We start from the raw sequence: 122,617 nt of genomic DNA, 5'->3' as shown, positions 1-122,617 counted from the left end.
CGCCACATAATTGTCAAAATGACCAATGTGGAAGCCAAGCAGAAAATCTTAAAGGCAACACAAACAAAGGGCCAAGTGACATTCAGAGGCAAACCAATTAGAATCACTCCAGACTTCCCAAACCAAGTCATGAGAGCCAGAAGGGCTTGGAGTAACATATTCCAAACTCTGAAAGAAAACAACTTCCAGCCAAAAATTTCCTACCCAGCAAAACTTTCTATCAAATTAGATGGGGAAATAAGAAGCTTCCACGACAAACAGAAACTGAAGGAATTTATGTCTTCAAAACCAGCGCTAGAGAAAATACTCAAAGAGATTAACTACAAAGAAGAAATAGGTAACACACACCAGAACCAGAGAAATAAGATTTTCCATCCAACAGACAACTAAGATTGGTTATCTGTGGAGATTCATTATTTATGTTAGTCTTTTACCTATCTCTAAATTGTATTGTTTGCTTTTATTTTTGCTAATTTTTAGGATTTCTAGTTGGAATATTAATATACCTTCAGATATAGCATTTGGAAATATTTTATCCCATTCTATCAGTAACTTTTAACTCTGTTTACATTGTCTTTGGATATACAATATTTTTTTATTTTTTAGGGAGTTTGTATACTCTTCTGTTGCCTGTGCCATTGAAATCATATCCAAGAAATCACTACCAATTTCAGTGTTGTGAGGTTTTATGACCCAGATTTTCTTCTAAAAGTTTATAGTCTTAGATTTATATTTAGGTCTTTTATCTATTTTGAGTTAATATTTGTATATGTGTTAGGTTATGGTCCAATTTTATTCCTTTTCATGTAATTATTATTTTTCAACAATATTTAGTTAAAAGATTATTATTTCCTCCACCAAATGTTCATGGAAACCTTGTCAAAAATAACTTGACAATATATGGAAGAATTTATCTCTAAGCTTTTATTTAACTCCAATGGTTTATATATCTGCCTTTAGAACAGTACTACACTGTTTCAATTATTGTAGCTTTATATGGTTTGAAATCAGAAAATATACATCTTCTAGCTTTGTTCTTCTTCGAGATTGTTTTGGGTCTAGAGTCCATATTCTATATCAGGATAGATTTTTTTCTGAAAAATAAATAAATAAATGTATGATAGCTTCACCTAAAAAAAAAAGAAAAGAAAAAAATATTCTCTGGTAAGAAAGAAAGCAAAAAGAAATATTGAACTGTTATCTTTTAGTCATCAAAAGCTTGGTATCAGACAAATGAAACTGTTTTGTGAGATTATCATCGTTAATATTGGATAAATTGCTATAAAATTAGATGTCAACCACTAAGCCAAGCATGGGAATGAGGGATGGGGAGGGAACGGGGTGGGAAACAGGTAGGGGCTAACTGGGTGATGTGTGCATGTATGTCTACAAAAGTATTTTCTTTATACCATTATGATGTATGAATACATTGCACCAATAAAAAACAAATAAAATTTTTAAAAGATTTAAAAAAAAGCCACAGGGAATTTTGCGTGACTAGCAAGGCACCTGGTGGCCCTTTTCTCAGGCTGACGGACATTAGTGACTTGGGGTCACCTAGGGTGATATAATGGCGTTACTAAAGCTAAGGCCTAGGCTCACTTTATCACAAAAGAACCTAGATACCAAAGGCTGCATATCATATGATAGGCAAATAGATGAACCCATAGAGACAGAAGCAGATCAGAAGTTATGAGGTATGAGGGGAGGAGGGAGCAGGCAATGGGGAGTCATGCCTGATGGACACACGGCTACTTTTTGGAGTGATGAAACTGTTTTGGAACTAGTTGGTAGTGATTGTTGTGATTTGGGAGTGTACTTAATGTCACTAAGTTGTTCGTTTTTATTTTTATTTTTTATGTATTTATGTATGTATGTATGTATGTATGTATGTATGTATGTATTTATTTATTTATTTTGGGGGTGGTGGTACTGGGGTTCCTGGAAACCCTTCTACCTCCAGGTTATACTCCTAGACCTATTTTTTTATATTTTTATTTGGAAACAGGGTTTCTTAAGCCAGCTTGGCTTCAAACCTGCGCGATCCTGATCCTCCTGTCTCCGCCTCCTAAGCGTGGGGATTACAAGTGTGCGCCACCACGCCCAGCTCTAGGTTGTTCATTTTTAAATGATGAATAGGGCCGGGTATGGTGGCACACACCTTAAATCCCAGTATTTGGGAGGCTAAGACAGGAGGATTGCAAATTTGAGGATAGCCTGAGCAACTTAGCAAGACTCTCAGAAACTTGGTGAGATTCTATTTCAAAATAACAACTAAAATAGGACTGTGTGTCTTGGAGATAGAATGCCTCTAGGTTCACTCACCAGTATCACACACGCACACACACGCACACACACATGCACACACGCACACACACGCACACAGTTTGTTTTATATGTTTTTCCTTTTATCAGTACTGCAGGGTAATACAGGGACTCTACCACTAATCTATACATTCTAAACCCTCCTGCCTCGCCTCCAGAGTAGCTGGGATTCTAGGGATGCACCACTGTGCCTGGCTTTTCCACAGTTGTTTTTAAATGGAAGGGCTCATGAGTTTTCCTATGTGACCTTGAAGGAATCAATCTTGGAGCTTCCGGTCTTCCTCTGTACCACAAGGTTCTTGACCCTACCTGTCCTCTAGGGCTGGGCAAGAGGAGGAAGACACAGGAATGGGCTCGAACCCCACCCAGGGCACTGGCTTGCTGCAGGATCTGGGCAAGGCTCCGGATCCTCTGAGTCTCTGAGTTAATGTCTACAGAGAGACTCGTTGGTGCCAGGTGAGGCGCACCTGTAACCCCAGTACTTGGGAGGCTGAGACAGGAGGATCTCAGGTTTGAGGCCAGCCTTAGCTACTTTGTGAGACTCTAAGCAACCTATATAAACCTTCTTTAAAAATAAAAATAAAAAAGCCGGGCATGGTGGCGCGTGCTTGTAATCCCCACGCTTGGGAGGCTGAGACAGGAGGATCGCACAGGTTTGAAGCCAGCCCTCAACTACTTAGTGAGGCTCTCCGCAACTTAGTGAGACCCTGTTTCCAAATAAAATATAAAATAGGCCTGGGAGTATAGCCTGGAGGTAGAAAAGCCCCTGGGCCCCACCCCAGTACCACAAAAATAAATAAATAAATAAATAAATAAATAAATAAATAAATAAATATTAAAAAAAAATAAGCCGGGTGTAGTGGCATATGCTTGTAACCCCAGCATTTGGGAGTCTGAAACAGGCGGATGGATCATGGTTCATGGACAGCCTCACTTACTTAGTGAGGCACTTTGCAACTCAGTGAGACCCTGTTTCAAAATAAAGAATAAAAAATAGGACTGCAGGTATAGCTCAAAGGTTGAATGCCCCTGGGTTTCATTCCCAGTACTGATTAAATAAATAAATAAATAAATAAATAAATAAATAAATAAATAGACTGAGGGTCTAGCTCAGAGATAGAATGTTCTTGATTTCAATCCCTGTACAAAAAAATTTTTTTAAAGGGAGAAAGTAAGTGAGTGAGATGTTGGAAGCCCAGAGGTTTGAGTTGGCAACAACTTTTATAAGAAAACTAACTTTTATAAACTAATAAAAAATGCAAGTATGTGCCGGGCGTGGTGGCGCACGCTTGTAATCCCAGCATTTGGGAGGCTGAGACCTGAGGATCAAGGTTCGCGGACAGCCTCAGCTACTTAGTGAGGCCCTCTGCAATTCTGTGAGACCTGGTTTCAAAACAAAGAATAAAAAATAGGGCAGGGGGTGTATCTCGGAGGTCGAATGCCCCTGGGTTCCATCCCCAGACCCGAAAAAAAAAAAAATGCAAGTATGTGTGCATGTGGGGGCATGTGTACATATGTGAAGTCTGGCATAGATAGATTCACTAAAAGGTGAAAGCAAATTGTAAAGCCCTGATTACGCTTAAGGAATGAAAGATGGCCAACTGGGCCATAATTGTCAGTAACATTTCATAGCAAAATAATATTTGAACTGACCTTTAAGGAGAGGCAAGCCTGGGGAAGCTGAGTGGGGAGGGCAGGCCAGGCATGAAAGGATGTTTAGAGGGAAACATGCTTGGGCCAGTAGGAACACTGGTCCGGCTGGCGCAGAGCATTAGGAGCACATCAGGAAGAAGCCGATTTTGAGCGTTCTTGCACATCAGGCTGTGGAGTTTGGACCTCATCCTCAACGGTACCGGGGAGTTAGGGATGCTTCTTGAGCAGGGAGCAACGTGATGAATCTCGTAACATAAGAGAACAAACCTGTCCCGTGCTGTGCAGAGATTTGGAAACCAGCCTGGCCTCTGGGACTTAAACCCAGCATGAAGCAATGGGGCATGAGTACGGGGAACAGAACAATCTTAGGAGCACCCTGCAAGAGAATCCACGGACGCTCTTCTGGGCTCCAGACTCCCCTGATACCACTGCATCTTCGCCTTTGGCACCAACAACACTGGTGTAGCTATTTCTCATCTGTGGGTATTTTTCTGAAAAAATGTAAAGTGGTGACCAAGAAAACAATTCAGGGCACATATGCAGAGCTGAGATGATGAACCCTTGTCAGGAAGAATGTCCACAAAGCTGAGTGAGGGCTGTTTTCTGGGGCTAAGAACACACTACACACTATACAGAAGCTGGACATTTAAGGAAACAGGAGTGAGAGGCCACTCACAGCTTCCTTCCTCCCTAGAAGTAGGTCCTGAGACCTAGGAAGACCCTCCCCTAAAGCAGGTCCTGAGACCCTCAATAAAAAGGTGCCTTCCCTATACCAGGAAGAAAGAAGTGATCTCATCTCTGAAGACACAGAGTCACAGGGAGGAATCCGAACCAACAGACCTTGGTAAGGCCACTTTAGGACCGTTGGATCATTGTATCTAATCAGACTTCTCAACCACTGCTCAGTGCTTTATCAAACGTGACATGAAAAATAAATATATTTACCTCCTTCATTGGATCTTCATTTACTTTTGTTTTGTTTTGTTTTTGAGACAGGGTCCTATTCTATCACCCAAGGTCACCTGAAATTTGCAGTCCTCCCACTTCAGCCTCCTGAGTAGTTAGGGTTACAGGTGTGTGCTATTATACCCAATTTTCTTTACTTTTGAAGGTTCCCATGTCATATAGAATTTGTATTAAGCCCAGCGTGGTGGCACATGCCTATAAATCCAGTACTTGGGAGACTGAGACAGGAGGATTGCAGGTTTGAGACCAGACTCGGTAACTTAGCAAGACTCTTAACAGCCTAGTGATATTCTGTCTTAAAACAAAATATTAAAAAAGGGCTGGGGGTGTAGCTTAGAAGAATACCCCTGGGTTCAATCATGAGTAACACAAACACAGAAACACACACACACACACACACACACACACACACACACACACACACACACCTTGTATTAATTAGTGCTGGGGATAGAACCCAAGGGCACTCTACCTCTGAGCTAAAATCCCAACCCTATTTTTTTTTTATTTTTTCCTGAAAACAAGTTTTATTTAAATAAGGTTTTAAATACATTACATAACATTAAAACTGTAAGAGGGAAAAAGAAAACCAAAAACGAGACTGTTATTTCACATGGCATTGGGCAGCTGCAGCTGAGTGGCAAGCTCTACAGCTTGCTACATGACTGGTAACATCAGCTTGGAACTTGTTCACTTATGAAAACTCGTAATAGGCCAGCCTCACATTCTGTTGTTTGGACATCCCTTAACTAGGATATGTCTGGTCAAAAGGACTTTGATGGCAAGCCAGCTGTTGCTGTCATCTCACTGGAGGGAAGTGGCCTTGGTTCTGCCCACCTGGTCAGACTAGGTACTGGGGGCTCCCTCTAGTGGAGCTGCTGTTGCCGCCTCACCCCATCCTCTGGATTCACCGAGGGCTGTTCAGATGGTGACATTCTTTTAGGGCTATTGACTCTGCAGAGGAACTTCTGGCCAGACATAGCCATCTTGGGGGCTCTGGCTTTGCTGAAACATCACATTAATGCTGTTCCAGGCTGGATGCTGCCAGGCGCCTTCTGCTTGACCTCTGTTTAAATGAGGGACTTCAAGACTAGACAGCATGGCTCTTTTTAGTTGATTGCATGATCCAGGTTAAAAGCAGACCCCAAGCCAGGCGTGGTGGCACACGCTTGTGATTCCAGAATTCAGGAGGCTGAGACAGGAGGATCGCAGTTCACAGACAGCCTCAGCTACTTAGTGAGGCCCTCTGCAACTTAGTGAGACCCTGTTTCAAAATAAAGAATAAAAACTAGAGGTCAAATGCCCCTGGGTTCCATCCCCAAACCCGCAAAAAAAAAAAAAAAAAAGCAGACCCCAAATGGTTACATTATACAAGCTATGAGGTTTTTTAACTTGTGACAAGGGAAAGAAGGGAAATTCTACTCACTGCAAGGAAATCCTCACTTAAGCTTCAGTGAGCCACAAGCACTTAAAGCCCATGAACCTTCAGCTGATCGTCCTTAGCCAGTCCAGTCTCTGCCAGGACCAGGAACTGGAATGTGTTCTTGCACTTGTCACCCTGCAGCTGAATTACTTCTCCATACTCTAGATGCTCAATTACAATAACATTACAGGCAAATTTCTTCTTAAACGTCTTCACTAGTTTCTTTTTATTGTATCAGCAATCTCTTGGACAGTAGTAAGGGTCTTCCTGCCATTTCTCTGTTGAATTCTTATATGGATATAATCCTCAGTGCCAGCAGGAAGCAGGTCATCACCCTTACTGCATCAGCAAAGGGTCAGGGAAGAAAGGTTAAAAGCTTTGTTCAAGTGCTTGTCGAGCCTCAGCTTTTGCACATGCAGAATATAAACTAGTACTGAAATCCACAGGGCACCGGGTCAGGCTGAGGCATCCTTTGTTGGCTCTTCCCAAACAAGTCAGTCCGGGGCTGCAAGCTTTCTCGGGCGGGTGCAGGGAAAGCCTGGGCCTCCCCGCCTAGGCCCATCCTCTTTCTGCAGCCGCGGAGCCCACACTGGCCTTATTTTTTATTTTGAAACAGGGTCTCACTAAGTTGCTGAGGCTGGCCATGAACCTTTGATCCTCCTGTCTTGACCTCCCAAGTGCTGGGATTACAAACATGTACCGCCATGCCTGACTTAATCTTTGGTTGGTCTCAGCAAGAACATAAACTAGGCAAAGGAAGGATATTTTCCCTCCCCTACAGGCTCAACCTGGCTTCTGCAGGTTTGCATGCCAGCTTGGGTTGGGCATGATGCAAGGAGGCATTTGGACTGCTTCTTCAGGTCTGCAGGACAGCAGCCGGGAGGGATCATCAGTCCCCAAGAGGGAGTACTTTGGCAGGGAGCGTCATCAGCTGCTGACACCACACATTGATCACTGTCTCCATGTTCCTGGCAAGTGCCACAGGAGAGGAGCCTTGCTGTATCAGTCAAGTGCAACAGGCCTGGAGCCCACCAGTTAGATGACCATTCCTGCTAGGATATGAAGGAGCACAGATACTCCACAGAAACCTGCCAGCTGGAAACTATAAAATGTTACAGCAACTGAAGAAAAATTTTAAAATGGAGAGAGACCGTGTTGGTGGCTTGGAAGACTCAGTATTGTTAAGACACCAATGCTGCCCAGATTATTCTATAGAGTCAATTCAATTCCAATAAAAATCCTAGAATGATTCTTTCCTCCTCCTCCTCCTCCTCCTCCTCCTCCTCCTCCTCCTCCTCCTCCTCCTCCTCCTCCTCCTCCTCCTCCTCCTCCTCCTCCTCCTCCTCTTCTTCTTCTTCTTCTTCTTCTTCTTCTTCTTCTTCTTCTTCTCCTTCATGGTAAAAATTGACAAGCTAATTCTAAAATTCTCATAGAATAACCAAAACAACTTTGAAAAAAACGAAGTTGAACAGGACATGGTGGTGCATGCCTGTAATCACAGCATTTGGGAAGCTAAAGCTGAGACAGGGGGTTGCAGGTTTAAGGTCAGCCTCAGCAATTTAGCAAGACCCTCAGAAACTTAATGAGATCTATTTCAAAATAAAAAATAAAACAGGGATAGCTGGGCGTGGTGGCACACGCTTGTAATCCCAGCATTTGGAAGGCTAAGACCGGAGGATCGTGGTTTGCGGACAGCCTCAGCTACTTAGTGAGGCCCTCTGCAACTCAGTGAGACCCTGTCTCAAAATAAAGAATAAAAAATTGGGCAGGGGTTGTAGCTCGGAGGTCAAATGCCTCTGGGTTCCATCCCCACACCCGAAATAAAATAAAATAAAATAAAATAAAATAAAATAAAATAAAATAGGGATGCGGTTGTTTGGAAGAGAGGTTTATTTTGGAGGTAAAATGCCTCTGGGTTCAAGTACTGAAAAAAAAAAAAAGCATGACAGAAGAAAGAAAGAGGCTGATGAACTGGACTTCATAAAATTAACACTTCATGCTGTTTTTAAGACATTGTTAAGAGAATGAAAACATTGGCCACAGAATGGAAAAAAATATTTGCAAATTGTATACCTGATAAAGGGCTCATGTCCAGAATACATAATCGCAACATAATAAGAAATATGTGTTTGGGTTTGCCTTTGGTTCCTCACCCAGAGTTTCTAAAACCCTGTAGCTTCCTGAGTGATGGGGTCATCAGAGCATGGATTTAGTGACTGACTCTTGGAGGCTGAGGAGTAGTGGGCAAAAAAGAAAAAAAAAACAGCCATATAATTAGGGGTTTGAAACTTTCAGCTCCAGATCGACCTCTAGGGAGGGGGAAGGGTTGGGAAATTAAGTTCACTCATGAATGCTCAGTTGGGCATGGTAGTGCATGCCTGTAATCCCAATACCTGGGAGGCTGAGGCAGGAGGATTGCAGATTTGAGGATATCCTCAGCAACTTAGAGAAACTTTCAGCAACCTACCAAGACCCTGCTTCAAAATAAAAAAATTAAAAAATAAAAAAAATAAAAAAGGCTATGGTTATAGCTCGGAGGTAAGAATTCCCCTGTGTTAATTCCCTAGTAACACACACACACACACACACACACACACACACACACACACACACACACCACCACCAATGCTTAATGATCTAACCGATCATGTAAAGGACCCTCCACAAACCATCCCCACCACAGCAGTAGGATTTGGGGTGCTTTGGGGTGGGTGAATACATGACAGTGATGGGAGGGTGGTGCCCAGAATGAATATGTCAGCTCTGCACCCCTCCCCAGACCTACCCTGTGAAGAGCCCCACCCATTGCCTGCTAGCTCGAAGACCTAAAAATAGCGCCGAGCGGAAGCTCTGTGAGGCCCATTAAGCAGTAAACAACTTTCAGGAAGTCCGGTAACCGGAGCATGGGGCGCACGGGAACACAACATACCACTGTTTGTAACAAATGAGCTAATTTTGCATGGAGCGAGTGATCTGAGTGCTGACTGGCTGCTTGGCATATATAAGCGGGGAGCGGGGAGCGGAGAGGAAGAGTATGTAAGAGCCTGGGATAATAAAGAGTCCGAAGAAGATCGTCTCCGGTGTCGTGCTTGAAAGCGGCAAGTGGTGGCCCGTACGGGGAATCTCTCTCAACGAGACGGTCAGAACTTTGGACTTTCCAGGGCAGCCGGCTGGTAAGTTCTCCTGTGAAGAGGGAGGCTCTACAAAGTAGAGGATCATAAGATTGTTCTTTCCCAACTCCGTTTGAGGACGAAGGGGAGCTCCTTTGAGGGGAGGATTTATAGGGTAGTATACTCTCAGGCTGGACCTGAGGCTGAATAGGTATGGGAAATAATCCATCTCATCCAATACAAAAGGCTTTAAAAGCCTTATTAAACGGAAAGGGGTTAAAACTTAGGGATAAGACTATTCAGGGTTTTTTGAGCCAAGTGGATGAGGTGGCCCCTTGGTTTGCAGTATCAGGAAACTTGACCCTGGCAAGTTGGGATAAGTTAGGGAAGGATATTAAAAGGGCAGAGAAAAACAATCAAGTCACGGGAGGAACTTATCCTTTGTGGCGCCTCGTCAGGGCATGTTTGGAGCAGAAATACTACAAACCGCTAGTGCGAGAGGGACAAGTGGCACTTGATCTGTTAAAAGAGGAACGGTCCACTTCCTCTCACCCAGCTAGTGAACTAGGCTCTGAAGGGGAGGGGGACTCGGACGAGGAACTTGCGGCAATAGAGGAGGAAGTCAGCAGATTAACCCTAGCTACGGGCCCCTCGCAGGGCTCTGTTCCTCCGCCCTATAATCCCTCAGCTCCAGGACAAAGCGGAGGCCGCTCCTTTAATGAAAAGGTATGGCGTGAGCCGGAAATGTTACTATCCAGACAGGCTTTCCCCGTGTTTCAACCACAAGGAGGAGGACCTCGGTATCATGAGCCTTTAGATTATAAGCTTGTAAAACATATTGCTGAGTCCGTGCGGACTTATGGTACCAATGCTGCATACACCGTAGCCACCTTAGAAAGCATTTACAGGTATGCCATGACCCCTGGAGATTGGCAGAACTTGGCCCGAGCGGCTTTGACCCCAGGACAGTATTTAGATTGGAAGGCTTTCCTTATTGAGTTCGCAGCAGAGCAAGCAGCGGTGAATCAGGCCGCAGGACAACCTGCCTGGAATTTGGATATGCTTTTGGGACAGGGACAATTTGCTAACAACCAGACCTGTTACCCTCAACAAGTGTATGATCAGATAAACAATTTGGCCACCAGGGCATGGAAAAGTTTGCCTAATAAAGGGGAGGTGTCAGGCAATCTTACTAAGATAATTCAAGGTCCCACTGAGCCTTTTTCTGATTTTGTGGCTAGGATGGTAGAAGCTGCTGGACGAATATTCGGGGATGTCGATGCAGCCATGCCACTTGTTAAACAGCTTATTTTCGAACAATGTAATACTGAATGCAAACAAGCTATAAATCCATATAAAAGTAAAGGTTTAGAAGTATGGATGAAGTTATGTAGAGAACTCGGCGGACCTTTAACCAACTCGGGGCTCGCTGCAGCTATCATGCAAGCATCTGGCAGGCAAAAGGGCAATAACAACACCCGACTAGGAAATTGCTTTTCATGTGGGGCGGCAGGGCATTTAAAAAGAGACTGCCCAAAACGAGGCTCTCTCTCTCAAAAGAGCCCACCAGACCTATGTAAGAGATGTAGAAAAGGCAGACATCCCGCCTCAGAGTGCCGGTCCGTTAAGGATATTGACGGCAATATCCTACCGTCCCATGATCAGTCGGGACAGGGTCGCCCGCTGTCAAAAAACGGGAAACGGGGCCCCCATCCCCAGGGCCCTTACAAGTATGGGGGCCAACAAATGTACAATGCTATAGAGACACACCAAACACCCCAATGGCCCAATCTCCAACCGCCCAAGGAATCCGGAGAGCCACTCCCGGTTCAGCGGGATTGGACCTCTGTGCCACCACCCGGCTGGTATTAACCCCTCGAATGGGAATTCAAATTATGTCGACTGATATGTCAGGGCCATTACCCCCAGAAACGGTGGGCATAGTTTTGGGGCGATCATCATCCACCATGAAAGGCCTAATAACTCATCCTGGAGTTATTGACCAAGATTATGAGGGCGTTATAAAGGTTATGGTCTCCGCCCCCAGAGGAATTGTTGCCATCTCTCCTGGTGATCGGATAGCGCAGCTGTTATTATTACCTAGTCTACATTCTCTCTTCCCTTCAAAAAAGGAACAGCGAGGAGAAAAAGGGTTTGGGTCCTCTGGTACTAATATAATATCTCTCGCCTTTGATATGGGAAAACGACCTTTAATTACTTTGAAAGTGGAGGGAAAGCCGATTCTAGGATTGCTTGATACAGGGGCAGATACTAGTGTAATTGCTTCTAAGGATTGGCCCCCCGCCTGGCCCATAAAAAAGGCTGACACACAGCTTAGAGGATTAGGATACATTAAAACACCTGATATTAGTGCTAGACCCCTTCATTGGGAGGACCAAGAAAAACATTCTGGGACCTTTACACCCTATATGCTGGAAATTCCGGTCTCCTTGTGGGGTCGAGATCTACTTCTGGACATGGGATTCCGATTACATAATGAGTATTCTCCCCAGGCGCTACATATGTTTAACAAGCAAGGTTTTCATCCATCATTTGGATTAGGGCGAAACCTACAGGGACGGAGGAGCCCTGTCCCCACTGAAGGACAAAACACTAAACAGGGATTGGGTTTTGTGGAGTAGCCACTGGGGAGGCAATTCCCATCACTTGGAAGACGGGGGATCCAGTATGGGTTTCCCAGTGGCCTCTCCCCCGTGAAAAATTGGAAGCAGCAAAAGAGTTAGTAAAAGAACAACTAAAATTAGGACATATCCAATCATCCACATCACCCTGGAATACCCCTATATTTGTAATAAAGAAAAAATCAGGAAAATGGAGACTATTACATGATCTCCGAGCCATAAATGAACAAATGCAAGTTATGGGACCAGTCCAACGTGGACTCCCCCTTCTCTCAACTATTCCAAAATTCTGGCCAATTATAGTGATTGATATAAAAGATTGCTTTTTCTCTATACCATTAAATCCTCTAGATACCCCACGTTTTGCTTTTACTGTGCCATCCCTAAACCAAAAGCAAATTGACCAGAGATATGAGTGGAGAGTGCTCCCCCAGGGTATGGCGAATAGCCCCACTCTTTGTCAACTATATGTGGATGCTGCCTTACAACCTGTTAGGGATAAATTCCCTCCATTGCGTTGTCTCCATTATATGGATGATATCCTATTAGCCTGTGAAAATGAAAAGGTACTGGATGAAGCGTATTGTGTGCTTGTTAAAGCCCTTGAGGAAAAGGGTTTAGTTATAGCATCTGAAAAGGTTCAAAAGGGCACCGTCACCCATTTTTTGGGAAATATTCTTTATCCCAATTTTGTCACGCCTCAAAAGGTCACCATTCGTACAGACCAGTTACACACTTTAAATGATTTTCAAAAGTTATTAGGAGATATTAATTGGATACGTCCTGCTTTAGGAATCCCAAATTTTATGCTAAAACCTTTATATGATATCCTCAAAGGAGATTCTTCCTTAACCTCTCCTAGAATGCTGACTGCTGAAGCCCGGGAAGCCTTAAGTTTGATAGAACAAGCTTTAACTAAGGCTTCCCTTAAGCGCATTTCACCGAGGGATTCTATTTGGGCATGCATACTGGCTACTGAGCTCCAACCCACTGGGGTCTTATGGCAACAAGGACCTCTATTATGGATTCATCCTAAACTATCTCCTCAAAAGGTTATTGAGTATTATCCCTCTATGGTGGCAAAGGTTGCTGTTCTTGCCATACAGCAATGTATTCAACATTTTGGCCAAACCCCTAATAAGCTTATTGTTCCCTATAGTAAACACCAAATATTAATTTTACAAACCTCCCTGGATGATTGGGCTATATTACGATGTGTGTTTAATGGAGAGATAGATAATCACTTACCTAAAGATCCTATATTACATTTTGCAACTCAACATCCTATTATCTTTCCAACCATAACCAGAAGAACACCTATACCCTTCGCTATCAATATTTTTACTGATGGATCAAAATCTGGCCTTGGAGCTTTTATGATAGAAGGACAAAAACCCATAGTTGTTCAATATCAGCATATATCACCTCAGCTAGTTGAACTAAATATTATATTAGAAGTGTTTGAGAGATATGATTCTTCCTTTAATTTGTTACCGGACTCCTCCTATGCTGTAGAGATGATAAAGTCCCTTGAATGTGCGGGGCAAATATCAACACATACGCCCATCCACTACTTGGCATCTAAAATTCAACATTTAATTTTGATGAGGAAAAATCCCTTTTATGTACAACATATTAGGGCACATACAGGCTTACCAGGGCCTGTTGCCCAAGGTAATGATTATGTAGATAAGCTTACGAAGATGCCCATGATTTTCTCTCTCACCCCACTTCAACGGGCACAAGATTTTCATCGCCAGTTTCATGTAAATGCTAAAACTTTACAGATTAAATTTAAAATTCCTCGTTGTCAAGCCCGTGACATCATCAAGGCCTGTGGTACTTGTGCACCCTTTATCCCCTCTTCTAATGTTGGTGTTTGCCCACGTGGGTTGCTCCCCTTACATTTATGGCAAATGGATGTGACCCATATACCTGAATTTGGCTCTGTTAAGTATGTACATGTTTCTGTTGATACTGTTTCTGGAATTATATATGCTTCTACTCACACAGGGGAAAAAGCTCGTGACGTTATCGCTCATTGTCTTGAAGCTTGGGCAGCATGGAATGTGCCAAAAGAAATAAAAACTGATAATGGTCCGGCTTATACCTCACAAAAATTTCAGTCTTTCTGTAAACAGATGGGCGTAACATTAAAACATGGCCTTCCATATAATCCTCAAGGACAGGGCATTGTTGAACGCGCCCATCGCACAATAAAAGAATGTCTAATAAAACAAAAAGGGGGAATAGGTGAGAATCTGAAACCAAGGCAGCGATTATCTTTGGCACTTTTTACTTTAAATTTTTTAAATTTAGATATTAATGGCAAATCGGCCGCAGATCGCCATTTTTGTCCTTCTAGTATTCCCCATGATATGGTAAAATGGAAAGATGTCCTCACCGGAAAATGGAAGGGACCTGATCCGGTACTCACATGGGCCAGAGGCTCTGTTTGTGTTTTCCCACAGGACGGAACCGATCCGATTTGGATCCCAGAGAGACTGACTCGTCAAATAATATCGCAAGATGGCGCCTCAGGGATGGATACACCTGATCACCATGCTGATCTGGACAAAACCAGTATGGAGTGAGCAACAATGGGGTATTTTTACAGCTTTTCCATTTCCATTACCATTGAGTTGCTCCTCCCAGACCTTCCCTAGAAATTTTACTACAAATGCATCTCTAGAACTTCTCGGGAGCTTTCCCAACATCTTACAGGCAACTGGAGCTGGGAGTTTGATAAACTCACCGAACAATTACGTGCTGAAATCATCAAGGTCAACACCACCCGAATCGACCCCAAAGTGGCCCAAACGCTGGCGTCCCGGATCCAGAAGGCAGCATTCCATCTAAAAGAATGGGCCGGGTTGGGAGCATTGGGATTTTGTTTTGTTTTCCTGTGCATTCTATGTCTCTGTTGCCTGAGACGTTTATTTCTGCAGAGGGCCAAGGATCAGATGCTCCTAGCTCAGGCTTTCATGGCGGTTGAAGCAGGACAATCGCCTACTGTTTGGCTAGCCGCAATGGAAAAATCATAAAGCAGAATGTCAGCAAGGACTGCACTTGGGACCCCGGGAGGGTGCATCCCAAGGAGGATATGCTCAGCTGCATACGGGTTACCACTGTATTGCTCGCCCGTCCCTGCAAAAAAGGTGGTGGCAAATAATTGCATAAACTATAGCAGGGGTTGAGTCCTCTATCCTCTTCTGCTTAAAAACAAAAAGGGGGAACTGTGAAGAGCCCCACCCATTGCCTGCTAGCTCGAAGACCTAAAAATAGCGCCGAGCGGAAGCTCTGTGAGGCCCATTAAGCAGTAAACAACTTTCAGGAAGTCCGGTAACCGGAGCATGGGGCGCACGGGAACACAACATACCACTGTTTGTAACAAATGAGCTAATTTTGCATGGAGCGAGTGATCTGAGTGCTGACTGGCTGCTTGGCATATATAAGCGGGGAGCGGGGAGCGGAGAGGAAGAGTATGTAAGAGCCTGGGATAATAAAGAGTCCGAAGAAGATCGTCTCCGGTGTCGTGCTTGAAAGCGGCACTACCCTATGCCTCTCTTCCATCTGACCATTCATCTGTATTATCTATAATATCCTTTATGATAAACCAGTAAATGTAAAAAATATTTTCCTAAGTTTTGTGAGCTGTTATAACAAGTTATCAAACATGCTTCTAGCTTCACTTGTTCTTAGTTGTTTACCTTTAGTTGAGTTTAAAAGGCATCAGTCTTCAAGGTCATGCATCTAGGCAAATTTTATTAGAATCCCACTAGCCTAGGCTGGGCGTGGTGGCGCACGCTTGTAATCCCTGCGCTTGGGAGGCTGAGACAGGAGGATCGCACAGGTTCGAAGCCAGCCTCAGCTACTTAGTGAGACCCTGTTTCCAAATAAAATAGAAAATAGGTCTGGGAGTATAGTCCGGAGGTAGGAGGCCTCTGGGTTCCACCCCAGTACCACCAAAAAAAAAAAAAAAAGAATCCCACTAGCCTTGCTGTGGATAACATTTCTGATTTGTAGTCATGATGGTAACAGCTGCTAAGTTGTTTTTCAGAAACTGAGAGGCAGCTTATGTTCAGCTTAAACCTGCTGAAACCACAGACCCTTCACCTGGGCCTGTGCAGGTGAGCAATGGGCGACTTCTTTGACATCAAAGGATTGAAAAATCTGGAAACTCTGCCCTCCAATCATGCTAACAACACTGTTTTCTGAACGTGTGCTCTATGAAGAGCCATGAGGTTGGGTTACAGGCAGGCTGCCAATCACATCGCTTTTCCCTACTCAAGTCACCCTTCATCTTCATCTTCCCTGTGCCTTAGAGCAACCCCATACAAGGCTCTAACCCTACCCTCAGGGAGGCTGACTTGAAATTGCCCTCCTATCTCTCTCTCTCTCTCTCTCTCTCTCTCTCTCTCTCTCTCTCTCTCTCTCTCTCTCTCTCCATCTCTCATACTTGAAACTGAATCTGGGGCTTCCCACATGATAGACAATTTTACTCCATTTTACTCTCCCATCTCTAAGCTTGACTTCCTCATGAATAAACCCTTTCTGTTTTTGCAAAACTCACCATTTCCATGATTAACATACTACAAGATAAACAAAACAGGCCTGGCCTGATAATGGGGGTGGAGTGTTGGGAACACCAATTCAGAGGTGGTTGGTGAGAAGTACAGGTGATAACCTGGGGCTTGCGATGGTCTCTGGTATGGCAAGCATCTTATGGGATTGAGCCCCCTAGTCTTGGCTCTAACTCTGGACAGTGAGTAGTGTCAGAATTAAATTAAATTGTAGGACATCTATTTGGTGTTGGCAGAGAATTGGAGAATTATTTGGTGTGGGAAAACCTACACATTTGATGTCAGAAGTGTTAAGAGCATAGATAAATCGTTTTTTTTAAAATAATAAACTCTCAATTAATACAAAAATATGCAACTCAGTTTTTTTCTGTAGTACTAGTGATTGAATCCAGGGGTATTATATCTCTAAGATACACCTCAAGCCTTCTTTATTGTTGTTGTTTTTTTTTTTTTTTTTGAACAAGGTCTTACAAAGTTTCTAAGGGCCTCACTAAGTTACTGAAGCTGGCCTCAAATCTGCAATCATCCTGTCTCAGCCTCCCAAGTACTGGGATTACAGGCATGTACCCACCATGTCCAGTAAGCAACTAAATTTTTAAATGGGTTAAAGATTTATTTTATTTTATTTTGTGGTGCTGGGGATGGAACCTGAAAGATTCTACCTCTGAGCTACACCTGGCCTCTGAGTTTTGTTATTTACACCAGAGTCTCCCACAATACCAGTACTTGAAAGTACTAAGATGGGAAGATCACAGGTGTGAGGCCAGCCTCAACAACTTAGTGAGTCCCTCAGCAATTGTAGCAAAACCCTGTTTCAAAATAAAAAATAAAAAAGTTGTGAGGGTGTAGCCTGGAAGTATAATGCCCCTGGGTTCAATTCCTAGCACCACAAAAGGAAAGGGGAAAAAGGAAGGAAGGAAGGAAGGAAGGAAGGAAGGAAGGAAGGAAGGCCGGCCAAAAATAGCACAGTCTGTTCTATTCTAGAAAATGCAACTAATTTCTAGTTTGATCAGTGGGTGCCTGAGGAGATGTGGATAGGGAAGGTCAGGGGGCATGGATTATAAGGGGGAAAAAGGAATGCTTTGCAAAAGATATTTACTATCTTGATTATAGTGATGGTTACACACACACACACACACACACACACACACACACACACACACATATATATATATCTGCATCAAAGTGCATGAAGCTTACACTTTGTATGTGTGTAGTTTGTCTGTTTTATCAGTGATACACATTGATAAAATAAAGGAAATAACACAAACCTCCGAGTTCTCTGCATTATAATCAGAATAAAAGCCAAAGTCCTCAAAGAGGCGCACTATTGACTTTCTCACCTCTATTCCCTGAGCTGTTCCTTAGCCTCCAGAACAAGGCCTGGGGTGTAGGAAGAATGAAATAAGCTCCTGTTGAGTGATTGCCTAGCAGGCCCCCAATTAACAGTAGTTGTTTGGTAATTGTTAAGAACAAAATGGAGTTTCTTAAATAAGCGATCAAACAGAGTTGCCATACAAACCAGTGATTCTACACCTAAGTGTACTCCCAAGAGAAACAAAAGCCACATGTGCACACAGGAACTAAAAGGTAGAAATGACCCAAAGGCTTATCAACTGATAAAATGAAAACAAAGCATACTAGACCCATACAACAGAACAGGATTTGGCCCTAACAAGGTAAGGCGTCCTGGTAATACCTGCCAAAACATGAGGGAGCCCAGAAGATACTATACTAAGTGAAAGAAGTGAACAAGAACTCACACAGCTCATGAGTCCATTGGTATGGAATGCCAGAATAAGACTCAGGAGGGACAAAAAATAGATTAGTGGTGCCTTCAATCTGGGGTGACAGTGGGGAAATGGGGAGGTTTAAAGGATACAAGGTTTCTCTTGGGAGTGCTAAGGTTCTATAATTGTGTTGATGGTTGCATATACTATGAAAATACTAAAAACCACTGAATTATACAACTTTAAGTAGGTGAATTATAATATGTATAAATTATATCCCCAAAAGCCATTTAAAGATAAAGAACAAGGTGGTACATCAGGGAAAGCAGGGCTATGACTGGGTTTGAGTGGAGCATAGTGGGTGGTGGCCCCCCTTTTTTTTCAGCACTGGGGATAGAACCCAGGGGCATTCTACCTCCGAGCTACACCCCCAGCCCTATTTTTTATTCTTTATTTTGAAACAGGTTCTCACTGAGTTGCAGAGGGCCTTACTATGTAGCTGAGGCTGTTCTCGAACCGTGATCCTCCTGTCTCAGCCTCCCAAATGCTGGGATTAGGAGCGTGCCCCCACCACACTCAGCAGGTGGCCCCTTTTAACTGTCCCTTCACTGGTGTGGTTAGGACTCTAACAAATGTGCCTTGAGAATGGGGGTGGCTCCGTTTTTCCAGCAAAGAAGGGGCTTAGGGCCCAGAAGGACATTGGGTTTGATGGGGTCACCCAGATAGTAAGCACTGAACAGAGGCAGGGCTCCTTCTCCTGGGACAAGAGATGAGCACGGGTTTCCTGCAGCCCACGGCTGGGGCTCTGGCTGCTGCTCTGAGCTGTGTTGAGCGACATGACATCCCCCGATTGCCTTGCAATGATAATACTTTCTATTTATACCAAACACCTCTCCTCCCAGGAGAGCACTGTGTTTTCCCAACATTGATTCAGTAATCCAGACAGACAGAATTGAATTAAAATTTACAACAGCCACTCACGGTGTGCCTACCAGGTTCCGCTGCCCACCCACGCCAGTGTGCACCCATCGTGCACCGCGGTGGAGTTCAAGGCAGAGCAGGCAAGCCAAGCGGGTGGCTTCTAACACCTGCCCCATCCCAGGCTCTTCCACCGCTGGAGAAATAACAGTGCAGAGGAGCAGGGTCTTCAAGTGAGACATCTTTCCTTTTCTATAAACATAATGTTTGAAACCATTAAACTCAAAGGTGAGAACTGTTGCTGAGAGAAATATTAAACACAAAAGAGAGACTGAGGGTGACACCAGAGTCTTTTTTATTTATTTAATCAACTTGTTTATTTAAAATTCTTTGGTACTCGGGATTGAACCCAGGGCCATTCTACTCCAGCCCTTTTTATTGTGAAATGGGGTCTTGCTAAGTTGCTAAGGCTGGCCTCGAACCTGTGATCTCAGCTTCCCAAGTACTGGGATTACAGGTATGCACCACAATGCCCATCTCTGATTCTTAATATACACCACAAGGGCAACTGTCTATTTTGCTTGTGCAAAGGGCAACTTAGGCTCCTAGTGGGCACGAGTGGAGGAGCCTCACTGGGCAGACCCCTGCCTCACTGGAGAGATAAGGAGGGCTGCTACACTTTGCTTGCCCTTCCCCTTAGCACACACAACCGGCCTTGGTCTGGCCATAGGCCTGGCCTGAGGAGGAGAGCAGCGAGTGGCCCAAGGAGGAACCTGCACTGGTCCATTGGACTGATGGACAGGTGTCCCTAAATGCCCACAACCACACACACACTGGGCAGAATGCCCAGGCTCAGAGGGATGAGGACTGGCTGAGGCCCAGGATCCTCTACATACATCCCCATTCCTCACACATCAGTGAATCAGCCAGGGGGCATCCTTGGTGGACAGTGAGTGCCTGCCTTTTGCCAGCTACTACAAATAGCACATCTCCTGCCCTGGTGGGGGAGATGCTGATGGCTTGAGAGATGAGAGCTCAAAAGTGCGTCTGTGCAGGATGGAACCACACAGCACAGAACCGGCACTTACACAGCTGTGCTCACAGTCCCAGGACTCAGGGTGGAGAACTTCTTGGAGGTCATTTAATTACCACTCTGCCCCCATCCATCACCTGCACCCCACACCAATATCACAAAGAGCAAGAGCATCACTCACTGCCCTGATGAGGCTCACCTGGTGCCTTTTCTCCCTCGCCGCCCTCATTATCAAGGTCCTCTTGGAGCAGCTGCCAGTGCTTGGAGCCCTAACCTCACCAGTGCAGTGATGACTGGGGCTCCTTGAGAGAGTGTCAAAGGATGGGGCACGGCCCACCACGACTCACACAAAACCCATCCTTTAATAAGGCATTTTGTTGGCCCTTAGAAAAGTGAGAGTCCATGACATAAAAAGAACAACCCTCAAACCACCACAGGCCCCGACTCCCACAGAGAGGGTGCTCAAATGCTGGCCTCTGCTGAGCCGTATTTAAAATACCAGTTCAAGAGCAGGTTGTGGTGGTGGACACTGTAACCCCAGTGACACAGGAGGCCAAGGCAGGGAGGTTACAGGCTTGATGGTAGCCTAGGCAATGCAGCAAGACCCCCATCTCAAAAACAAAAAATAGACAAAATATCAATTCAAGAGCAGTAGATTCCCTATGTAGAAACTCAAAGTGTTGAGGTATTGAAACCCATTCATTCTCATTCTCATTCTCATTCTCATTCTCATTCTCATTCTCATTCTCCCCCCCCCCATGGTATTGGGATTAAATGCAGAGGCATCCTATCTCCAAGCCTCTAAGCTACACCCCCAGCTCTATTTTATTCTTTGTTTTCACAGGTTCTCTCTAGGATGCTGAGAGTCTAGCTAAGTGGCTGAGGCTGGTATTTAATCTATCCTTCAGTCTCAGCTTCCCAACTGGTAGTGCACTCTTTACAAGTGTGCACTGCCATGCCCAGCTGAAACCTATCTTGAAGCCACAGTTAAAAAGTAGACATTTGTAGTTGGGTGTGGTGATGCATACCTGTAGAACCAGTACTTGGGAGGCTGAGACAGGAGAATCTCAGGGTTGAGGCCAGCCTCAGCAACTTAGTGAGACACTGTTGCAAAAAAAAAAAAAAAGAAAAGAAAGAAAGAAAGGGCTGGAAGTGTGGCTTGGAGGTAGAATGTCCTTAGGCTCAATTCTCATCCCCAGTACCAAAAAACAAAAACAGTGGCTATTTGTATTTCTTGGATTTATAAGAATTGGGCAATAATAATAATAATAATAATAATAATAATAATAACAACAACAACAACAAAACATCTTATTCTACTATAGCATATTTTTGGCATACCAGCATATTTATATATGTTATAAACAGAATGAACATTTGATTAGAAGAATAAGATGTTAAAACAAGGCATTCTGAGCCGGGTGTGGTGATGCACACTTGTAATCCCAGCATTTGGGAGGTTGAAACTGGAGGATCGTGGTTCGCAGACAACCTCAGCTACTTAGTGAGGCCCTTCACAAATCAATGAAAGCCTGTTTCAAAATAAAGAATTAAGCCAGGAGTGGTGGCGCACGCTTGTAATCCCCATGCTTGGGGGCAGAGACAGGAGGATCGTACAGGTTTGAAGCCAACCGCACTGGCTTAAGAGAGCCTGTTTCCAAATAAAAAATAAAATAAGTCTGGGAGTGTAGCTGAGAGGTAGAAGGGTTCCATCCCCAGTGCCGCAAATAAATAAATAAATAAATAAATAAATAAATAAATAAATAAAAATAAAAATTGTAAATAATTGTAAAAAATAAAGAATTAAAAATAGGGCAGGGAGTGTAGCTCAGAAGTCAAATGCCCCTGGGTTCCATCCACAGACCTGCAAAGAGAGAGAGAGAGAGACAGACAAACAGACAGACAGACACTGAGGTATTCTGCTAGGCACTTAGAAGGCAGAACGCAGAGGGCAGGTTCTACCCCTGAGGCCCCTGAGAGCGCACACGTGTACTCATGGAGCTGCTGGCGGTGTGGGGGACCTCAATGTCTCCAGGCTTGGCATTTAAGCAGAAAGTTGCCTCCCTTTGCAGTCCCAGGACCTCTGATATCACCAAGGGCCAGTTGTGGGCAGCACACCTTATCACTCCATCACAACAACTGTTTGATCTCCCTGATGGCTGCTGCTTGCACAGGTAGCCGCTGCTGGAGCCTGGGAGGACACTGCTGCTGCTGAGTGCCCTGTGGAGCTGCCCCCACAGCAGTGGTCAGCCAATGAAACCAGCCTGAGCTCAGAGGAGCAGGGAGGCGGGCTGTACAGGAGGCCTGGATCATCTCTGTGCCTTGGGTGAGCTGTAAAATCCTAGAGGTTAGTGGTGATTCAGAGGGAAGGGGAGAGCTTGGCAGAGTGAGAGGCAACCGGGACAGGAGATTGTCAATGTGATCATATCGTAAAACATCCAAAGCAGTCGAGTCGGATTATTGCTATAACTGAGGTCACTCTCACTTGACACTTGAGAAACTGAAATTTAGAGACAAAAGGGATTTGCTTACGGTCACACACTGGGTAAGTGAAGTCCAAGTGTCCTGGCCCTGGTTCAGCTCTCTCCACCATCACTCAGTGTGTTAGTCCCCTGGGGCTGCAGTAACAAAGCACCATAACTGACTGCCTTAGCCACAGAAATTTATTTCTCACCATTCTGGAGGCTGAGAAGTCCAAGGTCAGGGAGCTGCCAGGCTGGTGTCTGGTGAGGGCTCTGTGTCTCATAGACCGCTGGCCTCACAGTGTCCTTACTTGGTGGGAAAGGCTGAGCAGCTCTTGGGGTCCTTTTGATAAGAGAACTAAACCCATTCAAAAGGGACCCACCCTCGTGATCTAATGACCTCCCAAAGGCCCCTCCTAATATCATCACTTTGTGAGGGTGCTGCAACAAATTTGCTCAGTCCTGGGGGGCAATAAATCTGGCACTGAGTCCGTTTGGGACCGAGATCCTCAGAAAGATGGACAAGGGCTTCGGTTGCAGTTCTGCAGCCACTTATCTGCAGCGATTTTTTTCCCTTTTTATGAAATAAACTCCTTTAAGTTCCTGTTCATGGCACTAAAAGTGGAAATTCCTCTCCGGGGGAAAAAAAATCTGAAATAATTGACATGGACAACTGCCTTCTGTGCAATTGACAATGTTTTAATTTCCATCACCAGTATTTATACCCTATACACTGTGTAAGCACCAAAGGACAATAGTGAGGCATTCAGTGTAAACAAGATAAACAGGATAAAAGAAGATCCACGGCGTCACAGTTTAAGATTCATCTGGGACTAGGTGATTAAAGTCAGCCCCCTTTACCTTTGTCATTGGAATCAGGTTTCTGGCCTCACTGGTGAGCCCTAGGGGGCAAGGTCTGGAGTCTGGAAAGGCATCCGGGACAGGCAGGCGTCCATAAAGGCGGGGGGTGACACCCAAAGTCCGTTTTGGGGAAATTCAGTCTTCTAGGATCTCCTTTGATCCTTTCAGAGTCTTTTTGTCTCTAGGGCTTAGTCCAGGCCCTCCTTTATCAAGATCCATAGGCTGTGTTGCAGATTTGTCCGGTCCTGTCTGCTCCACCATCCCCTATAAGGCAATACTTATATTACAGTTAGTAAACAGGGCAAAAACATTATAACACAGGTGATTGGATTTCTATAATTGTTCTTTAATACATGATTTTGGGGGCAGACTTTTGAGTTTTTTACTATCCTGCTGCTGAGTCACTAATGATAGGCTTGTTAAGGCCAGATAAGAGCTTATTAGCATCTCTTTAAGAGGGGAAAACAAATGGCCCAGGTTCCAGAGACAGTTTTACTTCTCTTTGGGAAATGGGGCAAGAGGTGGGTTTGCAGCTTCCCCTGCTGGCAGAGAGGTTCTGGGAGCTAATCTTTAGATCAAAGGACCTACCTGCAGAAAAAATCAAAAGGAATTTTGCAGCCCCTGAATTCTGGCTGCCCTTTACTAGAAAATTTGTCTTTCATGGACTCAACTTCTTCCACAGTTCTAATTCTTGGGATCCTGTTTTACATCATTGGAGCTTCTTATTAGAGTAGAAATCTAAGAGCAGGGAATATTTTTGCCAGAGATGACGTCTTTTTCCTCGGGACGTAGCCTCCGTGGGCCTTGCCAAATGCAAGTGTTTATCACGCTCGTATATATGCTGAGGGGAGACGGTGGCATGAGGGGGATAGGATTCCAACACATGAGTGTGGGGGACACATTCAGACCATGCACTTATATCAGCATTCTCATACGTGATGATGGGTGAGTGACCTCAGCCCCAAAGGCCTGGCTGGCTCTGTGGAGAGAAAGACCATCCCTCAGCCTTGACCTAACCCAAAACTCAGCCCACACCAGCCCGCCACCTCTCAGCAAAGCTCTTGGGGACACCACCCAGGCAGAAAGCATGGCCTGGACACTGCAGAGAGGACAGAGTCTCTGTCCTCTCTTCTCTCGGGAACTGCAGAACCAAGTCCTTTTTCATGGACCTCCTTTTCACAGACAGCCCAGCCCTGCACCTTCCTTCCCAGAACTCTCCCTGCACATGGCGAGGACCCCCATAGCACCAGTTAGAAATAGCGATGGGCAGACCAAGGGAGATGCCTGGAAGAAGGTGATTGTTCCAGAAGGCTCTGTCCTCTAGAGTAGGGTATGGCAGGTGTAGGGGTGGGACAAGAAGTATGGGGGTACCAAGCCCTTCTCCTGGCCCAAATCAGGCAAGCACCCAACTTAGGTTAGGGTGCTTGACGAATCTTGACAATTCTGGAAATTTTTTTTTTCAGTATAGGCAATGGAACCCTGAGGCATTCTACCTCCAGCCCTATTTTTTATACTTTATTTTGAAACAGGGTCTCATTGAGTTGCAGAGGACCTCTCTGAGTAGCTGAGGCTGTCTATGAACCACAATCCTCCTCCTGAATGTCGGGATTACAAGTGTGAGCCACTGTGCCCGGCATGCTGGAAGTTTTGTTTGTTTTTGCTGTGCTGGGAATGGAACCCACAGCCTTATACAACAATGTTTTTTTTTGTTGTTGTTGTTGTTTGTTTGTTTGTTTGTTTTTGGTGGTACTAGGGTTTCTGGAAGCCCTTCTACAACTCCGGGCTACACTCCCAGACCTATTTTTATATTTTTATTTGGAAACAGGGTCTCCTAAGCCAGTGCGTGTGGCTGGCTTCGAACCTGCCCGCCTCCCAAGCATGGGGATTACAAGCATGCGCCACCACGCCTGGCACAATGTTCTTTTTAAAGAATTGGGTAAGGAAGCTTGGCATGGTGTAGTATACCTGTAATCCCAATACTATGGAGGCTGAAATCAGAGGATCGCTAAGGCCAGCCTCAGCCATTTAGTAAGGCTCTCAGCAACTTGGTAAGACCCTGTTTCAAGAAATAATAATATTAAATAAATAAAATGGGGGTTGTGGTTATAGCTCAGAGGCAGAACATCCTTAGGTTCAATCCCCAGTATCACAAAACAAACAAACAAAAAAGAATTAGGTGGAGGACACAATCCAGGGTACTGAGGAAAAACAGTAAAGGATGGTTAGTGGAGACCATCTTGTGCAGTGTTCTGCTGGACAGAGGGGCTGGATGAGCACTGCCTCAGCCCTTCAGCCACCACCTCAGCTTCACCCCTCCCTGCCAACACCTGACCTCTCCATGCGGTAACTGCCAGTTCATGAACTTTTGAAAGTGGTGCCAGGGCTGGGCGTGGTGGTGCACGCCTGTAATCCCAGTACTTGGGAGGTTGATACAAGAGGATCACAGGTTCAAAGCCAGCCTCAGCAATCTAGAGAGGCTCTCAGCAACCTTCTGAGACCCTGTCTCCAAATAAAGAATAAAATTGGGCAGAGAGTATAGCTCAGAGGTAGAATGTCCCTGGGTTCAATCCCAAGTACCCCATAAAAAAAGGAAGGAAGTTTGTGTGGATTTCATGTAGTTTCCTCTCCGGGGGAAAAACAACAACTGCACAGAAGAAAGCTTTTTACAGTAACAAATCACTCTTCAGGGAAATCCCACTAAAGGCAGCTTTATCTTTGTGTCTTCCACCCTGAATGGTGCAGACCAAATTACACATTCCTAGACTGCCTGTGTTTGCAACCGCACAGCCGTATGGCTCTGTTTATTGAACAAACTCCAGAGCCAGTTCTAGCCCTGCCATTTGCCTGTATCATGTAGAGCAGATCACCTAGCCTCTCTGGACCTCAGTTTCCTCATCTGTAAAATATGGATGATGGCATTATCTACTTACAGGGTTGTTGTGAGGAACGTGATAGGTTAATCTGTCTACCACCCTTTAAATAATGCTTGTCACATTTATGTGCTTTGAAAGTGTTAGCTTACAACAAATTACAGACAAAACTTGTCCACAATATGGTTGAAATTATCTGTATAACATAAGTTGTTTTTCTTATGACACCATGGAAAATATTTACAAAAGTTTTCATAAATTAAATAGTTCTCCAACTTTTTTTCTGCTGGGTCTTAAATTTCTCAACTGAGCATTCTTTGGTCACAGAGTGTTTGGGACATCTTGGAGTGAAGAGGAATCACTATACTTAGTGGTGTGTCTCAGGTCTCTGGTGGGCTGAAAGTAAAGGAACTGGAGTCAATTATCTGAAGTGGCGACACCATAAGCAACTTCAGTAACTGGGGTCCTCTTTATCACTTTCTCTTAAAGTAGCCACAGAGCCTGTAACTTCTACTGTTTTCTGACATTCCCAAGGAGATTGGACTCTGCTCAGGAAATTCAAGGGTAACACAGGAAAAAGTCCACATGCTCTCACTCCCTGGCCAGCACAAAGGATCAGCAGATCAGAAGAGCTTTGCTTGCCCTGAGGGCACTCACCAGGGATAACAGGTCATAGTTCCTCTTCTCCCTCTATCCACCCCAGGGTGCCACATGAACCCTGAGCCCCTGTGTGTCCTGAACTTGCCCGGCTTCTGTTTTGCCAGTATTAGTCTTAGTTTGGTCTCCAGCAAGCTGGATGGATGGATGGATGGATGGATGGATGGATGGATGGATGGATAGATGATGGATGGATGGGTGGATGGATGGATGGATGGATTAGATGACACACACTAGTCTAGATAGCTTCTCCCTTCAAAGTTTCTGTTTGAGCAAGAAAAAAACAAACAGCAAAAGAAACTAATCCCATCAATCCAAGACAACTAATTGGTATTTTACTATGCTTCAGATGTGGTCTATGATTGGGTAAATTCTCCATTTAAGTTGTAATGGCCACCAGTGGGGAAGTGGCTATAGAAAGAGGAAAAGGAAAAAAGCAAATTAGAAAATAAGAAAAATGATGATGATGATGATGATGATGATGATGATGATGATGATGATGTCTGGGGATGGAACCCAGGGGCCTTCAACCTCTGAGCTATACTCCTGCCCTATTTTTTATTCTTTATTTTGAGACAGGGTCTCACTAAGTTGCGGAGGGCTTCACTAAGTAGCTGAGGCTGCCGCGAACTGTGATCCTCCAGTCTCAGCTTCCTGAATGCTGGGATTCCAAGTGTGCGCCACCACGCCCAGCTAGAAAAATTCTTTTATTATTCATTTATCTTTTCATAATTTCTGTCAAAAGACAAAACCACAACAGATACAGTAAATGGTCTAATTGACTTTTTCTTGCAATTCATGAACTGAAGCAGCATCTCCTCTAAAACTGTAAGTTGAACATGATGGCACATGCCTACAATCCCACTACTTGGGAGGCTGAGACAGGAGGATTACAGGTCTGAGGCCAGCCTCAACAATTTAGCAAACCCTCAATAACTTAGTGAGACCCTGTTTCAAATTAAAAACAGCACTGGGGATGTAGCTCAGAGGTAGAATGTCCCTGGGTTCAATCCCCAGTACCAAAACAAAAGTTTTTAAAATGTTAAAGGGAAGCCGGGTGTGGTGGTGCACGCTTGTAATCCCCGCGCTTGGGAGGCTGAGACAGGAGGATCGCACAGGTTCAAAGCCAGCCTCAGCTACTTAGTGAGGCTCTCAGCAACTTAGTGAGACCCTGTTTCAAAAATAAAATATAAGGTCTGGGAGTGTAGCCTGTGGGAGTGTAGCCTGGAGGTAGAAGGGCTTCCAGGAACCCCAGTACCACCAAAAATAATTAATTAATTAATTAATTAATTAAAAAAACAAAAATAAAATATAAAATAGGGCTGGGAGTATATCCCGGAGGTAGAAAGCCTCTGGTTCCACCCCAGTACCACACCAAAAAAAAAAAAAAAATGTTAAAGGGAAAAGAATAAGGAAAGGCATATAAGGAAGAAGAAACTAGAAGAGGTGTGTATTTAAGGACAGTGGAGGAATTCCCTGAGGGTGACATCAGGCGTAGGGAAGGTGTGGACTATTGGTGAGGAAGGCAGTGCAGCCACAGGTAGGTAGGAGCCTTGGGGGCTCCTATGAGACCCGGCTTGCTGTTCTAGGCTCTGGGGAGCCAGCAGAGGGACACAGCCAGGCAGAGGTCAGTGTGTATTTTAGGAGGGAAATGAGCCATAGAGGGTGGATTGCAGAGGGAAAACTCCAGAGTAGGAACCTAAGACAGTAACAGTCCAGTGAGAGGCAGGGCTCAGGGAACAGGGAAAGTCTGAGGAGTTCTGAGGCTGAATGGGCAGACAGGGGAGGAGCAAACGAGAAGGAGTCCAGGCTTCTTCTGATGTGCCATGAGACCTTGGGAGAGGCAGAGGTGGCCTGGTGACCCAGTGCCCTCCGCTAAAATATATGGCATTTCCCTTTTCTAGCAGCTTCTGTGCTTCAAAGCTCTGCAGGGCCAGGCCTCCGCCTGCCCTCCTGGCCCCACAGTGGCTCTTTTCCTCTGCCTCCTGCTCAAAGCCTTCTTGAACACTGTTCCTGCTGCGCCTCCGCTGTCACTCACATCCACCCTGGACACCGACTGCACCTCACAGCCCGCCTCAGTCAAATCTCTCTACATGCATCTTTCTATCCAGCCCTCCCCAGTCCTCCTTCATCGCTACTGTCATGACGGTCAGCGTTCACTTCCTGCGTAACTGTTGATCCTGGCGCTGATGAAGCTAGGAACTGAGCCAATTTGGGCTGGTGTATCCAGCACTGAGCAGCTGGATGTACAGATGCATCTGCCATAAGTTGCTGTCCCTCCATACTTGTTGGAAAAATAAATGAGTATATGAAACCAAAGTCTTTCCAACAAACCCAGGGCCCTTTGAGGTCTTGTTTCTGTCCAGGGCCTCAGAAGAGAAGAGAAAGTTGCCCAGATCCCAGCATGTTCTTTGGGGGCCTCCCCAGCTCAGCCTGGGTCTTTCTCCTGATAAATCTGCTTATAAGGAATGAGGAAAACAGCTGCAGCTCCCAGGGTAAAACAGCTAGTGTTTGGCTGGCTTATTATCCTCAGGTTACAGTATATTTTGTCTTTTAATACAACATAATGAGGACACACATAATGAGAAAACACCTCCCAAATTGTAATTGTGTCCAAAAGTTAGTTTATTCAGCACTTTCCTTCTGCTCAGCATGCTCAGAAAGACTTAGACTTTCCCAGCAAACCTTTCTGGAGCTGCTCCCTCCGGTCTTCCTTCTCATCCTCCTTTATCTCTCCAACTTGCAGTTCTCCTCTAATTCATCTGCTATAAGGGAGTGAATTGCTGCGTATGCTAAACAGAGGATCTGTGTGTTCAGTCAGAGCCAAAGGGAACTGGAATGTAGGAGGTATAACTCAGTCCAATTCCAGCCAAGTCAGGCCGTGGACATTTGGGTGATGGAGGACGCAGCTGTACTGTAATGGAGACCTCTGACTCCCTTATAGGCCTAGCTTCCTTATCTGAAACTCAACTGACCCCAATGGCACCCCACATCCCTCCAACCCAGTCTTTAAAATAAAGTCAATGTATAATGAGTTAGAATCCTTAGTAGCACAATGCCTGGACCCAAGTAGAGATTTAGAAATATTTGTTGGAGAAGGGACGGAGGGAGGGAGGAAGGAAGGAAGGGAAGAAGGAAAGGAGGGAAGAAGGGAGGAGGAAAAGAAAGAGGGAGGCTCTACATTTAGAGAAGACTTCCTCAGCTTTAGAGAAAACCTTCTATCCTCAAGGAACATCCCTCCCCCAAAGAGCTGTTGACTTTTGTAATAGGAAAGGCATCCCCAAGACTCTTCTCCCCAACCATCCCCATCCCTATCTCCACCAATCCAACCCTGCAGGCACCATCCCCATTCCACACCCCTTCTCTCATTCCTGATCCCCCACACTCATTTCTGGGTTATCACCAAGAAGAACTGTTAGCCCTAGTGTCCATCTCTGTCCAAGTTCAATACAATATTCTGTGCTACTATCAATCTTCAGAATGGGGGTTTAATTAAAGTCTAATGAACAAATCTCTTCTTTTACATGTTTCACAAGCCACAGCCAATGTGATAATATGAAAAATGGTTTGGTTACAAGAACAATTGCTTCCATAATATGTCTCCTCTCCAATGCTGGCTTCCATTCCTTCTCCACTGAGCCTCAACCCTTCTCCCTTTTAAAATAGTTTCCTAACTAAACTAAATGCCCTAACTCTCCAAAAGTTCTAGCCTAGTATTTTCAGAACACTGTCCCATTCAGACAATGAGGTTACTAAGTATAAAACCCCAAGTATCTTTTACCTAGTGTCCTCCTTCCCTGCTTTAGTTTTGTTCTTGATTCTGACAGCCTGACATTTTTGGATAAGAAAAGTTAGAGACATTTCAATTCTTCCAATTGCAAGAATAAGAAGAATCAAGTTGGGGTGAAACAGGAAAGTCAACCATGAAGAGAGAGATCACAGGACAGAAGAGAAGAGGGGAGATTGGGGAGAGAGGGGATATCTTGAAGCAAATAAAAGAGATCTGTTGAGTCTGAATTTCTATCTCAGACTATTTCAAACAGGGACTTCTGAATACTGAATTAGACAAAGGGTCTGGGAAACTGTAGGTCAAACACATCATTTAATTCTATAAAAAGAAGATCTCAGCCAGGCATGGTAGTACATGCCTGTAATTCCAGGACTTGGAGGTTGAGACAGAAGGATTGCAGGTTCAAGGCCAGTTGCAGCAACTTAGTGAGGACCTCAGAAACTCAGTGAGACCCTGTTTCAAATAAAACATAAAATAGGGCTCGAAGTGTATCCTAGAGGTAGAATGGCCCTGGGTTCCATCCCTAGTACCATAAAGGAGGAAAAGGAGGAGGATGGGGAAATGGCGGAGTGGGGATGATTTAATCATCTTGCTCCTCTAAACTGTGTCTTTTAAGCCGGGCGTGGTGGCGCATGCTTGTAAACCCAGCTCTTGAAAGGCTGAGACAGGAGGATCGCACAGGTTCGAAGCCAGCCTCAGCTACTTAGTGAGGCTCTCAGCAACTTAGTGAGACCCTGTTTCCAAATAAAATAAAAAATAGGTCTGGGAGTGTAGTTCAAAGGTAAAAAGCCTCTGGGTTCCACCCCCAGTACCACCAAAAAAAAAAAAAAAAAAACAAAAAAAACAACAAAAAAAAAACCTGTGCCTTTTATTCTTAAGGTAACCTCATGGTTCAAAATGACAGCCAGAACCCAGCCATCATATTCACATTCTGGGAAGCATAACTAAAAAAGGAGAAATGGTGGAAGAGCAAAAGTGCCACCTCCCAGTGGAATTTTGCTTCCTTCATGAAGCCTCCTGGAAGTCTCACATAATATTTTGCTAGAACTTAAAAATTTAGTCTGACCTAACTTTGAGGGAGGCCAGAAAAAAGGACCTTTTAATTGGGCCCACTGACATCCAAATACAATGGGTGTCCTCTTGCTGAAAAAGAGGTGGAGCTTGGGTTGGATGGAGATTTGCATTCTCTTTAAGAAGCTAAGACCAGACATTTACTGATATTTAAACGGGGAAGAGAAAAGGTAGTAGGAAAAGGATAGAAGAGAAGGAAAAGGAGGGAACCTAAAAAATCTATCAAAACCTGCCAAGGTGAAACTCAGCTAAACTTCATTTGGGAGACACTATGCAAACACTACACAAATGATACTTCTTATACATTTATTGACAAGAAATTAATGTAATCTCCATGTTGATTGGCCAACTCTAGGCACCTCAAATAGTGCTTGACATATAGTAGGTACTCAATGTTTGAACTAAAATATTTAAAATAGTTATGAATGCCTCATAGTCAATAAAAGGTAAAATGCAAGTCATATGTAAGCTGAGCACAGTGGCGCACACATGTAATCCCAGTACTTGGGAGGCAAGGCAGAAGGATCCCAGGTTCAAGGCCAGAAGCATGTGGTAACTAAGCAAAACCTTGTTTCAAAATAAAAAATAAAAAGGGCTGGGGATATAGCTGAGTAATAGAAAGTCCCTAGGTACAATCCCCAGGAAAGGAAGAAAATATCCTATGATTATTTTTCTTTCCTTTTTTCCTTTTTTCTTTTGGTACTGGGGATTAAACCCAAGAACCTTGACCTCTGAGTTACATCCCCAGCCCTATTTTTATATTCTTTATTTTTTTTTAAACAAGATTTCACTAAGTTGCAGAAGGCCTAAGTTGCAGCAAGCCAAGGCTTGCTGCAAACCTATGATCCTCCTGTCTCAGCCTCCCAAGTACTGAGCTTACAAGCATGCACCACCATGACCAGCTTGTGTGTGTGTACTTAGATAGATTAGGTAGATGATATATGCTAGAAGATAGATTACCTATATATCTGTGATATAAGATGTCTATCTACCATCATGGCAGAATAGTCATCAAAATGATGAATAACAATCATTCTCCACAGTAACGGAACAATGAGATAAAATTGGGGGTGATGTTTTTATTTTTTGCTTTTCTGAATTTTCCAGTTATTCTAATTGTGTGTGTGTGTATGTATGTATGTATGTATGTATGTATGTATCTATCTATCTATCTATCTATCTATCTAGTACTAGGGATTGAACCCAGGGGTATTGTACCTCTGAGCTGTACCCCCAGACCTATTTTATTTTGTATTTTGAAACAGGGTCTTGCTAAGTTGTGGAGGGCCTCAGTAAGTTGCTGAGGCTGGCTGTCAACATGCTATCTTTCTGCCTCAGCCTCCCAACTACTGGGATTACAGGCATGTGCCAGCATGCCTATCCCAATTATTCTAGTTTAACTATGTATTACTTACATGGTCTTTCGAAAGTTATATCAAAATCCACATGGGACAAAATCAATACATATACTGTGGCCTTACCTACAAAAAATCTGGATTAGATTTTAAAATAAAAAAGAGTTGAAGCCAGGCATAATGGTGCACCCCTGTAATCCCAGTGTTTGGGAGGCTGACACAGGAGGATCACAGGTTTGAGGACAGCTTCAGCAAGTAGTGAGACCCTCAGCAACCTAGTGAAAGCATTTCAAAATAAAAATAAAATAGGGCTAGGGGTATAGTTTGAAGGTGGAATGTCCCTTGGTTCAATCCTCTGTACCACACACATACACAAAAAGGAGCTGAAACAGGCACTTTAGAACCACTTCTGAATACAGAATCACCTGGTGTTGGAAAAGAAGCCTCCACGGAAACGTGTAGAAAGGAATCCACAGCCTTCTTGGACAGGAAGATTAGGAGATGGCTGTAAGGCTCCTCCTTACCTGAGTTTCTGGTCTTCACTTCTAACTCCTAAGAAATTTAGAATAAGGAGTGATTCCTGACTTCATCAATCTTCAAATATCATGGTGACATAGAGAATATAATGCATTCTTCACAAAGACAGACATGGATACTGCGACCTGGAGGTGTTAACACTGAGCCCCTGACTCCATAATCAATATGTTCTCATTTGTCCTGCTTGTCCTCTGCAGAAACCACTGATGGGTGACTCTCAGTGTGGCGATGCATGTGAAGAAACTGAAAGTTTGAAATAAATTGGTGTCATCAAACACAAGTCCCCCTATATTGGATAATTGACTCTGACTCATCTTTGGGTTTCAGAGTCAATTATTTTATAAACTGAAGTCATACTGAGAGGTTGAGAGGGGCCAGCCAAAGTGGTCATGGATTATAAAGTAGAACGTCTTCCCTTTCCTATCACCCATACCTGCTCTCTACTCACCACACTTCTGGAACACAATATGTTCTTTCCTTCTTTCTCATCTGCAAAATACTCCTGGCTGGGATGTTTCCTTTCTTCTAGTTCATCCAAACCTTATCCATCCTCCAGAACCAGCCCACACTCTGCCTACTATCCAAAGCTCTTTCTGACTGCCACTATTCTCAAAACAGTCTCCCTTCTCCAACCTCCCGTGATCAGCACCATGGTCAGCTCCTAACTACACGGGATGTGCTGTCCTTACTGCTTTACACACTTTGTTTGTTTGTTTGTTTTGTGATACTGGGGATTGAACCCAGGGGCATTCTACCTCTGAGCTATGCTCCAACCCTATTTTTTATTCTTCGTTTTGAAACAGAATCTCACTAAGTTGTGGAGGGCCTCCTCCTCAGCCTCCCAAATACTGGGATTATAAGCATGTGCCATACTACCTGGCTATTTTATTTTTATTTGGAAATAGGGTCTTACTAGTTTGATGAGAGTCTCACTACTTGTTGAGGATGTTCTTGAACCTGTGATCCTGTTTCAGCCTCTCAAGTACTAGGATTACAGGTGTGCACCACCATGCCCAACTCCACACCTGTATCTTGTCCCCTTTAAGCTCTCACAGAGGAAGCAGGGCTCAAATGTACACACATGTATACAGTTACACATGTGTACACACATGTGTACACACATGTTTACAGTGCTTTGTATCTGGTAGGTTCTCAATAAATATCTAGTTATCTGTTATTTAGAAATATACCAGGAGGCCAGGAGTGGAGGTATATGCTCATAATTTCAGTACTTGAAGGGCTGAGACAGGAGGATCACAGGTTTGAGATCAGCCTCAACAACTTAGCAAGACCCTGTTTCAAAAATAAAAAATAAAAAGTGCTGGGGGTGTAGCTCAGAGGTAGAATGGCCCTGGGTTCATCCCCTAGTACCACACAAACAAACAAACAAACAAACAAATAATTAATTAAATAAATAAGAAAGTAAAAAGAAAAAGAAAGAAATATACCAGGAGGCAGAACTATCAAACAATTCTTGAAAGTTTTAAGAGTCTTATAATCCAATTACATGTAGTCTCAAGAGAGTCATTTAATCTCCAGAGACAAATAGATTGACAGTGAAAGTGTAGAAAATATTCCTGGTTAACATTAACTAAAAGAAAGCAGAAATGGCTACACTATTTTTAGACAAAATATAAGTTGAAAATTGTTGTAAAAGCTGGGCATGATGATACAGGCTTGCAATCCCAGCATTTGGGAGGCTAAGACAGGAGGATTCCGGTTTGCAGCTGGCCTCAGCTACTTAGTGAGGCCCTCCACAACTCAATGAGACCCTGTTTTAAAATAAAGGATAATGGGAGGCTGAGACCAGAGGATCGCGGTTCGCAGACAGCCTCTGCTGCTTAGTGAGGTCCTCTGCAACTCACTGAGACCCGGTTTCAAAATAAAGAATAAAAAATAGGGCAAGGGGTGTAGCTTGGAGGTCTAATGCCCCTGGGTTCCATCCCCAGTCCCATGAAAGAAAGGAAGAAAGAAAGAAAGAAAGAAAGAAAGAAAGAAAGAAAGAAAGAAAGAGAAAGAAAGAGAGAGAAAGGAAGAAAGAGGAGGAAGGGAAGGAGGGAGGGAAGGAAGGAAGGAAAGAAGGAAGAAAGAAAGAAAGAAGAAAGATAGAAAGAAATTGGGCTAGGTGTATCACTCAGTGGAAGAGTGCCCCTGAGTTCCACCCCCAGCACCACACATTAAAAAAAAAAAAAAGTTGCATCCGGGCGTGGTGGCGCATGTTTGTAATCCCAGCATTTGGGAGGCTGAGACCTGGAGGATCGTAGTCAACGGACAGCCTCAGCTACTTAGTGAGGCCCTCTGCAACTCAGTGAGACCCAGTTTCAAAATAAAGAATAAAAATTAGGGCATGGGGTATAGCTCAGAGGTCAAATGCTCCTGGGTTCCATCCCCAGACCCGAAAAAAAAAAAAAGTTGCAAAACCAAAAAAGAAGCTGAGCATGATTGTACTGCTTGTAGTCTTGGGAGGCTGAGACAGGAGGATCACAGGTTCAAGGGCAGCCTCAACAATATAACATGACTCAGCAACCTAGCAAGACCGTTTCCAAGCAAAAAATAAAAAAGGCTAGAAGGTAGAATGTCCCTGGGTTCAATCCCTAGTACCTACATACCAAGGGTGGAGGAGAAAGAAAGACTGATTTTATATATTGGTTAAAAGTAACTCCATCAAATATAAATAATAACTCTATGTGCACATAACAACAAAGCCCCAAAATACACGTCACAAACATTGACAGATTTGAAGGTTGAACTAGACAATAGTTGATCTCAATATTCCACCTTCAATACTGGATTGTACTTTCTGAATTGAGCTCTATATTTGAAGAGCTGTAGAGAAGAAAAATGATAACCTTTCAGAAAGGGCCACGGCACAAGCAAAGGCCTGGTGACGGTATGGAGCACTTAGGGAATGAGCAACGCTACTGGAATCCTGGGCCAGGAACAGCCATACTCTGGGATCCACAACAAGCCAGGTACAGCCATTTGCCCCAAAAATCAAATAAAAAATAACGGTGACATAGAAATGTATTATTCAGTATTGCCACACTGGAAAGCAGGGTGACTAGCAACCCAAGCTCCAGATAACAAGAAGGGCAAGAAGTCTGCATAGGCGAGGTCTGAGTCAAACAGATCTGGCTGATCATTATCTCAGGATGGCCAAGTCGAGCCTTTTAGTGGAAAAACACTTGCTGTTGCTAGGGTAATTTGCCATAAGATGTTTACCAATCAGATTTCTTGTTAGAATCCAAGGTGACTGCAGGAGAGAATGTTTCAGGGGAAAGGTGGAGTTAGTTCCTTCAGATTTAGGGCGGTAACTAGAGACTGCTAAGCACCACTCCAGCCATCTGACACAGGCTCTTGTAAAAGTTTGTGCGTTGTAGGGAGGGGTAACTGGGAATTGAACCCAGGGGCATTCAACCTCCAAGCTGTATCCCAAGCCCAACCATATTTTTATTTTGTTTTTATTATTATTTTGGTACTGGGGATTGAATCCAGAGGCATTGTACCTCTGAGCTCTATCCTCAGCCCTATTTTATTCTTTATTTTGAAACAGGGTTTCATTAAGTTGTAGAGAGCCTCACTAAGTAGCTGAACCTTCAGTCCTCTTGTCTCAGCCTCCCATGTACTGGGATTATGAGCGTGCACCACCACACTTTTATTTTTATTTTGAAATAGGGTCTAGCTAGGTTGATGAGAGTCTCACTACCTGATGAGGCTGTCCTCAAACTTGTGATCCTCCTGTCTTAGCCTCCCAAGTACTGATATTACAAGCTTTGCCACCATGCCCAGCTAATTATGCAGATCTTAAAAACATTTTAGTTACTCATATCTTGATGATTTCAGCCTTGAAGGTGAGTATTACTAGCTTTAGACAAGCACTCCTTAACTTATTAGCATGCCTATCTGGGTAAAGTGGTGCACACTTGTAATCCTGGGAAGCTGAAGCAGAAGGATTCCAAGTATGAAGCTAGCCTGGGTAACATAGAGATTTCCTGTCTAAAAATAAAAAATAAAAAGGCTGGAGATGTAGCTCAGTGGTATATCACCCCTAAGTTCAACCTCTAGTCCCTGTAAAAAAAAAAAAAGAGAGATTAATATGTCTACTTGCAAAGCTGATCAGATATTTGACCCAAAGGTTAAGATAGAAAAGAGATAGCTAAGTATGGTGGCACACACCTGTAATCCTAATACTTGGGAGCCTGAGACAGGAGGATTGCAGGTTTGTGGCCAGCCTCAGCAATTTGTGAGGCCCTCCACAACTTAGTGAGACCCTGTTTCAAAATAAAGAATAAAATAGGGCTGAGAGTATAGCTCAGAGGTAGAATGTTCCTAAGTTCCATCCCCAGTACCACAGAAGAAGGGGGACAGAGAAGAAGGAGGACAGAAATAATAGTGAGATGCAAAATGAGGGCAGAGATGCCAAGCAAAACTAGCCACCTGCCATCCAGCGCCATCCAGTGCCAGGAAGCTCAGTTCTAACTGTAGTGGCAAGGGAATCTCTCCCCATACACACTAACCCAGAGAAGCAGTGAACTCCATCCATATGGAAATAGCATTTCTGGGAAGATCCAAGTCTCCAGTGCCCTGTTTTGGCATCGTCCACTTTCCTAGGCAGACGCCTTTCCACTTCCTGCAGCCCTCCAGCCCCATCCCAACCTGTCTGCCTGGGGCTCAGAGCCAGGCAGGGGGCTCTAGTTGCAAAACTGTAACTTTGTTCAGTGGTGATGGAGGCTCACTATTTAATTACCATGAGCTCCCTGACCCTTGGGGAATTGAGGCTGGGCTACTGCTCTGGAAAGACCTTAGCTTAGGGTTTTTCTACAGAGGAGGCCAGATGGCCCTGGCTCATGGTTAGGGCACAGGAAGCTCTGGATTTTTCCACTGTTCACCCACCCTAGGAGTACCTAGCACGGTCTCCATTATCATCTTTATTTTCTGTCATCTGTACGGTGAAGTTATCTTCAGGGTCCTTCACCTCCTCCCCCGCAGCCCGTTGAAGGGCACCGGGGGACAAACAAGAGGGGCTAGCTACCCAAAGAGAAAGATTTTCTGTCTAGCGAGGGCATTCCACATCTTAAAACTTGGTGGCCCCAGCCAAGCCGGCTTGTGTTCAGCGGAGAATCGCCCACGGCAGCTCCCAGCACCCGCTGTCTTCTCCGCGCCCCTCCGGGGGTCGAGGGGGACCATTGCCCTAGCACAATCAGGAGCACATCCTTCACCACGCCGGCCGCGGCGAGCTTCTCCTACACCCTCTACACGTCTAGGGCAGCCGGGGTCGTACCTACTGCCCACCTTAACCCAGGCTGGAGGGGTCGGCGAGGTGAGGAGGCAGGAGAAGACCCGGCCGCCCGCTGGGCCCGTGCGATTCCTCCTGTAGTGGTCCCCCATCCCCTACCCGCGCTCGACTCCTCCTGCGTCTGTTCCGCAGCGTCCCCACCCTGTCAGCTCTGCTTTGGTGACCGCACCTGCCACGGGAAGAGGGGCACACCGGAGGAAGCAAAGAACTCGGGAGGGCTCGGGAACGCCGCGGGGCTGGCGGCGCGGCAGGCCAGCCCCCGCAGCTCCGGAGCCGCCCGCCCGCGCTGCCGCAGCGATGCGCTGTCCGCGGTGCTGACGCCGGCCGCCCGCTCGGAGGGGGCGCAAACGCCGTCTCTCCGCGGGCGCCCGGAGCCCAGAGGCCGCCTTCCCCCTCGTCCCAAGCGGTGTCATCTTCCCCAGAGGACTCCTCTGAGTCCCGGCGCTGCGGCTGGACCAGGACAACGGAGGGAACTTAAACTTCGGACTGGAGCCCGAGAGCCCCCAGCCCCTGAGACCTGCGGCTCCACGCTGAGCGGAGCTGCTCGGCGGCTCGAGGTCAGGGGGGGATAGACGGTCCCCCGGCGGGGGGCAGTTGGCACCGCGGCCCGACACCTGCTCCGGCGCCCCGCAGAGGTGTGGCGGGAACGACCCCAGGCGTCGCCGCAGCCGACTCTCCGCCCCCCCAGCTCCCCGCCCCGGGCTCCGGTGACTCCGCCCCTCGGTGCCGGCGGCTCTCGGGCTGGAGCCAGGGAGGGAGCGCTTCCCGGGCTCGGTGCCGCTCCGAGGCTCCGAAGCCCACGCCGCCCGCTCAGCGCCGGGGCGGGAGCAAGCCGGCCCGCGCAGCCTGCGCCCCGGAGCCCGCGCCCGCGCCGCCCGAGCGCCCATGGGACGCCCCTGGGGGCCACCGCGGCGCCCCGCGCGCACGGCCGGGCCCTAGGCGCCCAGGCGCGCCGCCGCCCGCCGCCGGGGGCTGTCTGCAGAGGAGCATGCGGCCCGGGGCCCCGCGGACGCCGGCCACAGGTCGGCGGGGGCCTCGCTGCGGAGCCCCGCGCCCGAGGGCGGCGGGCACGGAGCCGCGGGGGCCGGCGAGGCGTCGGGGCGCGCCGGGGGGCGCTCCGGGGCGGGCGCCCGCGGGGCCGCGGGGCCCGAGCGCGGCCTGAGAGCCGGCAGGCGGCGGAGGCGCGCGGCCGTCCGGGCTCCGCAGGCGGCGGGGGCTCCGCGGCCCGACCCCCGCCGCCCTCCTCGCGCGCCGGCTCCCGGGGGGATGTGGCGGCCCGGGCTCCCAGCGCCGCCCCGGCCCCGGGGCTGAGCTCCGGACCATGTCCTCCCGCAGCCCCCGGCCCCCGCCCCGCTGCCGCCGCCGCGCGCCGCGCCCCGCCTGCTGCTGCTGCTGCCGCCGCCGCGCGCACCTCGACGAGGACACCGGCCGCTTCGTGCTGCTGGCGGCGCTCATCGGCCTCTACCTGGTGGCCGGCGCCTCGGTCTTCTCGGCGCTGGAGAGCCCGGGCGAGGCGGAGGCGCGGGCGCGCTGGGGCGCCACGCTGCGCAACTTCAGCGCGGCGCACGGCGTGGCGGAGCCCGAGCTGCGCGCCCTGCTCCGCCACTACGAGGCCGCGCTGGCCGCCGGCGTCCGGGCCGACGCGCTGCGCCCGCGCTGGGACTTCCCGGGCGCCTTCTACTTCGTGGGCACCGTGGTGTCGACCATAGGTGAGCGCGCGCGTCTTCCCTCTGCGCGCCCCGGGGCGCCCTGTCCAGGGCTGGGCGCCGGGGGCGCCCCGCGCCGTTCCTCCCTTCCCTGCCGATGCCCCTTCGCCCACCTCCGTCGCACCCTCTCCTCCTGCCCGTCCTCCTCCTCCGTCCCTGGCTTCGGGCAGGAGGTGGCCTGAGCCCAGGGGCGGCTCGCCCGACCAGGGGCCGAAGGAGAAGAGCGCCGCGGAGTCCTGAACCCGGGCTCTCTGGACAGCGCCGAGGCCCCACTGCTCCTTGCTATTTCCCACCCACCCGACCTGTTCCCTCGCTCGGATTATTTTATTTTGGTACTGGGGATTGAACCCAGGGACATTCTACCTCTGAGCTACACCCCCCCCCCCGAGCTCTTTTTATTTTTATTTTGAAACAGGGTTCAAAGTTAAAAATTTTTATGAAAACTGTTTCCACCAAAAGCAGATTTCACTAAGTTGCTGAGGCTGGTCTAGAACTTGCAACCCTTTTGTCTCAGCCTCCCAAGTACTGGGATTAGAGGCGTGCAACCCTGTGCTGGGCTCAGGTGATTTTTAAAGACTTTTCTCCCTCCACGCTTAGTGTTTATATTTCCTCTTCCCTCTCTTCCTTTACCGCAAGTTTCCTTCCGCCACCACTGGCCCAGGATCTTTCTCTAGACCCCCTTCCCATCTGTTTCTCCTGCAATTTATGCATCCTACCCCCTCATAGTAAAGCCGGTTGCTCCCGGCCAGGACTTCAGCGCCTCCAGCCACGGATTCTCCACTCCTGCGCCTTGACTTTCTCCTCCCCAGCTCACCCCACCTTCTCCTCCAATTTCTTGACCTCTTTTCTTTGTTCCCTCCCCCACATTTTCCAACCAGTAGTGATGCCAAGGGACAGCCAGGTACAAGGACAGTTCTCTAGACTTCCCATTACACCCTCTCTCCACTTTTGGTATCAACAGTTCCTATGTTGTCTCAACCTTACAAGAGTGCTGCGTAGATAACTGTCAAGGCCCCATTCCTCCCTTTTGGCTAGCTTGCAGCCTCTGAGCTCCTCCGGGAGCCATCACGGAGGGCCAGGCCACCACCTTCCTCCTCTTTCCCTCCAGCCTGGCATTCACTTTCCCCAAAACACCACTTTCCCTGGGGGCAGGGGTCAAGTGAAAAACAGCCTCCTTCCTTCTTCATTCACCTGTTCTAGGGCAGAAGCTTTCACTTTAGCAAGACTTGCTGTGTGTTCCACCACACCTGCGAGTCCCAGGGTGGAAGTAGGACTTGGCTGGTCACACTTGTCATCCCAAGGCACTATCTCCTGGTGCAATTTTGGAGGACGGAGCTGGTTTACTGGGCTGAGAAGTAAGGGACTTTGTGGACACACCTTCCTTGGGTGGGCTCTGGGGGAGTTTGTTATGCCAGCTCAGAGCATAGGACCTGGATCCAATGGAAGCTGGATGAAATGACCACCAGACCCTGCACATATGGCTGCTTGGAGAAATTCGTGTGTCTATGTGCAGGATGTGAGCAGCGAGAGATGTCTCTCTGAGTGTGCATGGAAAGTCTGTGAACCAGCCGCTTCCTTGCCTTCAGTGTTTTTTTTTTTTCATATGTCATACTTAGTATGATTATTTTAAATAGAAAGGGCAAATATAATCAAAGTTCAAATAATACACACATTGGCTAAAAATACCTTTTAGAAGCTATATCATGTTGTTATGGTGATTGAAGATATAAAATGACCCCCTCAAAATTCCCCTTTTAAGAGCTGCATGAAGTTGCTATAGTAACTGGAGGGTTTTTTTTTTTTTTTAATGCTTTAAAAGTACCAAGGAGGCTTAGTTCTGGGGGAATTACATCATGCCTTCATAGCTCATTATTGACTTGTGCTCTTCCTTCTGTAAATATACCCTTATGCTTTCTTTCTTCCACCTAGAGGCACACCTGTGAACATATTGGGTGGTCACAGCATCTTTTTCCCAGTGAAAAGTTAGGCTCTAACTGCCTAATGGAAGCCATGGGCCAAGGCGGAAGCTGTTGCAGTGCCCACTTCATAGGGCTGTGAGTTCCTCCAGATAGGGCCCTATTCCAGTGACCTACTGCCTTTGCCTCTCTGATGAGCGCCCATCATCACTCTTCCACTCACTGTCCTTTTGGAGTCAGTGATTCTGAGCCCAGCAAGGCTTCTTGATCACTATGCACAGAAGCAAGTCAGCATGTAAGAAAATTGTTCCATGCCCAGCCTTTAATCTGCTGGCAGGATTGGCTATATTTTAGTTAAGCAGAAAAGAACTATATTCTCTTTCTTAATTCGTGGTTTTAGATGTAGGCACACAGTGTAGGAGGGCTCACAGAAACATGTGTCTATGTTATGAATGACCCAGCACATTGTGACTAAAATTTTCAGGGTTATTTTGAAACCAACTCTCAATAGGTTGGGATTAAACTAACCCTCTATAGGGTACCACATGAGTATCAGGGTCTCTGCCAGCTATCCACTTGCTGTAGCATTCTGGGGTAGTCGTTTAAATTGGTCGCTTTGGTCAATCGGAAAAGTTCTGGGGAGTCCTCAAGTAGCATGATTATCATTTTCAGCCTTCTCTTTGCAAAATGCTCTTGGATAAGATTTTTTTTTCAGTGCTGGGGATTGAACCCAGGTCCTTACATACATTAGGCAAGCACTGTACCACTGAGATACACCCCAGTCATGGATAAGATTTGAGTAAAGGCCTAGTTAGACTAGTTTATCTTCTGCTTACCTGGTGCCTTTCCCTTAAATGTCCTGAGTCTTCAGATAGTTATTATTATTACCAGTGCTTTTATGGCAGCTCAGGGAGCCAAAGCTCAGTAAAAATGCAAAATCAGGATTTTCTATCTGGCACCTTGTCAGTAAAGAGGAAAACTAGCATATACTCGGTTATATCTGATCAATTAATATTGCTGTGTGTATGGTTCATGCAACCGTATTGAATTCGGGCACCAAAATTATTTGGTTCAACTGTTTATTCTGCGTTTCTATACAGGGCATTTCTTTTCTGTGTTGTGTAGACCCAGCTAAATGACTCATCTTGTCTTTAATATAGAAAACTCATGCTTCTTTCATTCCTTAGGTATGATCTATCGTGTTATCAGGCCCAGTGCCATATTTTGAAAGGTTAAAGCATATTCCAACATAGGCAATTGGGTGGTAGCATATGTTGACATTCACTAGAGATTATTTGAAGAAGGGAAAGGAGACCTTTGGCCCCAGCTCATGTAGCAAAGTGTTAAGGATCTTGTTCAGGGTCATGCAGTTAAGGAGTTGACCTAGGCCTAGTACCCAAGTTATACAACATGTGGTCTACCAGTTCCATGCATATAATTGGTGGGAACATTCTTGTCTGAGACTGAAGTACTTAATGATGAGTGTGTGTGTGTGTGTGTGTGTGTGTGTGTGTGTGTCTGACACCAGGGAAAGGACTGGTCTATTAGGCCAGCAACTGATTAAGTCCAGAGAACACTTGAAGGATCATACATATTGTACAGGTCAGAGGTTCAAGGCTGGGCCTTGAACTCACAGTCTTTCTGAGTAGCCAGAACCACAGGCCAAATCACTAACCCTGGCTTTACAAGTGAGACAGGTTAGAAGCCTCTGTCAGCCTTAGACAGCTTGGAAAGCAAAAGCTAGTATGAAAGAGGTCAGAGGCAGAAACACTAACTAGCAAGTAGAAATAAATTCTGGCCCAAGGACAGAAACCACTTGCTTTCTGCCTTTTTCACAAGTGTGTGCACGTGTGTGCATGTGTGTGTGTGTGTGTACGTGTACACACACACATGTTCATGCACTCACATTCTCCAGAGCATTTGTGTAGGGAAAGGAAAAAAAGGCAAGAATAGGCTTTTGAGTAGTGTAAGACATTAAGAAAGGCTCATTGTGTGTACTCAAAGTTAGATGGAACATTGTAATGAGATGGACTATTTGCCCTGACATTTTGCTCAAACCAGGCTTCATATCCAGAGTTGAACAGTTTGCAATTGCATAGACATACATATGTCCACACAGCCCAGACTTGGGGAAAACTTGCTTGTAATTATTTGGCAGTGTGTGAAGCTGTGTAGAAAGTCAATCTGAGAGCTAGGTGTGGTGGCACATGCTTGTAATCCCAGTATTTGGGGATTACAGGCAGCTTCAGCTACTTAGTGAAGCCCTTTACAATTCAGTGAGACCCTGTTTCAAAATAAAGAATAAAAAATAGGGCTGGGGCTATAGCTTGGAGGTAGAATGCCCTTGGGTTCCATTCCGAGTAACACACACACACACACACACACACACACACACACACACACACACACACACAAAGTCAATCTGAGTAGCTCAAGCAAATTTTTTTTAAAAATCTACTTTGTGATCTAAATTATTCATTCTGATTGCTTACATGGAACTGAAACCCTGGATAATTATTATTTCTTTCATTTGTGTCATGTGATATATTTTGTAGGGATTGAAATGAAGTTTTTAATGTGGATAAATCCATTTAGTCACTCCCCCATTTAACAAACATCTAAGATAAGCATAACTCATCACAGACAGGTATATGGCATTTGGCACATCCTCATCTACATCTTCTGTGACCACATGAACTAAAGATGAAGATGTGGCTTGTGTCCTGCTAGTTCTAAAAATATTCCTGGAGGCATAACTCTGGCTTAGTTATTCAAAATTATCCAAGAGTATTAATCCATCATCTCACATCTGAAAGGATGTTTTATGCGTTTACTTGGGACAGATTAAAAGGAAGTTCTCCGCTGGGGTTTTAATTATGCGTCTGCTGTCAGATTTGCACATAGAGAAGAACATATTTAAAAGTCTTCTCAAATGGCAGCTTGATAGAAACAGAAATATTTTTGCTTCCTTTTATTAGGTTTTCTGGCAATGTTTTTTATCTGTAAAGCTAAAACCTTGCTGGTATAGATGGGAGGGTGTAGGTATGAGAGTTGTCGCTTTTGGCACTGCATAATTTAGCTTGCTGCTTTCAGAATTAGGCACACTTAATTATTCAGCCACGAGATTAGTAACAAGTCCTAACTTTTTTTTCCTTTTTAACATGGGTTTTTGGAGAAAAAAAATGTCTTTGCTGCAGAGGAAACCAAGACATCATAAGGCAGAAATGTCACTACATTTTCATTCGGATTTCTTCTAACATGTATGTAAACCAGCCGAAGGTGGTTCTGATACCTAGAAGGAAACACATTACCAGAAGGAGGGGAACACCTTTCCTCAATCATTTCTCCCATTAATTGTTTTTTTATTGAAGGATGGTACTGTGACAGACTTAAAGGACATCTAGGGAAAAACATGAGTAGATCTGAAGCTGGAGATGGTGAGCAGGAAACGCATCCAGTTCATGTCTCCATCCTCAGCACCCAGCACCAAACCCTGCACATAGTAAATACTCAGTGATTATTTAAATGAATCAGAGAACAAATCCCTCATAATACCACTGTCCTGACACAACTGTGTTCATGACTGCAGATTTCCTTGAACTTCCTTGTCATACCTTTTTTAGGGAAAAGCAAGGGAACTAACTGATGTGGGCTAAGCTGCTTCCCTTTTATTAGCATTTTATCATCAAATGTGGGTTTCATGTTTCCACATGGTCTTCATATGCCAGCTTTAGTGGGTGCAGAACACTCCATCTAGTCGATGTTCTGTAATCTCCACCCTTATTGCCGGGTAGCTGGGTGGCTCCCAGCCTGGGGCTATTTTGAGTAATGCCACAGTGATCATCTTTATGCATATGGTTTTTCTTTCTGTAGTGTTTTCTTAGGATGAGCTTTAGCAGTGAAGTGCTGACTCAGTGGACACTGCTGACAGCAGTGTTTGTGCTCAGCCCTTTTAGACTGAGGGACAGTCTGGTTCCTCTGAAGCTGAGCCTCTGCCTCAGCAAAGCCTAGAGGAGCCTGGGCAGCTATTGAGCCAATTGCTCCATGGGTGCAGGCCACAGATCCCTAGGTTTCCCCCAAGACTGCTTTCAGTTCCAGGACAGAGCTGCCTTCTTTTCAAGCCTGTGGCTGTAGCATCTCCAGTCTCCCTGCTTTAATGAGAGCTGTTTCCTTCAGGAAAGGTTTGGGTGGGTGAGTGAAAAATAGATTGGGGCTGCTGCCAGGCCTCCTTCAAAGACTCCCAGGAACGGTCATCCACTAGCCCTGGGCCATGCCACTGAGGGGGAGCATTCTTCCACTCAGTACTGACTATGCCCACGGCCCCTCCTTGAACAGCCTAGAACAAAAGAGATGGAGCAAAGATACATATCCCTACATTATCCCAGCCAGAAGCACCATAAATGTCCCCCAGAACTTCCCCCAAGCATTTAGACCATTTTGCCAACAAAAGCCAGCAGGCAGCCCATTATGGACAACACAATGGCAGAGCTGCCTAAGCAGGGCTGTGCACTGGAGCCCCAACCATGAGCAACCCCTGAGATGCCATCTACTCTCCAAGGTCTTTTCTGAGGAGCGCTGGGGTTTTTCCAAGAGCAGACTGGAGAGACCGATTTAGCCTGGTCACACAAGCTTCAAAGAGCTGGAGAGGCTGCCAATGCTATACTGCAAGCCAGAGGGGCTTAGCTGAGAGCTAGAGCTCCCACCTTGCCCTGGGAGAATTTGTCAATATTCCCTGTCACTCCACCCCCACCACCAGCATGCGCGCGTGCACACACACACACAGCACATGCTCACACAGATAACTTTCTCACACACATTGCTCTTGTCCCAAGCTGGGTCTTGGCTGCCACTGCTACTGTAAGGCTCTGGTCTCTGAAGTTCTACACTAAAGCCCACTGTTCCTTAGCCAGCTGCCAGGGCTAATCCTTCCTTAGGGGTGAGTAGGCCCCCTCTAGTGACCTGTGGTGCAGTGGATGCTTGTACTGATTCCCAAACTTACTGGCTTGCTCAGTGCCAGGGCTTCCATTGTCCATTCATTCATTCATTCACTGGCACTGGGAACGGAGCTCAGGAGCATCGACCTCCAAGCTACACCCCCTGCCCTATTTTTTATTCTTTATTCTGAAACTGGATCTCACTGTGTTGCAAAGGGCCTCACTGAGTAGCTGAGGCTGTCCACGAACCGCGATCCTCCGGTCTCAGCCTCCGGAATGCTGGGATTACAAGCGTGCGCCACCACGCCCGGCTAGCATTTATTGTTTTTTTTTTTTTAATTCTTGATGATTGCCATTCTTATTGGGGTTAGTTGGAATCTTTTTTCATGTGTATATTGGCCATTTGTATCTCTTCTTTTGTTTATTGAAACAGTCTCTCTAAGTTGTTGAGGCTGACCTCAAACCTGTGAAGCTCCTATCTCAGCCTCCCAAGTATCACTGCCCCCTTATTTTTAGTCAGTGTCTCCCAATTGCATTCAAGGCTACTGCTGCTCCTTGAGACTGTTCCACCACCACACCACCCTCTAGGAATGGTGCCACAGACTTTGGGAATCTAAGCATCTAAGACCCTTCCTGGGAAAGTCACTGGTTTGAGCAACCCACAGCTCAGAAATTAGCTCCTAGCTCATTAGCAGGTCACTGGTGACAGGTGTGAAGAACTTGTCCCAGAGGACTCATCCTGGGTGACTCCCATGGAGTATCCAGAATCTTGCTATTTCAATTTGTACACTGTCTAGTTACAGTGTCATTATAGTCACGTTAACAGATGCTGCATGCAGAGCAGGAAAGTAGAATAGCATTAGCAGTGCTTCTCAAGCTGGGCCTCTCACATGAGCAGACTGGGATCCTGTTACCCACCTCCCAGGGGCTGGGGAGGGGTGCAGCGGTCTTACATTCTTCAGGAGCCCCCAGCCAGACTGCACCAGAGAGCCAGGGTGCAAGGAAGCAGCAGTGTCAGGGCTGGAAGCCCACAACTCTCTGCCACTCGCTAGCTCTGCAGCTTCAAGCAGCATACATCACATCAATCAGCCAGTGTCTGTCTCTGCTCCTTTAAGAAGGGAGGACCTGGGGCCACATGGGTCCCTTCCACCTCTGATGCTCTGGGTCTGGGGTCACTGCTCACTCACATCTCCCAGGGTGCATGGCTATGATTCTGCCACTTCCAAGCTGGGTGGTCCTGGTCAGGGAATATACCTCTCCATGCCTCACTTTCCTCCTTTATGGAGTGAAGATAATGATAGTTCTTGACTCCACTTTAATGATTGCAAGGTTCCAAGTGTGGTGGTGCACATCTGTGATCCCAGTACCTGGGAGGCTGAGAAAGGAGAGTCGAGAGTCACAGGTTCAAGGCCAGTTTCAGGAACTTATCAAGGCTCTTGGCAATTTAGTGAAACCTTGTTTCAAAATTTAAAAAATAAAATAGGCCTGGGTCTGGGGCTGTAGCTCAGAGGTAGAATGCCCTGGGTTCAATCCCCAGTCCCACAGGGAAAAAAAAAAAAAAAAAAAGTCCAGGTCCTAGAGCTGGGCACACTGTCAGTGAGCCCTGTGCTGCCTCTCTGCAGGGAGATGCCAGGACACTCTCCCCCTGCAGTGTGGTGTCTGCTGCACTCTGCTTGGCCACTGTCCCCAGCATGTCACTGTCCTGTGCTCTTACAGAACTGATCTGGAAGGGCGCTTTTTAAAACGCATCTCTTTGGTTCCTCAACTAAAACGACTTACTCATTCCTCACATGTGTGATGGCCTGTAATCAGTTTAAGTATCTGGTGAATGACTGAGTGAGTGAATGGTGGGCGAGGCCAGCATCACAGTGGCATCTCTGCACCCAGGCCCAGAGCAGGGCCCTGGGCAACCATCCCCTGCCCACCCTCCCTGTTTCTTGGCAGAGTTTGGGTTTAGGAGGACGTTGTGAAGCTGAGGGCAGCAGAGAGGCCAAATGCCAGCAAGGCTGGCTCAGCCGTATTTCCAAGGCAGCTTTGGTGTCAGGACTACTGGGTGGCAGCCACTGGAGGGTAGCCCTCTGGGAATAGAATGGGGTGCTGCACCTTTACCTGACAGCTGCCACAGCTCCCCTGGAGACAAGGAAAGTGCCAGGGCCTCATTCCCTGGCAAGGACTTCCTGGGGCAGGAGAGGCTGCAGAGCCTGCCAGACTCCACCATGCCAGCAGCCAGGGCCTGTGTTCTGGGATGGGGGGTGTAACTAAAGCTTCGAGTGTCATTGATGACCTACTCTCCTCCCTGCTGTGGTTCATGCTGGCCAACCTATTTTGCAGATGAAGAGACTGGCTCAGAGAGCTTAAGAAAGGCTTCCTGATTACACAGGATCTTCTCTGCTATCCCTGAGTTGTCTATGACCAGAGTAGGAAGAACCTCATCATGGTCCCTGCCCTGTGGGTGTTGAGGGGTAGGAGGAGCTATGGGTACAGGCTACAGCACAGCTCAGGGATTCTGAGGTCCTGCTGTGCTGCGCTCAGCCTCCATGGCTACACGAAGGGAGGGCTACTTGCCTCCCATCTTCCATAGCCCAGGGCCTCTCTGGGAGGAGGCTGCTAAGCAGATGAGCATGGTGCCGCACCCAGAGCTCACGGGCCCTCTGCCTGCTCTGTTGACGGGAACTATGGAGGCCCATTGTACTGCCCAGAGGGGACCTGGCAGCCTGAGGTCCTGCAGCTTTGCACATGGGGTAACATCAGGCATGGAGAGGCCAGACCCAAACACAAGCAACCAAAAGGCGCTCACTTGAGCAAGCCAGCTAGGAAGGTCTGGGTACCTGAGAGGGTCAGGACTCAACCTCCCACAGGCTGGCTGGTGTGAAGAAGACCCTGCCCAAGGCCAGAGCCTGGGGACAGCCCTGGCCAGACACTGGGGAATACATGAAGCCAAGCATCTGCCAGCATACCCCTCGTGAGCCATCCTTAACTTCCGGCCATCCTCCCTCCCACTTCCTCCAGCCCTTACACTTGCCCTCCAGGCCCCTTAAGATCCTACTGTGGCTCATCTGCTTTTCCTACCTGGAAGGCTCTTCCCTTTCTCTCGATTTTCTACCTGGTGAGCTTGGCCTTCAAGGCTCAGCTCAAATACAGTTACTAGTGAGGGACCTGCTATGGACCACTTGCTTCTCCCCCGCTTTCCCAGCTCTAGCAGAAGCCTCTGCGCTGTGGGATCAGGTGTGTCCTCAGGCAGAACAGGCCCTCAGACATAGTGGGTTTGTAAGAAAATTCATTTCTTTTCCTCTTCCCCTAGGTCAGCAGCTCTGTCTTAGTAATGCTGGTCACTGCCCCACATAATACAATAGTAACCAGTGTCGGCACTGAATGGCTGCTAGGAAGTGGGCGCTGTCTAGAGATGGAGATGACAAAGCAGAGGTAGTTCCTGTCAATCATGGAACATCATGCTTACCCCAAAGTAGGCAATTAATCAACACTTGTTAAATGAAGGGAATGAATGAGCAGCTGAAAACCTTGGACTAGTGGAAAAACAACTCAGCGAGCTGGGCCTAGGCGGCCCTGGAGCCTCACAGCGCCTGCAGCCAGAGCGGCTGGCCCCTCTGCTGGGCCACTGGTTTGCTGACCTCTCTGTGACTGGCAGATGTGCACCAGGGTGACCAGCTCGACCCACCTGGGGCTCCCTGGCTGGCACTGCTGTCTCCATAGGAACTGGATCCTTGTCCTGACCCCACCTAGGGCTCCAGAAAAGTGAGGATGCCTGGCCAACCCTTAGAGTAAAACCAAACCAGGCTACACAGACCTCAGCTCCCATCACCCCTAGGGAGTGGTGGGAAAAGTTTAGCCCAGAACAAAGAGGCCTAGCCTTCCATTTCTCCCACTGGTTTAGACTCCCCATCTGGCTCTGGTCTTAGCCACATCTCTCAGCCATAAGGAACTCCGCCCTGTTGAATCCAACTCCTTAGCCCTGCAGTTCCATTCCACTTCAGTGCCCTTGGAAGTAGCCATTGGCTCACAAATTTAATGAAATGCAATTTCGCAAACCAAGAAAAGCCACCACACCCACACAGCCCAGCACCTCCACAATGCCTCCAGAAATACTTGGAGACGCTTTTATTGGAATTGGGTGTCCCAGCTTTCTGGAAAGTTACAATCAAGACCAACAAAAACCCCGAATCACACTCCGTGTGACTTCTCCCTAATCCATTCCAAATGGCCGCAGTTTCTTTCCCTGCTGCCAAGTGTTCTGGATTCTGAGCGCCTCCTGAGAGCCTGCTTAGCTGCTATTACCCAGGACCTTGCCAGAAGGCTGCGGGGACAGTGCAGGTCCCAGGGAAAGGAGAACACAGGACGCTGCCTGCTGGCTGCTTGGCACTTCCTATGGGGTGCCGTTTGGAGGCTCTACAGTTTGAAATTGAATAGGTTCTCTCCTAAAATGGAGGACCAGGAGAGGAAGTTAAGATAGCATGTAAGCCAGTCTCTGTCTGCAGGCAGGAAGAGGGCCCTGTGCACAGCAGCAGAGGCATGGACCTGCAGGCCCAGCTCTCCAGGGCCCACCCTGCCTCCTCCACACCTCCTGTTGTATGGCTCACACTTACATGTGTTTGGTCCCTTGTTTAATTTAGCATCTGCCTCCTTGATAGACTCTGGTTCCCTGGACCATGAGGTCCCTGTCCTCTGCTCCTGCTCATCCTCCCAGTGCCTGGTGCTAGACATGGCATGTAGGAGGAACTCCAGAAATGTTTTTGGAACGCATATAAATTTGAATGAGTGGCTGAGGTGCTCAGCTCTACCTAGGTACCCGCTTAAGACAAACTAAAATATGAAAACCTTCGCTAATGAACCAGACAATGATTTCATTTTCTAGGGATTCACCCCAGGGTTTCTGTACAGTTATCCCAGTGTATTTCAAATGAGATATCTGCTGGGAATGGTGGTGCACATCTGTAATCCTAATACTTGGGAGACTGAGACAGGAGGATTATAGGTTCAAGGAGAGTACATGCTAACTTAGCGAGACCCTGTTTCTAAATAAAAGGTAAAAAGGGCTGGGGATGTAGCTCAGAGGTAGAGCACCCCTGGGTTCAATCTCCAGAACCAAATAAGTAAATAAAGTGAAATATAACTTGCAGCCAGTGTATCAGCTTTATACAACTTTCAGCTCTATAAAATCTATGCTGTTTTCACTTTTACACAAACCCCTAATTCCTAAGGTAGCCTCAGTCCCTAACATCAGATTAGTGAGCCATGTGACTCCAGTGTACACTTCAAAAGAGTGCTTAGCAAGAAGTGGGTAGACACCTGGACTGACCGCCTCCTGGAGCTGTCCAGTGGATTGGGACATACGCCTAACATGAAAGTTGCCTTACAAGGGTCCTGGACGTGGATTGTGTAATTGGACATGTATGACTCGTCTCCACATTTTCTTTCCTTTTTTTCTTTTTCTTTTTTTTTTTTTTTTTTGTGGTGGTGGTACTGGAGATTGAACCCAGTGTTACTTAACCACTCTTTAAATTTTGAGACAAGATTTTACTAAGTTCAAACTGGCCTCAACCTTTCTATCCTCCTGCCCCACCCTCCCAAGTAGTTGGGATTATAGGTGTGTGCAGTAGCACCTGGCTCATTTTCCATCTTTAGAAAGGAGAAATATGCATTGCAACGAGACCGCTTGGAGCGGTCAGGGATGGTGCCAAGGACCTGGTCCTGGGCATTGATTTCAGATATCAGCATTTGCTGCTCATTCACTGAGGGCTACCTCACTGAGTTCCTCTTTTCCCCTCTCCAGTCCCCTGCAGACCCACAAGACCCAGGCTCCTAGACCCTCTCTACTGTAGCAATGTTTTTCTCCATCCCACTCCACTGGGCCACTTGATTCTGTGTCCTTGGAACTGCCAGTACCTGATCACCTGCAAAGTTTTTTACTCTAAACATTTTACCTTCTGAGAACTGCCTCCGTCCTTTCAGTTCCCATCCCTGTGGCCCCTGGTGCATTTGACCACAGACCTGCAGCTCATGGACACTTTCATTTCTATGTTTCTATCATCTTCTTTGGGGCCTCATCTTTTCTAACCCAGGATATATAGTCATTGTCTGCAGAGACCCTAACTTTCTTGGCCCTCTTTTCCTATGCTGTACCCCTGTACCTACTCTACCGCCATAAAAATGCCAACGTTCCACCTGTTCTTTACCTGCCAGTGCACCCCTCTGAATAGTCAGCAGATATGGCTAGGGAAAACCATGCTAGAATGCCGGCCAGCTAGTCCAACTTTAAACTAGTGGCCCTGGGTACCAACTGGACAGTCCCACTGGCAGCCCCTTACTATACTTCCTAGATGTCAGTTCACTTCTCCCGTTCCTCCCCATCAGCCTCCCACACCGCTCACTCATGTAGTGAACTTTCCTTATACTTCACTGAGAATACAAATGTGATCAGAAACAGCCTTATCTTCCCAGCCCTGAACCCACTCTCCATATGGAGCTGCTTTCTCTCCGGTGACAGCAGGTGAATTGCCCGCTTGAAATGCCAGCTTTGGTTCTCTAACTTTCTCAAAGACTTAGCTTCTATAATTAACAATTGTAGATTATTAATTTATAATCCAGCTGCTTCCCCCATTTCCCTGCTCCCTTTATAGGAAAATATCAAAAGAGAGTAGTGGACATTCTCCTTCCTTGCTTCCCCCTCTCTTCTAGACCCACGTCAACCAGGACTCTACCCCACACTCTGCTCAGACTGCTCTGTAAGATCCTGAAGGTCCCAGTGATGGCGTCCCTGTCCTCATCTTAGCATCTCAGCCATTTCACATGGCTGGCCATCCTTCCTTCTCCAGATCCTCTTTTCTCACAGCTTAGGGCACAGCACTCTGCCTGATTTCACTGGCTGCTTCCCTCAGTCTCCTGTGCTGGACCCCCTGGTGCTCAGTCTTCAGACCCTTCTCTGGGATCTCTCCAACTTCTTCTCACCCGTGGGGGATGGAAAACTTCCTTCCTCAACTTTTGAGACAGGGCCCTGCTTATTAAACTGGAGGGATAAAAGAATACATAAGCAGGAGAAACATGTTATTTTCATAGAAAAGAAGCAAAGACCCAGAGAAGTGGGGGCTTATATACCATTTTAACAAACAGTGACAAACTGTGGAGAAAAGACCAGATAAAGGAGAAGGAGTTTGGGGTTCTAGGAGTGGTAAGTTGTGGAGAGATGAAAATGAATGGAAGCTGGGCATGGTGGTGCACGCTTGTAATCCCAGCATTCGGGAGGCTGAGACAGGAGGATCGCAGTTCACAGACAGCCTCAGCTACTTAGTAAGGCCCTCTGCAACTTAGTGAGAACCTGTTTCAAAATAAAGATTAAAAGATAGGGCTGGGGGTGTAGTTCAGAGGTAGAATGGCCCTGAGTTCCATCCCCAGCAACACAAAATAATAATAATTAAAAAAAAATAATATTAATAATAATAATAATACAAAAATAAAAATAATAAATGGAAGTTAGTGGAGGTAAGGGTTATTTTAATAAGGTTTATTTTGCATACTCAAGCTTCTACAGTCTCTGGGGCAATAACAGTGTGTCTAGTGATTAAGTATCATTCTCAGGGTTGGGGATGTGGCTCTGTGGTAGAGTGCTTGAATGCCCAAGGTCCTGGGTTCAATTCCCAGCACCAAAACAAACAAACAAACAAACAAGAACTAAAAAGTCACTCACACACGAGAGGATTGAGGAAACACTTTCACAAAATGAAGTTTATACTTTGTGTTTAAGCAAATGGGAGTGCTAAATGGTTTTTTATTTCATTTTTCTCAATTGATTATAGCTCAAAATAATCCTAATACCACAATGGCATGTTTGGGAGTGGCATGCTCTGATCTTCACACCCCGTGGCTCTACACTCTTTCTGTCTGCTGATGGGTAACACATTTTCTACCCTAAATGTCAGAACCATAGGTCCAACTGTCTACTTGGCATCTCCCTATGAGTATTTAATCTGTTTTAAAACTTTAAAAAAAATACCAAAATAGAACTTTTAATTGCTGCAACGATCTTGCTCAGTCCTGGGGGCAATAAATCTGGCACTGAGTCCGTTTGGGACCGAGATCCTCAGAAAGATGGACAAGGGCTTCGGTTGCAGTTCTGCAGCCACTTATCTGCAGCGATTTTTTCCCTTTTTATGAAATAAACCCCTTTAAGTTCCTGTTCATGGTGCTAAAAGTGGATATTCCTCTCCAGGAAAAAATCTTAAATAATTGACATGGACAACTGCCTTCTGTGAAATTGACAATGTTTTAATTTCCATCACCAGTATTTATACCCTATACACTGTGTAAGCACCAAAGGACAATAGTGAGGCATTAAGTGTAAACAAGATAAACAGGATAAAAGAAGATCCACAGCAGCGTCACAGTTTAAGATTCCGGCATCCGGGACAGGCAGGCGTCCATAAAGGCGGGGGTGGGGGGAGTCACACCCAAAGTCCGTTTTGGGGAAATTCAGTCTTCTAGGATCTCCTTTGATACTTCCAGAATCTTTTTGTCTCTAGGGCTTAGTCCAGGCCCTCCTTTATCAAGAACCATGGGCTGCATTGCAGACTTGACCGGTCCTGTCTGCTCCACCATCCCCTATAAGGCAATACTTATATTACAGTTAGTAGACAGGGCAAAAACATTATAACACAGGTGATTGGATTTCTATAATTGTTCTTTAATGCATGATTTTGAGGCAGACTTTTGAGTTTTTTACTGTCCTGCTGCTGAGTCACTAATGATAGGCTTGTTAAGGCCAGATAAGAGCTTATTAGCATCTCTTAAGAGGAAAAACAAATGGCCCAGGTTCCAGAGACAGTTTTACTTCTCTTTGGGAAATGGGGCAAGAGGTGGGTTTGCAGCTTCCCCTGCTGGCAGAGAGGTGCTGGGAGCTAATCTTTAGATCAAAGGACCTGCCTGTGGAAAAAACCAAAAGAAATTTTTGCAGCCCCTGAATTCTGGCTGCCCTTTACTAGAAAATTTATCTTTCATGGACTCAACTTCTTCCACAGTCCTAATTCTTGGGATCTTGTTTAGATCATCAGAGCTTATTAGTGTAGAAATCTAAGAGCAGAGAGTATTTTTTTGCCAGAAATGACATCTCCTTCCTTGGGGCGTGGCCTCCGTGGGCCTTGCCCAATGCAAGCGTTTTGCTGAGGGGGGACGGTGGCATTTAATTCCTTCCCTATCCCACTCTTGACTATTCCTCTCCCAGTCTTCTACACCTCAACGAATGCCACCAACACAAGGAGTTATCTTGGTTCCTCTTTGTTCATAAACTTCTACGTTCAGCATCAAATCTTGTCAGCTCAATCTGCAAAATGCATTTTGATCCACTCTGCTGCTCCCCTGCCTGTCACTCCCCGTGCACTCCAGGCACCATCTCTCACTGGGCGACTGTGTCTGCACCCATCCCTCATCCTCCTCTCTACTTCTTGACACACACTAGCCAAGGAATTTTCTGTTTGTTTTGTTTTTGTCTTGGAAATTGAACTCAGGGGCATTCTACCTTTAAGCTATACCCCCAGCCCTTTTTATTTTTTAATTTGAAACAGGTTCCCACTAGGTTGCTGAGAGTCTCACTACATTGCTAAGGCCGGCCTTGAACCTACAATCCTCCTGTCTCAGCATTCCAAGTTCTGGGATTAGAGGTGTGTGCCACCACACCTAACTCAAGAAGATCTTTAAAAGTATAAATCAGATCAATTCCTCCTCTTTCTTGAAACCCTTCAAAGACTTCCCACTGCACAAGCTCTGGCTCTTCGCCCTGACCTGCAAGGCCTTAGTGTTGACCTCTCCTTTGCTCAAGTCAGCACAACCATACTGTGCTTCATAGTAGACCTCAGGGCACTAGCACTTGCTTTCCTTGGAGTACTGCTTTGTGAGTCACAGCATGGCTGACTCCTCAATTACACTCAAGCTTCAGTGTCTAGAGCTAAAATGCCATTGCCCAACGACCCCTCCCTGGTCCCCCAACTATAACAGTGTCCCCTTCTCACTCCCAGTCTCTGACCTCCTTGCTACACTGTCTTTCTGCTGTTAGAGCATCTGCCCTTTTCCAAAGTCATCCTGATGTTCATGTATTTCTTTGCTGCCTGACCTCTGTCCACCCCCTGCCCCATGAAAACAGTGTTTTGGTCTCTCTTGTTCATTGTTCTGTTCCCATTGCCTAGCAACACCTGGTGTTTGTAAAATAAATAAATGAGCCGGGCATGGTGACACATGCTTATAATCGCAGAATTTGGGAGGCTGAGACAGGAGGATCCGGGTTTGCGGACAGCCTCAGCTACTACTAAGTGAGGCCCTTTGCAACTCAGTGAGACCCTGTTTCAAAATAAAGACTAAAAATAGGGCTGGGGATGTAGCTCGGAGGTAGAATGTTCCTGGGTTCCATCCCCAGTACCACAATAAATAAATAATAAATAAATGAACTTCCAAACCTTCAGTTTTAACAACTACAAAATCAGAGTAAGAGTAGCACCTGCTTCACATGGTTGTGAGGAGAATCATGTGAGATAATGAATGCAGGTGCTTACTCTGGCCCCTGTATTTAATGAGCATTCTAAGGTGGATTCATGTTTTTATTAATAGATAATTTAGCTGAAGTCACACAGTGAGTAGCACAACTAGACCCTACCCCAGGTTTCTGGTGCCTCATCTTTTGCTTTGCTGTGTCAGAAGTAACCTGCCAGGTGGAGGATGGATTGCCCTGGGGAACGACATGAGCAAAGTCAGGACCAGCCTGCCTTAGGCATGTTGGTTTGGGTGGGGTCTTATTGCAGGGGCTCGAATGCCTGGCAGAAATGTTTAGATTTGAAGTGGGAGCATTCGGGAGCCATTGTAAGTTCTTGAGCAGGATTATAATGTAATGATGAATGTTTTGAAAAGCATTCTGGCTGCCGAGTCACTGTGTAGTTCTACCATTAAAACAGGCAATTCAGTTAGCCTAAATGGGCCTCTAGACTACCTAGAAACGACCAGATAATGATGAAGTTCTTTGTCTTGACTGTTTACCTTCAACACTGAAATCAGCCCACTGCCAGCTGTTCCCTTACTTTATTAGCGCTTACATGTCTCTATCAGTAGTAAGTCCTTGAGGAGCGTGTACTGAGTTTGTACATTTAGCTCTGAACTGCTCTGTGATTTTCCACTCCTTCAGTGTGTATTGCTTCCTCACCTCTAAGTGGCTTATGAGCCATGGTGGTGGAAATCTTATTTAAAGCAACTGGTGTGTACACTTTGAACAGTTAGTGAAATTTGGCGATTAGACTTAGAAGCTATATACAAATCTTTCTTGTTATGATGTGGGGAGCACATCACTGTGTCATGGGGAGACCCCTTAAGGAACAGACTGAGGATCAATAAATGCTTGTTCATTTTGGCTCTTTTGGCAGCCTGGGGTGCTGAATGTTTGCGTGAAGAGTTAATTGGGTGGAGGAGACCAAAGATAAGACCTGAAGGATAATGGGGTCTTTATTAAGGAACAGAGAAGGAGGAGTGGACGATGTTTTCAGGAGGCAAACAGCAAGATTTATGGATTGGCACTCAGTGCAGTTCCACACGACCTTGGTGAATCCTAGTCTTACTCTCTAGTCCTCCACTGGTGACATCAGGCCACACATTCAGGCCCAGGAAAGGGTAGATAGAAGGGGGCTGGTTGTCTACAACACGTCTAGAGATGCATGTGCATGTCTCGTAACGAGCAGAAGGCAGCTGGACTGCAGCCGCAGAGAAGGTAGAGAGTAAAGCCGGCCAGGCTGGAGCAGGCAGCCCCCCAGGCACATACACTCACAGGGCAGCCCTGCCCTCCTTGCTCAGAGGTGGATGGGGGCAGCTATCTCTATGATGTAGCAAGGTCTTTAAGAAATGACCTTAATTCATGGCGCCCTTGCTCCTAGAATCTTCATCTAAATCCCTGCTTTTGGTCCTTTTAAATGTTTTTCCATAAAACTTCTTATATTTATAGCCATTTATGGCTGAAGGTGCCCTAGCTGCTATGCTAACACTCTGATTAATTCTAGCCCAGCTTCTGACCCTGCTCCTACCCCAGGATGGAGCTGGGAGGAAGGTGACCCAGGCCCTGAAGGGAGAGGCCCTGCTGCTCTGTGTTCTGGATTGTTTGTTTTCCTCTCTCAGGGACCACAGTCCCAAACTACCTGTTTTCCAGTGTCTGGAAATAATTGTCTCATAGAATTTGTCCAGTTTTCTAGCTGATTATGGTGGGAGAGAAGTCCCAATCCCCTATTCCCTCCTGGCCTGAAGCAAAAGTCAGTGGTTAGATTCTGGATGTTTTGAAAGACAAGTGGCAAGATTGTTGATGGAGAGAGAGGCTCGAGTTAAGACGGAGGAAGGGGAGGGTTGGGAGGCACCGAGAGTCAGGAGCTCAGTTGATAAATTTAAATTTTGAGATGACTCTTAGACTTCTAAGCTAGATGCACAGGGCTAGAATTCAAGGGATAGATTGGCACTAAGATGGAAATTCATCCAGCCTATAGGTCACTGGTTTAAATTTTAATCCTGGCTATAGCGATATTTATTTTGTGTGTATGTGTGGTTGTGTGTATTATTGGGGATTAAACCTAGGGCATTCTACCTCTGAGTTATACCTCCAACCTTATTTATTTATTTATTTATTTATTTATTTATTTATTGTGGTACTGGGGGTGGAACCCAGGGGCTTTTCTACCTCCAGGCTACACTCCCAGACCTATTTTATACTTTATTTGGAAATGGGGTCTCACTAAGTTGCTGAGAGCCTCACTAAGTAGCTGAGGCTGGCTTTGAACCTGTGCAATCCTCCTGTCTCAGCCTCCCAAGTGCGGGGATTACAAGCATGCACCACCATTCCTGGCTTATTTTTATTCTGAAACAGGGTCTCACTAGGTTGATGAATGTCTCTACTTACTGAGGCTGTCCTTGAACCTAAGCTCCTTCTGTCTCAGCCTCCCAAGCACTAGGATTACAAGCATGCACCACCATGCCAGGCATATAGCAATATCTAAATCACCCAAGGATTGTGAAAACAAAACAAAACAACATTCAGACCTGATCAAAGGCCAATCCAGTCAGAATCTCTGGGAGTCAGGCCTCAAAACTAAAGATTTTTTTTTTTTTTAAACTAAAGATTTTTAAGCTCTCCAAGCCGGGCATGGTCCCGCATGCTTGTAATACCAGCATGAGACCTGAGGATCACGGTTCACAGACAGCCTCAGCTACTTAGTGAGGCTCTACCTCCGGACTACACTCCCAGACTTATTTTATGTTTTTATTTGGAAACAGGGTCTCTTAAGCCAGCAAGGCTGGCTTTGAGCCTGCACGATCCTCCTGTTTGCCTCCCAACCGCAGGGATTACAAGCCTGTGCCACCACGCCCGGCTTTAGACCCTGTTTCAAAATAAAGAATAAAAAAATAGGGCAAGGGGTATAGCTCGGAGGCAAAACACCCCTGGGTTCCACCCCCAGACCCACACACACAAAAAAAAAAAGCTCTCTAGATGACTCTCACATACAGGAGTAAAAGCGCATGTATGGTGGCACACACCTGTAATCCTAGTACTTGGGAGACTGAGACAGGAAGATGGAAAGATCAAGACTAGCCTCAGCAACTTAGCAAAGGCTTATGGCAATTTAGCAAGACTTTGTTTCAAAAAATAATAAATAAAAAGGACTGGGGATGTAGCTTGGAGATAGAATACCCCTGGCTCAATCCTCAGTACCACACACAAAAACAAAACAAAACAAGAACCATAGGTATACATGTTATTTAAAGCCCTGCCAAGATCAGCCTGGGAGGTGGGTTTTATCCCTGGCTGCATATTAAAATGACCTGGGGAGTTTTGGGGGTTTTTTTTCTTTCTTTCTTTCTTTTCTTTCTTTTTTTTTTTTTTTTTTTTTTTTTTCTGGTACTGGGAGTGGAACCCAGAGGCTTTTCTACCTCCAGGCTATACCCAAACCTATTTTATACTTTATTTGGAAACAGGGTCTCACAAAGTTACTGAGAGCCTCACTAAATAGCTGAGGCTGGATTCGAACCTGTGCAATCCTCCTGTCTCAGCCTCCCAAGCACGGGATTACAAGCGTGCGCCACCACGCCCAGCCTTACCTGGGGAGTTTTTTGTTGTTGATTTTGTTTTGTACTGGGAATTAAACCCAGGAGCACGTTGCACTATGGTTAAGCAAGTGCTCTACCACTGAGTGGCACCCCAGTCCCCACCTGGGAAGTTTTTTAAAGTCTTTCTGCCCAGGTTGTGCCTTCCCTCCAACCAATTAATTGTATCACTTCCTGGGAGTGGGTTTAGGAATTACTCCTCAGCTAATTCCAAGTGCAGTCAAGGTTGAAACCACAGAGTCCATTGTGTGACGGTGGACGTATGAGGTCTGAAGACCGAGCCCCAGAGCTCTTGGAGGGCAGGAGGCTCAGCTAGGAGGAGAACAAGCCAGGAAGCAGGGCACAACTTGCCTCCAGCATCTGAGCTGTGGCTGTCCACTTCAATTTAAGAATTAAAAACAAATCTGGGCGTGGTGGCACACACCTTTAATCCCAGTACTTGGGAGGCTGAGACAGGAGGATTGCAGGTTTATGGCCAGCCTCAGTAATATAGAGAGGCCCTCTGCAACTTAGTGAGACCTTGTTTCAAAATAAAAGAATACAATTGGGCTGGGTATAGCTTGGAGATAGAATGTTCCTGGGTCCCTTCCCCAGTACCACCAAAAAAATAAATAAATAAAAATAAAAATAGGGCTGGGAGTGTAGCTTAGAGGTAGAATGCCTCTGGGTTCAACCCCTAGTGAGGAAGGAAGGAAGGAAGGAAGGAAGGAAGGAAGGAAGGAAGGAAGGAAGGAAGGAGCCAGGCACTGGGTATAGTGACATGCCTGTAAACCCAGTTGCTTAGAAAGCTGAGACAGGAGAATCACAGGCCAGCCCCAACAATTTAGTGAGATCCTGTTTCAAAATAAAAAGTCCTGGTGGTGTGGCTCAGAGGTAGAATGTCTCAATACCCCCCCACACACACACACAAAGCCATACTCAAGAGGCTGAGGCAAGAGGGTCACAGATTCAAAGCCGTCTTGGCAAGACCCTTAACAACTTAGGCCCTGTTTCAAAAAAATAAAAAGAGTCAAGTGTGTAGCTCAGAGGTAGAATTCTCCTGTGTTCAATCCTCAGTGTCAAAAAACAAAATAAAATGAGAGCCAGGCGTAGTGGTACACACTTTTTCCCAGTATTTGGGAGGCAGAGACTGGGGGATTGCGGTTCTTAGACAGCCTCAGCTGCTTAGCGAGGCCCTGTTTCAAAAAAATAAACTCAGTGAGACCCTGTTTCAAAAAAGAATAAAAAACTAAAAAAAAAAAAAAAAAAATAGGACTGGGGGTGTAGCTCAGAGTTACAATGCCCCTGGGTTCCATCCCCAGTACCAATAAATAAATAAATGAATGAATAAATAAATAAATAAAATGAAATTAAAAAATTAAAAGGCACTAAGGATATAGCTCAGTGGTAGATTGCCCCTGGGTCCAGTCCTCAGTACTGGAAAGACAAGAACAACAAAGAATTAAAAACAAAATTTTCCAGATGTGGTGGGACATGCCTATAATCCCAGTACTTGGGAGGCTGAGACAGGAGAATCTGCAGTTTAGCAAGATCCTTAGCAACTTAGAAAGGCCTTATGTTTTTATAAAAAGTTAAAAATCAGAAGGGCTGGGGGTGTAGCTAGGCGGTAGGGGGAAAGCACAGAAAATTTTCCTGGAAGCTCAGTGTGCGTAGACAGCCCGTGCACCAGACCTCTCCCTGGGTGGGTGGTTGCCATTTTCTGTGCAGCAGTTCCTGCCGCGGTCTTTTTGTTTTTGCCTTTATGTCCTTTTACCATTATTTTAATAGAGTCTCAATAAGAACAAGAGATAATTCATGTGATCACATGATCATCTGAAACCAGAAGTCTCCCAACCTCTTTAAGTGTGAAAATCACTTAGAAGTCTAAAATAGGGCTGGGATGTAGCTCAGTGGTAGACTGCTTGCCACCACCAGTGAGGCTCTGGGTTCAAACTCCAGCACTGCCTAAAAAAACAAAAGGCTGCAATTATTTTCACAGTACCCAGTTGGTAAGTGTTAAATATACTTCTAGGATCCATTAATTAATAGGGAAAACACATATTGATCCACAGAGGCCTGAATTATTATTATTATTTTTTTTTTTTTTTTTTTTTGGTGGTACTGGGGTTCCTGGAAACCCTTCTACCTCTGGGCTACACTCCCAGACCTGTTTTTTTTTTAATATATATTTTTATTTGGAAACAGAGTCTCCTAAGCCAGCATGCGTGGCTGGCTTCAAACCTGCACTATCTTCCTGTTTCTGCCTCCCAAGTGCAGGATTACAAGCATGCGCCACCATGTCCGGCTCTGAATTATCTTAATAGCATATTTAATTGCATCTTTTCCTGGTCCTAAAACTATTTACCTGTATTTGGAAATTAATAGCTGAAGCACGCAGGGGGAATTTTAGGCTGTGGACAAAGCTGGATGCGCAGACAGGTTCTACGCCTTTACAGTAACTGCTGGACCCTCAGTCCTCCTCCCACCCTGTGGAGAAGCACAAAACTCAGATCATCACGGACACCTGAGGAGACTTAAGGCCAACGGGTTAAGGAACTCATAAGTGACAGAGCTGTAATTTTAACCCATGTGTTCCCAATTCCATGACTATTCCTCCCAAAGTTGGCACTGCCTGAATGAGGAGGAGCTGAGAGACAAAGCCACTCCTGAATGACTGACCTGGGGAAAGACGTGATCTGTGTCCAGCCTTCTCTGATGGCAGCCTTCCTGCAGACTGCATGAGTAATTGAGTAGTCTGAAGTGGGGAGAAAGAAGGTGGGTTATGTTTGGTGCATGGTACGTGTTAGCTACAGGGGGTCCATTTAGGAGGCTGGAAAATACTGAGCCCACATCTGCCAACTAAGGGCACTTACAACAAATCCCAGGAAATTACAGCTTTTGAAATCTATGAGTTACTCAGACAGGAAAGTACATGGGACCAATGTGCTCTAGTAAGAAAGCTGGCAACAGCAGTGCGGCCATCACCAGGATGGAGGAGAGGAGGCTGAGGGTTGGAAGAGGAAGGTGTTCCCTGCTGCTGGTGGAGGCAAGAAGCCTGCAGTCCTTTGCCAATGTGGCTCAGGTGTGGGGCTGCCAGGGTTCCTGGGGGAGCCTTGCTTTTCAAAAGGGAAGCGCTGCAGCCAGGACTGTGATGAGGATTCCTTCAGTGTGGCCTTGTCCCGTAAGACTGAGACATGGGGGACAGTGCTTGGGTGTGTTCCATGTCACAGTGCTGTTTGCCAAGACCACTGAGTTGATCCCCTAGAAAGAAGTGAAGCTGAAGGAATATTTCTAGAATGTTCTTGGTCTTTCACGGCCACCAAGAGCTGAAGGGGTGGGGGGCACAGGCCCAGAGGCCTCAACAACCCCATCAATGGGGTCCCCACTCCCAGGAGCAGTGACCAGGAGAAAGAACCTCTGCTGTCCTCTCAGGGTGGCAGAAATCAGCATGAGGCCTGACCTTGGGTGGGTGAGGCCTCCCTCACTCCTTGGAGAGGGTAGAAACAGAGACTTGAAAACGTTAAACAGGAGGATCGCAGATTCCAGGACAGTCTCAGCAACTTAGCAAGACCCAATTTCAAAATACAAAGGGCTAGTTCTTTGGCTTGGAAGTAGAATGCCCCTGAGTTTAATCCCCAGTACCAAGGAAAAAAGAAAATGTTAAACAGCCCTTTAAAGAACTCCAGAATGAGGCGCTGTAAGAATGAAGGACTAGCCCATCCCTCTTGCCCCGTTTGAAAGCCCAGCTCCCAGAAGACTAGCCCCTGGGCAGTGTCCAGGGCCTCATGACTGTCTTGATCCTGCCCTCTGTCCTTTCACCTAAAAATCCAAAAATGCATGTGCCTTGGGGGACACACCCTGTTGTCTTTCAGGAGCAGAAGCAGAAGCTTCTGACGAGTTTCTGCTCTGAAAGCTCCAGACAGCGTTGTCAGCTACCCCATAAGGGAGGAACAGCCACTGTGGAGTCCCTGTCCTGAATCTGGACACCCTTCTATCACTTACCAAGGGACCAAAACTCAACTTCTCTTCTTTTCTCTCCCCTCACCCCTTCTCCCCGGCCTTTCCTTCCTTCTTTTTGTGTGGTACTGGAGATTGAACCCAGGGGCATGCTACCTCTGAGCTATATCCCCAGCTGTATTTTTTTAAATTTGGAAACAGGGTCTCACTAAGCTACTGAGGCTGGCTTTGAACCTGGAATCCCCCTGTCTAGGCTTCCCAAATTCTGGGATTACCACACCCAGCCTGAGACCATGTCTTTTGGAACCTTATATGGTACATCTAAAAACTGAGCAACTAAGGGTGACAGCACCCCCTCACTAGGTGGTTGTAAAAAGGGTAAATAAACCATGTGTGCAAATGACCTCTAAACCCATAAAACCCCACGTGAGCCTTTGGAAAGCATCATGGTGTCATGATTGGAGACAGCAAAAAAACAAAGCAGCACCATCTGCCGTGTTGTGGTGGCGGCTGCTATTGGTTGTGGTGTGGTGACAACATCTGAGAAACAATGCTCCAGTGGCTCTTTCTTTTTTCACGATTACATGAACATATCTGCTCAAGTCAAGTTGCCACCTCAAGTAATTCCGTAAAAAAGAACACACCCACATGTCAATGCGTGGAATGACCCATGTATTTATTCACCAAGAAGTGTGAAGCACGTTCACACGAGTCAGGGCCGAGACCCGCAGCTTTCGTGTCTTTCCCTGCGTGCCCCTCCAGCTTGCATGGCTTCCAGTGAAGCCCGGTGCCTTCACTTACGCTCACACTCCCGCCTTTCGCCATCCCTGCGCACCTCACGCCATCCCTTCTGCCAGTGATTTCTTTGATAAGACAAAATCTACTTAGGCTGGCCAGGGCCCATATGATATGTTTTGTGGGCTCCTGAAAGTCCAGCCTTGCATCAAGACAAGAGAAGAACCAGAACAAGGCCAGGGTCACCAGAACACACTGTGGGAGGCCTCCCCTCAGAGTGCTCGCTCTCAGGGGAGCAAGAAGGAGGAGAGGGTGGTAGAGGCATTCATAGCTTGTCAGGTATGAGTAGACTAATTTGTGTGTGTGTGTGTGTGTGTGTGTGGTACTGGGGTTCCTGGAAACCCTTCTACCTCGGGCTACACTCCCAAACACCTGTTTTTTTATATTTTTATTTGGAAACAGGGTCTCTTAAGCCAGCGAACCTGGCTTAAACAAATCTTTATTACAAAATTAGTAGGAAATGGATCAGTAGGAAATAAGAGAAGGAAAAAAGCAACATGCTGACCCGCATGCTGGAGAGCCCGAAAATGGAACTCCGGCCCCTTTTGGGGACCCCAACCTTTAAATAGATTTTGTATTGGTATCTTTCTCATCAGCATTATTAGGGCAATGGGCTAGTTACTTATTCCTTAGCCAGGTGGTGCCTCTTTGTCTCCGGACAGTGCACTTCCCAAGTGCAAGGGTCAAGAATCTACCTGGCCCTCGGCTCTATTGTATTGGGTGGTATTGGTTGCTCATCAACTAGGGTGCTTTGAAGCTGCACACAAAGTTTACCTTTCCTATGCCCAAGCTGGATCCCAGAGGAGAGGAGGTAAACAGAGGCACTGGTTGCCTCTATTGTAGTTTTAGAGCTAAAGGCTTCAGTTGACTCTAAGGCTTTTACTATAGGTTAATGATTAGAATGAAGGGCAAAGACAGAGAGGAACTCTGCGTTGTAATCGCTGCAGCCCCCTCCCGGCCTGAGTGCCTGCACAGCACCTAAGCTCTGACTAGATTTTACATTTTAGAAATTATCACAACAATTTTCCAATACCAATACATTAATACATTTTGATGCCTCTTCCCAACACTGGCACACATCTTACTACACCTTCCTAAAGGTTTCTACCCCTTCCTTTCTTCTTGAGCCATGTCCCTCCTCTGAGTTCATCTTCTCCTATTTTATAGCTTTCCTTATTCCATTCCAGCTACTTCCAGCTATTGCCCTGATTGCACACGTGCGCGTGTGTGTGTGTGTGTGTGTGTGTGTGTGTGTGTGTGTGTTTTACTGGGAATTGAACCCCAGGGCATTCTCCCTCGGAGCTATGCCTTTTTACATTTTTTTATCTTAAAACAAGGTGTTTTAGGTTGCTGATGGTCTCCCTAAACTGCTGAGGCTGGCCTCCAACCTGCAATCTTCCTGTCTCCACCTCACAAGTACTGGGATTGCAGGCATGTGCACCATCATGCCTGGCTCCACCCTCACCTTTTACATCTGCACACGTAGAACTGAACTCCTAGAGCCATCCTCTGTAGTTGCCCTCAACACAGAAGCCAAGACACACTTTTTTATATGGCCACATAAAGTTTATTTATTTATTTATTTTTGGTGGTACTGGGGGTGGAACCCAGAGGCTTTCTACCTCCAGGCTATACTCTCAGACCTGTTCTATATTTTATTTGGAAACAGGGTCTCACTAAGTTGCTGAGAGCCTCACTAAGTAGCTGAGGCTGGCTTCGAACCTGTGCGATCCTCCTGTCTCAGCCTACCAAGCGTGAGGATTACGAGTGTGCACCACCACGTCCGGCTCACATAGTTTTTAACACATAAACCTTGAGAACATAAAATACTATATACAGAATGCAAAATGATATTCTGTCTAATGGCTCACTTGTTATCATTGAAAGATTCTCAGCTTGAGAGATGAGCTTAAAAAGAGAGAAAGACAAGTGCTGGCTCCGACTCTAAGAATTTATGTGTTATTTCTCATGGATTCAATTTCCCCATCTGCCAAACGGAGTCCATGATGACATTGTCTTTACTGGGTTATCATGATGACCAAATTAGGTAAGACATGATGGCTGTTCTTATAATCTAATTTCCTTCTCAATTTACATGCGATTCTGCTGATAGAGGAAAAATAAAAGACAGTTATCCATTATATTCAGCATCTCCACTATTGCTTAAAAGTTACTTGGATATTTATTATATTCATTGCTCTTTTTGTGAAGCCATTGGTTTATTTGTTTATCCTTCGTGATAAAGTCAATGAGACTAATAGACTTCTCATCTTCTGGAATGACTGCACCACCTGAGCTTTGCTCTGAGGAAGCGTGTGAGGCATTTTCTGCTTCTTCTCTCTGTGCAGTATTTTCTTTCTTTCTGCCTCTTCTCTATCTCTAACCCTCCGGCCTCGGGGCCTTTGCTCTGGCTGTCGACTGGCCTGGGACACTTTTATCCCAGATGTTGCCACCTTCTAGTCCTTGACCAAGGCTGAAGCCTGCCCTGACCCACACCACATAATACCACAACTTACTTCCTCCCACCCTCAGCCCTCCCTCTCCCCTCTGCCTGCTCTATTCTTTTTCTACTTTTTTATAATATTTTCTATTATACCACATAATTTACTTGAATATTTTTCATAGTTCCCCCTCCCTGTGCTACAGTATACGTTTCACGAGGGTGGGAAGTTTTGTCTGTTTGGCACTGCCGAGTCCTACAGTGCCTGGCCCACAGGAGGCCTTCAGCAAATGTTAGTGAATGAGTGGCACCTCCTCTGTAGGCTTTGGCCCTCTTAATGCTGGGGTATATACTCTCTGGGCAGTCTTATCATGTGATCCCTGAGTCCTTGTCCCCACAGACCCTGTCCCCCAACACCTGCACATGCTTGGTTAAGGTGTCTCAGCAGCGCTACCATCAGGAAGCCCCCCTGGCTTTCGCTCTTGCTTCCCAACATCCCCTGCTCTCATTGTCATAGGGCATATGGTCATTGTCTTCAGAACAGGAATCCTATCTTGTTCATTTTTACTTATAAACTTGAAAAATAACAATGCTTGTTGGGTAAAGATATAGTTTCAAAATTAGGAACTACCCCCATTTGCACCACAGAAAATGTAAAATATTCATAAAAGCATACAGAAGAAACTTAAAATAAAAATTCATATTTCCACAACCTAGAGGCATGCTCCACAAATGGAATCAAGTACATGCATACACACACACATGTACATACATCACCGAATAAATTGGGAGACTGGGAAAGAATTCCTTTTATAAAAAAAAAAAATACTGAATGGCATCCAATATGATGCTGTCTTGGGATGCTGAGGCTAGAGCCCCTTGGAGGAAGGCAGAGGCAGCCCCTGGGAGCCAGGAGCTAGCTTGGCGCTTGAAGCAAGGCTGGACCAGTGTGCTGTGGGATTCAAGCAGCTCTGCAGGATGCTGCATCAGACAAAATGAGCTTGTGACCACAAGTGAACGACCTCAAAATGAGAGCCCATGCCCCATAATCAAATCCAAACACAGAGCAAAACAAGAACGTCATGCAGACCGCAAAACTGACCCAATACTCCCCCATCTGGTTAATCTAAGTGAATGGTTATGCTCTGTTGTTCCAACCTAGATAAGCCTAGTGTAGCCTCACCTTGCTCCGTGGTGGCATCCAGTCCAGAGCAAAGGCTGCTTCCTCAAGCCCTTTCCCAACTCACCTAACTCACACACAAGTCCGAGAATTAGTTCTTTCTGATGCCCTCTTCCTGAGATGAGCCCTGGTCACAGTGAGCCAATAAGCCCAATTTTCAACTACAGGTGTGTTCTTGTTGGTCTTTGGCTGTGGGACATGGACTAATATCCCTCACAGTATTCCTTCCCTGCCCCTATATCTTAAAAACATGTTAAAGGAACATAACTCAGGCAGGGCATAGATCAGAGGTAAAGTGTTATTGTTTTGAGAGAAGATGTTACAGTTTGGGAAACTGTCCCCAGGGACCTTTGTTAGACCCCTGTGAATAATTCTCCAAAGAAAACACACACACACACACACACACACACACACACACACACACACACCAAAAAAAAAAAAAAAACACCAAAACATGGGTTCTTGTCCTGAGCTAAGGATAAATATGCAATAGCCCGGACTCTTGCTGAAGATTTAAAGAAGTTTATTTAAAAAGATAGAAATACAGAAGATAGTTACAGCCTCATGTTACCCTAACATGAGGGAGTGCTTCGAATGAAATCACCCCAAGATCCCTGGGTGCACAGTATTCTTATAGCCAGCCCGACCAGGTATGCAGGTCCTTTGGTATGTAGATGTGCTGCCCTATCTCTAGCCCAGGTATCTTGCTCTGTCTCTGACCCAACCAGATCCACCCCCTCTGGGGCAGGGGGGGCAGCTCTGTGTCAGGCACAGACCCCCGCACCTTTTGTTACACTCCAAAATGCGTTAAGTTGCTTATCCCGAATCTGGGATTTCCTAGCATCCTTGAGGAAGTTTGCCTGTCTTCAGAAATGTAAAAAGGCCCTAGGCGCCTTCTATTCCTTTGCTAATTATCCATGGTGAAATCTGTAGCCCTCTCCCCACAGCTCTTGGCTTTCTTCACTATCAAAGATATATTTTAAAATTGGAAATCTTGCCCAATACCGGTACATTAATACATTTTGAAACCTCTTCCCAATACTGGTACATAAAGCATTTGCCTGGCTTGCATGAAGCCCTGGGTTCTATTCCCTTCACTACTAAATAAATAGATTGGCAACTGAACCATAAAGTTGTGAGAATCAAATGACACCAAAAACAGAAAGTCCTGAGTACATAACTTGGCAAACAGTAAACGCTTACTAATATTGTCAGGCACGATGGCACACACCTATAATATCAGCACTTCAAAGCTGAGACAGGAGGATCTCAGGTTTGAGACCAGCCTCAGCAACTTAGTAAAACCCTGTTTCAAAATAAAAAATAAAAAAGAAGAAACAAGCTGGATGTGAGCTGAATGTGGTGAAGCACGCTTGGAAACCCAGTACTTAGGAGGCTGAGACAGGAGGATCACTCAGGTTCAAAGCCAGCCTCAGCTACTTAGTGAGGCTCTCAGCAATTTAGTGAGACCTGCTTTTGAATAAAATATAAAATAGGTCTGGGAGTGTAGCCCAGAGGTAGAAAAGCCCCTGGGTTCCACCCCCAGTACCACAATGAAGAAAGGAAGAAAGAAAGAAAGAAGGAAAGAAAGAGAAAGAAAGAAAGGAAAAGAAAAGAAAGAAAGGAAAGGGACTGGTTCTGGTCCTGCGTCTGCTGGTGCCCACTAGACAAAGAGCCAGTCTGTTAGCAAGGTAGCAGCTATTCCCTGTACCACTGCAGAATGTAGGGTGGGAAGAAATCTAAGAGCCAGGCCACATCCTTATGGCAAGACAATGTGGGGAAAAACACAAAGGGTTAAGTACTGCTCTGGGACAGTAGTGAACAGGACAGGGGCAGTCACAAGGCTGTGCATAACCAAGCACCTGAGGAGCTACGGGCCTTCAGGATGGCAAGCGGATTCAGACAGAAGGAAGTCATCACCGAGCAGGCAACTCAGGGAGCTGAGGGAGCCTCGAGCAGACGCTGGCAGCAGCGGCTGCACTCCATGCACACCACAGTGTCCCCAGGCCTCCAGGGACTTCAACATGGGAGGGACAGAAGGCAAGGCCACAGAGGTGGAGGAGCGTGGACTTAGAGTCAGGCAGACCCAAGTTACCATCCAGTAGTGCTGTTCTGTGACCTTGGACAAGATCATTAACACCGCTGAGCCTCAGCTTCCATCTCCTTTAATCAGATGATAGAAATTCATGCTTCAGACTTGGGGCAGTTCCCCCAAACTACACCAGCAGGGCTGGGTGCGTGCTTCAGAGCAAAACCATAGCTGCATTTTCAGAAGCCAAGGCAGTGGGCCTCCAGGGATTTGTATTCTGGTCTTATGTGGGGATAGGGGTACTGGGAATTGAACCCAGGGACATTCCACTGCTGAGCTATGCCCCCAGTCCTATTTTAATTTAATTAATTTAGTTTTAAAAGCAAACCATATTCTCTATGTGTGTGTATGTATGTGTAGTTCTGAGAGATTAAACCCAAGAGCCTTTTTGATAAACCCCTAACCTTTTTTATTTTTTGTTAGGAAACAGGGTCTCACTAGGTTGTTGAATTTCACCATGTTGCTGAGGCTGTCCTCAAACCTGTGGTCTTCTTGTCTCATCCTCCCATTTAATGAGATTACAGGCCTGTGCCACCACACCCAGCTTTATTTATTTTTATGGTGCTGAGGATTGAGTCCAGAGGCATTTTACCTCCAAGCTATAGACCCAGCCCTATTTTATTTTATTTTATTCTTTTGGAAACAAGGTCTCACTAAGCTGCTTAGAGTCTCACAAAATCGCTAAGGCTGGGTTTGAACCTGTGATCCTCCTGCCTCAGCCTCCCAAGTACTGAGATGACTAATGTGTGCCACCACGCCGGGCCGTCCTTATTTTTTATTTTGAAACAGGGTCTAACTAGGTTACAGAGGGCCCACTAAGTTGCTGAGACCGACCGCAAACCTGTGATCCTCCTGTCTTGGCCTCCCAACTGGGATTACAAGTGTGCGCTACCATGTTGCTCTGGGCTGCACTTTGGAAGCACCAGTGTGTGTCTAGTCTGGGTACTGGCCCCAGAGATCCAGTTCCCTAGCTTCCTGCACACCAGCTTCAGCCTCTCTGGAGGCTGAGATCAGAATGTGCAGTCAGCGCCAGCATCGCTCCATAGGAAGGATGGTCACCCCTCAGACATTGTACTGCCCTGCCAGACCCTAATGGAGCCTTGGTGCTGAGCTGTGCAGTCATTAAGCCTGTTTACAGCCCCTATGCAGGGCAAAAGGGAAAGGCAAAATTCTCCCTGAACCCTTGTGACATAGTAATTCTCTGGATGAAGCTTTAAATGATGGGCCTGTTTTCTTTTCTTCTTCGTGTGTGTGTGTGTGTGTGTGTGTGTGTGTGTGTGTGTGTGTGTGTTTTACTGGGGATTAAACCCAAGGGCATTCTACCTCTGAGCTATATCTCCAGCTCTTTTTTATTTTTCATTTGGAAACATGGTCTCACCAAGTTGCCGAGGTTGGCCTTGAACCTGTGATCCTCCTGTCTCAGCCTCCCAAGTGCTGGGATTACAGGTATGGGCCACTACCCTGGGTTGTTGGGTTTGTTTTCACCTGCCTTCTTGTCTTTATTATTCCTCTGGAACAGGCAACCTGGCTACCTTTTGTGGGAAGAGGCTGAGGGAGAAGGCTGAGTGTAGGGACACCTCAGTAGATAGGGCTAGACCCCAGGGACTGGGCTCCGGCTCTGCGGCCCCCACATGCTGCTCAGGTAAGCACAGTGGCTCGAGTATGGCTTTGGCTGCATGGACGGATGGGACAGGGATTCTTCTCCAGATGCATACAAACTGAATTTACAGAAGAGAAGTTGAACTCCACTGAGTAGAATTCTGTGCTTTCCAGAGCCACCTTTAAAGTTTCATTTAAAAACCTGCTCCTCAGCCAGACATGGTGGCGCACGCTTGTAATCCGAGCATTTGGGGGGCTGAGACCTGGAAGACGTGGTTTGCAGACAGCCTCAGCTACTTAGTGAGGCTCTCTGCAACTCAGTGAGACCCGGTTTCAAAACAAAGAATAAAAAATAGGGCAGGGGGTGTAGCTCGGAGGTCAAATGCCCCTGGGTTCCATCCCTAGACCCACAAAAAAAATAAAAATAATAAAAAAATAAAAACCTGCTCCTCTATGACAGAGGACGGGAGATGAAATGTGATTGACATTTTATGTGAATAGAATACATACAGGGAGATGGACCTGCCCTTTGAGAGGCCACCTGAGAAGGAGCCTTACCCTGGTGGCCCTCAATGCCCCGCTGCAACCCTGGGGCACCCTGAGGTGGGAAAAGCTTCCGTGTCTCACTGCCTCTCAACTGGGGCTCCTGTTGGTGGGATCTTGTCCCATCAAAGGCCTTCTGTGGTCTTGGATTCGGGTTTCTCCTAAAGTCCTGGGCTGAGGCTAAGGGCTCTGCTTTTTTTGTTGGTGTCAGGCAGGGAGTGATCTCATCCCTGGAGAGGATTAGTCATCAGAGAGGCAGGGCCTGAGCTGGGGGTGGGCCGAGCACTATGTAAATGAGTCATCTTCCCGCCAGCTCCAGGGCCCTGCTCTTGACAGCTGCACCCCAGGAGAGGTTGTTAAGCGGGAGCTACCCGGAGGCAGGAGCAGTTAACTGGCTTTTAATAACTCATTTTGCTGAACGATCTCTGGTGAGGAGAAAAATCTTAATCCCAGAGATGAAGTACAGAGTGGGGGCTTGAAGTCAGCCCCGTGGCAGGAAGGCTGAACCAAGGAGCAGAGCCAACTCCAGGCAAACCCTTCTTATTCAAAACCCTTCTGTGTTAAAACTCACTGGTCTGTGTGGGAGGAAGGGTGACTGAGTGGTGGAGCTCTTGCTCAGATTGCACAAGGCCTTGAGTTCGTCCCCAGCACCGCTGAGCTGCTGGTATCGGCCTGTTTTCCTAGCTCCCGGTCCCTTCAGCCACCCCACCTTGACCCCTAACTTCAAGCAAAGAAAATCATCACAAGGGCCCCAGTGAACAATCCAAACACATGCAGGAGGACGGGAGGGCCGCTTGCCCCAGAGTCTCGCTGCCAATGCCTCTATCCTGAGTCATTGGGCATCGGGGTGACAGAGGGCTCCAATCCCACCCCACTGTGCAGGGAAGGGAACCTAGGCCTTCTGCCCTCTGCGAATGAGAACCCATGAGTGCCAGCAAATACAGCAGTCTCAGCTTCTCCACAACAGTTCCAGTGTTAAATACATGACACACATGCACACACATGCACACACACGAGAGAGAGAGAGAGAGAGAGAGAGAGAGAGAGAGAGAGAGAGAGAGAGCGCTGGAAGTGAGCCCAGAGGTGGAGAAACTGAGGCACTGTGACCTGCAAAGAACAAATCAATGGTAGGTCCAGGCTGGAGTGCACGCACAGGGGCTTTTCTGTCATTGGAATCCCCAAATTGTGTCACGGTGTGCCCATTTCTTGTGTGCTTCACCTAAGGCACTTTGGCTGAAGTATAAGGGCCACATTTCTGGCACTTCCCATGTCCTAGGCACTGTGGGAAGTGCATGGGAGCACATCCCCCTTTCATCTTCACTGCATTCAGAGGCAGGCACAGGCACTGGGCTGCTTCAGAGGGCTAAGATGAGGATAAGAGAACATAAATGCTATGTCCCCACTGCTAGTAGTGCCACAGGCCCTGCTCCTAACTCTGCCCTTGGGGGGGGGGGGTGAGATTGAATCCAGGGGCATTCTACCCCTGAGCTATGCCTCTAGCCTTTTTTTATTTTTCATTTTGAAATACAATCTGGTTAAGTTGCCAAGGCTGTCCTCAAACCCATGTTCCTCCTGTCTCAGCATCCCAGGTATTGGGATTGCAGGATTGTGCCACTGTGCCTAGCTATGCCCTCAGCTCTCTGAGAAGGTGTGTGTGTGTGGGGGGGTTGTTGGCCCTTTGCAAGCCTTAGGAATGGAGACTCGCTGAATTTCTCTTCTGAGCGTGCAGTTTCCAGGGCTCTCCAGTTTTTACAGGGCACGCTGCTGGAGAAGCTCCTGTGGGTGCTGGGCAGCGCTTGTTCCCACAAAGCTCCAGTAGGTTTGGGCTGAATGTGAGGTGGATGGTAGCTTCTAGCATTCTCCTTCTACCGATGCATGCTCTCCCTCAGCAGAGTTCCGGGTCACTGAGCTAGATGTGGGTACCAGCAAGATGGCCCTCACATTCAACCCAGGCCCTGTGCACGGCACTATGGCAGGGATGGCTTTCTCAACCCAGGCCTCTGGTCTCTCGACTGAGCAAATATACCTCTTCCTCTCAAGGTCTTTCCCAATCACTCTACCAGGAGGACTCAGCCCTGGTTCTCACTGAACCAGGTGATTGGAATTGTTTTAAATTCACCCAGGGATTCTGTTGTGCAGCCAGAGTTTGCAACCTCTCCGACTCCCACAATCTCTTTCATTTGCCTCTGTCCCTCAGCACATCACAAGCTTCTTCCTCTAGTTGCAAATGTTCTGTGCCCGGTGCTGGCTCAGTGATCTTGGGCAAGTTACCTAGCCTCATCTTTACTTATTAAATTGACTCAGAGGGGCCGGGCGTGGTGGCACACGCTTGTAATCCCCGCGCTTGGGAGGCAGAGACAGGGGATCGCGCAGGTTCGAAGCCAGCCGCGCGCGCTGGCTTAGGAGACCCTGTTTCCAAACAAAAATGTAAGAATAGGTCTGGGAGTGTAGCCCGGAGGTAGAAGGGCTTCCAGGAACCCCAGTACCACCAAAAAATAAATAAATAAATAAATAAATTGACTCAGAGGTTAGCGTGGTGACACACCTGTAGTTCCAGTACTTGAGAGGCGGAGACAGGAGGATTGTAGGTTTAAGACCAACCTCAACAACTTAGCAAGACCCTCAGCAACATAGGGAGACCCTGTTTCAAATTTTTAAAAAAAAATTTTTTAAGGGCGGGTGTGGAGGGTGTCTCTCAGAAGTAAAAAAAAAAGTTGATTCATTTTGTAAATCTCACAATAGGGATGATAACAACTCCCACCCATCAGATGATAACTCCCACCCATCAGTCCATCAGATCTGAAACATCTGGTCTAATGAGTTAACATTGCATGCAGTTAGTTTTTTTCCCCCCAATACTGATAATTAAACCCAGGGTGCGCTTTACCACCGAGCTATATCCCCAGCCCTTCTTTTTGTTTTGAGGCAGGGTTTCGCTAAGTTACCTAGGCTGACCTCAAACTTGTGGTCCTCCTGCCTCAGCCTCCTGGGTAGCTAGGATTACAGGCATACGCCACCACACCCGGCCCCATAAAGATTTTTAATTGCTAAATAAACCATACCAGGCCACTAATTGTAAGATACATTGTGATTTGAGAAATGTTAGAATGCAAGAGAAAAGCAGTGACTTAGAATCAACAGAACACAGCTGGCGCTTGCTGGAGCCATTGCAGGGAAGAAATGAGCGGGCAGGTAAAGCATTTGGCAGGGGACCTGGAGCGAGCAAGGCGCCCTCAGTGTCAGCCGCCCTCTTCCTCCGCGTTCCCACTCCTCCGTTCATCCTTTCAGCGTGTGTCCTCCCAGAAGGTCCAGGCTTATCCAGGCTGGTCACTTGTCCTCCCCAGGGGAGCAGCAAGGAGCTTCTCGTGCACAGTCCCTCAGTGCCAGGGCTGGGCCTCACGTCCCAAGGAAGTCTCTCAAGTGACCAGTCCTTTTCCACAAAGAGGCAATAAGCCTTCCTTCCTCTCCTCAAGATTTGGTTCTCTCCCCAGCCATGGGGCCTCCCTCCGCCCACCACACGTCTCCCCATGGCTCCTGTTTCGAGAGTGGGGCACACGAGGGCCAGGGGGCTGGCTGGCTTTGGGCAAGGCCCAGCCTGTGTGAGCCACAGGAGTCTTGATTACTAAAGGAAAGCTGGTACTCTCTCCTCCAGCCAGTCAGGAAAGGTTCAATGAGATGGGGATATTGGAGAGGCTTCCTGTAGGAATGTGCCAAGCAGACATGTGGAACCATGAGTAACATTGCCAGAGTTAGCAAACAAAAATACAGGACACAGCCAGGTATGTGGATCACGCCTATACTCCCAGTACTTGGGAGGCTGAGACAGAAGGATTGCAGGTTCAAGGCCAGACTCAGCAACTTTGTGAAACCCTTAGCAACTTAGTGCCTGTTTCAAAATAAAAATATAAAAAGAGCTAGGCGTATAGGTGTAGGTATAGTTATAACCCAGAGGTGGAATGCCCCTGGGTTCAATCCCAGTACCAAAAAAAGAGGACACAGTTAAGTTCTAATTTTTTTTTGGTGGTACTGGGGTTCCTGAAAGCCCTTCTATCTCCGGGTTACACTCCTAGACCTATTTTATATTTGGAAACAGGGTCTCTTAAGTCAGCAAGGCTGGCTCCGAACCAGCACCTACCTACCGAACAGCTCCGAACCTCCTGTCTCTGCCTCCCAAGCGCGGGGGATTACAAGCGTGCACCACCACGCCTGGCAAGTTTTAATTTTATTATTATTATTTATTATTATTATTATTATTATTTTTGGTGGTACTGGGGTTCCTGGAAGCCCTTCTACCTCCGGGCTACACTCCCAGACCTATTTTTTATACTTTTTAAATTTGGAAACAGGGTCTCCTAAGCCAGCACGCGCGGCTGACTTCGAACCTGTGTGACCCTCCTGTCTCTGCCTCTCAAGCGCAGGGATTACAAGCATGCGCCACCACGCCCGGCAAAGTCTTACTTTTAAATAAGTATTATTTTAATATAAGTATGTCCAGTGCAATGCTGAGGACATACTTACAACAATAATTTTCTAAAATTCATATTTACCTGAGTGCCCTGCGTTTTTTCCATGCCCAGCATTTCTGAGCCCAGCATCCCCTGCCCACTGACTACACCTCAGCTCCCCACCTTTTCTGATGTTTGATACTCAATCTTTGTGGGTCTTAGAATTCTTACTTTCAGCCATTCAGTCAACAAAGATCACTGCCTACTTTGAATTTTCCTGTTCATTGTAGAGAGTAGAAAGATTAATAATAAAACTTTATTAAGGGCTTATAATGGCACTATTCCAAGTATTTTTGTATGCTCAATACTTACCAAAAATCATTTTGAGTTGGGTGCTACTATTAAAAATGAGGAAGTTGAGGCACAGAGAAGTTAATAACTGCTCAAAGTCACTCTCTAGAGAACGCTGGCACTGGGCCTCAAACCTGGCAGCCTGGTTTCAAGTAGCTAGCATGAGGTGGTCTTCCTATTTAGAAGAGGTTCCCAGTTTCATTGTAGAGGCAGACCTCAAAAGGTAATTAACACTGTAAGTCATCTGTCCTGGCTGCCCAAAATAATCTTCACTAACCAGCTACAGTGACATCCTGTGGGATCAGGCTAGAAATGCAAAATCACAGCTGAAATCCCAGTACTTAGGAGGCAAGACAGGAGGACCACAGGTTCACTGCCAGCCTCGGTGACTTAGTGAAGCCCTATTTCAAAATAAAGAATAAAAAAATAGGGCTGGGGGTGCAGCTTGGAGGTAGAAAGCCCCTGGGCCATGGGTTCAATCCTCAGTAACACACACACACACACACACACACACACACACACACACACGCATAATCACAGCTGGATGCAGCACACCAGTAATCTTAGTACTTGGGAGACTGAAACGGAAGAATCACATGCTTGAAGCCAGCCTCAGCAACTTAGTGGAATCTTGTTTCAAAATGTAAAATAAAAAGGGTCTAGGGCTGTACCTTGGAGGTAGAATACACCCCCCACCCGAGTTTAATATTCAGAACTAAAAGGGGAAAAAATGAAACCCACAGGGTCACAAGCGCCCCTCAGATTCTAGCATGATCCCCAGGGGGCCCAGACACTATGGTTTGAGAATCACTGTGCCAAGCATAGAGTGAGATGTCTAATACACACACTCAACAAATGCAGCCCCGGCATGTTCCACACACCAGGCACTGGTTAGGGCATTGCAGTGACACAGTAAATTTTTAAATCTGAGAAATCCTCTTTTACTTTTTTTTTTTGTGTGTGTGGTACTTCCGATGGAACCCAGGGGCATTCTATCTCCAAGCTATACCCCAGCCCTATTTTTTTTTAATAGGTCTCACTGAGTTGCAAAGGGGCTAAGTACCTGAGGCTGTCCGCAAACCATGATTCTCCTGTCTCAGCCTCCTGAATGCTGGGATTACAAGCATGCACCACAATGCTTGGGCTCTTTTACATTTTAAAATCCCATTCTTATGCCGGGCATGGTGGCGCTGGGAGGCGGAGACAGGAGGATCGTGCAGGTTTGAAGCCAACCTTGCTGGCTTAAGAGACCCTGTTTCCAAATAAAAATATAAAAATGGGTCTGGGAGTGTAGCCCGGAGGTAGAAGGGTTTCCAGGAACCCCAATACCACCAAAAAATAAAAAAATAAAAAAATCCCATTCTTATTTTTTCATAAGGTTAAAGTGCTGTATTTCCCAAAGATTAGAGAGCTCAAATACATTCTGAGATTGAAACAGTTTGCAGAGCCCAGGTAGTGTTAGGATTCATCCATCCATAAGTCACACTCCCCCATTGAGCTCTCTGAAAAGTCCTGTGGCAAATAAACTTGTCTCATTTTATTTAGTCCACCATTCTTTAATAAGGAGAATTCTCCTGCTACATCCTCTCCCATCCCAAGAACACACTAAGCATAGTGTACTGCTGTTTGCAAAGAAAGGCATACTGGAAGGTTTACACTTTACAGATGAAGAAATCAAGGCTCAGAGAGTTTCTTGATAGTGACCTGCTTTGATCACTTGGCTGATAGAGGCTACCACAGAACTCAAACTCTTAAATTTAATTCTGGTACTTTTTTTTTTTTTTTTTTTTTTGACAACAGATTGCTTAACCAGGTCCCTAAACCATTGGTATCCCTGAAGTGTGTTTGGGTGCATGTCACAAAAGGCAGGAATGGAAACTGATAGGCTCACACAAGTGAAGTCCAGAGATAAATTGGGCAGCATGGCTACTTTGTTTGAAAAGGCATTGGAATCATCAAAATCTCTTGTTTCCCTTCAGCCTTTTGTGGTATCAGCTTCAACCTAAAGCTGGCTCTCCTCCTGGCTCCTAATGTCTGCCAGCCACTCCTGGGACCACCTCCTGCTCCCCAGGTGTCCCACAATGAGAAACTTTTAACTCAGAAAAACTCTCACCTCATTAGCTGGGATGGGGGTCACATGCCAAATTCCTGAGCCAATCGCCTTGGAAATGTCCTGCACCGGGCAGGGGAGAGGACTACAGTGTTTACCACTAGGGTTTTAGGTCAATGGAAATTCTGACCAAATATTTGAGAATGGACAGATTCTAACCAGGAGAATAGAGATAGTTCATTGACATTTGCCATTTGATTCATCAAAGGGACTTTTTTTGGTGGTACTGAGGATTAAACCCAGGTGCATTCTACCTTTGAGCTGCCCCCAACCCTATTTTTTATTCTTTACTTTGAAATAAGCTCTCACTGAGTTGCAAAGGGCCTCACTAAGTAGCTGAGGCTGTCTATGAACTGTGATCCTCCTGTCTTAGCCTCTCAAATGCTAGAATTACAAATGTGCGCCACCACGCCCAGCTATTCTTTATTTATTTATTTTTGTGTGTGTGTGGGTCTGGGGATGGAACCCAGGGGCATTCGACCTCTGAGCTACACCCCCTGCCCTATTTTTATTCTTTATTTTGAAACCGGGTCTCACTGAGTTGCAGAGGGCCTCACTAAGTAGCTGAGGCTGTCTGCGAACCGCGATCCTCCAGGTCTCAGCCTCCCGAATGAATGCTGGGATTACAAGCGTGTGCCACCACGCCCGGCTATTCTTTATTTTGAAATAGGGTCTCACTGAGTTGCAGAGGACCTCACTGAATAGCCGAGGCTGGCCACAAACCTGTGATCGTCCTGGATCAGCCTCTCAAGAACTGTGATTATAAGCATGCACCACCATGCCCGGCTGAGGGACATTTATTATTATTATTATTATTATTATTATTATTATTAGTGCCTTGTAGGCATACATCTTAATGGAATACAAGATGGTGGAGACATACATGCACACATCACCCAATTAGCCCTTACCCAAGTCCCGCCCCACTTCCTCCCCCTCCCTCCTCATGTTTGGCTTAGTAATTGACATTGATATGTAGGTTAAAGTACATCATGTGCATTAGAGAATTTCCCTTTTCCCCACTCTCTCTGAGCGTTAGCTTGGCTTATTTGCTCATCTATAGAATCTCCTTCTTTGTCTAGAGTTGAGGGACATTTTTAAATGCAGATTTCTGGGCCCCTTTCCTGGCCCACTAAATAAACCCTCTGGAATGGGAGCAGCCTTGGAATCTGCATTTTAATATGCAGCCTACTTGCTTGGAACAGCCCTGGTTTATATATGGTGTTCTAGGGTAATTACTGCCACTTTTACTCTCAAAAGTATTCCAGATTGGTCCATAAATTATATTCCCCCCCATTTCGAGTTGATGGTGCTAAGCCCAGCAGGAAAAGGTCCCAGAAGGTAATGAGCCATGACTTCCCATCTGCCTGGTGCTGTGGAAAGGACACAGGGACTGCTTAGCCTCTTAAAAACCAACTTTGAGCTGGGAGTGGTAGCGTATGCTTATAATTTCAGCATTTGGGAGGCTGAGACAGGAGACTCACAGGTCCATGGCCAGCCTCAGTGACTTAGTGAGGCCCTCTACAACTTAGTGAGAACCTGTTTCAAAATAAAGAATTAAAATATTTGGCTGAGGGAGTAGCTTGGAGGTAGAATGCCCCTGGGTTCAATCCCCAGCACCAATGCCACAAAAAGAAAGAAAGAAAAAAAAAAAAAAAAAAACTCTGGAGCTTGCATAGTGGCGCAGGCTTGTAATCCCAGTACTTGGGAGACTGAGACAGGAGGATCGCAGTTTGCAGCCAGTCTCAGCTACTTAGGCCCTCTGCAACTCAGTGAGACCCTGTTTCAAAATAAAGAATAAAAAAATAGGGCTGAGGGTGTAGCTAGGAGGTAGAATGCCTGTGGTTTCCATCTCCAGTACATCAAAAACAAACAAACAAACAAACAAAACACACCAACTCCTGGAGAACTGCCGCCTCCCTGGCCACTCCTGGGCTCCTGCAGTGCCTCCCTCAAGGTAGCTGGGGAACTGGATGGGAGGAGTGTGTTGAGAGTCCAACAGAGGCTGCCACCCAGGGATGACAATGCACATCTCCTCTTGTTCTGTGGCTCCGTGAGCTGAACTCCGAAAGCCCTATCACTGGGGCCCTGTGTGCGAGGGTGGCACCAGACAGGCGCTGGAAATGAGCTTCACAGCTTTTGTCAAATGGCATAATAAACCCCCAAGTGTCTGCTCTTTGCAAACTGGGATGGCAGATTAGTTGTGGCATAAACAAAATAGCAGGCTTGGTGCAAACTCAGGGACAGATTCCGCCTCTGCAGGGGGTTCTCAGGGCCTCAGGGTTTGCCTTTTCCCCCTGCGGAAGCTTCTAGGCCCCTCTGCAGCACCAACAGGGATTCTTGCTAGGTGCTAGAGCTTGGGAGACTGCTCCCCAGCTGTGGGAAGCAACTGGTTATGTAGTGGCACCACACATAGACCCAACCCAGGGCCTGAGCCTTCCCCAGAGCTCCTGCCTGTTGAAATGGATGGGGAAGGAGAATGGACCATCCTGCCTTGTCTCCTGAGCTGAGTTGACTGGCCTGTAGGAAAGAGAGGAGGAGCAGCAGGCACAAGGAGCCAGGCCTCAGAACAGTAAGGAGGACACTTTCTCTGGCTGCCCTCTGTGCTTTCAAAGAATCTCCAGACCTGCTGGTCCTTCTCCATCCTGGGAAGAAAGTGCCGCACATCTCGTGATGCACCTGGTGTCATTTGGGGCCCGCAGTTACCGCCTGACCAAGTGGTTGTGCTAAATGCAAGCTGAGCCAGGGCCCCAGGACGCATTCCCAGATTGTTTGTAGGGGCAGCAGGGAAAGGTGTGCCCTGTCTCAGAGGTGGCATACTTGGCAGGACAGGGGACAGGGTTTGTATGAAACCCCTAAAAAATGCTGCCCCAAAACAGGCTCCTGGATCCTTTGTGAGGACAGAACTGTATCTGTTGTCCCCCATCCCTGAGCAACCTCAGTCCTCCTCAGTAAATGTTTGCTGAAGGAATGGAATGGTGGGGATTGGGGTTAACAGCTGTGTGTCTGGTGCTTGTGGCTTTGCTGTGTGGGGTGGGGAGGGTCTTATTCTAGTGAAACTGACATGTTCATTACCAGGATTCTTGTCTATGAAGCATGAAAAATGATACTCACAGACAACAGAAAGGCAAGCAGAAAGTTTATTGTAACAAGAATGAGGAAGGAGAAAAGAGGCAGGTCATCCTTGCAGGCAGTGCTGGAGTCCAGAAGCTGCCTTCTGGACACTCCTTGGGAGCAGCGAAGCCACTGCCATCACTTGCAAACTCCTTTCTCCCAAAGTGCATGCAACCTACCACAGAGAGTAGCAGGCCACCCCTAGGAGCCTGAATTAGCCTTGATGTCCAGTGAGGGTCTTCTGGTCACTACCTGGGAGTTGCCCAGGCCAAGTGCCATTAATTACACACTGCTTCCTCTCAAAGCCTATATGACAAGAGAGAGAGTGAGAGTGAGAGTGAGAGAGAGAAGCTCCCAGAAGGGAGAGGTTCCTGAATGGGTAACCGTTTGGAGTGTTTTGTCTAGGGGTTTATGTGCTTCTTTGAGTTTCCTTTCCCAGTTGGGGGGGGGGGTCCTAGAGGCAGTTTCCTGGGACTTAGTGTCTTTTTTGTGTCTTTTCTTGGTTAAGGTCACAGATGCTGTCTCCTGGGACCTCCTGGGATTGCTTACCAGCAAGAACAAATGGAATTTTTGTAAACATCTGGCTATTCTCAGGAGGTGTTTGTTTGTTTGTTTGTTTGTTGTGGTACTGGAGATGGAGCCCAGGGGCATATACATCCGAGCTATACTTCCAGCCCGATTTTTCATTATTTTGAAACAGGGTCTGAACTGCAAAGGGCCCCACTAAGTAGCTGAAGCTGTCTGCGAACCACAATCCTCCTGTCTCAGCCTCCCAAATGCTGGGTTTACAAGTGTGTGCCACCACACCCAGCTCAGGAGGCTTTTGTGATCATGTTAGAACTTGACATTAAGGAGATCTCATCCTTTCAGGAGTTTTGGAAGTCAGTTAGCATATGTTCTCTCTCAGGAAATTAAGTCTTTCAACTGTGGCCGTCCAGCCCTACCTGCCTGTTTATTTCTACCTCCTTACTAGGTACAGTCACATAGGCAAAGGCAGAGCCTCACACCACACCAAGCTCTACAAGAGGCCCTCAGGCAAAATCAGTCCAGCTGTGAGGAACCTAGAGTCAGAGGATGCCCCTGGTTGGTGCAAGGGTGGATGGCCTTGGCCACATGGAAGCAGGTCAGGACTATGGGGACCTAAGGGGGCATATGAATAACTGCCTCTGGTCAACCACACTGTTAGCCCTCTTTATCTCACTGCATGTGCTGAGCCCAGGCCCTGGGTCAGGTCTTGTTAAACGGCCAGCTTCACTCCTCTCTGGTGATGTCAGTGAGGACCAGAGTCCTGGGAGGCCCTGAGATCCATCAACTAGCGTGTCCTCATGGGACCATTCACTGACCCCTGGGTTCTAATGGTCTCCACCAGAGATGGGACAGGGCCTGGGAGGCCGGCATCATCCTTGGGGGACTCCCTTTCTCAGTGTCCCAGCTGGCTGCACTGGTGGCAGTTACTGGTTCTTTGCGTCCCTGAGGATGGGCCTCTCGGTGCTGGGATTAAAGCATTGGTTTATTTCAACTTGGTTTCTTCCTAAGGGTCCCTTCCTGGTCTTGGTTATAAAACACCAAATATCTAGTTTTAAGAGGTCATCTAAGGTGTTGGTCCCTGGACCGAGACCACTTTTTTGAAGTTTTCACCTGATGTCGGGGCTGTCTGCATTATGAACTTATCCTTTAAGAGGATCTGCCCTTCAGTGGCATCTGGGTCCACTGGGCTGAACTCTGCCATGGCTTCCCTCAGGCATTCTAGAAATGTCATGGGATTCTCCTGCGGTCCTCGGTCAATGATGGGAAGTTTGGTGCAGTTTAAAGGTTTAGGCTTACCTGCTTGAAGTCCTTCCACCACACAGGCACAGAAGTATGCCTGTGAACCTTTACCATCCCATGAATTATGGTACCACTTAGAGTCTTAAGAACAATGGCCTGATGGCCCGATGGCCTATGGGGTGTCTAGAAGAATAAGTTACATAAATGTTGTCTTCATAAATATGGCATTGTCTAAGATAGTCCATTTTTCTGTAGAAGACAAGGTCTACTCTAAGATTAACATGACATCCCTCCAAGTTAAATTTTAAAAATTGATCTAATTTTAAGAATCCATCTATGTATTTACCGGGGTCATCTGAGAAGTTCCGGAAGCCTGTTTTATTTTCCTGATGTCCTTGAGGGAAAGGGGACCAAACGCTGAAGCTGATTCCTGTAGAGTCAGAAATGTAGAGGGAACAGAGGCCTGAGGGGAGGAGAACTTAACACATGCAGAGAATGTGCCCAGGGTGCTTGAGAGACAGTAAACAAGTCGAGGTGAAGAGGAGGAAGACTGGAGGTGATGAACCAGGGTCCTGGAATGGTGTGGGTCTACCTGCCCAAGGAAGTGCAGAGCCTGTTCTGACTTTCTTACAAAGGATGTGGTTCTCAGAAAGTACAAAGAGCACCTCACTAAACATTTACAAAGGATACTGAGATGTTCAATATTGGGTTTAACTCCCTCCTGGGGCCACATTTCTCCATCCTCTAGCCTGCACGCAGGCCCAGCTGTTGTACAGAGGAAGGTGAGGCATCTCTCTAAGGTTGGAAGGCAGATGCTTCTCAATTGTGGAGGATGCATCCCGGGAGACTAAAAGCCCTAAGATGTCCCTGCCCTTGGCACCCAAACCAAGCAGGAGCCTGGTCGAGGAGGCATACCCCCAAGCCTCTACATGGTAAGACTTAGTCAGAACCTTTACCTAAACACTTTAAGTGTTGCCTTTCACAGCCTTCCATGGAATCTCTATTTGTTCAACAATGAAAGTAAAAAGGGATGGACAGTATCTGATATTGCCCCTTCTGCAGTTGACTAGCATCAGTGCTGTTTGTCAAAAAGCTTCAGACTGCTTATGTATTTATCTGCCAAGATCTTATATATGAGAGATACACCTCCCTATTCATCGATCTTAGAATGTTGACAGTGGGGAGAGGGCACAGAAAGGGTGCATAATATGCCAAAGATGGAGAAAGACTGAACTTGGAGAAAAACCCTGATCCACAAAAAGGGAAGTGGGTAGGCCTTGGATGCCCTTATAAAAAGAAAAAGAAAAGGTAGACATGTGATAATTGAGCCATTTGGGGGATTCCTCTTCTCCAGAAGACCTAGAGACTAATGACCTCATCTGTATAGTTTGTCCTATGCCATATCTAAATCTAGACCAAATTACTTTTGTGGCAATAAAAAATATTAGGTGTTAACATTACCTCATCAAAGCATTGCATGAATAAAATTATATACATAGAACCCAAATTTCCAGCAACCTAGACCCAAAGCAAATTCTACAATGCTTTCCTGTAGACTTTATGAGGCCAAGAGCATTTCAAAGCACTCATCTGTTTCCATTTATCCAATTTATCCTAGATCCTTTTTTTTTCTTCCCCAGTATCAGGGATAAAACCCAGAGGCATTGTACCTCCTAGCTACACCCCAGCCCTCTTTTTATTTTATTTTTATTTATTTATTTATTTTTTGTGTGTGGTACTGAGGGTGGAACCCAGAGGCTTTCTACCTCCGGGCTATACTCCCAGACCTATTTTACATTTTATCTGGAAACAGGGTCTCACTAAGTTGCTGAGAGCCTCACTAAGTAGCTGAGGCTGGCTTCGAACCTGTGCGATCCTCCTGTCTCAGCCTCCCAAGCGCGGGGATTACAAGCCTGCGCCACCACGCCCAGATCCCTAAATTCTTTACAGAGTACCCTGAAAACAGAAACACCAGGCTAAAATCATTAACATCTGAAGCCACTTCTAAGAGAAACACAAAAACAATCCTGATTAGTCAGTTACTTAAATATATTGGTTGTAACCAGGTGTGATGGCACGTACCTGAGAGGCAGAGATAGGAGAATAGGAGGTTCAAGGACAGCCTCAGCAAATAGCGAGACTGCCAGAAACCTAGTGAGATCATGTTTCCAAGCAAAAAATTAAAAAAGGCTAGGGGTGTGGAATGGAGATTAGTATAATGCCCCTGCGTCCAATCTTCAGTACACACACACACACACACACACACACACACACACACACACAACAAGGGGAAAAAATTGTGTCCCATGGCCTTTAAGCAACATGTGGGAGAAGGAGGCATGGAGCAGAAGGCGCGCCCAACAACTCTGGTGAGGGCAGTGGCTGCCACCAAGTGGCTGGGGCTCCAGAACGCACCGGGGACCCCGGGTTTGCTAACCACGCCCCGTTCCACCCTAGGGACACAGAAACCTCATAAAGAAGTCCCTGGCCCTCAGCAGCTTGCTTTTCCTCCTCCGTCTCTCATGTGAGCCAGGAGACAGCCTGGAGCCCCACCACGGCACCGGAAACCTCAGTGTGAGCTCCCCAGAGCCTCAAGCTCTGAGTTGCCCACTTGTTTCCTTTCATGCACACATCATGGCCGTCACTCCCAGGGGGAGAAAATGGGAACAAAGTGGGAACTGGTGCCGCCTCCCTGGGTCCCCACCACTGGATATCATGCTGCAGCAGCAAGAAACAAAGTCACAGTAAAATGGCTAGATGGGCCGGGCATGGTGGTGCACGCTTGTAATCCCTGCGCTTGGGAGGCTGAGACAGGAGGATCGAAGCCAGCCTCAGCTACTTAGTGAGGCTTTCAGCAACTTAGTGAGACCCTGTTTCCAAATAAAATATAAAAAAGTTCTGGGAGTATAGCCCGGAGGTAGAAAGCCTCTGGGTTCCACCCCCAGTACCACCAAAATAAAATAAAATAAAATAAAATAAAATAAAATAAAATAAAATGGCTAGACGGGGCAGGTAAAGCCTGCCATGGTGGTACATGCCTGTGATCCCAGTACTTAGGAGGCTGAGATGGGGATCGTGGTTCAAGGACAACCCCAGCTACTTAGTGAGGCCCTCTGAAACTTAGTGAGACCCTGTTTCAAAATAAAGAATAAAAAATAAGCTGGGCCTAGTGGCGCACTCTTGTAATCCCCGCACTTGGGAGGCTGAGACAGGAGAATCGCGAAGGTTTAAAGCCAACCTCAGCTGGCTTAAGAGACCCTGTTTCCAAATAAAATATAAAATAGGTCTGGGAGTATAGCCCAGAAGTAGAAGGCCCCTGGGTTCCAAACATCCCCACTACCACCGGGAAAAAAAAAAAAAGAATAAAAAATAGGACAGGGAGTGTAGCTTGGAGGTCAATTGCCCCTAGGTTCCATCCCCAGTACTGAAAAAAGAAAATCTAAATTATGGCACAAATGAAGCAGAAGCCTCTACAAGTTGGGCTGGGGCAAGGAGGTCTCAGCTCTGGACCTGTAGCCTACCTTAGTTCTTGTCTCCAAGAACCAAAAAAAAAATTTAGCTTAGGAGACACACAAATCAGAGTACATTAGTTTTTGTTGTTGTTGTTGTTGTTGTTGTTGTTTGTTGTTTGATTTTTTGTTTATCATTTATTTTGATATTTTTTATATTTTTTATTATTTTTTGTGATACCAGGGGTTGAACCCAGAACCTACCTCTGAGCTATATCCCAATCCCCTTTTCTTTTGTATTTGGAAACAGGGTCTCACTAAATTGCTGAGGGTGGCCTTGAACCTTTGATCCTTGTATCTCAGCCTCCCAAGTACTGGGATTACAGACATGCACCCCACACCCAGCAGGGTACAGTGTATAACAGAAAAGGGAAAGGCAGTAGGACTCCCACACGGGGGCGGGGTCCCAAAAGGGTTGCTGCTCCCCAGTGTTTGCTCTGGGCCTTGGCTGGCACTGCTGCCAAAGAATCACTGTTAGACTTTTCTTTTTTTTTACACTGTTACTGCTTTTCTACTTTGCTGATGCTACTGCTCTGCAAGCTCGCCTGTTGCTACTACTGCAGCCATCTCTGCTATTTTTCTCTTCCTGCTCCTAGCTGCTACTCTGCTTGTGTGGTCTCTGTTTCTCTCCTCCTCATGGCTGCTCTGTTTTCTTTGCTCCTGAGATGCCAGCTCATACAGCATGGCAGCTCCTCTGACTGATCCTTAGATTTGGGTGATGATTGGCCCATTTTCAATCCCTCTTTGGAATCCCTGATCAGTATTGACCTAGACGTCAGGAAGAGCTCTCTGGCTTGCCACCTTCTAGCCTTTATCAGTAGAATGCTATGCTCTTTCATGGAGCCCATTATGGTCCTTTGGAGCCCACCACACTGCTCCACTTCCTGATGGGCATCCTCTCCATCCTATCACCTCTCATGTGGTCCCGGCCCCAGCCCTGCCCCTCCATCTCTTACTGCTCGGGCTCCTTGTTCCAGTGTACATACAGCCCTCTTGAACAATCCTGTATCCGTTCCTTTGTCATTCTCATGCATCCTGAGGCTGCAGTCCTGTGTGTTAGCCTTCTGGTTGCAATAATGAAATACCTGAGATAATCAGAAGAGGTCACAAACAGTTTTATTTTGGAGGTTCTTGTCCACATCTTTTGGCTCCATCACTCTGGGCCTGCAGCCCGGCAGCACATCATGGTGGAAATGCATGGAAGAAAAACCACTCACCTAGGGGCCAAACATTGTTAGCCTTTCAGCATAGCCTAGGAGGAGTGCTGGGGTTACTAGTCCCATTTTGCTGACTTAGGAAGTCCACCATGGATGTGTCTAGAACTTCTCTTTAGAGTTATATACTATATATTGTCCTTACCTTTAAGACTTTAGCTGAAAATCCTAGAGAATAGGAATGTCTGACTTAACATTCTCCTAGCTTGATAAAGCCTACAATGAGGGATAGATCAGAATTAAGGCCCCTGACAGTTTTAGAACTTTAGAAAACTTTAAAGTTTTTAACAAACTTGTATCATATCATGAAAGTACAAGATAACTCAAAAACACATTTTAACAAATATTATACAGTTGGCACCATGAAACCACCGCCAGATCAGCAGAGCATCTGTAGCATCCCAAAGGCCCCTACGTCCTACTCCTTCGCCAAGCCCCACTATGGCTGTTATCAAGGTCACTCTCTGGCTTTTCCTTGTAGTTTGACCAACCAAGCATGCATCCGTAAATGATTCTGTAGCTTGATTTTGCCTGGTTGGAGATGTTATATTAATAGAATAATGCAGACTGTATTCTTTTTTTGTTTTTTTGTACTGAAGATGGAACCCAGGGGCATTCTACCTCCAAGCTATACCCCCAGCCCTACTTTTTATTCTTTATTTTGAAACAGGGTCTCGCTGAGTTACTAAGTAGTAGTTGAGGCTATCCACGAACAAGTGCTGGACATCGGGGCTAACAGTCTAGGACTGTTTATAAACACACACTCTTATTCTACATATAGCCATATAAATCCAGAGCTGACTTCTTTATGAAATCAAGGACTGGAGTTGGGCTTTAAAGTATAGCAAAATCTATCAATTTTCTGGGTAAACCACTAGTTTGAATTTTCCCCCCACTTTTTATGGCTAAGTTTTGAATGTAGGACATAGCCCATCTTTCTCCACATGGGTAATAACATGGAATTTTCCCTGAACTTGAGTCATTAAGTCTAAGATAAACACCATGGCCAGACAGTTGGGTGCTTCTCTAAGGAATCTAGAGAATGATTAGCATACAAGTTTAAGGAATTTACTCTGGAAATATTACAAGGGATACTTTCTCTGGCCTACTTAGAGAAATAGTAAGCCAAATAGCACCAAATCAGCCCTTTCCCAGGGCTGGCTCTACCCCATGTCAGTGCGGAGGCTGCCTTCCTGCTTTGGACATGAATTATGTAAGAATGCCCCAAAGTTTTGCTGCCAGAAGTACTGAAAGGTGCTGGGTGCTTCTTAGATAGGAGATCCATTTTCAGCTCAGACTCCAAACAGCAAGAGGATCTTCCCATCAAGAGATTAAACCCCTGCCCCTAAACAGAGCCAGGCAAACTTGGATCCCACAGAGACCACAGCTATCAGGAGGCAGAGAGCTCAGCTTGGAAGGGCAGAACAGTCCCTCTGCGGCGCCCTGAATGGTATGGGTGAGCACTCTGGCAGGCAGTCAGGCCTTCTCCAGAAATGAAGTAAGAATCAATAATGATTTTTTTTTTATACTGGGGATTGAACCCAGAGGCATTCTATCCAAGCTAAACCCCCAGCTGGATTTTATTTCTTATTTGGAAACAGGATCTCATTAGGTTGCCGAGATCCTCTTGCCAAGGCTGGCTTTGAACCTGTGATCCTCCTGTCTCAGCTTCTCAAGTACTGGGATTACAAGCGTGTGTCACCACACCTGGCTTACAATGACTCTTAAAGTTTGTGATTTGGCCAGGTATGGTGGTGCATGCCTGTAATCCCAGTACTTGGAAAGCTAAGACAGGAAGGTCACAGGTTTGAGGACCACCTTAGCAACATAGTGAACCTTCCAACAACCTAGTGAGACCCTGTTTCCAAACAAACAAACAAAAATTAAAAGGACTGGGAATGTAGCTCAGAAGTAGAAAACCCCTGGGCTCAATCTCCAGTACTACACACACATACACACACACACACACACACACACACACACACACACTCATGCCTGTGATTTGAACAAGTGGGTAGGTTAAAAAATATAAGAAGCCGGACGTGGTGGTACATGCTTGTAATCCCAGCATTTGGGAGGCTAAGACAGGAGGATCACAGTTCAAGGACAGCCTCAGCTACTTAGTGAAACCCTGTTTCAAAATAAAGAATAAGAAATAGGGCTGGAGGTAGAAGGCCCCTGGGTTCCATCCCCAGTACTGCAAAAAAAAAAAAAAAAAAAAAAAAATATATATATATATATATATATATATATATATATATATGCCATTTGTATCTCTTTTTTTGTGAAGTGTCTATTCAATTCAGAAGATGGAAAGACCTGGAGAACATTATGTTAAGTGAGATCAACCAAGCACAGAAAGAGAAGGGTCATATGTTTTCTCTAATATACCCAAACTAGAGAGTATTAGGAATACCAGAGGGACTCCAGATAATGGAGGGAAACCTCAGCAAGGCTAGAATGGAGTAGGAGAGGAAGAAGGCTGAGGTTGATTAATGGAGGAGCTACATTTAAATATGTGTAAAAGTATGAATGTAGCATGGTCAACCTGGACACTCATTGTTGGGAGAGAAGAAGTAAGAGGGGGAGAGGGCACCAAGCACAATCTAAATATATGCCATTTTCAATATGATCCACATGAAAATTTAATAATAAAATAAAAAACATACTCTGCTGCAGACAGACCTATGGGACATATGCTCAGGACAGGACCTTGCTGGGCCCAAACATCAGCATAAGGATGGCTGATGATGGTTTTTGGAAGGGTCACAGCTGATGCCCAATGGCAGAGCCACGCCCATACTCTGAAAGCTGTGGGTGGACTCACTCCAGTAATCCTTTGGTCAGCTTCATAAAGCCCTTTCCAAGGACCAGGAACTATAGGTACCTAACCCACACTGGGCCCAGAGTGAGCAATCCCAGTTAAGAGAAAGGCTTAATGGAATTCTGTCCTAACAAGGCTGTCTGCCCAGGTGTACCATGGGTTGCATGCAAAATCAGTTTGGGGTGGGTGGGAGAAGAGGTGTCACTTTTTGGTTTTGTGAGTGACTCCCTGGTTTGCACCTGCAGTGGTTTCTGCTTTGTATGTCTCCCGATAATCGTTGTTGTTGTTGTTGCTGTTGCTGGGATGGAACCCAGGGGCATTCTACTTATGAGCTACACCCCCAGCCCTATTCCTTTTTTTTTTTTTTTTTTTAAACAGGGTTTCACTGAGTTGCGAAGGGCCTCACTAAGTAGCTGAGGCTGGCCGGGAATCTGTCTCAACCTCCCAAGTACTGGGATTACAAGCATGTGCCACCACGCCCGGCTCCGAGGGTCCTTTCTAGTGTCTATTCTGCCCCACCCATGTTGATCCACAGATCCTCAAGGTGAAGGGCCACGTGTCCTCCATCCACTTGGGTGGTGCCAAGATCAGAAAAGCCATATCTATTACCACCAAGGCAGAGAAACGTCTGGGTACTATTTCCCCTCCACCTGGGCGGAGCCGCTCGGGACAGGCGCCAGGCCAGCACCCGCACTGGCCCACCGACGCGCGCCCAGTGGGGCCCACCCGCTCTCGCTGACCCTCGCTGTGTCTCCGCAGGTTTCGGCATGACCACCCCCGCGACCGTGGGCGGGAAAGCCTTCCTCATTGCCTACGGGCTGTTCGGCTGCGCGGGCACCATCCTGTTCTTTAACCTCTTCCTGGAGCGCATCATCTCGCTGCTGGCCTTCATCATGCGCACGTGCCGCGAGCGCCAGCTGCGCCGCAGCGGCCTGCTGCCCGCCGCCCTCCGCCGCGGCTCCGCGCTCTCGGAGGCCGACGGCCTGGCGGGCTGGAAGCCCTCGGTGTACCACGTGCTGCTCATCCTGGGCCTGTTCGCGGTGCTGCTGTCCTGCTGCGCCTCGGCCATGTACACCAGCGTGGAAGGGTGGGACTACGTGGACTCGCTCTACTTCTGCTTCGTCACCTTCAGCACCATCGGCTTCGGGGACCTGGTGAGCAGCCAGCGCGCCGCCTACCGGAACCAGGGGCTCTACCGCCTGGGCAACTTCCTCTTCATCCTGCTCGGCGTCTGCTGCATCTACTCGCTCTTCAACGTCATCTCCATCCTCATCAAGCAGGTGCTCAACTGGATGCTGCGCAAGCTGAGCTGCCGCTGCTGCGCGCACTGCTGCCCGGCCGGCGCGCCCCTGGCCCGGCGCAACGCCATCACGCCCGGCTCCCGCCTGCGCCGCCGCCTGGCCGCGCTGGGCGCCGACCCCGCGGCCCGGGACAGCGACGCCGACGGCCGCCGCCTGTCGGGCGAGCTCATCTCCATGCGCGACCTCACGGCCTCCAACAAGGTGTCGCTGGCGCTGCTGCAGAAGCAGCTGTCGGAGACGGCCAACGGCTACCCGCGCGGCGCGTGCGTGCACACGCGGCAGAACGGCTTCTCGGGAGGCGTGGGCGCGCTGGGCATCATGAACAACCGGCTGGCCGAGACCAGCGCCTCCAGGTAGAGCGCCGCGCGGAGCGGCCCGCCTCACTCCTCAGAGCTGGCGCTGTCTTACTCTTTATCCAATAAAATGAAACACAAAGAAAATAATTTTTTTAAGAAATACTATTTGGCCAGGCCTGATGTTATCAAGGGCAGGTTTTGGGGGAGCCTGTGCCCCTTATGAGTTCTCTCTTGGGGGACTGTGCCTCCCTCAGTATATTCTCGGCAAGGGAGAGAAGAAGTGGCATCCCAGACCCCCCCACCCGGTGCCCAGGGCAGCAAGGAGAATGCATCCCCGGGCCCTGCAGACTGGCACCAAACCCTTCCCCAGGCACAGAAGCAGCTGGCAACCCCAAAGCATATGGTTCAGCTTTTCATGGCTCTGAATTACCTCCTCAGCATTTAGAATCCTGGCCCAGCCTAGCAGCTTCCTTCTGGTCGTCAGAAGTGATATAGTCACAGTTTTGACAGGTGGGGGAGGGGAGAGCCATATGTTGCCTCCCCGTGTATATTTATAGATCAGCCACTACACACAGAGAATGGCGTAGTATTATGCAATGAGATGAAACCGCACCGCCTTGCAGAGTGTGGCATTTCCCCCAGATTTGGAAATTGCAAATGGTAAGGGGTTTAGCAGGCCTTTTTCAGCCTGGAGTTGGTCCACTTAGCACAGCACACAGGGCAGCTACTTCTTATGGCTGAGAGCCTGGGTGGCCTGCAGGGAAGGGAGCTCTCAGGCTGCAAGGCCCCGCCTGCTTCAGCAGATACCTGGGACATTCTAACTCCTCCAACCCTCTTTTTATTCACAAGCTTCATCCACACATAGGAATGCTTTCTGTTATTAACCAGGAATATCTGAATCTTCTCAGACAGGATTGTTATTGTTGTTGTTGCTGTTGCTACAGGATTTTACACCTAACTACAGTTGATCAGTTCAACTTTTTCTCTTTTAAGAGAGCCTGGGGAAGTAGGGTACAACCCCCCAGCCACAACTCCTCCTCCTCCAAGTTAGTGTTCCACCAGCTATGCCCTTGGGAATCCAGGGCTGCACCACCAGAAACCCAAAGCAGCCATCCTGCCTTTTGCTCCAGTGCCCATGAGGTGTCTGGGGTCAGGAATGACAGACTCACGTTCTAAACGCTGCGTAGCCCTGATAATAAGTGAGGTTGTTTTCTCCCTGCACAGTCTGCATTGGAGATGGAAGAAGGCAGGAGAGAGGAAGCTGGTGCAACTTAATTTGGGATGAGAGGCATATTCTGGACGATGCACAGGCTGAAGGACAGATTCTCCCAGTTGAACCCCTCTGCAGCTTGTGGATCTTTGACTGGGAGGAAGACCAGGTGCCCTGGCTTCGCTGAATCTGGGGTTGTAAAGGAACCCTCATCTGCCTTTCTTTCTCATCTAAAGAAATGTCAAGCGTAAAGATAAATGCCAGAGTATATAGGAGCACAGTGTGACCAAATGCACACCACTTCTGATAGGAAGTCTTAGAAAAGAACCATCTCACCACCAACTCCAGCGATGCTGAGACATCTCCCTCCCTAGCAAATGTGCCCAGAGCAAATACACACACGCACATGCATGCACATGCACGCACGCATGCACCGGGCACACGTGCATACTCATACATACACAGCGTTAAGAGTCATTCTCAAATGTCAAACTCCTCTTCCTCTTCCAGTTTTATTGCAGAAATTAGCTGGGATTTCAGGGACTCTCTGGTTACTTTAAGTAATTTCTAATTTGGATTGGGGTGGATTCTTAAGCACAGGCACTAATCTGGGATAAAGCCAGTGAAGCAGAGCTGGCCAGGTCAGTCTTGATAAATTCTGAAGGAGGCTGCCCTGAGAGACCTGCTTCCAGGCTCCACTGTGGCTGCCAGGCCAACCGCACAAGTTCCCATCTGACTGGTGGCTGCAGTCTCACAGAGGGACTGCATGCTCAGAGAGGCACCTGTCTTTAGTACAGAGCTTCTGGCAGGATCTGAAAATAAAGTACCAGGTTTATCCCTTTCAAAAAAAAAAAAAAAAAAAAAGACCATTAAAAGGCATCCAGTTAGAGCTGTTGCCTAGGCAACAGGAAATAACTTAGGTATCTGAGCCATCCAGAACAGGAAGTAGAGATCCCCGTGGTAGAGGCATCTGGACCATGAGGTTTCAGTCTGCAGACAAAATAGCGGCCTACCCATGGGCAGGGAGCCCCACAACAGCCCAGTGGGCCTAAGGCCCAGCCACAAGACTTCAGAGCCAGACAGGCCACCCGAGGCCCTCTCTGTGGGAGGGCTCAGGATCTGCCTCCAGAGAAAGAAACACACAACATTCCTTGGCAGTCTCCTCTGACCATAGTCTTCTTAAAGTCTCTCCTCAGTTGTTGCTGTGGGATCTTGGCTGTTTGTCTCCTGTGCTTTGGCTGTGGAAGGAAGCACCTGGAGAGCGTTTGAAGAAGCTCACAAAGCATGGCTAGATTGGGCAGGGAGAGAAGCTCTTCCCTCCCTCTCACAGCTTTCCAGGGAAACGCGAATCCTCCAAGGTGCAGGCAGCGCCGGATCCAGTGGCACACGAGCATTTTTTCCCATGTCCCCTGGCCCCCAGCCGCACCCCAGCCTTAGTCATACCGCGTGGTATAACACGTTCTCATCTTTCCCCTCAGGCAAAGGGCCCACAGATGCCCAGGCTGCTTCCTGGAAAAGCTGTGCACCCCCAGCTCAAAGGACCTGATAGAGCATTAGACTTATCCCTAAAGGACATATAGTTTAACACCCTTGGGAGTGAGTACTGACAAGCAGGAGTAGGGTCCTGACATAATTTGAAACAAGGACATGGATAGGGATTCCTTTCTTTGGTGCAGTTTCTTTTGAAACTTGGGCTAAGCAGGGCTCTGTTCATGCCAAGGCTTCTCCACTGTTATGTCACAGGCACTCTAGGGCGACCCACAGCTCGTAGCTCACTGCAGTCCACAACCCGTTCAAGCTCCTCGAGTTGCCTCCCAACCTTAGGCCCACGCTCACCTGTCTCATGTGGGGCTCCAGTAAAGGTGTCATGACCCCAGGAAGCCCGTGCTGTCCAGCGTGGCACCACGCCTTCCTAGACTCCAGTAGGCAGTTAAAGGAGCCACCTGGTGCCCTTGCAGACCAGGGGATCAGGCCCTGCATCCCCCAGTGAAGTCCTGGGCCCCAGGCCAGGTGAAGGAGTCAGAGACTCCTTCAGAAAGTCAGAGAGTCCCAGGATTTCTGCTTGTGGAAAATACAAGACAGCCCTGGGCATTTGCACAGGACCATGTATACACATGCACACATGCACACATGCACACATCAGCCTTACAAAGAACTACCAGCCCTTTCCCCAAGGAAATCCCAGCCTAGGCCTCTTTCAGAAGGAAGGTTTCTCATGTTTAACTTCCTAGAAATCTACTAGAGTTGAACCTCCCCCCAACACACACACACACACACACACACACACACACACACACACACCTTGGGGGAGCTTTATGTATGATGTGCATGTGTTTGTGTTTTACACAGAAGCCAGCATCCCAAACCAAGCCAAACCCTAGAAAACAGCTGCTCAGTTGACCGGGCCTCCATCTTCCAGGCCTCCCAGCCAATCCTTACAGGCTTTGGGTGAGCGGTGGCTGAGCCCTCACAGCCAAAGGAGAAGCTTCCAGTGAACCGAAGCAGCTGGCAGCCCACCGAGCGGTGACCTCAGGATCTGTGGCCATGCTATTCCATCTTACTGTAACTCTTTACACTCTTAAAAAACAAAAAGCACAATTTTACACCACTGTCTGGAAAGCACATCCAGGCAGGCTTAGGGCACTGGGCCTGGGGCTCTGTGTAGCAGCAGTCGTTATTGTATAAACCTCTGCTGGCCATGCTGGCCGTGCGTCCGGTGGGTGAGGGTGGGAGGGGCTGCTCAAGCCATTCCTGACCCTGACCAGGGCTCAGCCGCATGGACTCCTGGACTTTCACCTGGGAGCAGCTCTCTGCATGAAGCAAAGCCAGCCTGGGTCTGCACTGGGAAAAAGCCATGAGGTTTCTGTACCCACTTGGCCCCAAGAAAGCTGCCCTTGCTTTACAACTCATTTTCTCTGCTACTTGTTCTCTCAGGAGGGGGTTGGAGCATGCAGGACTTCTTCAGCAAAATATTTATTTTTCTGAGCCGCACTTCAAGAGAGGACTTGAAGGGTGTTTAAATTAACAATGAATAAAGTGCAGCCTGCCACCCCTTTGAGCGTTTGCTTTCTGCCTCCCTCTCCCTGCTCCTGCCTCCTCTGCAGGAGGTCCCCCGGTCTTGGGGCGGTCCCACGGGGGAGTTTCTCTGCACACCAGTGACTCCATCTGATCGGGCACTCGTAGGCTACACTGGGCCATGGCTGGAGAAGTGAGGGGGCGGCTGAACCACTGCCCTGGGTCCAGCCTGGCTGCACATTCCATTCTCCACGCAGAGCTTCAAGAGAGACTGAGGCCAGGCCCTGCCCAGAGATTCTGACACCAAGGCTCTGAGGAGGAATGCGGGCCAGGGCTTTGCTTTTTAAGTTGCCTAGGTGGTTCTCATGGGCACCTTGAAGCTGTGTGATATACATGGAGCACCCACAGTACTGCGGGGTAGAAAGGACACCGTTTAGAAACGAGGTCTGAATCCTATCTAGTTCTGGATCGGGCAGTCACTGGGCTGGCTCAGCTCCTCAGTTTCCTCCTCTCTGATATGGATTAAAGATACCACCATGCAGCTGGGGGTTGGTGCTATAGTTTGAAGGTAGAATGCCCCTGGGTTCCATCCCCAGCAACACACACACACATGCGCGCACACACATAAACAGATTCTGGGAGACCTGAAAAGTATAAATTGCTCTAAAGAAGCAAGGTGACATCATTATGAGAGGCATTTCTTGAGGATACAGGACCAGACCAGTAGCTCATTGCAAGGCCCTCCTGCTGCTGCAGGCCCCCTCCCTCCTGCAGACCCCATCCCTCCTACAGGCCCCTCCCTCCTGCAGGTGCCCCTCCCTCCTGCAAGCCCTTCCCTCCTGCAGGTGCCCCTCCCTCCTGCAGGCCCCTCCCTCCTGCAGGTGTCCCTCCCTCCTACAGGCCCTCTCCCTCCTGCAGGCCCCCTCTCTCCTACAGGCCCCTCCCTCCTGCAGCCCCCCTCCCTCCTGAAAGCCCCCTCACTCCTCCAGGTGCTCCTCCCTCCTGCAGGCCCCCTCCCTCCTGCAGGTGTCCCTCCCTTCTGCAAGCCCCTCCCTCCTGCAGGTGCCCCTCCCTCCTGCAGGTGCCCCTTCCTCCTGCAGGTGCCCCTCCCTCCTGCAGGCCCCCTCCCTCTTGTAGGTGCCCCTCCCTCCTGCAGGTGCCCCTCCCTCCTGCAAGTGCCCCTCCCTCCTGCAGGCCCCCTCCCTCCTGCAGGTGCTCCTCCCTCCTGTAGGACCCTCCCTCCTGCAGGTGCTCCTCCCTCCTGCAGGCCCCTCCTTCCTGCAGTGCCGCAGACTTATTGCTCAGTTGGGGGCGCAAGTCCACTCCCGGTCGATCTCAGAAAAGATGGGAGAGGATAGGGTGCCCATACTGCAGACGCTTATCTGCAGCGATTCTTTCCCTTCTAGGAAATAAATTTCTTTAACATCCTATTTGTGGCGCTTCTTGGAAAGAATCTGATATGGATCAATGCTTCTTGTGCAATCGAACACTTTATTATAGATACAAGATTTTTTATATATTCCCATCTCCCAGTGATTTCTCTAGTAAAAAAAAAGTGCAAAACACCCACGGTACAATAGAGATATACACATGCAGATTACCAACCCTGAACAAGACAAAAGTAAGGCCTGTGATATCACAGGTCTTTGTGATTGAAATCAGTCCCATTACCCCAGGTGGGTCTTGTGCTTGAATTAGCCCCTTTGGCCTTGCAGCTGCAGAGGCTTTTAATAGGCTAATTCCAGAAGAACAAAAGTCACACCCAAAATCACTTGAGGAGTCCAGTTTTTAAGAGTTTTTCTTTAACCCTTTCGGAACTTTTATTCCTAGGGCTTAGTCCAATGTCCTTCTCTATCTAGCAACCTCCTTTGAGCTGAATGGGGGACGAAGTCCAAGATTACAGCTTTCATATAGTTGGCGTAGGGAAATCCGTGTTCCTTTATGATGATTTAGAGAATTTTGATGAATGTCTGCTGGATTTTGTCTGCAATACAATCTGCTGTCTGAAAGCTTAAGCAAACTCATAACACAGTTTAGCAGGTAAACACCAAGAAATAATATGAAGTTTTTAGATTTAGTTGTCAGATATACTTCCTTAGCTTTGAAACACTTTTCCCCAAATGATAGGCTTATTAGAAACCTATTCATCTTATAAATAATCCATATTCCTGTCCCAGACCCCTTGGCAATATCCTTTCCTTGGCCACGTGGCGCCTCTCCCATCTCGGGCAGGGCTCATACTGGGTGTAAAGGTCAAGAATCTTCCTAGCCTTCAGCTCCATTGTATTGGGCAGTATTAGTTGCTCATAAACTGTGTTGCTTTGATGTTACATCCAACGTTTGTCTTCCCGTATCTGGGCAGGATCACAAAGAGAGGTAAATAGAGGCATCGGGTCGCCTCCCCCTCTAGGTTAGTTATTGATTAGGTTGAAGGTCAGAGATTGAGAGGAAATCTGCGTTTGTAATTATTGACTGGAATGCCACCACGGCATCTAATTTCTAACTAAGTTCTATTACCATTTGAACAAAGCCAAGGACATTTAGAGGTTTGGACAAATTACCAGAAATTTTATTTTCCACGGACTCAGTTTCTCTCACAGTCCTGATCTTATACCACCGGAGCAATTCATGTGGAGAGTTAAAAGAATCATTACTAAAAGAATAATAGTTATGAAAGAATATCTAAAAGTGGAGAGTACTTTCATCCAGTGATCACACCTTCTCTCGGGGCTATTTCTCACTTTGAGATTTTGCCTATGGACTGCATGAGTAAGAATTTACATGGAGATGCTGAGAGGGCGTGGCTGTAGCTGGTATCTGCACTGCAGGTGCCCTCCCTCCTGCAGGCCCCTCCCTCCTGCAGGCCCCTCCTTCCTGCAGGTACCCTCCCTCCTGCAGGCCCCCTCCCTCCTGCAGGCCCCTCCTTCCTGCAGGTACCCTCCCTCCTGCAGGCCCCCTCCCTCCTGCAGGTGCCCCTTTCTCCTGCAGGCCCCCTCCCTCCTGCAGGCCCCCTCCCTCCCGCAGGCCCCTCCCTCCAGCAGGCCCCTCCCTCCTGCAGGTGCCCCTCCCTCCTGCAGGTGCTCCTCCCTCCTGCAGGCCCCTCCTTCCTGCAGGCCCCTCCCTCCTGCAGGCCCCCTCCCTCCTGTAGGTGCCCCTCCCTCCTGCAGGCCCCTCCCTCCTGCAGGTGCCCCCCTTTCCTCTTCCCCCTCCCCCCCTGTCCTGAGGCCCCATCCCTCCTGCAGGTGCCCCTCCTGCAGGGAAGACCTCTCCTTCCAGCTGATAGTTCTGCCCAGCTGCCTCTGGGAACCCCTTCTTTTCAGTAGCACTTCAATCACCATAATAATGGCGCAAACTTCACTGAGGCTTCCTTGCTCTTCTGCTTGCGCCCTTTCTGCATCTCACCCTCTCCTTAGGTGTGTCCTAGTGATGAGCAGTAATGGCCACACATGTCCCAGCCCTGCCCATCACAACCGCAAATCACTCCCCAGACCCGTGCTTCCCCGCTGACCCAGACACCAATGCACCAGCCTCCTCTCTCTCCTGTCTAGAGCAGGGGCTTTCCTGGCATCACGATAGAATGAAACTAGTTCCATCAAACGGCTCCGTACATGCAGTGTCCTGTACCATTTTCCATTCTAGTGTTTGTTTTGCTTTGTGTTTTGATGCTGGATGAAGCTACTAAGTTGATTTTGTAATCCAGCTATGAATCATATTCAGAAGTTAGAAGAACACTTGCCTGCAGACTTTCTGCAGAGAGGGCTTCCTATCACCCTGCGTCCAGCTAAGACCCATTAGCTAGATTGTGATGGTGAAGGGGCCTGGCTTCTGGTCGCTCACCAGCTCTCCTCTCTGTTGAGATCTCCAGCTGATGATGGGTGCAGGTGGATGTTTCATCTGCATAAAGTGGTCCGGATGGTCTTTACCTTCTTTCCAAGTTCTATGGCTTATGAGTCTTATGATACAGACACTCACTGAACAGTACCTGGATAGATAGATGGCCAACCCTCTCCCTTCTGTGGTCGGTTACCTTTCTATATCTGTTTTCCTAACAAGGAAATAAGAAAAGGAAACTTATATTTACCAAGCCAGGCCCTTGGATAAGAGATTTGCATATGTATCTCCTTTATAAAATAAAAAAACAAATATGCAACCCTGGAAATGTGGCACTGTCCCCCATATCGTCCTGGGTCAGAGAGGTTATTAAATAACTTGGCTAGTTTGGGGCCAGGGTCTCCTGAGTTAGGCGCTAGAGAGACAAAGTGAAGAAAGACGGGGCGCTCCTGCAGGCCCGGGCCCCAGGCTCGTGGAGGCTGGCAGGACAGGGAGCTGCAGCGCCACGGCCAGTTGAAGCTGTTGGCCACACTGAAGAGAGGCAGCCACCGCAGCACTGCAGGCAGCAAAGACTCTCAGAAGCAGGCTGTCCAATCTGAGCCCAGGAAACAGCTGGAGAGAGCTTCAGATGAAGGGGCAGAAAGAGGGTCCCCGGCAGAGGGAGCAGGATATGAGAAGACCAGAGCAGGGGCTTCTGGGGAAATGAGTGCAGTTCCACAGGACTGGACCAGAAAAGTATGGAGGAACAAGGGGCCAGACTTAGGCCTTGTAAATCCAAGCATTGTGGCTTAATCCTGAAGACATTTAGAAACTGATGGAGGTGGACTTTTTTGTTTATTCTTGGAGGTACTGGGCCCCAAGGGCACTCTACCACTGAGCTACCTTCCCAGCTCCTCTTTTATTTTATTTTGAGACAAGATTCCTGGACTAGCCTCTGACTTGAGATTCTCCTGCCTCAGCCCCCAAGTCACTGAGATTACAGGCATGTGCCACATGCCTGGTTTGGTATAGGGTCTTTGAAGATGTTTGTGCTGCAGAAGGATGAACTGGGCCGCAGGACTGGGGAGAAAAGGGAATGGTGGGGTGCGTGGAGGACGTGAGAGTGAGAAGGAAGAGGCAGGGCAGATTTGGGAGAATCCTATGAGAGTAGGTTAAAAGAACTAATAATTTGCCTGGATGTGGGCAAAAGACTGAAGGAAGAATTATGATGACCTCAGGTTTCAGGTAGAGCAACTGGTGAGCAGTGTGGCTGTCTCTGAGCCTGGGAACCTAGGAGGAGGATCCGCCGTGAACAGGAGAGATCATGAGTTCAACGAAGGAGCAGTGGTCGGGGGAGGTTTCCAGTAAGCAGTTGGCTTTATGAGCGTAGAGCTCATAGCAATGAGCTAGGTTGTACAAATATGCCAGTCTCAGCCTTGAGATGGCAAATGAAGTCACCTAGGCTGACTGTAGAGCAAGATAAAAAGAGCATCATAACCAATACTTGAGGGACAGGCAGAAGACAAGAAAGGCAACACAGACTAAGGAAGAAGAGTCAGAGATAGGAGAAACCTGAGAGCAAGGGACACCACACAGCCCAAGGAAGGCCTGCTTTCTAGGAGTGAGCACCCAGTGCCACTGAAAGATCAAGTAGAACAAGAGGCTGAGAAAAGGCCTGGGTCTAGTGGACCAGCTGGGAATGATGGCACATTTGTAAGCCATCATTCATACTAGAGATGGAACCAGAACATCAGTGGTCCAGCTGGGAGCAGCTGCAGGCCTGTGTGAGCTCCTGCTCACTGTAGGATAGGGTTACGATGTCTAATTGTCATGGGTCACCCTAGGATACAGATCCAGCTAAGCTAACAGAGATTCTAAATAATACTGGCTCCAGCAGGTAAAAGTTCATTTCTCAGCTGGGTGTGGCAGTGCACACTTGTAATCCCAGTATCTGGGAGGCTAAGACAGGAGGATTGCAGGTTCATTGGCCAGTCTCAGCAACTTAGCAGGGCCCTCCACAGCTTAGTGAAAACCCATTACAACAAAACAAAACAAAGCAAAAAAAAAAAAAAAAAAAAAAAAAAAAAAAAAAAAAAAAAAACTGGATGGTGGTGTAGCTCAGAGGCAGAACACTCCTGGGTTCAATTTCCAGTACCATCAAAAACAAAAAGTCCATCTCTTGAGTTCAAGCATAATGTACTCAATTTGGAGGCTACTTAACATCAGCTTCCATCTATTTATACCATGCTGCCTACCATGCTTTGTGGTGTTGCCAGCTTCCATGGTCCAAGATGATTCACTAGCAATATCCACATTTCAGCAAAAGGAAAGAGGGTGAGTATGCCCCTTTCTGCACATATTGCTGCTTCTTCCTTGCCATCGTCACATGACTTAATATAGCTGCAAGGGGATCTGAATGATATAGCTTTTCTTCAGGATAGTCATGGACCAGCTGGGAATGATGGCGCACATTTGTAAGCCCAGCACTTAGGGCGCTGAGATGGGAGGCTCAGAGGGCAGAGGAGTAGCCACTGAGCCCAGGAATCTGGGAGGAATATCAGGCTTGGGCGGGAGAGATGAAAAGTTCATTATCTAAGCTTTAGCATCTTAGATCCTCAGCAACTTTGTGAGACCCTGTTTCAAAATAAAACATAAAAAGGGTTGAAGGTGTAGCTTGGAAGTAGAATGCCCCTTGGTTCAATCTCTAGTATCAAAATAAATAAATACATAAATAGAAAAAAAAGAAACAGCAGGAAGGTGGACACCACCTCACATGATTATTTGGATATGGACGCTGACTATAAAAGAGGCTTGAGCTTTTCAGAAAAGAAAAATCATTTACTAGAATCATGAGCTATCAGAGAAAACCCCACAGCGTACAAACCTATGATCCTAACCAAATTCAGGCCCAAAGACATATTGCTTGACTAGCGGTGTTTGTGTTTGAGTGCTTGTAGGTTGGGGTGTTCACAATAACTCCACCATTCTCTGTATCAGGAATCTGCCTACTAATAATCTAATCCCCTTAAGTTACAGAAGAGGCAGGGGTGAGGGTGGGGAAGACAACAAAACAAGGAAGGGTAGTGAGCAAAGTCACACTACTAAATGGTGAAGCAGGGCTGCAGCCCAAGTCAAATAGCCCTCCTGCTACACCGCACCACTCCTCACTTGAATGCCACCTCCTGCAGGCCTAGGGCCCGGCTTGTGAAGTTTACTCAGCAAACCCATATGCCAAGCAGAGTCAGGAAGTGAATCTCCTTACAGGCTGGCTAAAGCACATGACAGGCCAGACATACCTCCCAAGTGGCCAGAGGATCTGAGGGCACCAGCCTCAGCCTCTTGAGCCAAACACTGCTGCCATTTTATTCTAATTTTCCATTTCCCATAGTTCTGGCCAATCGTTTCTTTTCTCATCTAAACGTCATTTGTCCAAACAGGATGGGATGCAATCCCTTGGCAGGAAATCAGCACTAGGTGACTGGCAAACTTCTGAAAGGACAGAGCTTCTTAGATGCTCACTTTCCTTTGTGTGACGAAGCCCAGGCCAGCAGCCTTGCAGCCATGGACCAAGCAGGCCGGCAGGGCCTGGCTGGGAAGGAGCTGTGCTGTGGCCAGCGTCCAGGACTGAGCGAGGAAGGCCATAGTCGATACAAGTCTATTTTTTTGTGTGTGTGGGGGTACTGGGGGTGGAACCAAGGGTCTTTCTATCTCCAGGCTATACTCCCAGACCTATTGAAGGGTCCGAGAATCACCCACCAACCCAAATAACGAAGGACTCACAAGAGATGTAAAATGCAAGCAAGGTTTATTGTGCTGCATCTCTGTCCCGGCAAGCCAGGGGTCGAGACCAAGACACTAAATGGTCGAGGTTTCGACCCAGAGCTCACTCCAAGGTCTGAATTTATAGCCCCAGGAGGGAGTGGTTACACATGTCAGGGCCCGCCAAAAGTCCGAGCCCGCCAACCTTAGAATACAACCAATCAGATACAAAGACAAACAAGTACAACCAATAATTTCAAAACATGCATCCACACACATCAGAGCCTGCTAAAGACTGCTTATCTCCCTTATGATACATTCCCTAGGGCTGCCTTTCACACCCACCTTGGCTGGGCCAGGCTTATCTCTGCGCTGAGGAATCTGCCTGGAGAGCAGATTAGCATGGCCTTGTTCCCCAGGCTGGAGGGGGAGTGCTGATCTGGCTCATAGATATGGGGATGGGGCCCATGTTGCTTGAAGCTGTGGGGGCAGCGCGGGAGGACAAAGACCTTGGCCAGCAAGCTGGAGATTAGAGGCTTTGACCTGGTGGGTCCCCTACCCTGGTCCTTGAATCCTGCAACCTGGGCAGCTGGGCTCATGGATCTTCATTCTGTTTCCAATCCTACCTTACTTCTCTATCTTAACTCTATATTCTAATATCTTTTTTCTAATCCTAATATGGGAGAAGACTTCTCTAGTTAACTTCTCATGCTGGGGGGGGGGCGCTTCTTCCAGCCTGCTTTCCAGCACCCCTACACTAGTTTATATTATATTTGGAAACAGGGTCTCACTAAGTTGCTGAGTGCCTCACTAAGTAGCTGAGGCTGGCTTTGAACCTGTGCGATCCTCCTGTCTCAGCCTCCCAAGCGCGGGGATTACAAGCGTGCACCACAACACCTGGCTATGACACAAGTCTATTTTTAATTCCAGTTGAGTGGCCTACATCATTCATTTTGATACTATTTAGAAAGATTAAATTGATCACATGTATACATCTCAGATTCCAAACTATATTTTAAGCTTTTAAACAACAACAACATGGGTTCTGGAGACAGGGTGCTGGGGTTCAAATCACAGCTCTGCTACTCACTGGCTGTGTGACCTGGCTATGACTGACCCTATGAACCCAGGGACATCCTACCTCTAAGCTACACCTCCAGTCCAATTTTATTTTTTATTTTGAAACTGGGTCTCACACCGGGCCTGGTGGCGCATGATAAGTAAAATAAAAAATTAATGCGAGTAAAATAAAAATAATGTGCGTACGGCGGAGTGTGAAAAACACGAGAGAGGTCCGGTACACGTGGCATGTAAAGTTTTAATGGCACGGCTCTCCCGGGGATCAGGGCGAGGCACCGTGAGGCCCACGCGCCTGTCCGAAGCTTGAGGACGCGGGCTCTCCTTTTCAAGGTACGCATCTCGCGAGATGAGGGTTTACTCGCGGGAATGCCCAATTCTCGCGGGGGTTTCAGCCCCTCCCTTGCCCTGCAGAGGTCATGTGACACAAAGTCACATGAGTGCAGGACCCAACTTAACATTCCGGCCTTTTGATGGTAGGGATAATGGATGACGTTGGACCCTCTAGCTTCTTCCTGCTGTCAAGGGGCGTCGTCAGGGGCCCCAGGCCGGGAGGAGTCGGGAGTCCAGTTCCCCAGAAGGGGGTGCAGGTGGGTGCATAGCTGCAGTGCGAATTGGAGGTTACCCTGGACAGCTTAGTGATGTGCGCTTGAGGAGGCTTGAACAGGCAAGGGCTATTAAAGAAAAAAACAAATCATGAGATTGAGCAGGCGACCAAAAAGGAGACTGGCTTACTAAGTACCTGGAGAGCTACCCTGAGCTGGCAAAGAGGATGGAGGTTGAGGGATCCAGGAGCCGTCAGTCTTCAGCCAGGCTGAGTAGGGCCAGAGGCGGGGCCGGGTCTGGAAAGGTGCTACCCCTGTGTTGAGGCACCTGGGGCTCACCCTTTTCCAAGGGCACTGTTCCAGTGGCCCTCCTGGCCGCACGCCGGGCACAGTCTGATTGGTGGGCGTGGCTTCGCCCCACTTCAGGCAGGCTCCTGGAGGTAGTTGTTGTTGCAGTCCTCCACACCTAGGTGGCGCTCCAGAGGGCTGAGCTGCCACCGCCAGCTGAAGGGCAGCTACCAGGGATCTGCTTTTTGGCAAAGTCGGAGTGTACACTCCATTTCCGCCTGTTTCTCTCTGGAATTAAAACTTAGATGCTATGTTAAGGTTCTGTCAGCTGTGACGGACCTATACTCACAAAGAGCGTGTCCCGGGGCTGGTGTCCGGCAAGAATGGCAACGCAGACTCCCCACGGGCAGAGGGTGTCGCCCCAGCCCTGGCGTTTCCCACAGCACCTAGGGCGCGCCCACGCGGGCCACCCAGCAAAATTGCAGTCTGGCGCGGGCCAAGATGGCGACTGTGACATCACCAGGCAGCGACTATGCGCCATCACAAAATGGCAGCTGGCGGGAAAATAAATGGAAGCTGATGGGGGAGAGCATTTGGAGGGATACCAGACCACTTAGAAAAGTTCCTAACTGTTCCTGGGCCACCGCAACCTATTTCCCAACTTGTATCAAGGCAGACAGGCTCTCAGGGCATCTGCTAGTATAAAGGTTCGACTCCCCATAATTGGTTCGCGGGCGGAAATGAAGAACAGGAAATGGGCGTCCCCGATTTCCCTGCTCAATCGTTCAGAAACGGAGGTTAAGAGATAGGGAAGAACGTCTTCATTCCTTCTCAAAACCGGAGGATGACCTGGTCATCCGCAGCGTGGTCCCAGTGGACCATGGGACAATGGGTCACCAAGCGCTTGGATTTTGGGGTCCCAGTGGACTGGAAGACCCAAGTCCGGAACCCGCTAACCAAGGGAAGGAGGCAGTTTACCGGAGTGAAGTGTTGCCAGCCAGTGCTGGCTGCGACAGAAGCGCTGAGAAGCTGCTGGGGGCACGGTGGAGCCAGGGCGCGCGGATGCCGGTGGCTGGTGTGGACGGCACTGGCGGCTGGCGGGATCAGTGGGGGCGCGCAGGCGGCGTGGCTTGCCGGGCCCGCGGCGTGGAGACAAAATGGCTTCCAGGCACGCGCCAGACGCTGAGGCTGGGCCCCGAGGAGCACCGCCAGTGAGCCTGGCTCGGGGCGGGTGGGGCAAACCAGCCAGAGGTCCTGGCGGTGACCGGAGAACCAAGCTGGAACGGTGCTTTAGGATGTCCAAGCGGCAGGCAGAGGTCCTGGCCCGCGCAGGCGGTTGGCAGGCAGAGCAAGTGCCAAGCTGCCTGGCTCGGGCCGGAAAGATGGCCGCCGACTCCTAGGATTGGTTAGGAGTGGAAAGTGGGAGGGATTAAAGATTGTGAGGCCTCCAGTGAGGCCATGAGGTGGGAGGGGTTAAAGATGGCGAGGCCTCCAGTGAGGCCATGAGGTGGGAGGGGTTAAGGATGGCGAGGCCTCCAGTGAGGCCATGAGGTGGGAGGGGTTAAAGATGGTGGGGCCAAGATGGCGGCCCCCCCAGTGATTCCACGTGTGCAAGATGGCGGGCCAAAGCTGGCGACCCCCCCCCCCAGTAATTCCATGTGGCTTCTTACCGGAATGGCCAGGCACAGGCAGCAGGGGTGGGCAGGCACAGGGTGAAGGGTGCCAGGGCGCGAGTCCGAGTGGAGGAACCAGCTGGAGTGTGGGCTGGACTTGGCGGGCTGGGGGCTGTTTAGCAGAGTGGCGGCCACCTAGATGGAGGAGGCAGGCGGCCCCGGCAGGCGGGTCTAAGCAACGCCAGGCGCGGAGAAGACATAGGCGCGCGGTGTGGCGCAGTCCGCGGGCGGCGCGGTCCCATTCCAGCGGCGGGCAGCGTGGGCAGGCAGGAACGGTGGTTTTAGGAGGTCCAAGCGGCAGGCAGGAGCAGAGCAGGTGCCAGCATCACCCAAGGAGCCTGGCTCCGGACGGGTGGAACTGGCAGCCTGGCGGCCGGCAGAGCCTGCACGCCCTGGCGGTGGTGGCTGCGGCCGTGGTGGCAGTGGAAGATGGCCGTCGGCACTCCAGAAGAGAGCACGTGGGCAGGAAAAGATGGCCACTGGCTCTCAGCAGAGCGCAGGGCCGGAATGATGGCCGCAGACTCTCAGCAGAGTGCGGGATCAGAAAGATGGCCACCGGCTCTCAGCAGAGCGCGGGGCTGGAAAGATGGCCACCGGCTCTCAGCAGAGCGTGGGGCCGAAAAGATGGCCGTGAGCTCTCAGCAGAGCTCGGAGCCGGAAAGATGGCCACCGGCTCTCAGCAGAGCGCAGGGCCGGAAAGATGGCCGCAAGCTCTCAGCAGAGCTCGGGGCTGGAAAGATGGCCGCGGACTCTCAGCAGAGCCCGGGGCGGGAAGAAGGCCGCCGGCTCTCCTGGAGAGCGCGGGGCTGGGGAAGAAGCTTACGGTCCAGGCAGGCACGGGGCGGCAGTGGCGGCAGTGGTGGGAGCAACGCCTGCAAGCGGAGCGCTGGTGTGGGACCTCACAGTCGAGCTGCTGGCGGGTCAGAGAGTCCGGGGCTCAAAAAGAGAGTAAAAATAAAAAGAGAAAACAAAAAAAAAAGGAAAAAAATGGGGAGGGACCCAAGAGTTCTCCTGGTTCGGCACCAAATGATAAGTAAAATAAAAAATTAATGCGAGTAAAATAAAAATAATGTGCGTACGGCAGAGTGTGAAAAACACGAGAGAAGTCCGGTACACGTGGCATGTAAAGTTTTAATGGCTCGGATCTCCCGGGGATCAGGGCGAGGCACCGTGGGGCCCGTGCACCTGTCCGAAGCTTGAGGACGCGGGCTCTCCTTTTCAAGGTATGCATCTCGCGAGATGAGGGTTTACTCGCGGGAATACCCAATTCTCGCGGGGGTTTCAGCCCCTCCCTTGCCCTGCAGAGGTCATGTGACACAAAGTCACATGAGTGCAGGACCCAACTTAACAGCGCACACTTGTAATCCCCGCGCTTGGGATGTAGAGACAGGAGGATCGTGCAGGTTCGAAGCCAGCCACACTGGCTTAAGAGACCCTGTTTCCAAATAAAATATATATATATATATATATATATATATATATATATATATATATATATATATATAAACTAGGTCTGGGAGTGTAGCCCAGAGGTAGAAGGGCTTCCAGGAACCCCAGTACCACCAAAGAAAGAAAGAAAGAAAGAAAGAAAGAAAGAAAGAAAGAAAGAAAGAAAGAAAGAAACTGGGTCTCACTAAATTGCTGAAGATTTGCTAAGTTGCTGAGGCTGGCCTCAAACCTGTGAGTCTCCTGTCTCAGCCGCCCCAAGTACTGAGATTACAGATGTCCTTTTTTTTTTTTTTTTGGTAGTGCTGGGGATTGAACCTGGGGGCATTTTACTTCTGAGCTACACCTTCAGCATGATTTTTTTAATCTTCAATTTGAAACAGGGTCTCAGTAAGTCGTGGAGGGCCTCACTAAGTAGCTGAGGCTGGCCACAAACCGGGATCCTCCTGTCTCAGCCTCCCAAGTACTGGGATTACAAGCGTGCAACACCATGGCTGGCACTACCTATTTTTTGGATACCATTTAAGAGGAGTCTTTTTTTTTTTTTTTGAAGATTTAAAGAAGTTTATTAGAAAAATAGAAATACAGAAATAGAAATACAGCCCCATGCCAAAATGGCATGAGGGGATGACTCGAAATGAATACACCAAAGGGCTTACACGTGGACTCGGCCTTTTATACCCATGACTTCCATCTTGTTTGCATGACTCTGACTTAGTGAACATCCCTGTAAGGTACCTCCCCTTAACCCTGAAGGGTACCTCCCCCAATAAGGTGTGGCAAGGTGTCTTCTTTCATGAAGGGCAAGGTCAAACCCTGCCCCATCTTAGCTAGTTTATCTAATCATGTAGATCTGTCTTTAGATAAAGGCCTAGTTCTCCTCTCCTATTGACTGGTTAATTGCTTTTGGCTAGGTTAATTTACATTGGAATAGTTGCCTGCTTTTAGGCAGAAACCAAGTCCTTGCACAGATTTGTCCCTCACCCAATTTTTGAAATATATTAATAATCATAGCTTTCTCAAATCTTCCTAGGCCATTTCCAATACGGGTACATTCCCCCCTTTGTCTAGTAACTTCCTGACACCTTTCAGGCCAAAGGTAGATACAGAAAATACATTTTGACATTTACAATTTTACAAACATTTAACATGAATTCAATTTCCATTAATTTTCCCCCTATTTCTATTGCATGAATGTACCTCTTAGCAAAGGAATAAGGACATCGAGTCTGTCATAAACTGCTTCAAGCTGTACAGGGGCGAAGTTGGGGGCCCCAGCTTTAGGGTAACATTCATGCATGTAGTTGGCATGGGGGAATCAGATGGGTCCGTGCCGTGTGTGTCTATGACGATTCAAAGGGCCTCGATAGATGTCTGTCAGGTTGTCTGCTGGAAAGCTTTGACCCTATGAGACAATACTCAATACAGGTTAACCATGAAAACCTAAACACAGCACTTACGTGAGAAATTAAAACCTGTTTTGCTGGCTTAGGCTGAAACACACAAAAGTGGGATGTGTTTCGTATATTTTGTGCCATGTGAACCCAGAAATTAGTACTGTGGAGACCTGAAATCGGCTATGGAATAAAGATTTTAGATTATTTTATGAGTGCCAGGTCACCTGAAAAAAACAGAATTTATCCTTTTCCTCTGGCACTGTTTGAAGTTTACTTAAAACTTGCTGGTATGCTGACAATAGGGTAACATTGTTACCTAGGACTATGTCCCAGTCAGAAAAGATCTAAAAGCTTCCCTTGGCATGAGTGAAACCAAGCTGCCAATCTTCACCTGGACATGTGTCTCTAGATTGCTTGCCTGGTGGACTTAACAAGCTTTTGGAATTAATTTCTAAAGCAAATTTCCAATCCCTGTATGTTATGACTTAGTCTCCTGTAACTTCTTTCCGGTAAACAACCTTGAAGCCAGTTTTAAAGAATTACAGACGTTGGGGTCTCCCGATTTCATTACCAAAAGTAGTCCTCTATAGACTCTCTACATCTATCTTTTGTTGTTACATACAAGCAAACCCCCCAAAAAGCATACCATTTAATAATGTTGTTCATATACCAGCAGTTAAAGAATCCCATTTAAAAGACTTAAGTGTTATTTTCAACCTTATGAAGAGCATTTTAAAGCATTGCATTTGGCATTTTACATTAGATAAATACCACTAGCACCTTAAAACCTTAATTTGGCAAAAGGAGTAATATTAAAGACAATGTATATCCTATTTGACCACACACCTTAACAACTGTATCATAAATTACCATGGAAATCCATGACATCATAAAAGCATCCCTAGTGTCTTATAACATTGATTTTGTCAAAGAAAGTAACTTTATTTAATCACCTCTCACAGGAGTCTAATTGGAAAACTTTCCTGAAATTGCCATTTTAGCTAAGACTGATTGAGATTAAAAAAAAAATGTATCTTTGAGCAATAACTTCAGTGCAGCCAGCAAAAGAATAAAAAACTTTTGTTAACAGAGGAGCCAATTCTTCTCTGGTGTGGCTAAGAATGGTAGACCGGGGAAGGCCATTCTGGATGCCACAGGCTAAATCTTGAGTAAAGAGATGGCTCAGGGCTGGCCTGTTAAGCCCCCCCACCCTGGCTAAGCTTTTGGATCTTGGGCTGAGAAAGAAGGGCAACGCCTTAGAACTGGCCTCTGAGATCTCACTGCGTGATCGCCTAAGGCTCTTTTAGTCAACTCAGGTGGTGGTAATTTACTGGGAACCTAGGTCTGGGGACCCCATTTCCCTTCAGAACTGGGGGCACTCAGCCATTTAATGGTCCCCCTTTGCACTGTGAGCCAGGCCTCGGAGGGCCTATTTGGCCTCCTGGTTGAGAGCATTACTCCAGAGATGCCCTTGCTTTCCATCCTTAAGCAGACTTGAGCCTAGGCTTCTGTGCTCAGCCAGAGTTCTTAAATGGCTTTTGTCCGTCTCTTTTTCCCTTTTCAAGTCCCTACTAAACCAAATTGGCAGCCTGCAGTCTGAGGATGGCCTCCCGCTCTACCGGGTAAAGATCTAAGAATGCCAACACTTATTGTTTGAGTTGGTGATATCGCTCTAAACTCAGCCCATAAAAAAAGAAAAACTACTGCATATGGACAGATTGAATTTTAAACTCTCCCTCCCCATACTACCTTAGCCAAGGCTGCCACAATTGTCTCAACCCTGCAGTCATTAAAGAAATCTGGGTGGTCTCTGAAGTTAAAGAACAGCTGAAGATAAGCTACTTCAAACCTCCCTGATGCAGCCACGTGTCTCCGTCCCACCACATACTGTGGCCATACTTGGGTGCAGAAAAAAAAAAAAACATGAGAGCTTTAACGTTTGGAATCCAGCCCCCCCCCCCCCCGCCTTGCTTTGGAGAATGCATGCGAGTGGAGATCCGGCTTTCACTTTGGATTTCTGGGGTCCCATTTGTGAGAGAAAGGGTGGGGTTTTAGTGGCCTGTCTGGGCAAGGTCGCCCTGCCTTCCCAGAGCTTTCCAATCTAAAACCAATTACCCTAGCATTTAGGATATTGCCGGAATCTCATCTTAAGACTGAGAGAGGTATTCTGTGCTCAGAAGGTCGTCCTCCTGTCCCTGCACCCTGTGTGTGTGGGCCTTGAGGGTGGCCTCATTTCCCACCAGTTTGCTGCCCACCGGGAGGGTATTAAATGGGAAGGGGCTTTGCCACCCTTTCCCCTTGCTCCATATTCCCCTGTCTGCTTGAGCTGCGTGACCCTTCTCTGTCTGGATGAAGTTTCCTGCATTTCCTAAAGCTAGTAGCCCAACTGGGCGTCCAGCTGGGATGCCTGTGTTGCTGGAGCCACGAGAGTGGCCTCATAGTCCATCAGAAGACCAGGGTAGGCTTGAAGTTTTGCCACTCTTACTCCTGCCCTACCTCTGAGCCTTCTTCCCTTTGAATCCTTTCTCTTTCTCTGGAGGAGGTTTCCCAGATGAAAATATTGTTATATACTTTGCCTCTCTGAAAATGTTCTCCAACTTTGGTGTGCCTAAGGATTCCTAGCTGACAAGAAGTCCAGAGTAGCTCTCTCACTCTTTATCTTCCTTTCCTGAGGGCTTTCTTACACCAACAGAGCTGTATCTGCCAGCTACCTACAACCCAGACAAAGCCTCTAGGGTGCGGCCGTTCACTGTGATTGACTAGCTGGCTTTTTTTTTCTTGAGCTTTTGGAAAAGCTTACCCATATGGCTTCCACTAGTTGCTGGTGACCATGACCTGCCATAGCGACCAACGGGGTGCATGTGGCCGCAGTTGCTAATGGCCACGCTTCCTAGACCCTGCTGCTAAAAACAAACTAGCTTATCTCCCTAGAACTGGTTTCTAACCACCAAAAAAAAAACCTTATTACCATTTGCTGGCTTGCATCTCCTGTCTGGTGAGCTTTCTCTGTCCATTTATCCTCCTTTAGCTTATTTCCTTAGAACCTGTTTCCCATTGCCAGGGAAAAACACTGCTACTTAGAAATGGGTGCTGGCTGGCTAGCATCTCCTGTTTGGGAATTTTTCCAGAGGTGGGCCATGGGCATTTCTCTTAGATTTAACCTTGTATGGGGCTTTTAAAAGTGTCCCATCTGTGATGTGGGCAGAATGGATGGGCACTCATTGGGCTTATCAAGCCTATGCTATTTAAAGGAATTTCTTCCTGGAGGGGATTCGGCCGCGGGCTACTCCCTCGGTGTGTGTGTGTGGGGGCTTCCCCACAAGCCAGAATTGCCTCCCAGATGCCAGACAATTACGGTCATTCTGGGGGAACTCATTATCGCTCCAGGAAGGTACATACCTTTTGGGGTGCAGGGGTACTAGGACCACCGACGAGATGCCCTGGAAGTCACTTTCAGTGATGCTATGATGCGAAGGCTGCTCTATAGTTGTTTTAAAGCTCAACAGCTCAACAGCTGGAGCTAAAACTGCTGCTGCCCACCGACCCACTGGCTAAAAAGTCCCATGAAAAATACAGAGCCACTTGCTTCACGTTGAAAAAAAAAAAAAAAGATGTTGGGGTGCCAAATACAGTATGGTTTGGCACCCAAAACAAAGTCAGCCCCACGTAGGCACCAAATATGTTACGGGTTGGGGAAACTGTCCCCAGGGATCTGTGTTAGACCCCTGGGAATAATTCCCCGAAAACTCCCCAAAGAAACAAAACAAAACAAACAAACAAACAAACAAACAAAAAAAACAGAAAAAGAGAAAAAGATAGAAAAAACAGAAAAAGAGGAAAAAGATAGAAATACAGGAGATAGAAATACAGCCCCATGCCAAAATGGCATGAGGGGGTGACTCGAAATGAATACACCCAAGAGGAGTCTTTTGAGGAGATACACATAATAGTGTGCACTTTTCAGATCCTCATAAAATAATGTTGCCAAATTGTTAATCCACATTATAATACTAAGGATTCACTGTGGAGTTGTTTCCATGGTTGATCTGGCTGAGCCAGTATTTAGCAATAAAACATCACATTAGAGTTGATAATAAATATTCAGAGCTTGGTATGGTGGAGCACAGCTGAAATTCCAGTACTTGGGAGGCTGAGACAGAAGGATCACAGGTTCAAGGTCAGACTCAGAAACTTATCAAGGCTCTCAGAAACTTAGTGAGACTCTGTTTCAAAATAAAACAATAATATAGGGCTTGGGGTGTAGCTCAGAGGTAAAACACCCTTGGATTCAATCCCCAGTACTATAAAACCAAATAAATATTCAATCCTAATCATTATGTAAAAAATGGATAAAACATATTTTGGGGGCGGGTACTGGGAAATTGAACCCAGGGGCATTCTATCTCTAAGCTACACCCTTAGCCCTTTTTTGTTTTTATTTTTTGTTTTGAAACAGGGTCTTGCGAGTTTGCTGAGAGCCTCACTGTGTTGCTGAGGCTGGCCTGGGACCTGGGACTACTGTCTCAGCATCCCAAGCACTGAGATTACAGGCACATGCCATTATGTTCTTGCCAGAATAAGAAGCTGTTTGCTGATAGAACTTTTTCTTCCTAAGTTTAACTTAAGTAGTTAAAATATTTAAGGATATTTCTAAATTTCTTTTTCCTTGTTGAGAAGAACCAAAGGCAAAGGCAGCAAGCGTGATCTTCTAGTCATGTCTAGAAATAAGATTAGGGCAGCCCTGGGGCTGAGGTTGTGGCTCCCAAGTAGTCAGCCCACTTACAACAGGCCTGGGGTTGGAGCCCCAGGACCAGAGGCGGTGGCAGGGGGAGGGGAGGTCAAGAGCGCTCAGTCAAGGCCACCCAACAGCTGGCCATCACCTATGGCTCATGCCACTGCTGAATTTTGGTCTGGAGAAAGCACATGCCAAAGTGAAATGTGCAGACATACATTGAACCTGATCATATCCTGAATGATGCTGAAGATGCATTTAATACTCAGGAAGTCTAACAGGGTGTGCTAAGATGTGGAAACAGATTTTAAGGTGCCCCAGTCACTTTAGTTAGCTAGGCACAGTTCTTGGAGGAGGGTGCGGTTGGGGTACAGGTGAGGCGAGGGCTTTTGGTTTCTCTTCTTTGAAAGGACCCATCATCACAGTTACTCCTTGTCTACAGGGCATCATTTCCTCTGCCGTACTCCAGCTCTCCACCAGGTGTCCACAATCTAAAATTGGCCAGAGGTGCATTCTGTCGAGCGGCAGAGGAAGCAGTAGCTGTCTATCCAGGAAAGTGGCCTGGCACAGAGAGGGGGCAACATCAGGCTGAAAGGTATCAAACTGAGATGCACTCCAGTTTAAGAGTATACCTAATGTCCCGGACATTTCCACCAGCGTCCTCAGCCGTGCCCCACCCACTTAACCCAAGCACACCAAACTGAGGGCAGTGTGAGAGATTCCCTTTGTATAAAAAAATTCTCTTTACTCACTTGTTCTTCTCCACAAGTGAATTAACAATGTTTAATTTATTTCAGATCAGGGGCTGGTTTTTCCTGTCTCTTCTGCACACCATTTTAATCAACAGAATGTAACTAGCAAGCTTAAAGAGCCGCTCAGTACTGAATCAGCAGCTCAGACCATATGCTGAGGATAAAAACATACTTCCCCAAAAAAGCTAAATGCAGAAAGATCAAGGGTAGAAGACGCATTTGATACTCACGAAGTCTAACAGGATGTGCCTAATATGTGCAACACTGAGATTTTAAGGGAACTGAGTTAATCCTCAAATATTTCTATCCTGAATCTGGGTATGGGGTACACACTTGCAATCCCCATACTTGGGAGGCTGAGGCAGGAAGATCATAGGTTTGAGGACAGTCTCAGCAAATAGTGAGACTTTCATCAATCTAGCAAGACCCTGTTTCAAAACAAAAATAAAATATGGCTGGGGATGTACCTTAGAGGTAGAATGCCCTTGGGTTCAATCCTTAGTGCTACACTGGCTAGCAGCTTAGCTAAGTCAGTAAAGCTGGAAATTCTTGTCTGTTAGCTTTGTTCTTCTGGTATTGGGGACTGAACCTAGGACTGCTCTACCTCTGAGCTACACCCCCAGCCCTTTAAAAAATTTTTGAAACAGGGTCTCACTACGTTACTGAGCACTGGGCTTGAACCTACAGTCCTCTTGTCTCAGCCTCCCTAGTAATGTATTACAGGCAACGGCCACTGCACCTCGTTTAGAGATTCTTAAAACCTATCTATTTAAACGTCTTTTCTGCGGCGCGTGGTGGTATATGCCTGTCATCCCAGTACTTGAGAGGCTGACACAGGAGGATTGCAGGTTGGAGGTCAGCCTCAGCAACTCTGACCATTTCAAAATAAGATTAAAACGATTAAAAGGCCAGCAAGGCCGGGCCTGGTAGCATATGCTAGTAATCTGGTACTTGGGAGGCTGAGACAGGATCGTGGGTACACAGCCTGTCTTGGCTACTTAGTAAGCCCCTCCACAACTTAGTGAGATCCTATTTCAAAATAAAGAATAAAAAATAGGGCTGGAGGTATAGCTGGAAGGCAGAATACCCCTTGGGTTTAATCTTTAGAACCAAGACAAAAATCTTTCCTCTACCTATTTTCTTATAACTTTTAAGTTCAAAACAGTGCCTTAAAAAGTGGGGGAAAGTCAAATGAATGATAAAAACAATCACATCTTGGATGGATTTTTTGTGTAAATGTGTGGTCTTTTTTTTTTTTTTTTTTCAATACTGGGATGGAATCCGGGGGCATTCTACCTTAGAGATACACCCCCAGCCCTATTTTTTATTCTTTATTTTGAAACAGGGTCTGAGTTGCAAAGGGCCTCACTAAGTAGTAGCTGAGAAACACAACCCTCCCGTCTCAGCCTCCCAAACTGCTGGGATTACAAGATTACAAGCATGCACAACCATGTTTGGCTTTTTTTTTTTTTTTTTGGTACCTTGGATTGAATCCAGGGGCTTTCTACCTCTGAGCTATACCCTCAGACCCCCACCCCACCCTACACTTTTTGATATAGGAAAGTAAACCCTTAGGCAGTCTACCTCCAAGCTATACTCTATTTTTGCAGCACTGGTGATGGAGCCCAGGGGCATTCTACCTCTGTGCTACACCCCAAGCCCTATTTTTTATTCTTTATTTTGAAACAGGGGCTCACTGAGTTGCTAAGGACCTCACTAAGTAGATGAGGCTGTCCGCGAACTCAGATCTTCCAGTATCGGCCTCCCAAATGCAGGGATTACAAGCGTGCACCACCACACTCGGCTTTTATATTGTTGTATTTTATTTTTAAATACATTTAAATTCATTATACCCCTGAGCTACAACCCCAACTCTTATTTTTATTTGGAAACAGGGTCTTGCTAGGTTGAATCTCACTACTTGCTGAGGCTGTCTTCGAACTGATTCTTCTGTCTCAGCTTCCTGAGAACTGGGATTACAAGTGTGTGCTGCCACACCAGGGCTTACTGCTTTTTAAAATTTATTTATTTAGCTGGGCGTGGTGACGCACGCTTGTAATCCCTGCGCTTGGGAGGCAAAGACAGGAGGATCGCGCAGGTTCGAAGCCAGCTGCACGTGCTGGCTTAGGAGACCCTGTTTCCAAATAAAAATGTAAAAAATAGGTCTGGGAGTGTAGCCCGGAGGTAGAAGGGCTTCCAGGAACCCCAGTACCACCAAAAAAAAAAAAAAAAAAAATTATTTATTTATATATTAATTTTTTGCAGTATTGAGGATGAAACCCAGGGGCATTCTACCTCTGAGCCACACCCTCAGCCTATTTCTTTATTCTTTATTTTTGAAACAGGGTCTCACTGAGTTGCAAAGGGCTTAAGTAGCTGAGGCTGTCCAAGAACTGTGATCCTCCTTAGGATTACAAGGGTGGGTCGCCATGCCCAACTTTGTGCTTTTTTTAAAATGAAAAAATTAAATATTTTATTTGAAATATAGAGTGGCCAAAAGATTTTGTTAACAGTATGGTTGAGTTCTAAATCTTGGTTAATATTTACATATTCAGCTTTGTTCTGGTATTACCCATGTTCATGTTTGAGTGGGGACAAAAAGCCAAATCACAGTATTTTAAATGTAACTGATTTTGTCAGGTCAGAAATTATTTTATGTTCTGCTTTACACACACCATTCCAAAAGGAAGGGGACTCTTAACCGAAGGCCTGAATGTTTCATTAGCATTATTTATATAAGTACAGCCCATGTCTGAACATCCAAAGCTGACTTGTTATGTGCGCCATCATTTTCAGAAACATCTCAGAACTAAACACTAAACCTTTCAGAGGAATTAAAGTAGCCTAATTCCAGGGCTTGACAGACATATTTCCTTTGGAATCCACACTGGCTCACCTCATTTCTTGTAGCCCTAATAACTAAAACCACAAGCTGATTCCACCTTAAACATGCTTCAGTGGCGCAATCTATAAAACTCCTTCACAGCCAACCAAGACGAAATATTTAAATGGAATTTCCAAACTGCTTTTTGAATTATGTTTCCCACTTGTGAGTAAATGACTTTGTGAACCAATGACAATGTCCACACGTAAAATCATCCTACATTTGCTTTCTTTCCACACCTTTGGTACCCGAGAGAAAGCCTAGTGTAACTCACTCTAAATTATCAATGAAGAAAAGTAGCACCAGAGATTAAAACTTGCTAGGCTTCAATTTCAATTTATCATATCAAACATTACATGTATTAAACAAAATGGAGAAAAAAACCTATCCTTTTTGTGTCACTTTTGCTTAGTGATCCCTGTCTTCAAGCACTGGGGTCACAGCCACACCTGGCTCAGCAGTTTTATTATTTTATGTGACCTTTTTTTTCCCTTTGCGTGGTGCTTCTAATTTCAACATGCCTAAATGTGCCAAATTTTACGAATACATTTTTGTTA

At 47.1% G+C, this 122,617-nt stretch overlaps 1 protein-coding gene across 1 annotated transcript; it reads left to right on the top strand.

Annotated features, from left to right (window-relative positions):
• Positions 1-40,603: 40,603 nt before the first annotated feature.
• Positions 40,604-95,533, top strand: KCNK12 (potassium two pore domain channel subfamily K member 12; the record flags this gene model as incomplete). Its single annotated transcript, XM_080712038.1, has 2 exons — positions 40,604-40,991; positions 94,635-95,533. 2 exons carry the CDS (start codon positions 40,604-40,606, stop codon positions 95,531-95,533), a joined length of 1,287 nt encoding a protein of 428 aa, XP_080568164.1.
• Between the last annotated feature and the right edge of the window lie 27,084 nt (positions 95,534-122,617).

This window comes from Muscardinus avellanarius (assembly GCF_963383645.1).
Source record: "Muscardinus avellanarius genome assembly, chromosome: 15".
In the NCBI taxonomy this organism is placed as follows: Eukaryota; Metazoa; Chordata; class Mammalia; order Rodentia; family Gliridae; genus Muscardinus; species Muscardinus avellanarius.
Note: the sequence above shows the minus strand (reverse complement) of the source record. Positions and strands in the feature narration are given on the sequence as shown.